Genomic DNA, 133337 nt, shown 5'->3' with positions numbered 1-133337 from the left:
CATTAAGCTTCACTTGATTTTTCCTATTTTAAACGGAATGTTTTATTTTGCAGTTTTAAAAGAGGAAAACACACAGTATGAACTTGTAATCTCACCTCGTCATTTCCTGGTTTGGGAAAGTGCAGCTATTTACTCTACAAGTACAATACAAAAGAGTCACGGCTCTGGCTGTGATCCTGTTTCTCTGTGTATCCCTTGTGTCTCCTTCCCCTTTGTTTGTGTGTGTGTGTGTGTGTGTGTGTGTGTCTGGAGGGCGTGGCTCCAATCAAACACCTGGTGACTACTCATACCTGCAACTCATCTTCCCATCTGCCTCAGGCCAAGACCCTGGTTTCACCTCGACTCATGGTCAGATTATTGAGTCTACTGAAGTGGTAGCTGTGATCGGCTGCTCTTAACATTTGTTAGAGTTTATTCCGAGTATTTTTTCCAGTGAGTCCTCACAGATCATCTCTCCTGTTGTCCAGATTTTCACCGGTGTCATCTCCTCCAGTCTGCTTCATCGTCAAACAACTCAACCAATTACCTGCCTGCCTACGTCTCCTCCACGCCGTCACTACCAGCCAGCCAGCCAGCCACCCACCTATACCAAGCCCTGCAATAAAACCTCAAACCCTTCAATTTCGCTGCCGTGTCTGCTTTTGGGTCTAAATACAAAACCATAACACAAGTTTACATTTACCGCCATACTTCAACAAAATTGCTGTGCCTTCACCGCAAAACTATAACTGCATGAAGCTCATAACACTTTGTATGTTCACTGTTTCACGTCATGAATTCTAAACGTATACTTTTGATAACTTTCAATTAAAGTCACAATATTCATTAACTAGCTGCTTATCAGCATGCAAACTAGTAGCACACTGGCTGCTTATTAGTCATAATTAAGTGCTTCTCATTACCTTATTCTACATGACCATAGTCTATAGCTTAAGGCCATTAACTAAGCGTTTACCCTCACTCCCGTCCGAATTACTGCTTATTACAGTAAGTTACTAAGTTGTTGTACATGAATTATAATCGGAATATTCTTTTGCTTACTTCTACCTTATGAAGACCATACCAAGCAAAGCAATCAAGAAGTGTTTCCAGTGATGAGCAGAGAAGTCTGCAGGCGGACTTGTTTGCACCTCGCAGCAGCACACTGATGGACATCATAATGAAGTGTACATCTGTCCAGTTTAAAAACAACATTTCTCTTCTTTGTGGAGGTTAATCAGTGGTGAGACTTGATCTCAGGCTGTGGCTCAGCTGGTAGAGTCTGTCATCTCTGAAATGGGAGGTCGGGGGTTCGATCCCTAGCTCCTGCAGCCCTCCTGTCCTCGGACAAGACACTAATAATCCAAAGTTTCTCCCGCTGCTTCGTCTGCGTAGAGATCATTTGTAGTTACTTCTGATGGTCACTTTACACAGCAGCCTCTGCCATCAGTGTTTGAATGGGAAGGTGTGACCAGCGGCGTAAAAGTGCTTTGATTAGACAGAAGACTAGAAAAGCTCTATACAAGCTCAAGATGATTGAATTAATTTAATAGGTCAGTATTTTATGAACACTCGGTTTCATAGCTGTTTCATTAATTGCTGAAGAAGACACAATTTTCTGAGGTGATTGGTCTAAACTGTACGCTTCAGAAAAATACAATTGTTTAAAAATACTGTGAAAAGCCAAACTCTGACTCGACCTTGATCAAATTAAATCAGGCTACGAGTTGTTGCGAAAAAGACAAATGAATTAATGTCTTGAAGGTAATGAAATGAAGGTGATCCCAAAGGGGCAGGTCATCTGTTGATGAAATCAAAACATGATGAAATACTATTTGATCTTCAAACTGGTGATAGATTTCATGAACATGGGGGGTGCTGTTCCTGTTTAAAGATCATGTTAAATGTAAATGAGGAAGTAAGCCCAATAAAACAGAAAATATAAAATATCTGTTTGTTATTCTTTTTTCTGCTGAGGACAGAAAACAACAATAATAGTTCAAGAATATATTTAAGTTGTTTTTTTTATCAAGGAGCGATCTATTTGTGTGTGAAAGTTTGATCCTTTCTGTATTGTTTATAAAGAAAGTAAACTTTAGAGGTGAGAGGAGACTGTAAAAACTCATGTGTACAAAATGGTCGTGTAACATTCTATGGTTGCCATGGTTCCCCTTAAAGTGCATCATTCATATCAGATCATCATTTCAACTCAAACAAACTCTCAGACAGCCACAGAAAGTTGTTCTCAAGTTGAAATCAGCGATTTCCTCTGAAAATCACGCTCAAACTGCAGATTTTTTCCACCCTAAGAAGGACCAAAGATTTTCTTAAACTGACACGAGCCAAACATCCAACTTGTGTCATGGAAAATGTAAGATTTTCACTTTTTGACTCTCTGCTGTTTACTGTAAAGTTTAAACTGTCTGAACTAGACTGCACCACATTTCTTTTCATCCATTTATTGAAATAGATTTAAAATAAATCTTTGAATACTTCAATAATATTTGAAATCTTTTCACATATTCAATAAATGGTTCATTAAAGAAAATAAAATCCCATCAGACACAGCCGATGAAATGTAGCCATGAATAAAATGTGTGTTATAGATATTTGTTACAGTTTATAATTCCCAAACAGATAAGTGTCATTAGATAAGTGTCAGAAATACTATTGAGTGGACATTTCACTTCATTAGTTTCTTCTGGGGGATTTACTGTTCAGAAATAAAATGATTATATAACAAACATCAGGTGAAAACAGGAGCTCAGTACTGACATGTTTCAGACTCATCAGTCTCACTCTCTGCAGACTCACTCGTCTTTACAGTTTTTTTCTCATTTTAAACTGTAATATAATTGTTTCATACATTGGAGGGTTTTAGTAATTATGGGACCGTCTGTTTGTGTGTGCAGATTATTTAAAAAAATCTTTGCTATGTTTATGGATCAATTTGTGTTCCATTGTAAAAGTACAAATATGTACAAAATGGCCGAAATACTCCCTGGTTGCTATGGTTACCCCCAAAGTACATCATTTATATCAGATCGTTTAAACAAACAAAAAACCTGAAAGAGTCACAAGAAGAATTTCACAAGTTTCACAGTAAAAAAAAAATTATAAATTAAATAATTAATTGAGTTAATTTTCATCCTGACAAGAACTAAAGACTCAGAGATTTAAGAGATCAACTTTACAAATGTTCATCATGAAAAATGTGAGATTTAATGTTTTAATGATCTGATCTGTTATGATGCAGACAGTCAAAACTTTACTGGATCATTTCTCTGTTCTGTTTACGAAATAAAATAAGTTAATTACAGTGATGCTATCTTTAAGACACAGGCCCTATTTTCAAATCATTATTTTATAAAAACAAAATATAAATTTGTGCTCTAAAACATTCTTCATGAAGAATTGAGAAAAAATTAAAAATACTGAATGATGTCCAACATCTGCAGCAGTTTGTTGTCGCTGTAAAGCACATTGTAACGGAGTTTAGAAAGTAGCTTTGTATAGAAAGAGTGATTATTCTGAATGATTTATTTTAACATTATGTGTTAGATGAGTTCAAAAAGTCTTGTATTAACATTTGTAGAACATTATTAATGTGACATCATGAAGTGTTGTTGTTGCACTGACTGTATTTCTGAAGTGTTGTTCTGTGTCTGTGTTGTTACAGCGTGTTGTGCCCGTTCACCTGAAGGACCATGACTACTGTAAGACAGTGAGAGTCTCATCACGCCTGGCCGAGAGAAAGCCTCGAGCTTTCACTCGATGTTCGTGCTGCAGGAACGACCTGGTAAGACATTTGATTTTCATGTTTTGAGAAAATAATTTCCAACTTTCTCAAGTGTTAAAGTCAACTACCAGAAAATTAAGAACATTTAAAATTGCTCAGTGATCTCCTGTTTAGCAGTATTGCATAAACGTGCTCAATATTGACATTTCAATGAGTGTTATCTTGTCTTTAAACTTGTCGACCAGTCTGAATATAAATCAGCATTTGATCAACTGCATCCCTAAAACAGGCCAATTCATATTTATCAAAATATGCAGAAATTAAGTCACCTGAACGTCTGACAGAAATCCTAACACTTAAATCTACCTGAAACCAAATAGTTTCTGCATGCAGTTTAAATTTCCTCCTGAGATTGTAAAAGTATGCCTCTGTGAACTCAACTGGAGCCTGACATGTTTTTGTTTGTTGGTGTTCTTTCAGGACTCAAACCACCACCACGCAGCTCCTGCTGCGGAACAGTCCAGGAAGAGGAAGCGGACCTCCGTGGCCCCTCCTTCCTCTTCTCCTGCTCCTCAGCACCCTGCCAACGATGCTGACTCTCCTGCTCTGGTCCTCAGGCCTCGGGCCACAATTCCAGCTGACCAGCTACCAACGGTCTCCTCTGTGCTCCCCGGTCCCCAGCCCTCCATCGCTCCTCTGCTCGAAGACGGCCCACCTATGATCCACCAGCTTTCAGTGCCACAGTACCAGTCGCTCTATCACTCTGTGGTAGACGACATGCTGCGGTACAAGAACGGCCGTCTTCGAGCTTACAGCAAAACTCTTGGACTTCTTATGAAGCAGAAGCTGTGGGAGCGACTGGATCGCCCGATGTTCACAGAAACTGTATACGAGACAGGACTCGTTCATGTGAACGTCTCATACGGGGTTGGAGTCAATCCTCCCCTGTATGATGTGGACGTATCTGGGGAACCGGAACCTGGAGCACCACTGAGAAAAAGAGTAAAGAACTGATACGATAGTCTTTACCTTAGTTGATCAGTTAGGATCTGTAAATATTAGAAATAATTTAGATTTAAGAATAGAATTTTAGATTTACTGGTAAGTACAAGTTTAGATTTAAATGTAATAGTTAGTTAGAACATGTTAGTGAAAGAACTCAAACGACACCAAGTGCCTGGATAAAAAACTTTTTGCAAACAACCTTAAGTACCTGAACCGTCCTCCACCTTCAGCCTCTTTAAAAGTCCTGCCTCAACCAGCCGTCTCAACATCGAACCTGCCTCCATCCTTAAAAAAACATCTGCGACCTCCAACATGTGCCAGCAGCTTTTACCATCAATATGCTGCAAAAGAAAAAGTATCTTTTGACCTCCAGCTCAAGCCTCTGAACCCGACCATCAGCCTCTGCCTCCACCTGCTCCAAATTCAAGACAAGAGCCTCAAGCTCTCAAGCCTCTGTCATCTACCTGCAGCTGCCTCCACTTGCAGTTTATGACTCCTGCCTCGACCAAAACAACCACCAGTCTAAACATTCAGACTGCCTCCATCCTAAAGAAGAACATCTGTAACCTCCAACATGTGCCAGCAGCTTTTACCACCAAGATGCTGCACATGGAAAGAACATCCTTCTACCTCAAACTTTAAAGCCTCTGTTGTCTGTTTCAGATGACAGCTGCCACCAAAGACTCAAACTGAAACACTGCCAAACACCAAAAGCCGGCACCTTCAACTGCAGCCTCTATGAGACATAACAGCACCCTGCCACTGTAAGACAGTGAGAGTCTCATCACGCCTGGCCGAGAGAAAGCCTCGAGCTTTCACTCGATGTTTGTGCTGCAGGAACGACCTGGTAAGACATTTGATTTTCATGTTTTGTGTGTGTTAAAGTCAACTACTAGATAATTATTAATGTTAAAAATTGCTCAGTGATCTCCTGTTCAGCAGTATTGCATAAACGTGCTCAATATTGACATTTCAATGAGTGTTATCTTGTCTTTAAACTTGTCGACTAGTCTGAATATAAATCAGCATTTGATCAACTGCATCCCTAAAACAGGCCAATTCATATTTATCAAAATATGCAGAAATTAAGTCACTTGAACGTCTGACAGAAATCCTAACACTTAAATCTACCTGAAACCAAATAGTTTCTGCATGCAGTTTAAATTTCCTCCTGAGATTGTAAAAGTATGCCTCAACTGGAACTCAACTGGAGCCTGACATGTTTTTGTTTGTTGGTGTTCTTTCAGGACTCAAACCACCACCACGCAGCTCCTGCTGCTGAACAGTCCAGGAAGAGGAAGCGGACCTCCGTGGCCCCTCCTTCCACTTCTCCTGCTCCTCAGCACCCTGCCAACGATGCTGACTCTCCTGCTCTGGTCCTCAGGCCCCGGGCCACAATTCCACCTGACCAGCTACCAACGGTCTCCTCTGTGCTCCCCGGTCCCCAGCCCTCCATCGCTCCTCTGCTCGAAGACGGCCCACCTATGATCCACCAGCTTTCAGTGCCACAGTACCAGTCGCTCTATCACTCTGTGGTAGACGACATGCTGTGGTGCAAGAACGGCTGTCTTCGACCTTACAGCAAAACTCTTGGACTTATGAAGCAGAAGCTGTGGGAGCGACTGGATCGCCCGATGTTCACAGAAACTGTATACGAGACAGGACTCGTTCATGTGAACATCTCATACGGGGTTGGAGTCAATCCTCCCCTGTATGATGTGGACGTATCTGGGGAACCGGAACCTGGAGCACCACTGAGAAAAAGAGTAAAGAACTGATACGATAGTCTTTACCTTAGTTGATCAGTTAGGATCTGTAAATATTAGAAATAATTTAGATTTAAGAATAGAATTTTAGATTTACTGGTAAGTACAAGTTTAGATTTAAATGTAGTAGTTAGTTAGAACATGTTAGTGAAAGAACTCAAACGACACCAAGTGCCTGGATAAAAACTTTTTGCAAACAACCTCAAGTACCTGAACCGTCCTCCACCTTCAGCCTCTTTAAAAGTCCTGCCTCAACCAGCCGTCTCAACATCGAACCTGCCTCCATCCTTAAAAAAACATCCGTGACCTCCAACATGTGCCAGCAGCTTTTACCATCAATATGCTGCAAAAGAAAAAGTATCTTTTGACCTCCAGCTCAAGCCTCTGAACCCGACCATCAGCCTCTGCCTCCACCTGCTCCAAATTCAAGACAAGAGCCTCAAGCTCTCAAGCCTCTGTCATCTACCTGCAGCTGCCTCCACTTGCAGTTTATGACTCCTGCCTCGACCAAAACAACCACCAGTCTAAACATTCAGACTGCCTCCATCCTAAAGAAGAACATCTGTAACCTCCAACATGTGCCAGCAGCTTTTACCACCAAGATGCTGCACATGGAAAGAACATCCTTCTACCTCAAACTTTAAAGCCTCTGTTGTCTGTTTCAGATGACAGCTGCCACCAAAGACTCAAACTGAAACACTGCCAAACACCAAAAGCCGGCACCTTCAACTGCAGCCTCTATGAGACATAACAGCACCCTGCCACTGTAAGACAGTGAGAGTCTCATCACGCCTGGCCGAGAGAAAGCCTCGAGCTTTCACTCGATGTTTGTGCTGCAGGAACGACCTGGTAAGACATTTGATTTTCATGTTTTGTGTGTGTTAAAGTCAACTACTAGATAATTATTAATGTTAAAAATTGCTCAGTGATCTCCTGTTCAGCAGTATTGCATAAACGTGCTCAATATTGACATTTCAATGAGTGTTATCTTGTCTTTAAACTTGTCGACTAGTCTGAATATAAATCAGCATTTGATCAACTGCATCCCTAAAACAGGCCAATTCATATTTATCAAAATATGCAGAAATTAAGTCACTTGAACGTCTGACAGAAATCCTAACACTTAAATCTACCTGAAACCAAATAGTTTCTGCATGCAGTTTAAATTTCCTCCTGAGATTGTAAAAGTATGCCTCAACTGGAACTCAACTGGAGCCTGACATGTTTTTGTTTGTTGGTGTTCTTTCAGGACTCAAACCACCACCACGCAGCTCCTGCTGCTGAACAGTCCAGGAAGAGGAAGCGGACCTCCGTGGCCCCTCCTTCCACTTCTCCTGCTCCTCAGCACCCTGCCAACGATGCTGACTCTCCTGCTCTGGTCCTCAGGCCCCGGGCCACAATTCCAGCTGACCAGCTACCAACGGTCTCCTCTGTGCTCCCCGGTCCCCAGCCCTCCATCGCTCCTCTGCTCGAAGACGGCCCACCTATGATCCACCAGCTTTCAGTGCCACAGTACCAGTCGCTCTATCACTCTGTGGTAGACGACATGCTGTGGTGCAAGAACGGCCGTCTTCGACCTTACAGCAAAACTCTTGGACTTATGAAGCAGAAGCTGTGGGAGCGACTGGATCGCCCGATGTTCACAGAAACTGTATACGAGACAGGACTCGTTCATGTGAACATCTCATACGGGGTTGGAGTCAATCCTCCCCTGTATGATGTGGACGTATCTGGGGAACCGGAACCTGGAGCACCACTGAGAAAAAGAGTAAAGAACTGATACGATAGTCTTTACCTTAGTTGATCAGTTAGGATCTGTAAATATTAGAAATAATTTAGATTTAAGAATAGAATTTTAGATTTACTGGTAAGTACAAGTTTAGATTTAAATGTAGTAGTTAGTTAGAACATGTTAGTGAAAGAACTCAAACGACACCAAGTGCCTGGATAAAAACTTTTTGCAAACAACCTCAAGTACCTGAACCGTCCTCCACCTTCAGCCTCTTTAAAAGTCCTGCCTCAACCAGCCGTCTCAACATCGAACCTGCCTCCATCCTTAAAAAAACATCCGTGACCTCCAACATGTGCCAGCAGCTTTTACCATCAATATGCTGCAAAAGAAAAAGTATCTTTTGACCTCCAGCTCAAGCCTCTGAACCCGACCATCAGCCTCTGCCTCCACCTGCTCCAAATTCAAGACAAGAGCCTCAAGCTCTCAAGCCTCTGTCATCTACCTGCAGCTGCCTCCACTTGCAGTTTATGACTCCTGCCTCGACCAAAACAACCACCAGTCTAAACATTCAGACTGCCTCCATCCTAAAGAAGAACATCTGTAACCTCCAACATATGCCAGCAGCTTTTACCACCAAGATGCTGCACATGGAAAGAACATCCTTCTACCTCAAACTTTAAAGCCTCTGTTGTCTGTTTTCAGATGACAGCTACTACGAAAGACTCAAACTGAAACACTGCCAAACACCAAAAGCCGGCACCTTCAACTGCAGCCTCTATGAGACATAACAGCACCCTGCCACTGTAAGACAGTGAGAGTCTCATCACGCCTGGCCGAGAGAAAGCCTCGAGCTTTCACTCGATGTTTGTGCTGCAGGAACGACCTGGTAAGACATTTGATTTTCATGTTTTGTGTGTGTTAAAGTCAACTACTAGATAATTATTAATGTTAAAAATTGCTCAGTGATCTCCTGTTCAGCAGTATTGCATAAACGTGCTCAATATTGACATTTCAATGAGTGTTATCTTGTCTTTAAACTTGTCGACTAGTCTGAATATAAATCAGCATTTGATCAACTGCATCCCTAAAACAGGCCAATTCATATTTATCAAAATATGCAGAAATTAAGTCACTTGAACGTCTGACAGAAATCCTAACACTTAAATCTACCTGAAACCAAATAGTTTCTGCATGCAGTTTAAATTTCCTCCTGAGATTGTAAAAGTATGCCTCTGTGAACTCAACTGGAGCCTGACATGTTTTTGTTTGTTGGTGTTCTTTCAGGACTCAAACCACCACCACGCAGCTCCTGCTGCTGAACCGTCCAGGAAGAGGAAGCGGACCTCCGTGGCCCCTCCTTCCACTTCTCCTGCTCCTCAGCACCCTGCCAACGATGCTGACTCTCCTGCTCTGGTCCTCAGGCCCCGGGCCACAATTCCACCTGACCAGCTACCAACGGTCTCCTCTGTGCTCCCCGGTCCCCAGCCCTCCATCGCTCCTCTGCTCGAAGACGGCCCACCTATGATCCACCAGCTTTCAGTGCCACAGTACCAGTCGCTCTATCACTCTGTGGTAGACGACATGCTGTGGTGCAAGAACGGCTGTCTTCGACCTTACAGCAAAACTCTTGGACTTATGAAGCAGAAGCTGTGGGAGCGACTGGATCGCCCGATGTTCACAGAAACTGTATACGAGACAGGACTCGTTCATGTGAACATCTCATACGGGGTTGGAGTCAATCCTCCCCTGTATGATGTGGACGTATCTGGGGAACCGGAACCTGGAGCACCACTGAGAAAAAGAGTAAAGAACTGATACGATAGTCTTTACCTTAGTTGATCAGTTAGGATCTGTAAATATTAGAAATAATTTAGATTTAAGAATAGAATTTTAGATTTACTGGTAAGTACAAGTTTAGATTTAAATGTAGTAGTTAGTTAGAACATGTTAGTGAAAGAACTCAAACGACACCAAGTGCCTGGATAAAAACTTTTTGCAAACAACCTCAAGTACCTGAACCGTCCTCCACCTTCAGCCTCTTTAAAAGTCCTGCCTCAACCAGCCGTCTCAACATCGAACCTGCCTCCATCCTTAAAAAAACATCCGTGACCTCCAACATGTGCCAGCAGCTTTTACCATCAATATGCTGCAAAAGAAAAAGTATCTTTTGACCTCCAGCTCAAGCCTCTGAACCCGACCATCAGCCTCTGCCTCCACCTGCTCCAAATTCAAGACAAGAGCCTCGAGCTCTCAAGCCTCTGTCATCTACCTGCAGCTGCCTCCACCTGCAGTTTATGACTCCTGCCTCGACCAAAACAACCACCAGTCTAAACATTCAGACTGCCTCCATCCTAAAGAAGAACACCTGTAACCTCCAACATGTGCCAGCAGCTTTTACCACCAAGATGCTGCACATGGAAAGAACATCCTTCTACCTCAAACTTTAAAGCCTCTGTTGTCTGTTTTCAGATGACAGCTACTACGAAAGACTCAAACTGAAACACTGCCAAACACCAAAAGCCGGCACCTTTAACTGCAGCCTCTACCAGACATGACAATCTGCTCTCTCCACCTGCAGCCTCTACCAGACGTAATAAGCTGCTTCCTCCACCAGCAGCCTCTACCAGACGTAACAAGCTGCTTTCTCCACCTGCAGCCTCTACCAGACGTAATAAGCTGCTTTCTCCACCTGCAGCCTCTACCAGACATAAGAAGCTGCCTCCTCCACCTGCAGCCTCTACCAGACATAAGAAGCTGCTTCCTCCACCTGCAGCCTCTACCAGACATAACAAGCTGCTTTCTCCACCTGCAGCCTCTACCAGATCTTACAAGCTACTTCCTCCACCTGCAGACTATACCAGACATAAAAAGCTGCTTCCTCCATCTGCAGCCTCTACCAGACATAACAAGCTGCTTTCTCCACCTGCAGCCTCTACCAGACATAACAAGCTGCTTTCTCCACCTGCAGCCTCTACCAGACATAACAAGTTGCATCCTCCACCTGCAGCCTCTACCAGACATAACAAGCTGCTCTCTCCACCTGCAGCCTCTACCAGACATAAGAAGCTCCGTCCTCCACCTGCAGCCTCTACCAGACATAAGAAGCTACTTCCTCCACTTGCAGCCTCTACCAGACATAACACACTGCATTCTCCACCTGCAGCCTCTACCAGACATAAGAAGCTGTTTACTCCACCTGCAGCCTCTACCAGACATAACACGCTGCTTTCTCCACATGCAGCCTTTACCAGACATAACAAGCTGCTTCCTCCACCTGCAGCCTCTACCAGACATAAGAAGCTGCTTCCACCACCTGCAGCCTCTACCAGACATAAGAAGCTGCTTCCTCCACTTGCAGCCTCTACCAGACATAACAAGCTGCTTCATCTAACTACAGCCTCTACCTGCAGCCTCTATCAGACATAACACACTGCATTTTCCACCTGCAGCCTCTACCAGACATAACACACTGCATTTTCCACCTACAGCCTCGACCAGACATAACAATCTGCTCTCTCCACCTGCAGCCTCTACCAGACATAACAAGCTGCTTCATCTAACTGCAGCCTCTACCTGCAGCCTCTACCAGACATATCAAGCTGCATTCTCCACCTGCAGCCTCTACCAGACATAACAGGCTGCTTTCTCCACATGCAGCCTTTACCAGACATAACAAGCTGCTTCCTCCACCTGCAGCCTCTACCAGACATAAGAAGCTGCTTCCACCACCTGCAGCCTCTACCAGACATAAGAAGCTGCTTCCTCCACTTGCAGCCTCTACCAGACATAACAAGCTGCTTCATCTAACTACAGCCTCTACCTGCAGCCTCTACCAGACATAACAATCTGCTCTCTCCACCTGCAGCCTCTACCAGACATAACACACTGCATTTTCCACCTACAGCCTCGACCAGACATAACAATCTGCTCTCTCCACCTGCAGCCTCTACCAGACATAACAAGCTGCTTCATCTAACTGCAGCCTCTACCTGCAGCCTCTACCAGACATATCAAGCTGCATTCTCCACCTGCAGCCTCTACCAGACATAACAGGCTGCTTCATCCACCTGCAGCCTCGACCAGACATAACAAACTGCTTTCTCCACCTGCAGCCTCTACCAGACATAACAAGCTGCTTCCTCCACCTGCAGCCTCTACCATACATAACAATCTGCTTTCTCCACTTGCAGCCTCTACCAGACATAACACGCTGCTTTCTCCACATGCAGCCTTTACCAGACATAACAAGCTGCTTCCTCCACTTGCAGCCTCTACCATACATAACAAGCTGCTTCATCTACCTGCAGCCTCTACCTGCAGCCTCTACCAGACATAACACGCTGCATTCTCAACCTGCAGCCTCTACCAGACGTAACAGGCTGCTTCATCCACCTGCAGCCTCTACCAGACATAAGAAGCTGTTTACTCCACCTGCAGCCTCTACCAGACATACGAAGCTGTTTACTCCACCTGCAGCCTCTACCAGACATAACAGTCTGCTCTCTCCACCTGCAGCCTCTACCAGACATAACAAGCTGCTTCCTCCACCTGCAGCCTCTACCAGACATAACAAGCTGCTTCCTCCACCTGCAGCCTCTACCAGACATAACAAGCTGCTTTCTCCACATGCAGCCTTTACCAGACATAAGAAGCTGCTTCCTCCACTTGCAGCCTCTACCAGACATAAGAAGCTGCTTCCTCCACTTGCAGCCTCTACCAGACATAACACACTGCATTCTCCACCTGCAGCCTCTACCAGACATAACAGGCTGCTTCATCCACCTGCAGCCTCGACCAGACATAACAAACTGCTTTCTCCACCTGCAGCCTCTACCAGACATAACAAGCTGCTTCCTCCACCTGCAGCCTCTACCATACATCACAATCTGCTTTCTCCACTTGCAGCCTCTATCAGACATAAGAAGCTGCTTCCTCCACTTGCAGCCTCTACCAGACATAAGAAGCTGCTTCCTCCACTTGCAGCCTCTACCAGACATAACACACTGCATTCTCCACCTGCAGCCTCTACCAGACATAACACGCTGCTTTCTCCACATGCAGCCTTTACCAGACATAACAAGCTGCTTCCTCCACTTGCAGCCTCTACCTGCAGCCTCTACCAGACATAACACGCTGCATTCTCAACCTGCAGCCTCTACCAGACGTAACAGGCTGCTTCATCCACCTGCAGCCTGTACCAGACATAAGAAGCTGTTTACTCCACCTGCAGCCTCTACCAGACATAACAATCTGCTCTCTCCACCTGCAGCCTCTACCAGACATAACAAGCTGCTTCCTCCACCTGCAGCCTCTACCATACATAACAAGCTGCTTCATCTACCTGCAGCCTCTACCTGCAGCCTCTACCAGACATAACACGCTGCATTCTCAACCTGCAGCCTCTACCAGACGTAACAGGCTGCTTCATCCACCTACAGCCTGTACCAGACATAAGAAGCTGTTTACTCCACCTGCAGCCTCTACCAGACATAAGAAGCTGTTTACTCCACCTGCAGCCTCTACCAGACATAACAATCTGCTCTCTCCACCTGCAGCCTCTACCAGACATAACAAGCTGCTTCCTCCACCTGCAGCCTCTACCAGACATATGAAGCTGCTTCCTCCACTTGCAGCCTCGACCAGACATAACAATCTGCTTTCTCCATCTGCAGCCTCTACCAGACATAACAAGCTGCTTCCTCCACCTGCAGCCTCTACCAGACATAACAAGCTGCTTCATCTACCTGCAGCCTCTACCAGACATAACACGCTGCTTTCTCCACATGCAGCCTTTACCAGACACAACAAGCTGCTTCCTCCACTTGCAGCCTCTACCAGACATAAGAAGCTGCTTCCTCCACCTGCAGCCTCTACCAGACATAACACGCTGCTTTCTCCACATGCAGCCTTTACCAGACATAACAAGCTGCTTCCTCCACTTGCAGCCTCTACCATACATAACAAGCTGCTACATCTACCTGCAGCCTCTACCTGCAGCCTCTACCAGACATAACAAGCTGCTTCCTCCACCTGTAGCCTCTACCAGACATAACAAGCTGCTTCATCTACCTGCAGCCTCTACCAGACATAACACGCTGCTTTCTCCACATGCAGCCTCTACCAGACATAACAATCTGCTTCATCTACCTGCAGCCTCTACCTGCAGCCTCTACCAGACATAACACGCTGCATTCTCAACCTGCAGCCTCTACCAGACGTAACAGGCTGCTTCATCCACCTGCAGCCTCTACCAGACATAACACGCTGCTTTCTCCACATGCAGCCTCTACCAGACATAACAAGCTGGTTCTCTACCTGCAGCCTCTACCAGACATAAGAAGCTGCTTCCCCCACCTGCAGCCTCTACCAGACATAACAATCTGCTTTCTCCACCTGCAGCCTCTACCAGACATACGAAGCTGTTTACTCCACCTGCAGCCTCTACCAGACATAACAATCTGCTTTCTCCACCTGCAGCCTCTACCAGACATAACAAGCTGCTTCCTCCACCTGCAGCCTCTACCAGACATAAGAAGCTGCTTCCTCCACTTGCAGCCTCTACCAGACATAACAGGCTGCTTCATCTAACTGCAGCCTCTACCTGCAGCCTCTACCAGATATAACAGGCTGCTTTATCCACCTGAAGCCTCGACCAGAAATAACAAGCTCCTTTCTCCACCTGCAGCCTCTACCAGACATAACAAGCTCCTTTCTCCACCTGCAGCCTCTACCAGACATAAGAAGCTGCTTCTTCCACTTGCAGCCTCTACCAGACATAAGAAGTTGCTTCATCTACCTGCAGCCTCTACCTGCAGCCTCTACCAGACATAAAAATCTGCTCTCTCCACCTGCAGCCTCTACCAGACATAACAAGCTGCTTTCTCCACCTGCAGTGTCTACCAGACATAAGAAGCTGTTTACTCCACCTGCAGCCTCTACCAGACATAACACGCTGCTTCCTCCACCTGCAGCCTCTACCAGACATACAAAGCTGTTTACTCCACCTGCAGCCTCTACCAGACATAACAATCTGCTTTCTCCACCTGCAGCCTCTACCAGACATAACAAGCTGCTTTCTCCACCTGCAGTGTCTACCAGACATAAGAAGCTGCCTCCTCCACCTGCAGCCTCTCATAGCAATGTGTGCTGATGCCTTCACCTTGCATCTCTGTAAAAAATCTTCAGCCACTGCCATCGACTGCAACCACCACTAGAAACTAGTTCCAGGTTGCACCAGCTAAATGTGAGTTCAAACGTAGTCTAGTTTGAACTTAAGTTTACGCTCTACTAACATTTTAAGTGTTGCACCAGCTGAGATAGTTACAATGAAGGCATAAGTGAAAACTTAAACATCACAGCTAGTTCCTAATTGATTCAAAGTCCGCCTTAAAATACTGTCATTGTGATGTATCAATATTTAAAGTGGATAAGCAGAGGGGTTTACTGTTAGCATCAGCAGTGTGTTTTTCTGTGAGCAACCAACACTTTGCAATGAATATTTATGCAACACTTTGTGGTGGATATTCAAATATGTAATCAACCTTACATAACAGCCAAAGAAAAAGGAGATTAATTCAATGTTTATATTGTATAGAAGCATTTTTCTTAAAATAGATACACTGTTGAAACATTTGGCTTTTTTTTTATACTCCCCAGATAGTTTAAATAATCTTTATAACTCTGACTGTATAAAACAAACTCTTACTTGTCTTCCACTCTCTCCCTGCCTCAGTGGCAGGTTTAGTTGTTTTTACCCTTTAATTATCAATATGTTAAGTCTGTAATGCGCCCTGTGATGAGTCTCGCAGTACATCAGAGCCTTTTCTATCACGAAATGAAACGCTTATGTTTTGTGACATCATTTTATTGAAACGTCAGGGTGCTGAATATGAATTTAATGATGGGCTATTAAGATGTATTTCTCTCTTTCGGGTCAATTGAGAGAGAGAGAGAGATGCTAAAGGAAAAAAAATGCTTACTGTGCATGCGGGCATTAAGTTGCTGTCACCACTGTTTCTGTTTTTTTTATAACGTTGCCCGTCATATGATTATTATGAAGACCATATTTATGTAGTAAAATTCCACAGATGACAGTGCTTCTTAAATGTATGGGGAAAGCGGGTAGCAACTTGTAAGTCAAACTTTTTTTTTATCAGAATCAACAACAGGAAAAAAGTAGATGGGTATAATGACGTGAATAGTCGGCTGTTTATGGAAAGCCTGCGTAATCCTGCTGTCATTTTCTATGTGCAAAGATGATTCCACCCGTCCAACAACAGAGTATTGTTAAATTACATGTCAGTGGAAGATTTCACCACTTGATGTCACTATTATTTTACACCAGCTGTAGATTAAGGTTTTAACTCTTATTTGAAATACAACGCTCTGCTGGTTAAGATGAACCTTATGTCTCTTATGTCTCTGTGGTGCAACCAAACAATGACACAACTTAAGGTAGGACCTAACTAGTTACAAGGGTGTGGTGTGGACTTACACTTAGCTTAGCACTTAGCTGGTGCAACAGGCCGCAGCAGCCTTACTTCCATCTGCTCAATATGAAAGGCAGCAGCCATCAATGCCTTTCACTCAAGTAAACTGCAGCCACCTCCAACTGCAGTTTTTGGCTAACAGCTGTAGCTCGAGCCTCCAACAGGAGCCTCTCCTAAAATTTCAGTCTTTACCTCCACTCTGGCAAAATGTGAGACAGCTGCCTTCGTTGCCCTCAACTCAAACCTGTTTGCAAACTGTAGCCACCTCAAACTGCAGTCTCCTGTGGTTAACAGCTATAGCCAGTGACCATCACCCGCAGCATCTCCTTCGACCAGCAGCCACTACTGTATCTCCAACTCAAGCCTCTGCCAGAAATCTACAGCAACCTCCACTTGCACTAGGCCGCTAAAAGCTGGAACCCATGCCTCGAAGTAGAATCTCTTCTCAAAATGCTGATATAGCTCCATCAGCACCCTCTGAGAATAACCATCAGCCTCAACCTCCACCTGAACAATATAAAGGACAGATGAAGCGATAACAGGAAACCTGAAAGCATCTGCCAAAAACCTGCAGACCCAGCCTTCCCCTGCAGGATATGAAACACAGCTACCTCAAATGCTTCTGGCTCAAGCCTCTGCCAGAAGACATCAGCTTCAACCTCCACCTGCAAGTTAAGAATGAATGCTGCCATCAATGCCCTCAACCCAAGCCTCTGCCAGCTCCCTGAAGCTCCCTGAAGTAAAACTGAAGTTTCTGAAAGCGACCTTCTTGGCTGCCACCAGTCATCGGCACCTCAGCTTGCAAGCCTGGCTAGAAGCTGCCGTCAATGAATCCAACTCAGACCACTGCCAAACACCAACAGCTGCTGCCCCTACACAAGCAATGCACAAGCAATGAGCGTCATTCACCAATATCTTGGTAAGATATGTCTTAATTTTTTTCTCAAAAAAGTTAGTACGCTTTTTTCTGTTATTGATCAGTTATATAAAACGATATGAGTAAGTGTGAAGTTTATACTCATAATTTAGCATTTTGCAGTTCAGATCAAACATAACATGATGCAACAAAAAAGCTGCTCATAATTAAATCATGTATTTCCACATTTTATTTAACCAAAATTTACAAAACAATATATTATTTTGCACTGACATATCAAATCCTTAAAAAATGACATATTTGGGTTTTAAAAACACATTTCTTCTTAAGAACAGGTGGTGGCCCGATGTGAGGTTCCAGCTCTGCAAGCTCAGCCAACAACCTTGAGCTGACGCCTCAACCTGCAGCCTTTGCAGGAAAAACAACCCTCCAACTCAATCCTCTCCCAGAAACCTACAGATGCCTCCACTTCCCTCACCATCACAATATGAAAGACAGCTGCAAAAAATGTGTCAATCTCCAACCTCTGCCAGAAACCTGCAGCAGCTTCTACCTGCAGACGGTGGCTGAAAGCAGCAGCATACCTTCACCTGACCTGCAACCGTGCATCTCAATCTTCAGCTTAAGATAAACAGTTGCAGCTTATGCCTCTAACTCCAACCTGTGACCATTCAGGAAACAATCACCACCCTCCACATGTGCAATATTAAAGCAAGTGACTTCCAGTTCCTCCAACCGAAGATTCTGCCAGCAACTTTGGATCTCCACCTCAAAATTTCAAACTGTCTCATTAAAAGGGACATTTTTTAATAATAAACAAAGACTATTGCACTCTTTCAACAAGACTGTGAACAGTTGTGTTTTTGGATGCTCTGTAAGATCTTTCCATAATTTGTTTAATGTAAAATATAAATATTATAATTCATGAAGTTATCATTATGACCTTTTTCAAACTTGTGTTTAGTGTTTATATAAACATGAAAATGGTAATAAAGGTAAAAGGTAAGAGACACAGTCTCCAGACTGAACATCATTTAGCTTGGGCAGCCTGAGGGGAACAACATAATGTATTCAAATGCTAGTAGATCAAAGAAAGGAAAACACTATCTTAACTTAACAAGTTGGTTAGCCTTACCACAGTTGTTACTTACTGTTTGTTGTTCAGTTAGGAGTTCAAACCCCCAAATAAATATCTTATTTTTACTGTTACAAAGTTAGGAAGCCATCAGCTACATAATCCATAGATATTAACATATAATATATATTTAAACTTACCTTACTTTGAGAAAGTGATCACAGCGAACACAAGCAAGCGAAGGTTCAAGACTCATTTTTTCAGGCAATTTTGTGTCAGCGATCTGCTCCTCTCCATCAGTCACCAAGCAGGGGAAGCAGTCACTCATCGTCTGAAGTCAACCATAACCTAGCAAGAGAATATCACATTTTCAGTTGATATGAAGCTTGCAGGTGCAGAAAGCAGGTAACTGACTCACACAGGCTTAAACACATCTACATCTCAGCCAGCACTCTCTTTAACTCAAGACTGAAAAGTCATGTACAGTAACTGAATTCATAACATAACTGTACATTAAATGTAAAACACAAACTTTACTTTACAACTTCACCACATTAAACAAAATATTTATTTGGCATTTACCTTGAAATAGTCTAAACCAAATTGCAAACAACACTAAAGAAACTTGTACAACATTTTTACCAAAGTCTGCCTAGCATGTCGCTAATTAACTTCACTCATGATTAGTATACAAGTAAACATTGATTTGGTTGTTAAACTTTACCCAGGTGAAAGCGAGAGATTATCATAAACACATAATCTTTTAAACATTTAATATTAAAATTAATGTCAGGAAAATTAATGCCAAGCTATTCAGGTGAGTCTGTTCCCGCCTCTCCTTCTGCTTCTTCTTCTTCGGAGGAGGACTTTTAAAGGCGGTTGGCATCCATCATGTTGCATTACCGCCTCCTGCTGGTTTCAAATATAACTACAAACTTGGAATAAAGAAAAGCAAAATTCCAGGTTATTTCGCAAAAGTACTTTTGTAAAAATAAAGAAGAAGAAAAGGTTTAAGTTCCGTTTTAGCTGTTTAGCAGGTGGGGCTCTAATTAATGATGCAGGAGGAAAGAAATGTTAGTAGCAGGTAATAAAAAACATTGCAGAAGGTGGTAAAAAAAAAATAGTAGCAGGTGATTTTTTTGTTGCAGCAGGTGAAATATAATTAGCAGCGAGTTAAATGTTTTTTATGTTTCATGAAATAATATTTATTTTTATTTTTGCATTTAATGAAATATTTTCACGTTTTGGGTTTTGTGAAATGTTTTTGGTGTCCAGTGAATTGATTTTCACAATCATGAAATATTTGTGCAGTTGTCCGCCTAGGGCGCCGCACCGTTTGAAGCATCACAGTAAAATAAGGCAAGTATCCTCAGCTTCATGAAGTTAAGGACACGTACTATAGTGTTCTGTAATGAAACGCATTGAGCCAGTAGAGGGAGCTAAAGCGCAACATTTCTTTCAAAAACCACATTAACAAAACCTCACTTGACTTTTCCTCTTACAAGCAATACTTTCACTGCACAAAACTCATAACACTTTATTCATTCACTCTTACACTTTACTTACATGAATTCTTAACATGTGCTTTTATATTTTACTGAAACAAATTAACAACATGGAGTTGACAATGCATGCATAGTTTTCCTGTGGCACTCTCCTCGCATGATGCTCAGAAAACTTGTGAACTTTTTAATGTGATAATTAAACTACATGGTGCAGAGAATACCAGAGAATACCTGTGAACCCCCCCCCCCCCCCCCCCCCCAAGAAGTTGCTGCTTGGAGTAGAATACTTTGTACAGCACTGTGGTATATGTGCGCAGGTGCAGGGCCGAATATAATGTCACATGACCTCTTGGAGAAGCTGAATGATGAAGAAAAAACCCTGTGGAGAAGATGTTCCCACTACCAGGAAGTCCTGCACCAAACTCTGTCCACCCCCCAACCCCAGGCTTCAGTGCAGCAGACCCCTCCCCATTCCTGAAAGTCAACAATAAACCACGTTTCCAGTAAGCCGGATACCTCCCCAAGTCCTGCTCATCCCCATGGAGACCACTACGAGACCCGGCAGGCCTGAGTCCTCTGGCCAATCCAGGCCACCCAAGAGAGAGAGAGAGCCTATATTTTACCCGATATGGATCAAAATGTACATCTCCATGAGACACAGTGCAAATGCTCCTCTCTGTTTCCTCTGTTTGACACAAAGAAAAGACTTGGCAGCCTCTCTGGTGCATGTTTGAGAGCAGAACCAGCACTCAAACAGAGAGTGGCCGTGGAGTACTATATCTTACACCCTCTTTTGTGGACCATGACGTCAGCATTCCCCTTGGAACGGCCTGAGTGACACACTAGCTTTGTTTTGGAGTCGCCACATCTCATTCACGGCCGCTTAACTCCTGAGTCTGAGGCTGCGATGTGGCCTTTCAGGATCCCTGATTTCTTAATCCCTTGGTTTATAAGGCACTGAATAAGCGGCTGTTTGTATGCTCAGTCCTGCGGGGCGGTGGGGTGCTTCTGCTTTATGGGAACCGTTGACTTGCAAAACACGCCCTGAGGATACAAGCAACTGATACACGGAGGGATGACTGCCAGCAAGGTCATGGAGCGAGGTCAGCCGTAATGCGCCCAGAGGCAAGATGGCCCCTAAAAGACAGCAAAGAGTTCAATTTTTGAATTAGACTGAACTCAACTTGTTTATTATATAACCCAGTAAACATTTGGCATCACCAAAACTATGTCTCAGCCCTGTTGCCTCAAAGCAAGAACCTCCTGAGTTAGATCCTGTGTCTTCCCCTTTATTGTGTTGGGTTCTTCTGGGTGTTTCAATTTCCCACGGCATCTTAAACATGCATGATTGGATCATTCTAATTATTTTTTTCCACCTAAAAAGGCCCACTAAATATCATCACCTATCATAACCTTTTAAATGCACAATCAGGAAACAGGACATACAGGAGAAGAGTCCCATACATTAAAATGACAGTTTGGGCAATTGGGATAACAACATTGTGAACAGATAATTAGTTTATTTAAATGATATGATGCCAGGATGATTTCAAGCAAGTTTAAGGTGTCCAATGACCTCAACACCATCATGGTGCTTTGAAAAAGGATATGCAATATTAACAAATAAGAAGGACACTGGATTAAAAGTGCAAGTCATCCATGCAGGCAGCGCTCCTTACCATTGATGTCTTAAACACGGTCGTATTTGTATCTCTGAATAATTCTTCCTCCACTGTCTCCAAAATAGTTCACCCTGGTGTGACACCCTCATATACTCTGACATCTAAGGGCCCTGCATTCTTTGTAAACACATCTCAAGCATTGGTGGAAAAGGCCAATCCATTAGCAAACAAAGCCACACTGCGAGCACAAACACCTGACATCCTCAACATTATCTGCCCTCTAATTCCTGCAGTCACTGCTTCGGCTTCACGCTCACTAATCTGTTAAGTCTGTTGTCATTTGTCCTCATCACAAAGGCCCACCCTCCTCTTCAGCACCCCTATTGCTCCTCTGGAGTAATCCATGTCTTCCACTTGTTTACTCCTCGACTAATAGGATAAGGAGCAATAAACAGTTAGCTGAGGCCAGACTGCTATAATTTTCTCTTCTTTAAGATTTGTCCTCAAGAAAAAACAATCCGGTCTGTTTTCAAAGATTAAAAAATGATTTAGTTCTGAAATATTTATTCTAATGGACAAGAGGCATTTCATGAGTGCTGATATGGAGTATCAAAGCACTGGGCCTTAGAAACTACATGTAACACTTTGCTTGAGGTGGTGGATTTCGGACCCTTTCCACTGTCCTGTCTCTACAATAAAGGCATAAAAACACCCCCTACAGCCACCTCCCAGAAAAAAAAGTGTCTGGTGTATAACGTGAGATCACACTCAAAGTCCAACAGTTGTACTGTATACAGTATTAGCACATGTGTGATTAATTGCGACAGAGTCCTGACTGTGTGACTTGACTCCCTCTCTTGGGATACTGCTTCTATGAAAAAGAGATTTCCCAAACCTCTGGATTAAGTTTGGAAACTTCACAGCACTTGAGAGGAAATCCCTAAATTAATTTGTTTCCCGTCATGAGTAATGTATAGCACTAACAGGTAGCTTCATTAACACCAGTTGAGTTTCCCACAGGATTGTAGCCCCTTACTAATTCAAGTTGAACTCTGAGGTACAACTGTACTTGAGTGTGACAAGAAGGAATAATTAAGACTAAAATGGAACCTGATTTATAAAGGGTTGGAGGGTCTAAACCGTTCGCAGCCCGTAAGGTCACAAGCTTGCACCTCCTCTGCCCCAAGAGCTACGTTGTTCTGGAAAACTCTGGCTCAACCTCCTTGGTGGGGAAGTTTATGAGAAGAAAAAGGGGAGGAGGCGATGCCTTCCCCGTTTTCCCCTTTCCCTTTCTTCACTCACACAACCCACCCCCTCCACCCCTGTGCTGCCCTGCGTCCCAGCAGCCTGTTTGCATTCCTCTCAGTTAATAAGTGTTTGTCTGATCCTTGGCAGGGGGTGTAAAGACCCCCTCCGACACAAACACAACGGCCCACCCCACCCCTGACTCACCCAGCTGTAAACATGACAGGAGTGACGCTGCGAGGAATAGACGAGTAGGGGGTTTGAGGTGTCATAAATTTCATAGACACACTGCTCGGCCATTAAGTTGAATTAATAAGCAGAGGGCTGTGACACATGTTGAGGGACACTACAGAATAAAAAAAAAAAAGAGGACACAAACACATTTAAAGTCTGTCTAAAGGAAATATTATCTGGGCATTATGGATAAATTACTATAATGTTTATGTCTGATGTTGTAAACCTTTCATGGATGTTGGAAGAAGAGATATTTGTTCAAACTGTCAGTTAGCTGCAGTTTCTTCTCCCTCCTGTGAAGTAAATCATTTGCAGACTAAACAGGTTATTAGATCACATATTAAACCTTAACAAAGAACTACAGCGTCGCTTTTCACAAGTCTTTTGGGAAGATAAGGTAATAGGGAATGGGCTGATGGTGTGCATAAATAGTTATGTTTTATTTTTTCCACATTTTTTTCATATCAAGCAGCAGTGTCTAGAATGAAGCCAATGAGGAAGTAAGTGTTGGTTCCTGACAACAAATCAAAACCCTGTTGACTGACTTTCAAAAATGCTTTGTTTGCATGCATATACAAAAAAAAATATTGGACTCTAAAAACACAGTGTTCATGATAACAGTAAAGGGTTGAATTTTGATACGTGTTTGAATTATATTTAGGGTAGAAGTAAAGTTTTATGGGCCTTGAGAAAGCAGTTTAGAAAATGCCATTGCCGTTTAATCAGGTCATACCTGTATGGAAGCTCTAGGTTTGTAAAACTCTGTACGCATTGTTTCTTCATGGTGCACATTGTTTGATATTGTGTACCTTGTAACCATGGAGGTTGGGAGGTTAGACATTTGCCATCAGGCCCTCCTGTGAGGAATCCTTAAAGTGTCATGTGATGAAGCATCACAGTTTACTTTTGTCTTCATGTAGGGTGTAAACACTGGTCTCACCATAGTACTGTAAATATTAATGGAGGAAGCCTGAGTGACGTCACCCTAGGTTACTGCACGATAACCATCGTTGGTTGTCTCCATGCTGGAAATGCTGTCTCACCCTAACTTTCAGTGAACTTAACGATAGTCTTTGGGCTGATGGGAGTTTTAAGCCTCTTGACAAACCATTGCACAGTGCCTGGCTGTCGGAAAAAGTCCCCCCCCCGCCCGCCCGCCCTGTATAATGTGTGCCGATCACGTGCTAATCAGACAAATTAAGATTTTTTGGATCCAAGCTGTAAACATGTTAATTTCTGCTGTGCTTCATTTTCCAACACCGCAGGTTGCCGCTCAGATCTTGAAGAATTAACAAGTCTATGGTGACCTCTGGGCACATGACATTAAGGTCTTCCAGCAATGAGTTCCTTTTTTTTTTTGTGCCTTTTCATTATTTCTGGACGGACTAGCAACTAAAAAAGCGAAAATTGAATTGTCGTTGAGAGACAAATCTCTTGCACTTCTTCTTCTGATAGATTGAATGGTTCAAATATTGCATTACAACCCATTGTGTTCCTCCTGTTTTGCTCTCTACACTGATTGTTTTCTTGCAATTTCTCGCTGAAACACTAATTTAAAATAGAACGAACACATCTCGTATCAAAATCAGGTCTTGCTTGGAAGAGAGATTAAAACTAGAGTAATGACTTGAACTCCACAAACACATCCTTACTCGGGTCTGGGGTGGATGATAACAACACGAGGTTATGTGAAATCACAAATCCACCAGCTGCCATTAAAAAGTCTCACTGCAACAGGCTGATAACAGAATGAGAAAGAGGGACATGTTTTAGAGCAGTGCCAGAAAAATCCTCACTGGGAGCTGTTTGAGAACCGTCCTGGAGGCGCTCTCCCTCTGTCCCATGTCCATTCTGATTACGGTCATTTTGTGGATGCATTAAACACAAACACAACGGAGAAGTGGCACCAGTGAATGGGGCGGCCTCAGACCCTAGGAGGGCTGCTGGGGGTAGAAATATCTGGCTATGTTGAGCAGCAAAGGGGGTCCCAGGCTCAGGCCAGGCTTGACCGTGTGTGTGCAGAGGAGGCCTTTGTCTATGTTGTCGCCACGGCAGCTCACCAAATGAGGGTAGAGTCTAAGATATGTAAAGCAGCACAATTTCAAAGCTTTTCCCTATGCTGTGGAACAAACAAAGAAATAAAGAAATCAAATTAAAGTTTGGAAAGGAGTGTGTAAAAAGCGCCATAAAGAAGGAAAGTATATCCTCTGTGGTAAATGCTTCTGCACCGAGCCAAGCCGTGTGTTGGAATCTGATGAGTGATGAGGAATGGAAAAACAAAAAAGCCATTAAAAAGACGGAGTGAGGTGGAGGGAGCCTACTATGCTCTTGTTTGCTTGCAGAGGTATTTTTATTTTCTCATTGATCTGATCCAAATCCTGCAGCCGGCCTGGTGAGTCTCCCGCCACGCATTGAGAGGCAGGTCTGGGCATGCCCGGCCAAGGTCAAACTGTGGCCGCCAAGAACGGCTCAGCCTGCCCCCAGCTGCCACGGTTCTGTTTATGTTTGTTTTTTTTCAGTCCTCTGCCTCCTCTGGGATCGCCTCAGCAGCTCGGACTCTCAGGAGACTTAAGCAGCACACGCAGGATGGATCAGGTGACTCTTTCTCCAACATAATGTGACCTAGCTGCTGCTGCTGCTGCATGCCTTCCCTGTCTCAGTATCACACTGTATAGGGTAACAGGGTATGGTATCAAAACAGACAGAGAATTAACAAAATGCTCTACAGACACCTTAAGTGACATTACATTTTATTGTAAAGTCAGATGTATGTGAAGGAAACAACGAACATAGCTGGTGTGAAACATCGTAGACAGGAGTGTAAGCTGAGAATATGTTTGGTAACTGACTCAAGTGTTTAGAGACCATTGTTCTACTGCAGTGACTCATTTACCTTAATGTTACCTGGACAGCACAACACTACAATTAAAGACAACAAAGACTGAAAAGATTTGACTTACTTGATATGTTCATACAGGTTCAACCTTACTTCTTGCAGACATTTATTAGGGGACAGGCAGCAAAAAAGTTTGGATGAAGTCTGAATTAAAAAATTTGATCTTTTGCATCCACACATGCAACCCACCCTGATAATTTCAGGATGTTTGTGCAGTCTTTAAAAGGTTGGCAGGAGAACAATCAGTCACCAGATTTGGCTGTTTGTGTTCATACATGCACCTGCCCGGACAAAATTAGAAACATTTTATAGGCCCAGTGCATGTGTGAAAGGGACTTGCAGTTACAAGTGTTTTTTCCTTGGTCTCCCAGTTTGCTGTGGAGGTTTTCCGGTAACTCCAGAATTGGCTTTGTCATGCTGCTCTTCTGATGCCTCATTCAGTCCCCCAAAACACCTACAAAAGAGCGTCTCCCGGCCCTGCGTAATGAATAAAGAGGCCCTCCCACTGTTTCCCTGGGTATTGTTTCCTTGTTGTAACAGAGAGTGTGTATTGCTCACTAAGCCTGTGATGGATGTCGGATTACCCCTCTGCCTGTGTCTTCCCCGACAAAGAAGGCTTCAGCCTGCACTGCAAAGCAGGACACACACACGCACACACAAACACACGCACACAAACACACACACATTGAGAAAGGCAAACACGCACACATACATGCACTCCCCAAACAAACTGAGGATCCTGCATACAATGATCTACAATTCTTTGTCCTGACCCTGACACCACAAACACATTGGCATCCATACGCCTCAGACAGAACACTCATGTTTGTTTATAATGGCGTAGGGTCCAGTTATTGCATTTTGAATAAGTTTTCATATCCTATGGATATTAAAATATACAAAGTATATCAAAGGGAATATTACAAGCACTTAAAATATTTTCCACAATAAGATAAATGCATTCAGAACTTTACTAAGGTGAAAGTATGTTTGCTATATTATATCAAACATGTATTTTTATTGCAGTAAACTCCTCTCCTTTATGTAGTTTGTTGATGTAGTAAAGGAGTAGAAAGAAGCATATAGAGAAATCAAGAAAATGACTGCAAGAAAACCAATGACTTAGTGTTGTTTTCTTCGTTAACGTATGTAATCCTGATAAACTTGTCTTTATAACTCCATACAAATACCTTACTGTAATTAAGTTACATTTAATCACTCAATATTTTTAAAAAGGTGACTTGTACAGAGACATGCAAATAACATCAGAGGTCATTTCAGAGCAGAGTTTAAGCAAACAAAGACAACCTGAAAGCTGGTCTGATGTGCCTCAAGGTGTTAGGTTTTTAATTGGCGGTTGGACATTTATAAAAGATGCATATTCACTTTTAAGGCAACACATACTTTGAGGCATAAGAAATCTGTAACTATCAGTCAAAGGTATTTTGTCAATTGAGATTTTGCTGATTTTCTCTGTTGTTTTGGCAATTAACAAGACCGGACAACAATCACCCACAACCTCCATATCCTTTGGAATGCCCCAAGGCTCTATACTCAGTCCCTACTTTTTTTTTTTTTTTTTTTACATGCTTTGTTTAAGGTCTTATTGTAATGACAATGCCTTTTTTCACTTTTTATTGGACATGTAATCTACCTAACAGAGAGCCTATCGTATGTTGTGAAGAAAGTATTGTTTGTACAAACTGCACTAAATTGCAAGTGCTTAGTAACTTTCCATCACTAAAGCCTAATAATCACAACAAAATTGCTACTCCCAGCAATATGTGATGATTTATTTTATAACGCTGCACTTTTGTTTATATGAGGTACTTGTGTGTTTTCTGAGAATTTTTAATAATTGAGCAGAAAAGGATCTTCCCCAGGCACTGGATAAAAGAGTTATATAGTGGAGCTGAGTGGAGAAGCAGAGACTGTGCAGTTTTTAAGCACAGAGTTAGTTTTTTATGACAGTAAGGAGTCAGCGGAGCCTCGCTTTAGTAAGGTAAGCTGAACTTTCACAAAACCATCCACTGTAATAAATCTGAGGCTCCATCAAGTCTTTCTGTCTGCTACACCATCCCATCCACTATCAGCCTCACAGCCTTGGTAAAACCAGTAACAAACCCTCACCCATTCCTTCCCCCTTCCTGCCCTACATGACAATGGTACCAGGAGTTACCCAGGAAACAGGCCTTTCATTAGCTGTGTGATAAAAAAGATGTATTCCTCGTCCCCTCTCTGTCCACTTTTTTCACATCTTTGTTGTTTCGTTGGAGCCTGTAGATAAGCTTCTGTTAGACTGAGAGAGTTGTACCAGCTCACTGTAGATCCCTCACCACCATCAGTGTTTCTCCTGACACGTTCTTCAGTTTAACACCTGTGCAGAATTGGGAAAACGGCAGAGACATTTCCTATCAGCAGTAGCTTCCTCAGACCTGATACTTTAACTACTTTTAGACCACCCAGAGCCTCTATCTTTAAAATATCTGTCTGAACTTAAACTCAGTATAGTGTTCTTGAACAGTATGGGGGGAGTTCAAGGTGGGGATGTAACAGTACATCAAGTACATCATAAACCAAGTCATGGTTTGGTACGTACCAAAGTTTTGGGTTAAGGGAAAAAGCAATATTAATTCCTGAATGCATAATTCTAAGTTTTTCTTCTTTATTTTGAGCCTACATTAAAAATGTATTAGCTGTGTTAATGTATTTGACCGTCTTTGCTTTCACATCCAGAGGCTTTTTAAAAATAGCAGGGGTAAGTTGTTGGACACCATATTTTTTTAGTTTGTTTTTTGCCTAGCTAATGTCTTGATACGGTCGAATATTTATTAGCATTTTCAATGTGTTTCAAATGACAAACCGACTGGGAACCTGAAATTCCACCACACAACTGCCCAGATGGATGAGAAGAAATGGAAGTTATTATAAAAAGTGGACATTTGAACATCTACAATTCTGACTGGGCACATGTACTAAACAACCAGAAATAAAATCTTGTACGACTGTTGTGTCAGTCTTCAGAAAGTCAGTGCATTATTATTTATTTCACCCAAAGAGTTTACGTTCCCTACCATCTATTCTATCTTAAGGTCGCTTTTGTGGCAGCAAATGTCAACCCACTGGTATACGTATCCTCCTTCAAATGTAATCACTAGTTGAAACCTGTGGCTGCATAGTCATCCTGGCCGCTTTGGGTGTTTGTGTTTAGCACTTTCAGTTTGCAGCGTTTCTGGGTTGGAACATGCACTGAGGGTTAGCGTTTCACCAGGAGGATCCTCTTACCTGCAGCCGTCAGCAGGGCCTGGGAATAATACCTGCATCAGGTTACCACAAGCCTCTCATCTAACCTGGCCTGCCACATATTGTTATGAGCCCTGCCATCCAGATGGAGAGCCAAGTCCAGCAGGTAATAGCTGTCCAGGGGGGCCTGTAGAGAGCTCATGCTAGGGGGAAGGGGAAACATAAGCTCCTCTTTCCAGGAAAAAAGCTCTCAGGCTGGGCATGAAGATGCAGGATCCTGCCCTTCCAACAGAGTGTTGGGTGTCCATTCTACAGTGGTGTACCATTACAGCCCTTCATTTTTCAGCCATCCTTACCTCACAAGTGACCACAGACAGACACGCCTGCTGACAGAAAGCCTGTCTATTCACGCACTGGGGGGGATGCAGGGTTCTTAAATTCTACGTATTTGCATTTGATTACTGCCGCTATTCATTTGACTCCCTGAACGCTAGCCACCAAGCTAATCTGCAACAGGGTCAGAGAGAGACAGTGTGGTCTGAAGCGGGGCAGAAAGGCGGTGATATATGGGGCCGTGGGACACTTGTCCCTGTTAGACCCCACACCAACCCAATGAAGTACTCCAGATCCAAACGCCATGGGGGAACAAGAGTCTGACTGAGCACAGACAAAGCCCTGAAAGAAAAACCCAGCCACCCCCTGCTACTATTACCCATCCACTGCATGATCACAGCAAGACACCCAAAAGAGATGAGCAGGAAAAGACCAGCGTAAATCTCATGTACAGGGACACTAAAGCGAAGGGGGGGGTTGAAGGAGAAAAGAGAAAACATGCCTGAAAAGCCTATAGCCATACCAGCAGCTCTGTTAGGTTGAAGTCAAAAGTGCTTTTAGCTGAATGCTAGGCGTGCTGTTTACCAGTACAATGCTTCCTTGATTTAACTGTTAGCATTCTAACATGTATTCATTAGACGCAAGTCAGCTGTATCATAATTCAAAGTGTTGCATTCAAATCATGAAAATACTTTGCATACTTTGCAAAATTTCTTTGCATTCCATCTAGTCATTTTTTAGATATATTTTAATTAAAAAAAATTCTAATCATCTGGGAACCATGAATTCCTGTACTGCATTATATTACAATCTTTCGACAAAATGTAAAATTACTAAAAATAAAGGCATTGCAGTGATGCTATGAGGAAGTCATAGGATCACCAAAGGAGTAAAATCTAAATCATCAGGGACCATGACCATCCCTCATACTGGTCCAAATATTTCACTCAAAAACCCAACCAGTCTCATGGTGACTCCAGAATCAAAGTCAGAGATCCCCAAAACCAATAGAAGTCATTCTCTGGTGGCCAAATTTCAAAGCCCATCCATCCATTCACCCATCCATCCACTGTCTATACCCCTTATTGGGAATGAGGTGGCGTACACCCTAGACAGGTCACCAGTCAATCACAGGGCTGACTTATTTATACAAAAAACCATTTACCCTGACACTCACACCTACAGGCAGTTTAGAGTCACCGATTAACCTAACAAGCATTTATTTGGACGGGTGGAGGAAGCCAGAGTACCCAGAGGGAACCCATGCATACACAGCTATAACATGAAAACTCCACACAGAAAGGCCCCTGCCTGGCCATTAAGTCGAACAGGGCTGTAAATAATTCATTAAGATGCAATCTTTTTTTTTCTTTTCTTTTCTTTATTTGACAAAGAAAATCGGAAGTAGAATAAAAACAGAAAAGTAAAGGAATCCATACAGGATACTTCTCTGGCTTTCCAGAAGCAATTATGAGGTAAAATGAAAACATGTTTGTTGTTTAAAAGTGTTATTTAATAGCCAAGAGCTAATACACAGTCATTTCAGGGTTTCTTTGTCTTGGAGTCCTTTGTCCTGAAATTGTGTGTTTACACCTCAATACACAACAGAGTGAAACTGTTCTCTTTAAAGTAAACTGGACTGACAGCCGTCTACAACTGAATGTATAAAACAAGTATCAGTGTACATTGATTGCACTGTCACACATTAGCTGTAGTATAGACTTAAGTGACTCATTTTCATATAGAGTGATTTGGTTTATCAAGTCAGCTTCCAACGAGACAATCCAAGCATCGCCACCAACAATTCTTAGAGCCAATAACATCTCCTTGCAAAAAGAATGCTAGACATTTCCATTAAATACACTGCCACCTTGTCATGTCCCAAAAGTTATGCTGGGCACGTTAAAGGTCAGGTATTCATTTACAATGAGCCATGGCCTTTTTCAACTGATCACTTTAATGTCATATTAGTTCCTCGTTGGAGAGTTTTGCCTTTAGCTGTTTCCTTTCCATTTTATTTTTAGCTCTCATGTGGGAGTTCTGAACCTAAACCATACTGCTGGATCAAAGAAGGTGGACACTAAGTACTTTAACAAGGATCATTTCAGTCCAGTATGGAATAAAAATGTTTCTGCTCTTTGAAAAAACTATAGGCTGCATAATCACAATTAATCTAGTTAAACTATTCCTTATTAATTTTGAAATATGCATACAGAGAAAATTAGTATCAAAAGCTCAAATGGAAGAAAACTGAACATAAAAAAAATCAGTAAATCACTTCTACACCAAACATCATTTGGCACATACATATTATTCATCATCTTAGTGCTGCTGTCACAATATATACAGTCAAATTTGATCAATTTTCAGCAAACAATCATATGTAAAACTAAATGCATCTCAGTTGATCACAGTCTTGTCCTTAATGCCACTTGGTTACTTATTCATTTATAATTTTATGTAAAAGTTAAGCCAACTGTAGTGTACACACATAACATGAACACATTTTTCATACTGTAAACAGAGACCATGATGTGCCATTCAGTTTGCATGTTCACACTAGCATTACAAACAGAGATTTTGCTCTTTTACCCTGATGTAACACATTGGGGTTTTCTGCATGTAGTTCAATTTGGTTGATTATAACGCACACATTTGCATCACTGACCTATTGCCAAAATGGACGAAGCGATTTTAGCATATCAGCTATGCCACCTTCTACTGTCAGAGTTTAAACTTCTCCACAACTGAGACATAGTTTACACACATTACATTATACCAATGCTTATTTAAAATGTCACTTTCTTTGATTTTCAGATCAGCATACGCTAACTGGCTTGCTAATTGTGGGTGCCTAATGTGGACTGGATACCAAAGAATATGATGTGCCCATTTAAATGAACATAGCATCCTGAATGGACAATGGGATTCATTTAGAGAAAGGCTGAGTAGAACTGCAGCACTGTATAGTTCCTTTAGTACTCCCATGTTGCTAGCTGCTAGTTCAAAAAAGGAATTTGTTCCTGTCTTCAGTCAAACTTAGTTGAATAAATTCATTTGCAGTCCGAACATATATCATCAGGGAAGAGCTACAACCCCAGTTCAGTGAAAAATTGAAGGATAGGAAGCTAATGTGACTAACTTGCGTTAGCATATCCTTGCTTGCTAGCATGATTGATCTCACATGGTACAGTAAGTCTCTATAACAGGCTCTATGTTCTAAAAAAATGTTTTTGTCACAAATAATTTCTGGTCCCCAATAACATATTCAACACATTATTGTTTTAAGTTTAGGGATGTGCTCTGCTGCTGTATGTTGTAGCATCTTTGTTTAGAAGGTGCTACCAATGTAAATCCTGCATGAATCAGCATAAAAATGTCACTTTTCAAACAATGTTAAGATTTTGCAAAGAACAATAAAAGTCGTTGAGATGAAAAAGGAGTCTGTTGTTCTCTCGTAGGGTAGCAAAGAGTTTTAGTAGTGAAAGAAGACCTTGAAAATAACAATTCCTCAAAGAAGGGTGTCAATCCGGGTGCTTGGGTCTCCACCAAGTGAGGCTCCTAGGTCAAACAGTTGATCCAGGTTGACAGTGGAGCTACAGAGGAAGTCATTGCGGCCTTGATCCTCCTCTTCTGGCCAGGGGCTCTCGAGGAACGCTGTGGCAAGGAAGGTCTCCTCATCAAGGTCTGACACGTCATTATTCCTTTGTGTCTCCACCAACACATGTATGTCCGATGTCCCTGCTGGAGCCTCAACTGGAGAGATGTGGGTTCCCCGAACTGTCAAGTCCTCCTCTTTCATGATGGGGCTCAGGGGTTCTCCGCCATCCAAACTGAGCTCACCACTAAGGGCTGAGTCCAAAAGGGCGTCCCAGTCGAAGTCTCCCTTCAGAGGTCCAATCTCTTTTGGTTCATCAGCGGTGAGCAGAGGTGAGCTGGATCGTCGAGGGGCTTTGGCACCATTTCTGGAACCCTGTGGCTGTTTCCTCTTGTGCCCACTTCTTCCCCTGACCACTGGCCAGGACCCTAGCATTGTCCCTTCAGCCAGATGAGGATCCCAGTTCTGGTCGGCACCAGTCGCCTCTTCAAATTCCCGGAGGAGCCTCTGGGAGTCTGGATTGATAGACAAGCTGTTCAGACCTTCTGTGGGGCTGCAGGGGCCTCTGTACTGGGGCTGAAGGGTAACCCTAAGCCTGTTCTGAAAGGCTGGGTTGATCTGGACTGGGGGCATTCGCCTCTTCTTGTAGGCACCGCTAAGGAGACGCTCAGCATACTGTGGGTCTATCTTCCAGAAACCACCTTTCCCTGGCTCGTCCTTCTGCCGCGGCACCTTGATGAAGCACTTGTTGAGTGACAGGTTGTGTCGGATGGAGTTCTGAAAAGCACAGTGCTGGACTTATTACAAAGTACATTTATACATAAAAGGAATTGGACTTGTTCCAAACAATAAATGCATAAAAACAGACTTAAGTTTGTAACAACCTTAAAGGAACTGGTTCTTTTTTTAGGAAATATGCCTTTAGCTTTCTTACGGGCAGTTAGGCAAGAACATTGATATTGTTATTAGTGCAAATATTGGAAACTGGAAAAATCAGCCAGCTTTTGCAATGTCCAAAGGTAACCAAATATTTTTACACTTGCTGCAAAGCTAGTTGGGGGATTATTTATGATATGTGGTCTTTAAAAGTAAACGTACTAAATTGCAGACAATAAAAATTGCATTTCCAAGTAAAACTCGGGAAGCTTATTCTGGCTGTAAATAAAGTTGTCCTTGCTTGTTGTGTTTTTGCTTGAGGGGTCTTTCCCATACTTCATTGAGTTAAAATAAGGTTCCCAAATAGTTTTAGTGACTTATTGATGCATAATGCTAAACAAGCTGGATCTACCTGACACAAAAAATGACACCATCTCGCCTGTCTCTGCCACACACTGTCATTTCTGGCTACATAAAAAACAATGGAGACTGACACAATGCATATCCCAAGGAGTTGTAGTACACAAGCAAATTAGAGAGGCCAGCTAGTTCCATTTCTAAAGACACAAATGGTCAATAAAATCTAGCTCAACAGGTATTTTTTGTCAAGGTCTTGTAATTTTATTTTCTCCAAATTGAATTTTTCCCAATCTAGCCGCAAAGATCTGCCTATTACTTTGATATATAGGTAAAGGGCAGGCCACTGCTCTTGGCAAAGAAATGGACCCTCCAAAACCATAAAATCACTTTACTTAAGCTATTTAGTGGATTAATCAGACAAAATATAAGATGTCAATCAGTGATCTTTGGAAGAAATGGAATTTAGCTTTTGTTACAGATGGATGGAGGCTAGCTGTTCCCCTGTGTCCTTTCTTTTTACTAAGTCATACTAACCAAATGTAAATTTGCCTTGCAGACAAAACACTGGCACTAAGTTCTCCAACTTCTGAACAAATAAACCAGATTTATTTTTGTTTCACCCCCTTCCAACTGAGTGTACATCAGTCTGTTTTGAGGGGGGAACAGATGAAGCACCATACATCACATTAATGCACTGTGTACCCTATAGCATTCATTCATTCAACCCCACCCTCACTGAAGTCCATATAGAGCGGTAACCCAATGACCTTTGTTAAATATTATCTGCCCCATGCACTGCCTTACAATAACAAAATGTCTGCACCAGACGCGGAAACACGGGAGTACAGCAACAGCTTTGTCAATCATTTATCTGGTGAAATTAAACTTTTCTTGAAAATTCCTGCCCTTCCGAGCGGGAATTTGTCACCCTTCCATCACTAGCTTTTGCTGAAGCAGAAAAACCAGTGAGGTATGTAGTCCAAGGAATGCCACAGAAAGGTCAATCTAAAGACTGATAACAACATATTTAAGAATAGTCATAAGCATTTTCACATTAAGCATTCATCTTGTAATTTTACATCTAATTTAATTGTATTTATTTTTGTTTCTATCAGTTTAGTTTTCTTATTCTTCACCCTGTTGCTTTCACTTTTACTTAAATGGCTTAAATGTGAATAAATTGGCTTTGGGTATGTGCTTCCTTTTTTTTTATTCCTCTTTATATGTCCAAATTCAGTTTCTTGGTCCTTTACAGATTTTGTTATTAGTGTTTCACTTACCCTCACAGTGCGTTTGCATGAACAAAAGATTAAAATTAGATTTATATTGTTTAATTATGTTTTCTATGAATGTTTTGTGCTATTCATGGTTGCCGGAGTTATTAATTACCCTCACAGCTAACTCAATAATCCTTCCTCAGAGTGTGGCAGCAAGCCCAGGACTCTCAGTGTGTTGGAGTTTTCTATTCTGTTTTTTTTTAAATGTTGCCCCCAGCTGTGATTTGACCCCAGTTCAGAAAGCAGGCCTGACAAAAAAAACTCATTTCCAAACAATGGGAAGTGTGTTGGAAACGAGCCATCAATGTGTACGAGTGTATTGTGTACATTGTTTGAGGTAATTTGTCTCCCTGTGTGTGTGTGTGTGTGTGTGTGTTTGTTTGTGTGTGTCTGTGTGTGTGTGTGTGTCTGTGTGTGTGGTCCTTTACCTGCCAGGTGGGATCAGCGTGCCGGTAGAAGCAGAAGTTGTCAGTGATCCATTTGTAGATACAGGACAAAGTGATCTTGCTCTTCTTGCTGGCCTGCATGGCCATGCAGATGAGCGTCGCGTAAGAGTACGGCGGCTTAATGTGCGCGTTGGTCTTGTAGTCCACCTCATCTGGACAGTGACCGTGTGCCACGATGCTGGGGAGAGCCTGCATCCGGCTGTAGGCTGCAGCTGTGGGCTTTCCCGGGGTCAGGGGCATGCCGATGGAGGCAGGGTCCCCGGCCAGAGGGGAGGCCGGTGCGTCGGAGCCCAGTGGATGATGGCCGAACAGGTGCGGCTGGTTGTGGGTCTGCTGCGGCGAGTTGGCACCGAGGATGGAGAACTCCTGGAGCCACTGCAGGCTGGTGAGGCTGTCGTCCAGGTTGACGGAGCTGCAGAAGCTACTGTTGCTGCTTGTGTTGTTGGCGCTGTCCCGCTCCTCAGCCTGGGCAGCTGCGGTCACAACCTCCTCCTCCAGCCCCACCGAGCCTTCAGGCCACGGGTCGGCACAGCTCAGAGACAGCATGGCTCTCACCAAAACCTCTCTCCTCTTTGTCAGCCAGCTCCTTCTTGTCCTTCTCCCGCTGCCACCACCTGACAGGAATGAAAATATAAACAGAGCATCAACAAAGTGCGAGACTGCAGGACAATGAGGGCCCTATTTGAAAACAGAGCCTCTGTGTGCGTAAAGATTCCCATTGAAATTCTGTGGTAAATTGTCACCTGGATTTGATGAGGCAATGTCGAAAGTAAGACTACACTACATTCCGAACATCTTCAACCCCAGCTTTTGATGAGTAGTAGGCTAACCCTTTCTCTCTGTCGTAGAACTTTCCCGAAACCCCCCCTCGCTGCGCACTTGACACTCAATTCTGAAAAGAGCGCACGGTTTTTTTTTTACTGGGCACCTGTAGGCTTTTAACTCTTTAAAATATATGAACCAGAAAAGAAAAGTTATAATAATAATAAAAAAAGAATCTGTCATATTTCGTTTTTATTGCTTTCACGTTGGCATATTTAAGACCATTCATGCGTAAAAATAGCTTCTGAGGCACCATGGGACATGATTCAATTTAACTAAGATCACCAAAGTGTGGCTCATTTTCCGTAAAAAAACAACAACTTTAATTTAAGCACAGTGCAATACACTGGTACTTATACATCATTAGTAAAACATTTGTTCGTTAAATGTTGAATAAACTTCAAAGAACTTCGCTGTTTTACTTCACACTAACGCATAAATTTAAGGCCTTCTGAAGCAGAGACTCCCAGGTGTAAAACATTCAGAGGATTAAAAAAATATATTCTAAGAGTAAAGTTGATAACATACCTTCAGTCTGTTGTAGTGTTGAGCAGAGAAATCCTTTAAATCCCAATCGAGCTGGACGTATTGACTGGTCAGCTTGAGTGCACCTGTGGTCAGCTTGTTGGTGAAGTAAAGAAGAAGAGAAATTCCTGTGGATTGAGTGTTTGGCGCTGTGCTCGGCGCTTCTTCTCCTCCTTGGAGGTCTTTAGAACTGGTGTCAGCGGGCTGCAGGATCCGTCGGGGAGGCAGTTTAATACCTGGTTGCAGGAGGTTTGTCCAGCAACCATAGAAACGGTAAACAGCTTCCCGCTCCTCCATTGGCCTCCTGGTTTCTATAGCGCTACATTTTTAATCACCCTCACGTCAACGGTGGCTGCTGCAGTATAGGTTCTCAATCTAAGGCCCGGGGACACATCAGGGGACCTCCGTGGCCTGTGGTTCAAATTAAAGACGTCTCAACATATTTCTATAAACTCTGGAAGTATGTGTAAGGACATGAGACATGGTGGTTGTGGTGTGTAACTTTTTCCTTTCACATTTGTTATAAGGATAGTTTTTCCTGAACAGTTTTTCTGTCTGTTTTTCGTTGTTTTATTTCTTCATCATTATGAATTATAACTTGATCTTTTTGTTGTGTATTTGCATCATGTTGTTTCCATCTTCAAGAATAATGTATTTTACTCTATTTGACCTCACAAGCACCCAAGGAAAAAGTCCTATAAACATATATATAACATATTGGTGCCATTTCAAATGGTGGAAAGTTAAAAAGTCAAATAGCCTACTACTAAGTTACAGTTTTGAGATTGGCCTATAACTATTTCCATCTTAAATTACTGTATTCTCCAGAGCCCCCAAAATCCCAAAAAGTAAAAAAAAACATCTATCTTAATCTGTGTGCACAAAATATCTTATTTTACTTTTTGGGACTTTTGGGGCTCCGTGTTATTCTTATAATCAACAAAGATGTTGTATTTTTTCCTGCACAGCAGTTATTTGAAAACTTTAGTTGCATGTCACATGCAATAATTTCTCTCATAAATACATGTTTCTTAAAAGTTTGATGAATTGCAAATTGTTTTGTTCAGTCTCACACTTAATAAACAGAGGCTAAACAGCTGTAACATTTATTTGTTGAATTTAGGCAAACAACACTCCATATCTGTTATCAAAAAGATATTCATAAATGGATAAATGTTACAATAATATTATAAAATCTTGATCTTTTAACATACGACTAAAACGGTCAACAAAAACAAACAAGTTTACTGATTTCAACAAAGGGTGAGTCATCAGACTGTAGGTTATAGTAATTGTCCCATGTTGTCTCATGGACAACAGGACAACTCCCTAAATGTGAAGCCAGAACATTTGGAGCTTCCATACCATAGACTACTAATCAGCTTTGCTATTCACAAAGAGAACTACGCAAGATCGGCAGATGACGACCATCATCAAATATGGACTCAAATAAGGAAATCCAGTTTTTCAGTCTCAAATTACTTATCAGAAAAATAAGCACTTGAACACAAAGTACTGTAATAATATAACTAATGATCACAGCAGAGTTTAGGTTTGGAAAATTTATGTGACGAGTATTTCAATTTTACACTTTGACCCATGTCCCATTCTGTTCTCATTGACCTATACTGCAGCCAGTCAGCAGGGGGAGCTCTTAAAAAACAAAAAAAAGCCTCATTCCACTGGAGAGCTTGTTCTGAACACTATTTATCCAGCCTATGTTCCATACTGACAGGCTGCAGTACATGTCAGAAGCTCCGTCCTCTCTGTTTTAACAGATGGGACATGTGTCAAAGGATAAAATCTAAACACTCTGCAAAAACATTTTTCTCTAACATGTTTTCTGTCTTCAGAAAAAAGTGCATTTTTTGCTAATTCGTGCTGCAGGTTTTACTTTTTATGAAAAGTTTAGTTATAATTTGTTATAAGATACTATAAAAAGAGGTAATGATTTACAGTTCTGTTTACAAAAGCAGCTCCTGCGGTGGCTTTATCGGCAAATGTAATGTGTGTTTTGGTTAGTGGAACACGCTGGACATCAGAAACTGTAGAAGGGACTACTGCACAAGTCTGGCTCTAGATGACATCACCAGGGTAATATGTGAACCCCAGTCACAAGGATATTTTGGCTTCACTTTGAAAAACAGAAGGACCTCTCTTTCAATTCCTAGCTAAATGTTTATAGATTAATTTCAGTAACTGTTTCAATGATCCAATATTTAGCAAAACACCAGGATTCAAAAATAAACTGAAAGATTTGTGTAGATTTGTGTCCTTGTTCCCTTTCCAATAATCTCCAAACAACCACCTCTGATTTATCTGGTGACACTTTGAAGGGAAAAAACCCAAGTTTCAAACAATTGACACAAGGTAGCTTCCTGTAAATGAAGTATTTCACACCAGAAGTAGAACACAGCAAAAACATCTCTGAAAATATGAAATTGGCAACAAACTGAAACACAGACCTAGTTTTAATATGTGTAGAAGTGTGTGTTTTTTTGTGTGTGCGTGTGTGTGGATGAGTGTTTATTTGACTGTAGGAATTTGATCATAAGACGGAGAGAAAGGGAAAGGCAACACGCATAAAGGTTCGGCCCCCTTGAGCGTTACATTAGTGCGGCTGAGTGGTTTCCTGAGGAAGCCTCACAAAGACAACTGTAAAGCAATAAAAAAGGCTTCCTCATGTCTGCAGTCCTGACGCCTCGTTAAAGTCAGACATGGAGTACAGTGTTCTGTAGATGACTGCTGCTCTTAATGGGACAAACACTCCACAGACTTTCTGCTACAGATTTTGGTGAGGTGTTTTATCCACTGAAGGTCAATACAGCTAGGGCAGTAACAATTATTTAATGAATATATCACTATTTCAAGCCACTTTTTAAAACGTGAATATTCCTGCCCTATGAGAGTATACTGAATATCTTTGGACAAAACAAGGTACTGGAGAACATCATGATGGGGGTTGGAAAACTCTGGATCATTTTATATAACGCATTCATGATCCTTGATGTTATATTTTAAACCACTATTTTCATGCACGTTGTCCTTTCCATTCTTTAAAATCTATCCAGTCTATTTCCATGTGAGTTCTAGGGTATAGTTCTTTATTTAAACTTCTTGAATGCTAGGTTCTACAAAAACGGTGATTTGAATTGTTTTTATTATTTCAATTCTGTAATTTTCAGATGAGGTCTTTGCATCCTAACATCAGAAATAGTGCTGATATCAAACACTGATTCGTCATGGAGGTTAAAATGAAACATATTGTACAATAGCTCGGTTATTTTGGCACGAAGCACTACATCTGTTGACTTTGATGTATTAAGACTACATAGGCAACTGTTCCTCGCCTGCTTGAATGAGTGAGCAGATTTCAAGGAAGTGGGGAAATGCAAACAAGCCTTGGACGCTTGACCTATCTTTATATAATTTCTGTTTTTTTGTGTTTGTTTTTGTCTTTCGTAGTTGTACTCCATCTGTCCATTATAGATTTGGCACTGTGGGGTTCATATTTTTCTGTTAATAAAGATGTTTTTAAAACAAGAAAAAACAGGATCAGGTCCTGGTCTTTATGTCACATCTGATATCCTTGTTGTATCAGCCATAGTAGCCTCTCATTGTTCAAACCCTGCAGGCTCAGCGCTCCAGACCGGAACAACTCCTTTATGCTCAAGTAAGCGTCTTCAGACTTCAGTCACAACCACCACCATCCTCCTCCACCCCCCTCCTTCTCTACTGGTCCTATCACAACGCCTTCTGCGATGGTCAAAGGTCACAACGGGAGTAGCCAACCATAGCAACCCCACAGATAGCCGAGTCGACTCGAGATTCACGGGAGGAAAAGAGGAAGAACTTGACAGACAGACAGACAGACAGACAGACGCTCTGTCATTATTTAAAACAAATAATCCTGCAGGCCTGGAGTACGGAAGCCCTAAGAGGACATGCAACCAGACATTTTATTTACTGTGTTTTCCTGTGATAAGGGTTGCAAAAGCCCAAAACAAACATTGAAAGCTTAACTTTCCTCATTAGAGTGGGCAGTGGCAGCAAAGGTCTATCATAGGGACCAATCTTTTTTGTTATATTTTCAAGATCTCCAGAAATCTATCCTGTCATCAAGAGAGAAGAAGCTTTGTTATCTCAAGACAATCACAAAAATTATTTGAGAGCTGAAATGAACTAGGATATACACATATAATGTGAAGTAAAGTTTCGTTATCTAGACATATCCTCCACAACAACAACAACAACAACAAAATAAAATACACCTACTCATAACATGAAGAAAATAACATTTATGGCTTAATGTCCGCTTTGGGCTTCCGTACTGGAGAAACATGCAGAAGCAAAACTTTCTGTTACCAGAGGTCCCTAAACTATATCACTGAAACCTTTATTTTTTTCATGGCCGGCCCTTCTTCATACCTCTGTTTATGGAGAGGATGTTTAATATGACTGTTGCTTTATCTCCTCCTGTCTGACACCCTGCACATCATTAAAGAATCCTCACACACCAGAATAATTGTCGACGTAAGAGGGAGGCGTTTAGGATTTCTGAATTTGTCACTGTAATCCTAAAGACAGTTCCGCTGTCATTGAGACTTAAAGTCTGAATGTTTATATTTCTTCCCCTTTGATAGGATTTCCCTGAGAGGTGGGGCTCTCAATCTTCTTGTGTTAAAGTAGTAACACCTGCTGTTGGCCAGATGGGGGCGCCAAATACCATTTAACATAAGGAACAGCTGAGGGAGTGGTGATCACAGTGATGGAGGATGTACTCATCATTCAGTAGAATATTCAAATCAACCCAGTAATTCCAATTACCTGTGAAATAAAATGATGAGAGACGCAAAGAAAGCACCTTTTTCCTATATGAATATGTTTATTGGTCTCTAAAAAAGAAATCTATAAACAAAGAATGACAAGAAAATAAAAGGAGATGATGGATACCTGGTTGTCAACAGTCAGATTAATGAGCGTCATAACAACCTCACATGGATGTTAGAACATCAGATTCAGTTCACCCCTCCTCCAGAGAGCTTTAGGAGAGAGTCATTGGTTAACCCTTTGTGTTTGCACCATATTAACAGTTATGCATAACAAATATCCTCCACAATGCTAAAACGTGTTTCATGTAAGATTTTGTGTCTGTACATCGTTTCTCTGCTGTCTTATAAATGTCTAAGGCACTTTCTAGAGAAACACTTTGTCACATATGTATTGAAATGAAAAGCTGCAGATACGTGGCACATATTTAACAAAACAGATCAAATCTTTTTTATTAACCGGACTGTATAACACATTCAACCGTACGACGTGGATCCCCTGATCTACTGCACTCAAACAAACTATATATATATATATATATAAAAAAAAAACAAGAACAATGACCCATCACTTCTCTTTAAATAATTTCACGCTTTTCAGTAGTGCGGGTACAATAGCCAGACGTAAATGACATGAAAGATATTTGGAGTTAAGCATAGCGTACATGGTACAAAAGGCGTAAATATTCTGAGTCTTATAAAAAACATCACTGATTGGGTCCTGCCTCAGACAGGTTTGTTTCATCACAGTCTATATCTGCAACACAACTTCCTTACATTTAGAAAAATCCAGGATGTTTAATGTTAATGTTAACATTTGTGTTGTTATATTAAAGCAGCCAGTGGAATAGAAAATGTAACAGTATTGTAGCGTAAGGTAACAATGCCCTACACCAAGATGCTGACATTGATTATTATTTGAAGCCTATGCAAGTATCCGGTCAGTTTTTTTCTGATGGTAGAATACAACAATACAATAAACAATAAACTGGATGTAGACGTATCCTATGGCTAAGATTGATCCATCTATAACTGTAAATATAAAAAAAAAAAAAAGCAGGTAAGAAGCGGTAGCTTGGAGAAATTGCATCGTATGACTTAAGGATGTATTTCCCTATAAACTCGATTTCCTCCAGCAGGGAGACTCCTCACTCCAGTTTCCCCCAGCCAACCACAAGGCCTTTGCATAGCTTATCTCCTGCATATGAGATGAACTTTATACATTTAGGCATGAACACTGCATGTGGAGAACATGGTAATGCCTTAAAAGCACCCGGATAGTTTCACTGAGAATAAAGTTATGTAAGAAGGTAGAGTATGTGTGACTTTGAATATCACACCGTATGTGTAAATGTAACCTGTAAAGATGTATAATCAAGTTTTAGGCAAAGAATCGGCACTGCAGTGAGGATGGAAGATGGAGGAGTATCAACTAAGTATGTTGCACTTCATTAAAGGACAGTAGAAAAATGATTCATGGGTAGTCAGGATGAGAGGGTTATACATTTTGCATCCCTGGTTCACATCTTGCACTGTTCATTATTGTCAGATTTATTTTTTAGATGATAGGAATAATAGCATATGATAAAAATGATCTAATTCACTAAATTGTAACAGTAGCCATTTTCCACTCATGTCACAGTCAGGATGGGAAGCTCAAAAGTGGCTATGACCACTGTACTGCAGCGTGCCAGTTTGTCACGCCTGTAGATGTGAGGTATAAAAAAATAATTTTCACAACTGATCTGCAACTGAAGGACAAAAACTAATGTTAATATTCAATAACTTATTAGCTAACGTTACATTAGCAAATAATTTACATATTTCTCGTTGTGTTGTTGCAACACAGATCAACCATATTTCCTAGCTAACAGTTAACAACCAATCTTCATTTGCATAGCGCCAATTCAAGTAGCAATTAGCAGCAAAGTAGCAGGTAAAAGACTTTACTCAATGTTATGTTTCAAACAGAGCAGTTTTCTCAGCTAGAAGGCCTACGTAGCTGAAAGCAAACATTAGCTGTTGTCCGACACAGCTAACACGTCGCGATTGTTATTCATTCAGCTAAGTCAGATTTCTCTTGAGATTTTCACCTTTTTAAATTTGCAAATTAATCTAAATATGTTAAACTGAAAACGTTTTTTCAAATACTCTCAATCGTTTAGGCTATACCTACAAAAACCTGGAACCTAGTAAGACATAGAGCAGGGTTTGAGCTTTGCCTTGAGCATTACATCAAAGGTATTTGTCGACAAGACATCATTAGTAATAAGACATGAAACCTATAAAGCTATGGAGTCAGTGTGTGGATTCTACGTTACTCAGCCTGTCTCTACCTGCCTGGATGCTAATGATAGCTAGCATCTGCCTTGGCAGCTGTAGGTGAACCTACATGCAGATTTATTTCTGCTCCACCTCTTCTGAAGCTGAGAATTAACATCTGTCCTCACTAAGTTGAGGCATCTGGCGCTTACAGTACTGAGCTGGGTTGAAAACTCTTTTCATGCGTCTCATGAACACAGCCTCTGCTGCAGATTTGTATCATGAACGCTCCACTATGGGTCTCATGTAGTCCTCAATAGTTATATTCTACTTTTGTGGAAGTGTTGTTGCAACTCGAGTGGAAAAAATGCTTTAAAATGATCAAAATGCCCCAAGTTTAAAACAAAAATAACATTATGTAACCTGGCGATGTTGAACTTTGTGAAGTTCAAAGCTACAATTTTTTTTCTCACAAAGTGAAATATATTATTCGATCCAACTGCGCGGTCAGAAATTTTCATACAGTCCCTAAAGAGACCTTTATTCTACTTTAATTATGTAAATAGCTATATTTTTAATATTAATGCTTCTTCCAAGGTGTGATAGCCAAACTCTTTCATCTTGTACAAGCCCTAGAAACATCAGCAGGATCACAATGTGCGTTCTCAGCTCATTGCGTTGACACTCAGGATGACACTGATGGACGCATTAAGAACATTAACAAGCTAATTACTATAATTATCTTCTTAGATTATTAGTCTGTAAACATTGTAGCTTTCATTTTCAGCATGAGAGGGGAAATTAGTTTTTCAGTATATGCTCCCGCATTCACACAGTATTATGTAGACAGTCTGGTTTTTCTTTTCTCATCATTTTAAAATATGTTTATTTTTTTATTATTATCTCAGAGGAAAGCTCACTCTTTAACTGGTAATGATTTTCACTAACTGTGGGATTACTGTAACAGTTCCGGTGCATTTATCTTGACTGGAAATTAACTTGTGTTTATTTGTGTTTAGTATGGGATGATAGCGCAAACGTTTGCACTTCCCTTATTCCTAACAGCATCAGCAACCAGCTGCAAAAAATAAAAGGCCACACATGGGAGCAGAGTACTTGACTTCTTCCAGCTCTCATTGATCGCATGCCGATCAATATGCTCCGCTGACTGACCCGGTGTGAAACCAATGCTCTCGACCAATCTTATAGGTGTTAAGCGCTGAAACGCACTTAAAGGTTTCATATGATTATATAATAAAAAGAAAAGCCTCTTCATCTCTAGTTCACACGCTGTTGCAGACGTAAAGCTTAACATTAAGGACACATTAGGTGCTGATGGCTTGTCAAACCAAGGGGGAGAGAGATAGAGAGAGAGAGAGAATACAATCTTAAGATGGCAAGAGGAGAGGGGATCATATGCACATATGCCCCTCCCCCTCGCTAAGTGCCGCAGAGATGCGAGGGAATGAATGTGTGTGTGTGTGTGTGTGTGAGGGCAAGTGAGGAACTGGCAGAGGAGGAGGGGGGATGGGGAAAAGAAAGTGTATATTTATGTGCGAGTGGAGGCAGTTGCTACAGTTTGATGATGAAGTAGGGTAAGAGAACAGACAGGGCAGGAAATGAAGTCCAGCTGATCAGGTTTCTCCCTGTTCATCCCCACTCTTGAGATGGAGGAAGTTTTCAGTCAGGGAAAGAAAAATATGGTGACTAAAATCTCCGACTAGAGCTGCTATTGTTTGATTTTTTTTTTTTTTTTTTTTACTTATATAAGCGATTCAAAGATTAAAGATTTTTCCACATCAAATCCCCAGAGGATTAATACCTCCTCAGTAGGACAGCTTCACTACAGCAGGCTGAGGGGGAGGTGATGCTGTACGAGCGGTTGCCCAGGAGGGAGATTGTCGGTCCTAGTGTAGTACAGTGGGACAAGGGGGGGGGGCGAGGCTACCTCAGGAGCCTCTCAGGACGGGAAAATATGCTTCTCTTCACGTGCGACATGCTTATGAGGTCAGACAGCAGAGTGCACAATGCACTCCTCAGCCACTGCACCGCACCGCCGTGTGCCAAAGCTCCTCATGCACAATCTCACACGTACACACACTTGAGTGCACACAAACATGCATAGAGATCCCTAGATCTTCAGCACAGACTCACACACACAGACTCACACACACACACACACACACACACACAGACCAGACAGACAGACACACAATCCCTCCCCATTTCTCTAAGCTGGTACCAGCCAGCGGCAAGGACAACCATCCATATTTTTGACCCTGAAGGAAAGACTGAGAGTGAGAAATAGCATAGAAATAGGACAAATTATTTCAGTAGAAAAATAGAGGAATTTCCAGACGCTGATTACATGTCTTTGGCACTTCTGAAAATACAGCATATTCACAGAAACTGACGCTGAGTATAAAAGGCCAAACTAGAAAGCTCTGCAGCCAGAAAAAAAGATTATGATAATCCAAGTTTATCCACATATGAGTCGTGCCAAGCCCGGGTGGATTTGCGCCTGAACAGGCCCATACTCCACCATCTCCCCGTCCACAGCGATCATGCCTTGTGGAGAGATAGGCTCCAGCCGCAGGGCCTTCACCCTCTCATACACCAGGTGGGGGCAGCCGCATGCCAAGTGGGCGCCCTTCTCCATGGCGAGGAAAAGACGCAGGAGGGCAGGACGGGAGATCCCCGCTGTCACATAGAACAGATGAATCACCCCGTCGTCGGCCATCGCACCAGGAGCTGTCCACAGGTCCTCAGCCAGGTGGGACTGGTAAATAGCCAGCACCAAGACAAAGTCCTCTTCCTTGACCACTGTCCAGCTCTCTGGGACCGGCTGGTCCAGGCCAGGAAGAAGAGAGTCCACAGGTTCCCTGGTCTTTCCATCAATCTGAGTCTCGGGTCTCTTTGTTGTGATAGCATTGTTGGAGGAGTTGGAGATGGTGTTATGGTTGGAATTTGTGCTAATGTGTTTATGAAGAGCGTTGTGGTTTGGTGAGGGGTTAGGGAAGAGTCGACAAGGAAGGGAGGTGCAGAGCAAAGGCTGCTGAGGAGTTGAGGAGGGAGGGTGGTTCACCTTGATGCTCCCTTTCGGAGGTTTTGGTGCCTCCTTAACAGGCAGATACGCTAATCTTCCCTGATAAGTTCTGAGGGAGGCCAGGCGCACCAGGGTGCCCATCAGGAAGCGGATCGCTCCCACGTGGCGGTACTTCTCACTCTCGATGTCGACATCGGCAACGAAGCCCCACGCCAGGGAGAGGAAGGAGAAGAGGCGCTGCCGAGAGGCCAAGTGGACCGACACCAGATCCATAGAGCCAACCAAACCTTTACACAGCATAAAACCACAGCTCAGGAGAAGCTCCTCATTCCACGCTGGAGGCGACCTGAAAGACGGTTACACACATCATAATGTTACAGGCAACTACATCATGAAACATCAAACAAAAACATCTATTTGAATATTTGTTAAGGAGATTTCAGAAAGTATGAATTATAGCTCAACATTATAAAACAATCGTCTAGTCTGTGATGCTTGATGCTCATGTCTTTGGCTTACATTCCCATAACTGATGCTCACATGATGAATGTACTGTTGACCTGATGATCCTTGTCAGTACCAGGTCATCAGCAGTCCAATAATAAACTTGTGATAATCTCATACTGTCACATTTCCATGCTGTGCAAAGTTGTTGTTGCCGGCTGTGAACGACCTTTCTCATGCAAAGTGATGGCACAAACAAAGTACATGCAGGTAAACAGATACTTATATAGACAGGTGTACACGAGTTGACGAGGATTATGATAATAGGATCATTATATGAAAGAAGTATTTCAGCCTTTTTCTTTCTCAGAGAAATGGATTCAATGATTGCTGCAGGGATGTGAAATAATTATAGGTATGATTAAAAATTCTTCCTAAATAAAAGACCTGTACTATTATGACTATTCTAGGCTGGAAAAGTTTTTTAAAAAGTGTTACGATGAATCTGGGAAAACAAGAACTGTGGCTGGAGGGAGAACTTGGATCAATACGTGCACATTTTAAATTCTGGCTTATCCTTTAAAAAAATGTGGGGAACTATTTTCAGTGTATTATTTTTTAATGAATGTCTCTGATGTTGTACCTTCAGCTTTCCAGCAGATGGAGATAACGCCTTGCCCATGAGCTTAGTCTGCTGGTTCTGCAGCTGCACTGTGGACTATAATCACTCATAATGTGCAAGTTTTCTAAACCCATTACATCACTCCTTTGAGAGTTATCAGGAAACCTGAAATGACCTCTGCTGCACAGCGGAGCATTTCCAGTCTGCTCCGCTGTCTCTGCTCTCTCCCGAGGACTGATGTGCCCAGTCAGCCTTTGCCATAATTACACACAGAGGAGATAAATCGTTCATTTTTAGGTACTTCTTTTCCCTTTCTTTGTACTGATGGTCCATGCATTTAAATGGCTCATTAATGGAGTGACTCACTGTGAATAGTGGTGGACAGAGGCTGCCAGGGCATTGCCTGAGCCACCTGGTAGAATCCCCAAAGGGGTCTGGATGGCCTCTTGCCAGTCCTCCCGCTCCATCAGACCATTTATCACCTGAATGAACAAGAACAAACACAAAAACGGAATCAGGCCATGGTCCTACAGAGAAACAGTGTGTGGCCTAGAGAAATAAAAGGGCCTTTTTGATATCTACAGTATCAGGTATGGTGTGCCAGTGAACATGAAACAACCCATGGCTACAGATTTCAAAAAATTCCTTGTCCCTGAGCAAATAAAAAAAAAAGATTCCAGTCAATGGCCTTATTCATATTTTTGAAATAGTGTTCATTATGAATTTAAAGAATAGAAAAGCAATGTATTTTTAGATCAGGAATAAGAACTAATGAGATTTAGGAGCTAGAATTACATGCAGGCACTGGGCTTTTTGTTATGCCTGCGTACAAATTAAATTTTTACAGGCCTATGCTGAAAAGTGATAAAAATAGAAACATGGGTAAGAGGGTTTACATCATTTTCATCAATGTTTGATTGGAAGATTTAAAATGATAATCTCACCAACAATTGAAATGACATAAGGCAAAATAAAAATACAATACTCCTCTACATTAGCTGTTTGTCTTTAATAACGTCATGTCATAGCCACATCAATTTTCCATGACACATTAAAATCTGATCACAGCAGAGAACACTGGAAAGATGTCTACTATGTTTCAGTGTTTTCCAGCAGAGAGCATCACAAACCAATGTCCCATACAAATATGTCAAAACTACTCGTCCTTTGTCGTATCTTATGGTTTGTTGTGTACATAATGTGTTTGAATTACCCAATGAATACTTTAAAATTCCCAGGAAAATTCCCTTTAATTTCTAAGACATTCCTAAAAGATTTGGGAAAATTCCTAAACATTTCCAAAAATCCATGAACTTTTCTGTGAAACTTCAATGAATGATATATTACAAGGGGCGTGGCCGGTGCCTTTGGAGCCTTCCAAGTGTCTGGCAAGTGTCCTGTCTGTTAATTGTACTTTAACACCGTTCAAGAAGTCTGTGCCTGAAATTTCGCTCGGTGAATTTCAATAACTATATGTTACACCTTGGTAGTTAATAAATCAGTTCCAGGTTATATTTACTAACTTAACATTTACAAACTCCTCACTCTTCTGCAGCTCAACTGTCTTCTGGTTCCAAAAAACACAAACACGGCAACAGCAAAATACTGAACTCAAAGTATCAGGGGTTCACAACTAAAGGATGAATTAATGTTGACTACATCCACTCCTTATTATAAGTCTCCTGTTATGATGCAGTCAGTGAAAAGCACATGCCCATCATCGTTTGAAATGTCTTTTTGCTCTGCTCTATATCTGTTTTTTATATTGGCATTTAAAAATAAACTTTATTCAAATGAATGTAAAAACTAAAACTAGTCCTTTATAGCCAATGTACCTCAAACAGCAGCCCGTCTCCAGACATGATAACCAGGGCGTCCCATTGCGACAGGTCTGCCTTCTTCACCACCTCCCGTGCATGGTTCTGGTGCTCTGATGGACAAGAACATATGAAAAAGAGATGAGACAAAAAATAACCTAAAAGAGCCGACACAGAAAATGAGTAACAAACTGGCAAAACAATGACAAAGGGCACGGACAGATTTGTCGTCAGCCTCTGGGATAGGATCAGAGGATTAGGGCAGAAAAGGGATTCACCCCCCCCACACACTCTTCCATTAGCATCCAGTGGCTACTCAACAGCTCCAGCGCAGCTTAGCCACCATGCAAACATCTGTGACTGACAAATATGTATATGCCTATGTGTGAGTGTGTGCATTCAGTGGGCGCATGTGAATGTTAAGCGTGTGCATGTTTGTGCTTGTTATTGGTTAATGCACTGGTGGAGGACTCATACATCATCGGCCTGTCTTTATTGGCAGCGTCCTTGAGTGGGTCCCTCCGCATGGGGTCTCTGTGGGCCAATACTGCAAGCATTAAAGTCCACAGTGCTGCCAGTCCAGACTCCCCTGTGTAGTGGTGTGTATTTGTTTGTGTGTAGAAGAGACAGCATTAGAGAGAGAGAGAGTGAGAGAGGAAGGCAGACGGTAAAGAAGTTATCGAGTATTCATGCACTGCCATCAAGGAGGAAATATTTCTCGCTTCAGCTCAAGTATCGATCGAGGATAGAATCTGAATAAAAAAAAAACTTCTCCCTCCCTTTCACTTTGCTCAACCTCTACCTGCTCCCCAACAACTTTCTCGTGTCTTTCCCCTCGCTCTCTCCCAGCGGTGCTCCCTGCGTTGTGCTGCTGTTTGTTTTTTTATTTTGTTTTTTTTGCTCGTGTGCTTGGGAGGCTTGAGGCGATGATGCAGCGCTGTGTTGACAGACAGAGGCAGAGTGGGGAGAGAAACGGCGCTGCACAGCTGACTCAGCACTCTTAACATGACGGGTTACTTGGCCTGATGCTTCACTTCCCTGCCACTACCCTATTCCATGGATCACTGCCAAACACAAATGCACACATCAGTCTAAAATCTGCAAATTGGCGAAGAGTCAAGTTTTTTTTATTTTTTTATTCACCAGTTGTCAATTTGTTGATTCTTCTTTGAACCGCACAGATTTTGTTCGGTAATTACGCTCTGTTAAGGCAGAAATCGAGTGCAGATTCTTCTTGTTTGACACTTTTCCTGCTCTTGCAATACACCACACTGCCTTCTCCCGAGGTTAACCAGGGTAAATATAAAGCTTGGTACACTGGATGCTTCATACAGTATGTAAAAGGTACACGCAGACACAAGGGGAGTATCGACTGGTGCTTGTCCTTCCTCAGGCAAAGGCCGTGTGTGTGTGATACATCATCAATGAGCTGTGTGCATGGGTAAATGAATTCTGCCAGTTTATCGCTCATTGTCCCGACAGTACCTGACGACTGAAGGCCCTCAGCGACCCATAGTCCCCACAATCTACTTTTCTGATGGCTTTCTCTTTGGCCGTGAGTCGTCAGTTATTCTCTGTCTTTTTTCATCCCCATCCAGCTGCTCACCCTCCTTTAAGCCCCAGGAACCTGCAAAAAAAAAAATCAAAGATCCTGCATGCACATATGCATTCTTCCTCACACAACCACTTAATCCCTTTCTTCTCCTCGTGTTTTTGCTGTCATTCTCCGGCTCTCACTTTGAGCTGTTGTTAAGATTCAGCTGATGCACTGCCGAGCTGGTGCCATGCAGAGAGAGACGGCTGATATGCTAATGCTACCTGTCGAATTGAACCTCCAGTCAGGGTTGAGACTGGGATGGATGGCAGGTGAGAGTTAAAGCGCAGAGGCAACGAGATGCACTATGCATGGTTCCTTTTCGCTGTTTCAAAGCAGCTCGTTAGCATTCAGAAGAAAGTCACTCGGGAGTTCAGAGCCTCTTATGACAACTGCCAGAACACAAAACTTTTTAAGGTCATAAAAAGGTCACCAGCAACTCACACAGAATGTTCAGTAGTTTCAGAGGCTGGCATTTAATCTGGATCAGCGAGTGCACTGGCCTGCATGCTAAACGTGTGGCCTGGGATGCATAATTACTACAGAGAAAATCAAAGTTGGATTTTAGTGGTAACGTGTATGTCGCCCATTTACACCTGGTAATAACATGACAATCCTGAGTGATTTGATCACAACTGGGCAGCCTTAAAGACAGGTGAGAATGCACATAGACTAGTACACACTCAAATCTGATCATTTCAGCCACATGTATAATATTTATAATTGAACACTTGTTTTTTTAGTCTTATTGACAAATGAAATACGAGATGATCCCATATTAGTTCATAAGCTTATAAGTTCATCTTGTATCTTATTATTCAATATGGGATGATCGTGTAGAGATGTAAAAAATCTATGAATTTTTTAAACCAAGATTCCAGCAAAGTGCTGCAAAAGCTACACTGTCACTCCACCTTTGTACTATTACATTGACCCACATAATAGTCTAACTTTAGTGTCCCCGTGTGATATTTTGCGAAGTGTATGTTTCACATATGCACACTTTTGGACACAGACACACATTGCACCTTTCCACCCTGCTGGCTTCCACTATTTAGCCTTTGATAGCCTCTGTCACCTACCTCCAATAGCGACCCGGCTCAGTGGCGAAATGACTTTGCGTCCACAATTTGGCCTTTGTGACATTTAAATTGACCGCAAGGCATTCCAGAGACGTAACAGTACCGGATTGAACAGCCAATGAAAAAGTAATTAATGTCTGGACCCAAGCAAAAGCAGTGAAGTTCAAACAATCACTTACAAACGACACAACTTCAGAGGAACCTTCTTTCTTAGGAACAGAGAGTTTTTCACACATCTGTCCTCTCTCTTGTACATATAAGCGCTCTGTCCCTCTCCCTCTCTCTCTCTCTTTGCGGTCTGCATCACAGTTTTTGTCGTAAATTTGATGATTTTCGCAGGCTAATGAATGTTTTTTAAAAATATAGTTGGTGGAAGTGAAATACGATCACACATAGTCACTAAAGAAGCACACATAAGGATGTCCATTCCTGATCAGATCACCCAGGAAGTGTTTTAATACCACGTTAAAGCACAGCGTGTGTTAGAGATAAAGTTTGCAGGATGGCTACCTGCTGGCATTGCTAATCCATATTGGTGTTGAAGGTTTAATCCCTTCAACCCTATTCAATGTACAGTAAGGGTGATCCAAAGAGGAATTCCAGGTAATCACATGAATGATAAAAGTGTGGATATGTTTACATACTACTGACCTGTCATGACAAGTGTGTAAGGAACGGAGGCCTCAGTGAGCATGCCCTGTACGTGGCCCGTGAAGAGCTGGAGAGCCTGTCCGCGACCACTGTGAGGGTTCACCAGGATCATAACTCTGCGGGGCCGGCATACCTCTGTGTACACCACACCTGAGATAAAGAGAGAGACAGGTGGATGTGAGGGAAGGTGAGGACAGGGATGAAGCAGGAGGACCAGATGAGGTCTTCTTATGCATGAACAAATATTTCAAAGAATGTATAAGGACAGGCTCATCCCTCGGGGGGGGGGGGGAAGAGCATGAAACAGTGAAGACATAGACTGTGACAGCAATGGGATAGACGCTGCTTAATGTTAATGTGACGTGTTGCTTTCTTCTTAGAAGGAGGGCTTACATGCTCCTTAGTCAGGATCACACCGATTATTTATAGAAATTCTATGAAATTGCATTAATCCCCAAGAGGAAATCCTCCTCTTACTTATATGGCCAAAAGGAAGACAGAGAAATGGAAAGAGTACCATTCATTTCCAGGGGTTGGGAGCCATTCAGATATTTCAAAAGGGTACTTTACGAAGATGAAATAGATCTTAGGTGATCTGTGCATCTGTTAAGGGAGTAGGTTGACATTTTGGGGATATATTTTTTTGAATATGTTGATATAGAAAGCAGCTGGTTAGCTTAGCACAAAGCCTGGAAACAGAAACAGCATGGTTCTGTCCAAAGGTAACAAAATCCAATTCTCAAACCTTCTTAAACTGACTCATGAGCATTCAAGTTCAATTAATCCCGTTGGTTTAATCCAGGAACAGCTGCCCAGTTAAAGTTGAGACTCCATGATGTCGGCCTGAGAAGTGGAAATGGTTGAGCGCTAACATTTGTGGTTGTCTAATTGTAGCTAACATGATATCAAAATATTTTAGCTCCCTATGTTTATTACACTTTCTAACAGGAACGCAACAGACCATCGTTACGACAGCATTTGAGCTTCCCACATGGCGTCGGAGGAGAACGGCTGGATTCATGTAATTCTGGATGCCACAACAAGGTTTTTAAGTATTTCACGTGAATAGGAGCTGAAGAGAAGTTTCCTACAGAGGAGGATTTTCAGCAGATGTTCTTGACCTTTAAAGCAGACGCAGACTCACCAGAGACCCCATCAGAGGAATCAGAAAGGTGCTGACTTATGCTATCAGGGTTAGAAAGCTACCAGAAGCATAAAGAGTTCTCTATTTCTCGTTAGTTTGGAGTCTCAATTCCCAGCACTGTGACGTGTGATGCATCACTCTTGTTACTGCCAACCTCTTGCCTCATTTGGCCTGTGATGACAGGACACCACGCAGGCATGAGAACATCTCAGAGAAAGAGGTGCGAAGCCATCCGGAAGGAGTGAGGTGAGTGTGAAAACAGACAGGCACATGACAAACTCTGCCTCCATTCACCCGCACAGAGGTCTCCATTGTTTTTATTTGTATCAGAGCACAACCTGGAGTCCAGACACAAAAGCTTCTCTCTACACTTCCAGAATATAGTGGAAACCAGCTTTCCACGGTGAAAAGAATACCATTCATTAACAAACAGACATCCTTGAAAAGGGCAACGTTTACATTTTAAATCTACCTTTAGTAGCCTGCATCACTCCAGGATTTTCTTTTTTCAGAGATTAAGAATAATAATTGATACTGAAGTGAAGAGAAATCAACCTTCAGTGTAATTTTGATTCTACAGCTTTAAATCCATGCTGCTTTACTGTGTTGGACTGGCGACTAGTCCAGGGCGTACCCCGTCTCTCGCCCAACGACAGCTGGAACTGGCTTTTTCTTTTTCCTCAATCCACTGCGCCCCATTCTCCTGAGCTGTGTGTGCGAACATATCAATGCTGTGTGTGTGTCTGTGTGTGTGTGACAGGCAGACAGATACAGAATATGTGTGTGTGTGTGTGTGTGTGTGTGTGTGTGTGTGTGTGTGTGTGTGTGTGTGTGTGTGTGTGTGTGTGTGTGTGACAGGCAGATACAGAATATGTGTGTGTGTGTGTGTGTGTGTGTGTGTGACAGGCAGACAGATACAGAATATGTGTGTGTGTGTGTGTGTGTGTGTGTGTGTGTGTGACAGGCAGACAGATACAGAATATGTGTGTGTGTGTGTGTGTGTGTTTGTGTGTGTGTGTGTGTGACAGGCAGACAGATACAGAATATGTGTGTGTGTGACAGGCAGACAGATACAGAATATGTGTGTGTGTGTGTGTGTGTGTGTGTGTGTGTGTGTGTGTGTGTGTGTGTGTGTGTGTGTGTGACAGGCAGACAGATACAGAATATGTGTGTGTGTGTGTGTGTGTGTGTGTGTGTGTGTGTGTGTGTATGTGTGTGTGTGTGTGTCTGTGTGTGTGTGACAGGCAGACAGATACAGAATATGTGTGTGTGTGTGTGTGTGTGTGTGACAGGCAGACAGATACAGAATGTGTGTGTGTGTGTGTGTGTGTGTGTGTGTGTGTGTGTGCATCTGGGTGTGAGATCCATCTGTGATGTGAATTCAGATAACTGTAAGCAGATCCTGCCTGTCACACCGTTGAGCTCACTTCTTACTGCAGTGTGTGTATGTAGACACTCTTTGACACACACAGGCGACAGGAGGGAGGCTGGATATGACAATGTGTCAGTGCTGCTAAAAAGCACTAATTCGACATAAGAGGTACAATCGTCTTGTACCACAAGTGCATCACTACTGACTGTTTAAATATATAACAATGCGATGTACCTCCAGTGTCTCAACAGGGGGGTCAGGTTGAGAGGAAAAATGGAAGTTCAACAATGATTCAACATGGGTTGTTTGACACCTCTCTCACTTCTGTCAGTGAGTGCTGTGAGTGAAGAAAAAAACAGGTAATAAACAGGCATGATGTTAGCAGCAGCTCAGCTTGCAGCCCCTTGGACTTGTTTTGTCTGCTGAAGCTTCAGAGAAACGCTGAAAATGCCTCAAAAGGCTCGTTTCTATAGGCTTGTATTTCTTTCTCCACCCACCAGTTAGATAAGAAAGAGCCTTTCGGGTTGAGAGTCAAAATGTATTTTAGAGCTTCAACAAAGCCAAGGTGCTTTTTGGAATACTAGCTACTGTCTAAGTCCTCAGGAAGGACAAAAGATGGGGAACTCTTTACCTTAAAACCAACAGAGTAACTACAAACAAGATGTTACCTGTGGCAGCCATCTAGTGAATTTTATTCAAGACCTGATAAGTAAAGATAATTATATACTTCAGCTGGCGTGATCTGCATTACCTGTTCCCATGTTTTTGGCAGTTCAGCCTTTTTCAATTAAGCATTCTTCATCAAATTTCTAGGCTGTCCCTAAAATCAGGAATGAGTGGTGGAGTTTTTGCTTTTAAATCCATGCAACTTGTATTTGGATGTATTCACAGTATGAACAAATGAGCGGGGAAATACATACTGGCAAGCAGAAAAGAGGATGAAGCAGCTTCATTACGTCCACGAAGGTTTGCACATGCAGGTCACAGCATTTAAATGTCATCACCCCTGCCCACTCGCTCATGTCCAATTGTCTTGAATATTTCATGCAGGAAATGTTACTAGAGGACTGGTAGAAAAAAAATCTGGTTGAAGTCGAGGCGAACAACTGGTCCATTGGGCCATTTGCCTTCACACAAGCAGCTCACCCTGAACATTTTAGGAAATCTTCAGTAGATTTGTGCATGTGTGAAAACAACAAACGGGAAGCATTTAGGATTTTACTCGTATCCGTATACCCACTGTGAACACATGAATTAACAGGCATGGACGCTGTGTACAGGTCACTGACTTTTCTGTCCGCCAAAAAAACTCTTAGAGCATCAAAGCAAATTTCACAAAAAGCTGTCTTCTCCAGACTCCAGTAAATAAGAGAATAAGATGTTAAAAGTGTAAATAAAGTTCCTAGGTTTAGTTTTTTTCAAATCTTCCCATCTGGGAACTAGTACGGAAGCTCTCTGGTGCCAGAAAGTGTTGAAATTTTTAAATTTGTCGTGTCTGCAGAAAAGCTGCATTCCAAAGTTCAGAGTGGAGATTGTTTCTGAAGAGGAGGAAAAGGAGGCAAAGAAAAAAAGAAAAAAAGAAAAAAATCACTACTGTTGCATCGCCAGAGAGGAGGAGATGGCTGTTGACAGGCCATCACAGGCTGGTGTCACAGAGCAGTAGACAAAGACTCCTCAGGGACCAGGACGCTGGTCGGGCTGAAAGGTCGTCTGGTGACTCATTGTAGCTCTCCCACACTAAGGAAGCGAACAGAAAGCCCTGGGGAGGAGAGATCACACACTGACAGACACAAACCTGACCCTGCACAGACCGCAGCATTTTCCCATCTCTACCCACGAAACCATGCCACCCCGGTGCATCCAGTGGCACACAGTCGCTGCGAGCATTCAGATCACACCTGCACGGGATCGCGTGCAGGGATTTTTCAAAATTTAAGGGTGAACTTAGTCACATTCAAACAATAACTTGGTCAAATCAAAACAACCTAACCATCCTAAACACCTCCAGAAACCCACTTAATTTTTTTTTAGAAAAGTTATCACACATTCTTTGTAGGAATCAGCTCAAGTTTTGTCTTTTTTTTTCTAATTTCTTTCTTTATTTAACTATGAAATTCACATCATTATAAATAAGAATGAAATATTAGACAGAGCTATCCTCGCTCTACTCATTCTTTTTTTTTACCCTATTATAACGCCCCAATATTATTAATTCAATAAAATCCTGTCATGCTTCATTATCGTATTTTTATTTTCTCTGTGACATTTGCACACTCACAAGCTAACACTCGATCACACACTCACACACACCAACACATGCACCTTAATCTACTCGAGAAGCAGTGTTTGTTAGTGTTCGGTTTTCAGTGGTTTTTTTCTTTGTTTTTGGTTTTACTTTAAGTTCTTCTTCTTCGTATTATTATTAATTAAGATTTGATGTTGTTGGGTATTATTATCTTATTCTAGTCATATTTCCCAATTCTATGTATGGTATGGTATTGTTCTAAATCAGTCAGAGGATTTTTGTACTATTTTTATTTGTTGTTTCCTGTTTTCTCCTTGTAAAATATCCTCACAATGCTTCCTTTGTTTTGTGATCATAAAGAATTAAAAAGGATTTAAACAGCCATTAGCCACAGTTGATTGATATTTAATTTGTTATGATTCATTGATTGACGTGACCGTAATCTTCAATTTAACCCCGCCCCCCATATTCAGATTTAAAACAAAACAAAAAAAAAGTCAAATTCATCGGTCGATATGTGTTGAAGGATACAACCAGTAGCAGAGCGGGCAGCCACTGGTAGAAAAAAGTCAGAGTGAGTAACCATCATCTCACTCCTCTGCATGCAATCATTTTGTGGGTCTAAGCAGAATCTAGCAGACCATTAGCGTGTGCACGACTGTATCATAGTGTATGCACTTCATTATTAACGGCTCATTCATTCCAATGAAACCTGCTGTGGAAATAAAAACCCTAGATAGACTTCAACACCCCAACTTGAATTACAGTAATTTACCTCTTTGTAAACTCAGCAGATTTGCAGATACAGTGCGTTGCAGTGATATAGCACTTTGACAAAAATACCAGTCTTCCAATGCAATTGCACTTTTAATCCAACCTCTCCATCTGCAATGCCAGATGAGATGCCATGCAATTAACTTTGGGGGTAAATACTCTATAAGGGATTAGCGACTCATGCTGACTTTCAAACACCCTCTATGAAGCGGCAATTCAGTTTGCATCTATTACCACAACATTACTCATTTAAATCCCATAATATATTCTGTTAAATACTGTATTATTGGCTGGCCTGGATGTGGAATGCTAAAACGAGCTTATAAATTAATGAAATGATCACATCATGGCTGAGACGCTGTGTTCAAAAGGAGTGTGGAGGCTAAAAAAAAAAGAAATCTGTTGGATGGCTAGCTAGTTCATTAGCATGTATAATCTGAAAACCTCCCAAGCTGGAGCTCTTTGATGACTCCAGGAAGAGGACAGTGATGTGTGTGTGTGTGTGTGTGTGTGTGGAGAGAGGGGGGGGTTAGCTCTCAGGTTACCATCTGCCAGGCCTGAAACCCAAACTCCTGCTGAGTCTATGGATGTTCTTCATCCCACAGAAACCTCTCCTCTTTCTGTATTCACCTCTTGTTTGCAGCGTTCACCCTCACGCTGCAAATGAGAAGACAACCTCGTTTCTTAGCGTGCTATGCTAACACGCACCTTCATCTTTAACAACCAACATTCCAAATTAATCACTGTCAAGTCGAATACCCGTTTCCCTCCTCTCAGACCTGCTCTTCTGGTTGCCCAGGAGTGCATGCATGCCTGCTTTATCTTATACATGTTGAGTAATTCTACATGAAGGAATGGGATTTTTTTTGTCGTTCAGGAATCATAAACAGTATCGACAGTAAACCTCCAATAAAGCCCAAGTTGCAGTATTAGTTTTCTCTGAATATGCCAGTCCATGCACCAATCAAATAACATAACAAGACCCACGCAAAATGATCATGTCATCATAATAAACAAAAACAGTGCAGTGATAGCGTGAAGTAATGCACTAATTCCAAAAGTAAACGTTCCTGGGGAGGCGGGGCTAAGGCAAACAAAAAATAAAACAGCTTTTTTTTTTTTTTTAGCATTTCTTGTGTCGATCACTCAAATGCAGTTATCATACACTTGTGTAAAAGACATTATGAAGAAAACATGGTCACTCAACAGGAGAGTAAGTGCGCATGTACGCTTCATTCTGCAGAGTGATAATGCTTGTTGTAATCTCTATAGACCACTCTGCATGCGACGGTCAGAAAAGAAAAAAAATGTTAGTGTTATACAATGATACTCACATGAAATGCTATTCGACTGATGAATAAATAATAATATCCGCACATATCAGAGATAGAATTAGCCGATACTGAAAGTCACGTGATATGCTCATATCGGGCGATATTATCAGTTGAGGGATTAATCGGTCGAGCACTAATGAGGCCATAACAAATACCAATCGTGCAGTGCTTGCATAGAGTGTAATGTTACAGTACAAGCCAACAACATGAAGACAATCAGAGTCTTTGCTCAAATATTCAATCACAGTAGTATTGGAGGGGTACTGGGTATTGGACATTTCACAAATCTCGGTACCCGGATCTCTGTTGGGGCAGGAAATTTGTATTATAAAATCTCTCCCCAACTTGACATAGCTGAACACAAATTCTCATGTTGAGACCAAAAAAAAAAAAAAAAAACAGCCTTGTCTCATTATCACCACTTCCTCCCAAATGACTGACAGAGGAGTAATCAGCTGCATAAACACTCCTCATATTGTATTCATGTTAATGACTCTCTGGTTGTGTACCAGGGTGCAGCACAGAGAGGCTAATGAGACTTGAAAACAAAGGAACCTGAGGACAGTCTACTTTTTCAACAGAGCGAGACCTAATTAGGTAAAGCGGCTGGATGAAAAAACTCCTTGTTTTGGTGTGATCCCCCCCCCCCCCATACTCATAAACAATAACATTCTCAAAGGGAATTTAAGCGAGCAGGAATAATGAAGCCTGAGCAGCATGCTGCACACTCTGCGCTGACAGAGGATCAGTAGAAAATCGAATTGCTTAAGTGATCAGTTTGGTGAGTTTGTGTGTGTGTGTGTGTGTGTGTGTGTGTGTGTGTTAGGATCCAAGATCCAGAATCATCCCTCTCATGTGGGCTGTTGAATGAATAAGGAGGCTGTAATTACTGCTGGCAGGTGGATTACCTTGCAGTGCAGGTAGAGCAGGTTAGAGATAGCAGGAGGAATGCGTACACCCTCTCTGTAAAACCTGTTTTTTTGCTTATTGGATGTGTCGTTACGTTGGTGAGGTCAGAGTATACATACCTAAGTTATTATACTTCCAATGTTCTCACTTTTACAATACTTTTGTCATTCAGTGAAATCAGCTGTTTTGACAACCAGAATACACAGTGACTTAGATAGATAGATAGATAGATAGATAGATACTATATTGATCCCGAGGGAAATTCAAAGCATCCAGTAGCAGGTTACAAAGATGTACGTGACATGAAACATTTGTTACAAGTTAAACCACAAAACCGACGCCCCCCCCCTCTCCCCCTCCCATACATATATATTAACCCGAAAACAGATTTAAAGAATACCCCCTAGATGAATCAAACTTAAACTGTGCAATTAAAAATAGACTTATACAAGAAATGTACATACAAATATATGTGCAATTTAAAACAAGAACCTATAAACAGTTGAGGAAAAAATCTTTAATTAGACCTGAATATAAAGAATAATAAAAAAAAAGTGTTGACCTTCTGAAGTTGTGTTGTTTATGTATGTACAGCAATGTTTAAAAAGCAGATAGTGCAAAATTATAAAAAAAACAAACAAAAAAAAAACAGACATTAAATAACAGACAGTGCAAACATTAAATGAAAGGTGCTATTTAAGTAATTGAGGTGATCATAATAAGTGGTACATGATGCTCACCTTCTCTCCGCGGCGCCTGCAGCACGGAGGCGTCTCTGATAGCACGCGCCCACCTCTCAGCCTCCTGGAGGTTCGCGAGCGGGTCCTGGACCAGCGCCACCCGAAAGCCCTGCTCCACCCTCTGCCGGGCCACTCCGGCGCTCATCCAGCGTCTCTTGAACGGGTAGAAACACGCCGTGAAGTAGGCGCCGACGTCCGCGCCGTCCGGCCCTCTGTACGCCCGGCAGCCGACACAGTCCGTCAAGTTAAAAACCACCTTAGTCCGGCCGGGGGACGAGGTGACCCTCTGGACCGTCAAGGCGCTCTCCGTCAAGCTCACCGAGTACCGGACCCGGTCGTTGAGCGTGTCTGTGAACTCTCCGTACAACACGCCCACGACCCCGTTCCGCTGGCGGGACGGGTCCGGTTCAGAGGCGTCTTTCTCCATCACGGACGGAGAATGCGACGCGTCCCCGCAGGCCGGTGTGCGGATGGCGGAGCGGTGCAGACTCTCTGGTCCTCACTGCCTGTCTGGTCTGCTTCTCTGTGGGACCCTTTGAGTGGGATGGCAGCAGCTTTTTTTTCTTTTTTTTTTTTTTTTCTAGTTCAGAGACTCTCCCTAGTGACTGAAAAGAGGAATGGCAGCGAGGAGCAGGAGGAGAGAAGCTGGCTGTCCTGGCAAGACACTGTGCTCTTCATTGTAACAGGCTGTGTCATGTCTGCGGGGAGAAGGATTTCCTCCGGGCAGTAGACCAGTTGGGCGACATGTTTGTGTTTCTTTTGTCCAGTAGTCTGGCATATTCAGGGCATGTCAGGCTATATTTGTTCGAGATATATCCTAATTGTAAGAGCTGCTTTTACAGTTCTGCACCCACATGCTGTCGCCAAATATTCTAATTCTTACTTTAATTATTTTTTAATTACTTGGCCCATTAACTTTAAATCTGCAGCCTATCAAATGTAGACTATATGTGCTGTTATCTACTGCTAAGTAAGGCCATGCAAGCAATATGAAGGGTTGCCTCTTCACCCATTGGTAACATCTGCTGCGTCTGTCATTTTCATTTCTTAAACCATGTGTTTCTAAAAAGTTGAGACATGTTTTTACATTTTAATATTCTACACGGTGTTGTTCATATTAAATTGGACTGGAATGTTTTTACTGTTAAATAATTCTAATGTGAAATATCTCTGACGATTCACTGACAGTAAAAACCCTCTTGATGTCCCCCAGAAGACATCTAGTGAACACATTTAGAGGCTTGTTAACTTTGCTCATCCTTCCAGCAAAAGTAGATTTGACTGGAATTCAAATCTTTTTTTTTTTTTAGAAACATCTGACACCTCATGGCATTGGATTTTATGGAGAAGCATAGAAATAGCCTACAGGCTATTTGATGATATATTTGATATTCTGCCATTTCAATCGTTTTCTAACAACACTGACCTCAATGCCATCTGAAAGATTAATGATTAAGGCATATTTGTGAACCACATTTTACTGTAACTTAAATTTCTTTCCACATAATCAGTTAAATTGAATTTATTTTCGTTTAAATGTGGCATAAATAACGTGTATTTATGGCAATTTTACTTTAAGATTTTTTTTTATTTGTAATTCATTTTCATTATAGCTCAAAAAATTAAGGAGGGCATTGATAGAACAGGAAAACAAGTCGAAGTTTTACCTGATGCATTATTTGAGTTGAGTTCAGTATAGTGTCGCGAGATTTTGAGGCTTGCATTAGATTTATTCATACAAGTCTTAATTTAGAAAACTATGGAAGCCCATTTCCGCCAGTAAAAAAAATAAAAATGAAAATAATAAAGTCATATTAATGAGATAAGTCAAAATAATGAGAAATTATGAGACTTTATTATTTTCATTTTTATTTTTTTTACTGGCGGAAATTGGCTTCCATAGAAAACATTAATTACATAGTGTGAGATTTTTTTTTTTTTTAAAGGAAAAATGTTTGAATTTTAATTTATTTTCCCGTCTCCTCCACTTTTCTCCACTCCAGTCCAGCTGGTGGCAGTAATGCACCGCCATGCTTGTTTTCTAACCAGCAACACATAAAACAAGAAGAACAAACAGCGCTCAGTCTCTTTCAGCTCTGGCAGCATCGTGGACGGTCACCAGCTGCGAGGCCTCAACTCTTAACATGCTGTTTTCAAACGTCGTGATATATTTCTGTCTGAATATGAACCTTTCTACATTGGAGCCGCCGTGAAGAGGTAATTATTTATTATTATTATTATGCATAGTTAAGGATAATAACGTGTGTGGAAGTGTTTGCCGTCGAGTTAGCAACCCTGAATTTTGACTAACACGTGTTGGCCGAGGATGTAGGGGAAAAAAAGTTGCACATCCTGTTTTAAAGAAGTTGATTTAGAGCAACCTGATAATAGTATTTTAAGCACATTGCCGTATACGACCACATGCATGCAATTTTTGTTTCATATTCAAAGAGAAACACGTGGTCTCCCCTTACTAATTTATTCATGGTATCATTGGATTAATCTCTAAGATGTGGTTTCTCATTGTTTCTTTTTTATTTACTTGACAGGCAGCTGTTGGTGAAGGTGAAATGAGGTTCTTCTCTTCTCCAAAATGTCTGGAATTTAACTCCAATGAAAGGTAAGTGACTGTAAATGAGTTGTATTACTGTAAGATGCAGCATACATGATGATCTTGTTATCCCTGTCTGAATAAATCAGTGTGGAAATCAATGGTATCTGACTTCCTGCAGACTCCTTTGTGTTGTCAATTGCTGTTCTGAGAATTACCATTAATGAATCGTGTTCTTACAGGGCCGTGGTTCTTCAGTCCCACTTAAAGTGAACTGCTAAACGGTGGATGGGATTACAGTGGAAACAGGTGTGTGTGTGTGTGCTGCTCTGCTGCATGTTAAGATTTCAACTGAATCAGTGATGAAAACTGCTGCATAGGAAGTGCCGTCTGATGCGATAACTGACGATGGAAATAGCTGTTCTGAGAAATGTTTCAAACGTTTTCATTTTTACCTTGCGGAGATTGAATATGTGATAATTCTGATGTAAATTTCTCTACGCAGGTCTGACTGTCTGTGGACGACTGAGGCGGAAGATGTTGGTTCTGAAGGTTGGAAAGGTAAATGATTTTGAGACTCGCTCATGTTAAGCCGATGATGAAACAAGTTATCCCTGTCTGAAACTTGGTGTTGAGTCAATGGTAACCTGAGGCTTGACGTGACAGAAGAGAGCAGTAAATCTTGACTGAAATAAAGTGTTAAATTAAAAATCTTAATATCATTATTTTTGTTGTTGTTGCAGATGAAACCAAAGCTGTGGATTGAAGCAGAGGTCCAACTTTGAAAAATGATATAAGATGAATTTGTAGGAAAACATGTTTAATATTAAGGGATACTTATTGAAACATGAATCTGTATTGACATCAGCTCATATTTGTAGTAATGTGAAAAACATTTTGAAGGTGGTGTCTTCTTGACAGAAAGGAGGCAGTAAGTGTCTTGTTGGCTCATGTGGATGACAGATGATGAAACAATACAAAGCTTAATGCTAATGAGTTTATCGTTTTTAAAGGAGTTAAGTTCCCCCTCAGGAATTAATACTGTTAGGATTTAAAAAAAAAAAGTCAATCTGTGTTAAAGTGACCTGTTAGACTTCTTTTTCAAATTGTCCAAGAAGATCTGCTCTTCAGCCAGGAATTCCCGGTCCTGTGTTCAGGAAACAAAAGTTCAAAATAGAAGCTATTATTGTAGCAACTGTTGTCAAATGTGTGCAAGTTGTTGTGATTAAAAGCCTAAAGTCAAAATTAAATGTGTCTGAATAATTTTTGGGTTTGATGAAAATCTTCCCTTGCTGATGTTTGTATACATGAAGGAAGTTTGAAAAAGATCTTTACAGAAGTTAATTAGACCTACTGTTCTACAGTGGATTGTTAATCATCCCGCCAAGATGCCCTGATATGACGGCACCTGAAACTAAGATTAAATGTACTTTTAATTTGGATAATTTACCAGAGGTGAATGTAGTACACCTAACAACTTGACTAGAAATTAGAAGATCAGATGGGGAAAAACAGACCAGTGCTTGTAATGACATCAGAGACATGAGCACTTAATAGTTCCCTAGTAACAACGTAAGGAAAATTTGTAAGTGATCATTGGCTTTTGTTCTAATGTCTAATGCACAAAAACATGCTGTATCCATTATATGCCACACCCCTTTTGTACTTTTCTTTTTTGCAGTGTTGCATTGTGTAAATACATTCTCTCTTTATTTAAACGGCAAAGTGTTTTTTTACCTTTTCTGCGCTGTACCTCCATAGAGCCAGACTAGCCTGAAGAGCTGAGGCCTGAGAGTCGGCCAACGAAGTCGGAGGGGGAATATTCACCGTTGATGTCAGCTCAGGGTTTGGCATGAATGAACCTGCATCTGCAATAAAGAATAAAACCCCTTTTTTTTATCCGGAATATTTCATGGGTTTGTGACTTCATGTTTTCAAAAAGCAGCGTTAAACTCACCTGGTAAAATTGTTTGAATCATTTGTGGTAAGTGGTTTACGGAATTCTCGGAATCCTTCTGCAGATGACTTAACCTCATTCGCTCCTGCATGCATAGTGTTTGGATGAGGCCACACATAACCCTTCATGTGTTGGTTACATTTTTTTAAGAGATGTGTTGTGGTGACAAACCTGAAGCATTCGTTGCTCTTGCTGCCTCAGCCGCTCTGTCTGCGCGTGGAGATTTCTCAGCCTTGCCCCGTGCTCAGCCTCGATACGCTTTGCCTCCTGCAGCGCTCGTTCTCCCTTCTCCTGCTTGTCTGCTGCAAGCTAAATAGAAAGATGAAGTTTGGTGATAAGAAAAGTATAACAAGTTAAATATTCACTACATAAGGAGGGGGGGGGGGGGGGTCTGTGTTGTGTGAATTTACCTTGCTAAAGGCCTCCACCTCTTGGGCTCGTGTCTTGAGTCTCAATGCAGTGCTGCTAATTCTCTCTTTCTCCATGTCGATCTCTTCTCTCAGTTTCTCCAGAGTCTCTTTCTCTTGTGCCAAAGCCATCTGTTTATGTTTCAGCTCTGCCGTATGAAGCTTTAGGTCAGCTTGTTCCTGCAACAGAAAGAGAGTGAGATTACTGTGTCACACAGAGCAGGGACCCGATATCTCTTTCACTTTGGAAATAATATTTTTTAAAAGTCTTGGTAAACATAAACGTAGCCCTTCCAGAGGGGCGTGGGCGAACACAGCTCACCTGCATTTAAAGCTACAGACACAGAAAGAGCCTGTTCTGAGCAGGGCTGGAATAAAGGGGTTTATAGGCATGATCAAATATGGAATGAGAGTGGATTTTAAGAAAAAAACTTCAGACATGTTTGGGGAGTTCTGAGACTTATTTATACTTGTTGAAAAGAATAATAATATATGACATTTAAAGTATTGAAAAAAAAAAGGGATGCTCTTCTTTCCTCCACTCTGGCTCACCTGTGCCAGACCGATGATGGAGTCCTCTCTCTTCTCCAGGAGGCTGCTGACCTCCCGTTCGGCCCTCTCGTGTCTCTGCTTCTCCAGTGTGTGGAAATGAGCCCACTCAGCCGCCAGCTTCCTCCTCTCCTCTGCACAGTGCTGCATCACTGACTTCTGCTCCTCCAGTAGGGCGCTCTGACGCACACAGAGACAGGCAAGCGAGGGGTAAAACAAACCGGTGCACCAGATAGCCTAGCGATTATGTTACGCCACATGTACAAAGGCAATAGTCCTCAAAGTGGGCGGCCCAGGTTCAACTCCGAGCCGTCCAACACTATTTCCCTCGTCATTCCCCATTCTCTCCTGGTTTCCTTCAATGTCCACTGTCCTCCATTACGATAAAGGTGACCCATAGTCGCTGTATAAGGTTTATTAGAGCCCAACCGATATTATCGGCTGGCCGATTAATCGTTCTAATGAAAACCTCTGGTGTGCATGTTAATGAGCCTCACCTTAGCTCTTTCCAGCTCCTCTCTCTCCATGTTGATCTGCATGCTGACGGAACGCCGCTCGTCCTCCAGGCCTCTCTGGGTAGACTCTGCTTTGGCCTGCTCTGCTGTCAGTTTCCAGCGCTCCTGAGGCAGACAAAAAAAGGGGAAAAATATCAGTTTTGATTTCTTAGACTGTATATTAGAAATGAAGGCAGCACTGCGACGTCGTCCAGTGGTTTTAAAGCCTTTGGTTTTTAGTTTTTTCAGTTGCGATCTCGATTTTGGAACCAGATGTGACAACATTTAGGTTACAAGATGGATATGAAGTGTTGCTTTTGGACCCTGGTGGGCAGGGCATGGTGGTAGCAACTCTCCTATCATGTATCCCTGTCCTAAAGTCAAGCCTGCTTGTTTCTGGGGTTTTCTCTACATTGACCCATAATTAATAAAATAATCATCAAGCTGATTTCAAGAAGAAAACCCTTTACCCTGAACCCTTTATGAAAAAAGTAAACAGGGTTGTTGTGGTGTTTTCTCATCTGGTTTCATACAATGGCCATATCAAACAAAGCAAGATCTGCATTGGCTGTGCTTTTGAAACCAACAGGCTGAGTCCACTTATATAAACACTTTGGTATGTACTTGTTTTGGAATTCAGTTATCCTCAAAAAAAAGTGTGTTTTTTTTCTTTGACTGCTTTCACTTGACCTTCTCCAGCTGTCTCTGCTGCTCATTGATCTGCGTGTCCATCCTGGAAATGATTTCTTTGAGGTACGCTCTCTCCTCCTCCATAGCTTTCTGCTTCTGAGTCAGACGGTCCTGCATCGCTGAAATGCACATTCAGAGAATGACCTTAACCTTCTTCTTCACAAATTGTGTGTGTGTGTGTGTGTGTGTGTGTGTGTGTGTGTGTGTGTGTGTGTGTGTGTCTGAGGTACTTCGAAACTGCTCGTCTCTGTGCCGCACCCCCTGCTCCAGGCACTGAGCCGTGTGTTCATGAGTGCTCTCCACTCGAGAAGAAAGATCTCCGAGCCGAGAGGAGAACTGCTCCATCTGCTCGATCACCCCCATGAGAGACCTGGAAGAAAGACACAGACACAGTGATGGATTTGACAAAAATGTCTGAAGTCCTGGCCTCCACGGCTCGTGTGGCAATCTTATTGACAAAAAGGGTATTACTTAGAAAGATGTTTTAAGGGGGGGAGGGAAAGTCACTTTTATATACCTTTAATCATTTTCAATTTAACAGCATTATTTCAAATTCCCTTGTTGAACTTTTTTTTTAAGTTGACAGGCTGCAGACTGTTATGAAAGCTCTGATTTGAAATGTCACATATTATGCAAAACACACTTTACCATGTGTTTCTAACACTAATCTGTGTCCCTAGTCTGTCTACAAACCCCTTAAATATGACTAATTAAGATGTTCCCTTCATGACATCACAAGGGGCAGTAACCCCTCCCCCAGGTGGCTGACACTCACACAGCTAGGTGTTTGTTCTGCCTTGCAATCCTCTTCCGGAGAGGGGCGTGGTCAGACACAGCTCATAGTTAGGACTGATGTGGTTTAAACAACATGGTACCTGGTCTGAGAAGTTGCACTCGTCACTGCATCAACCTCCTCGTCCTTTAGTTTCTTCAGCCTCCGGACCTGGTCCTCGTGGTCTTTCTTCATCTCTAAGATAGACTTCCTTGACGACAAAGCAGGACAGAAGTGGGGTTAACTTTCAGTCATCCATTATAAAATATGATAAACGTTACTGAAGGCCTGCTCAGTTTTTATACAGAGTTATCCTACACATGCAAACAAGACCATAAGGAGGAAGATTGATTGATTCTAGATTGTTTTTATTTTAACAGCTAAAACTAGAGTTGGGGGTCAAATAAAGTGATTATCAGCATGCTGAAGAAACATCCCTTAAAATACAAACATTTTCCAATGTAATGATAGGGAGTGATACATTTGACTGTTAAAAGAAAGCAGGGAGAGATCTCCTTAGTTGCAGTTTCTCATGGGATATTTAAAGGCCTTGTTTACCTCTGGAGGTCTCTGAGTCTCTCCACCTCTCGGTCTCTCTCTTGCAGGGCCTGGGTCAGTTTGCGCTGGTACTGAGCCTGCAGCTCCGAGTGCTCCTGCTCTCCTGACCGCGTAACAGCGGCCAGGCGCTCCATCATGTCGTCGCACTCCTGTCGCGCTTGCGATTCCCTCTGGGCTGCCATTTCTTCAAGCCGCTTCACATGAGCCCTGGGCCAGGCACAGGAAATAAAAGTCACATTCTGTCGTCAGCATACAGGCACATGGAAGCTGTGACGAGGACAGGGAAATATGCATGACATATCTGGATGAGGGAAATTAACTACTTGTGTGCAGTGTCCATGAGCTCCAGCAACGATTTGCTCTGGTCACACTCCAACTTCAGTTTCTTAACCTGGATGACAAAACAAACAAGTTTCAAGCTGTGCTAGTAATGAAGGGTAGACTATTTCCACAGTTCATGTGTTTCTCCCTGATCGCTACAACAGATTCAACACACCTGTCCCTCCAGCTGGATGATGCGAGCCTGTAAAGCTTGATATTCAACAGGTTGCTTCTCTTTCTCGAGACCTCTCTGCGGAGACGCTGCCTCCACAAATCCTCCCAGACTGAGCAACTGCAGAAGAGGAGTACGCACACCGAGATCAAACCAGGTCACCAATACTTTTCTTGCATTTTGAAGTTATCTGTGAGTAGAAGTAGGCATTGAGTTTTCCATACATGTGATTGTAGAAGCAGCTGCTGCAGGCTGTCTGTCAGTACAGGGGACATGTGTGGGAGCACTGGAGGCTGTTGAGGGGCTTCATTCAGAGCCTGACCGGGCACCCGAGGCACAGCAGATCCTTCATCAGACGGTATTAAGTGGTGGGGGTGGGACTGAGGCTGTGGTTCAGTGTGGCTAACGCTGCTAGCAGCCTGAGGAGGAGAATCTGAGGGATGAGAGGAACTAAGAGTTTGTACATGGTGGAGAGGAGATGAAGAGGAAGGTGGTAGGGTGCAGGGCAGGTTAGGCTGGATGGCGGGTGCATACTCTGTAACTATAGAGGGGGGTGGTGGTGTAGGAGGAATGCTATCTGTGCAAAAGGAAGATTAGAATGCAAGTTGGTTATTCCCTAAGATTATGATTTTGTAGTAATACAAGGATGTGCACTTTGTAAATTAGGCTTTAGAAGGGAGCCTGACAGATACATGGGTAAGACGATATTATTGGACCGGTATATAGGTTGGCCGATATTAGCCAACAGGTACTGGCCTTTTACAGACAGTGTTGGGTTATGTTATGGTGCTCTCTCTGCCATCTTACTTGCTGAATGAGCTAGCTACGCATGCATCGCCGACTTTCTGCTCATGCGGCTACCTGCACAGTGGAAGAGAAACAGAAACTGCAGAAGCTTCTTGTTGGATTTCTTTTCTTATGAGGCGACAAAAGTAAGAGGGAAATGCAGCATTTTCAGTAACGGACGATTTGTATGAAAAAGTTTTACAGACTGCTATTATACTTAATCTGCCCACAGGGTTTTTGGTACAGTAAAAAACATACTCAGGGTGCTTTAGAAATGGATTCAATATTTTGTTCGTCCAGCAGGGTGCACTTTTAATCAATGCATTACAATACTCTTTTTACTGCCTGCAGCACATGGAGCAGATTATCACAGCTGGGCAGACAGAGTCCACACTAAAATAGGTTAGAATGTATAATAATTATGTTTTTTTAGGAATAAAGCAGCTAGTTCTCAGTAATATCACAGAGCCATAGTGGTGCTAAGTGACCCTCATTTCTACTTAAATATATTCACTTCATCAGACATCATTCATCTTTACAAATGGTAATAGTGTTGGAATCGATATTGTATCCCTCTCTTATTGAAGAGGTGTTGAATGGTGGGTCACTGTGCAACAGAGGAAAATACCTTGTTTGGTCCTCTTCTCTTCAACAGGAGCGACATTAGCAGAAGGGCTGGACTGTGTAAGGAAAGTATTTCTGCACAAAAGAAAAGGAAATATATCAAAAAAAACTGCAAAGTAGCAAAACACTGCCACTTCCATACATGAGTTAGAATGATTCAAAAAGCACATGTGTTACCTTGGTTCTTTGACGGATGGAAGAGTGTCCTCTTTGCCTGCAGGAGCTTGTGTAGTGGGTTGTTGGCTGAAAACAAAAGCAGTTCATCATTCAGTACATACAAACAAGCTTCTAGCAGCTTTTTTTTCGAGTTAGCTTACACAGTACCTTAAATCTGACTCCTGATCCACTACTTCTTCTGGGCTTGGAGAGTCTTCCTGCTTGGCTGCTTTTGCATCAGAGTTAAACCCTGACCGAGCCTTCCTCCTGCTCAGCGCTCCGGCTAGCCAGTCATCCTCCTCCTCCTCCTCTTCTCCCCTCTTCTCGCTTTTAGAGGCGTCCAGCTTGGTTTGTTTGGGGACACCATCGGCTAGGATCGGGGAGGCTGCAGCCAATCTAGCAGCAGATGGGACAGGACTACTACTCACTGAGGATCTTCTCTCTGTTACAGGAGATGAAGGGGCCTTTGTAGTCGTGGTGGTCTCTTTGGCATCGCCCTTTAGAAACGATTGGTCGACGTCTGTCTTGAGGCCTAGCCAGTCGGCTGAGTTGCGATGTCTAGAGGAGGTGGTCGTTTGTTTCGGTTTCTTCTCCGAGGTAGACATGCTCACATCCTCAGTGGAAAATCTGATGACGAGGAAAAACTAATGTTCAGATAATCACGGCAGGTTAAAAAGAAAAACCTACAAAAGACCTACAGTGTCCTTCACACAAACCTGACAGACTGTCTGCGGGAGTGGCGTCCTTCAGGTGTGGACACCATAGTGGGCTGATAGGAGCCGAATGTGAGGTCATCTTCTAAAAGTGGCTCTGAGAAATGGGAACACATTCAGCCTTTAATATTTGTTATTGATTTTACACAATTACCTGCACACACTTGTGCTAACCATTATGCTATTACCTTTCCCACCAGAGGTCTTCTCCTGCTGTTGCTCCTCTTGAGACGGTGCCTGGTCCCTCATCTCACCGGTTGGAGGTCGTTCGAGGAGACGAGGTGAAGTCAAACTCTGCAGAATCTCGTCAAGTCTCGTACGAGCTCTTGGAGACGGCTCAGTCCTTAGACAGTTAAGACATGTTTTAAAAATACGGGGAATACAAAGTAGAAGTGCCAGACAGAGAAAGATGCACCCGTACGCACTTAGGCAGTAATTATTTATCATTGAGCGCTATAAATAAGGACAACAAAAAAGTGAGACAGAGGGAGAGAAAACCGAGCTGTTACCTTTCCTTGTTGGGCCAAAGAACGCTCTCTTTTTTCTTAGGATTGTTTTCATCGCTGTCAAGTCCGAGTGCATCCAACAGGTCGTCCTTATCATCATCAAATGTAAGATCTGCAGGTTTCTTTGCTGCCTTAGCTGAGAAACAAAGCATACACAATTATATTTAGGGCTTAAGGAGGATTTGAAGTTGAAGTACAAACTACCGCAGGTCATTAAAGGCTCACGTGTTTCAGGCTCCAGGACGGGGGATGCTGAAGGAGAGGCCGCAGACTTTTCAGGTTTGGACCTTTGAATGTTGGATTTATATTTGGGCTTGGTATCATCTGGAAGCAGGTCATCAAGTAGATCAGCCAGGGGGTCATCTTCATCTGTAGGGGAAAGTTCCATTCTTAACTCTTGGGCATTTTTGAGACATCACAAACAATGGAGACACACATGTTCAAATGATCATTCATTTAGAGCTGAAGCAGGACACCAACATATCCCTATTACAGGATAGGATAGGATAGTACTTTATTGATCCCCAGAGGGGAAATTTGGGTGTGGCAGCAGCACAGACAAGTAAGGTCATTATGAGAGGGGTACTGCAGTGATTCCTGTAGTGTGTCCTGCAGCCCCCTGGTGGGCATATACCTTCATTTTGAGTTGTCTGAACAAGACGTTTATCATCACCTCCAGTGTCTAAACAATTGCCGTAAAAAAAATAAGAAACAAAACCTATCAGTAATAAACTTTCTGCTCAGCTTCAGAAGTGAATGTGAGAGGGAGGCACACTCACCAGAGAAGGTGAACTTCTTGTAGTTTTGTGTGGTGGTCAAAGCAGGAGTAGAGTTTGGATTCTTTGCCCTTGTGGGATCACCTGAGCGGATCAAAAGAATGAGAAACAGCTCTCTTCGGTTGTTGCTCTTGCGTTAGTGCCGGCAAAAATGCAAAGCTAATAATGTGTTGTTTTTTGTAAATACCTGATTCCTCTGGTTTAAGGTTAGTTTCTGACGTAGCAGAGTCTTTCTTTGTCCCTTTGTTATCAGACGACATCGCTGGAGCAGGAGCTGAACTCTGGTTTTTCTTTGATCCAAAAAGCTCAGCATCCATATCATCCATGTCCTGTTCCAAGGAAACCAGACAAAAAACAATACAGAGAAATGTGAATGGACCTCAGATCATTCACAGACGACTAAAGGCTACACATAGTCTCCACATTTCCACAGTTATTAATGTCTTACCTTCATATTCTTCAGTATGTCATTTGGATCTGCTGCGGAGACATCAGAATCCTTTGATAGAGAACAGACAATGAACAGAAATATAAGTATATAACTGTGAAGGTGTGTATGTGTGCAACACATATATATATAATATATAGTAAGTATATAACTGTGAAGGTGTGTATATGTGCAACACATTTTGCATTTCATCCTCGTACCTCAGACCCCCCGCCATCCCTCTTCGCCTCCTCTGTGAGCATACTGAAGATGTTGTCAGTAGCAGAAGAGCTGGAGGGGGAGAAAAAAAAAAATGTAACTCACAAACAGCACAAGTTCAAATTTTAGGAATCTAACAGTTAAATTCCTCAAACTAACCGAACCAGCGGTCCACTGCGAGGTGCTCTCCCCCTGACTTGATGTTCTAGAAGGATCAGCCATGAGACATAATATGATTATACATGAAACTTTCACAGTGATGATGAGAAAACAATTAGACTCAAACGAATGCATCACTTACTTGTGTCATCAAATAAGCTGTCGAGCAAATCATCATCTCCAAACGAACCTTGGGAATACGTGAGGACGAGACAGCTTGTTTCAATTCATCTGGTTCTATTGCTACCAACTCTGAGACGTGACTGCTTATGCTTTTCAGTTGACAATGCTGCACACATTGTGACACGATTAAGTAAATATGAAGACATTATACATTCAAAATAACACATGAGCAACTTACTTTTGGATGGTTTGCTCCTTGGCTTTGTTGCCTGTGAAAAACATTTTATTACAGTTAGCTATTTGTTTTGCAGAAATAGCCACATTTCCATCAAACGTCCCGTCACTGGGGTCTTTTGGGGGTACTCACAGAGCTTACACCCCCCTCCCCATAGGATTCCTGCTCTGAGCGTACTGATCTGAAAGTGCAGAATCTTTGGGGCTGAATATTTCTGATAAGTCAAGTATATACAGCTTTCAGAAGATGACAGAGCAGTAGTGTGACTGTCTCCATGTGTTTCCATACTTTGCTGAAATATAACAAACGAGGAACACTGGCTCAGTGTCGCCATTCACCAATACGCCCAGTAATTCAAACTGGGAACAGTGCTTGGGAAAGAAAAAAATAAGGCATTCAGGCTGGAAATACAACACTGAATAAAGGGACATTTGGGCTTAAAGTCCTTGCTACTGGGAGAAAGAAAGGCAGCTTATGGGTGTAACTACTTTGGTGGAGAAGAAAAGTGACATAAGTAGATGTGAAAATATACATTTAACTCTTTCTAAAAACCTTGAACAAACACAATTCATTATGAACATTTGATACCAGTGCCAAGTGTTTCCTCACCATGTTGAATATGCCTTGTAGCGTTCAGGACTGAGAGTAGATAGCGTCTCCTGTCTCCATTGGTAACCACTCTCCTGTGAGCATGTCCATGTCATAAACACAACAAACTATAGTGTTGTGTTTGACGGCTTGGTGTTTTATTGACTGTGCTTTGATACCGTCGTCTTTAGCTGCTTCCTTCACCATTAAAGTGACTGGTTTCTTGATAACTGAAACGAATCACGTCGCCGCTCAACACATCAAATACACTGAGCGTCATAAACACCGCTCATAAAAGAGTTATTTTAACACACACGTAAGACTAAAAAAAATAAAAAATAAAAAGTAAATAATGAATTCTCAGCTTTAGGTCCACTTAAATCAAAGCGCAAACCCCAAACGTCAATTAAAAATAAAATAAAAGATTTAGCTGCAACTGCAACAGCACAAACCTACTAGCACCGGCGCGAGACAGATATTTCCTGTTTACAATCCGCAGTGAATTGTGGGTAATGTAGTTTTCACGTGTCCTAATCGGGAAAACGATTTGCTTTTGTAAAAATTGACTTTTAGGGCAGCCCAAGTCGAAAAAGCAACACCTGGGCAAGTCGTAGAAATTTTTTTGTTAACGACACAAAACATGGCGGACTCATGGAGTGTAAACTGAGAGGACTACGGTAAGTTTGCTACATTTAATAAAAACTTTTTTTTAGTGAATCACGTCTTGCAAATTTATTCTTAAATAATTTTTATACAGTATGAAATAATTGCTGTCAAAACTGAGCTATATTTGAGTAATTATCAGTTCTTTATAATAAAATAAATATCCCATTACGTCTATGCTTTTCCACTTTTAGACCTGACATTGGAAAAACAACTTTCCATCTTGGTAACTCCGGGCATAAAGTAGGCTATTTGAAGGCATCAATTTGTCTTGTCGTTTACAAACTGAAACTGCTATTTTTGAACTTCCTTTGGCACCTGTCTGCTTAGGCTTCTTGAGAAATCTGCCAAACGGTTTTACCACCAGGTGGCGTCAGAGCTTAGAAAGTTATCAAATCAGAACCGAACTGAATAGCTAAATAATTGATCTTCTCAACCCATATGTTTAATTCAGTGAGGTCTTGGCCAGATGATGCACTTTCAATCAGCACAATGATCATTTCAGTAAGCACATGGCTTAAAATAAGATTTATAACACTTCCTCTGCACCCCCTCCAACCCGAGACAAATTCCAAAAGCACATGATTTGTTCTTATTTGCTGTGTATGGGCAGAGGTATGTTCCATGTGAGCACAAACAACTCTGGTGTAGTGCTGTTTAAAGAAAGGAGGTCTGTATGCATATTGTACATAGTTGGATGAAAAATCTGTGCATGTTGTTTGACTTAAGGAGAAGCCTAGAAAAGCCTTGCGTACATTTATTTTTTAAGATACTATCAAGAAAAACAGCATGATTATCTGTAATAATCAATCCATTATCACAAACATGGAGGTTGATTCCTCATGTAATATTTATTGGAGATCAGGTTTGTCACGTTAGAATAAATAGCTTGTGTTTCAACAACCATGGCAATTAATTTAAGGGTTAAAAATTAAGGGATTTCAAAAATGACTCTCAGGGAGGAAAGCACTTGCAGGTGAGCCTCCTTGTGAGATTGTTAAACGACTTTATTTCCTCAGAGAAATCCACCCTTTGTTTTCCCCAGGTAACAAGATAAGTTAACCACTGTATCACGAGAAAATAAGCTTTGTTGACCTCAAGTAAATTAAACGATTAACTTGCGATCCTGAGGTGACTGTATTAAGGAACGCTAGCAGGCATGGCCGTCCTCAGCATCCCTCTGCAGTGTCAACCTTTCACCTGTGATTCTTATGCATGCTACTATTAAACACATTTTAAATCATTTAGTGATGCATAGCATAAGAGTGACCCTTTTCTGGAACTCTTTGGATTCCAGGATGGAAATATTAGGTCAAGCTTTTTTTTTTTTTTTTTAAATTAAGTTGGATCTTTTTTTCGCTTAAAGACCTAAATGCAAGAAGTTGATCATAAATGATGGTGAAGCTAAAGCACAAATACAATGGATGTGTTATTTGATTGAAGGCCATATTATACATTTTTCACATTAAAAACATCAATTTATTTGACTTGTAACTGTATTTAATGATAATGATAATGTGAATTGTTAAGAAACCAATCAAAACATTTCATACACTCTTTAATGAAGAAGAAACTGCATTGAATATGCACCCTCTTAATAGTAAGCAAATCAGACTTAAGTCTAAGCTCATATCAGAAATGCTCTTTGTTGGCATCCAGTTCTTCATTTGATCCCGTGAGAAAACATAAACCTTTAGGGAGTGTCGTAGCGTGACTCTACCTGTACAATACATTACTTAAGCCTCTAATTCAATAGTAATGATGAGGCCACTCGAGTTAAATCCAGCCAAAGCTTAGACTGTCCTCATACACACATGTAACACCATCCATTACATTTTATGTAATACAAAACAAAACAAAGTCAAAGAAATAGAGGCACAAGTTGTATCTCCTTCACTTCGAACTCAGAGCATGATTCTGAAACAGAAAACATTACAGTGCATTCTGTTTTTTTTTTTTTTTTTTTTTTTTTTTTTTTACGAGGGTGCAGAATTTGTCTATCTTTATTTCCCAGGCTTGGACTCACTCAGCTGCTGTTTCCTGGTTTCCTGTGTTTAAGTAAGAAGAGTGTCTGCAGGACAGAAAGATGAAGCCTTGATCAAAACAGGCTTCATTGTTTTCTAGCCCTTTGGAAAAATAAAATCCTGGTGGGAGTCTTGGCATGAGCTGTCAAGTGCAGATGAATCAGAATCTGGTCAGTGACAGATAAGAACAGAGAGATAACAGGAAAGCTCTCCGTAGTAACCGAGGGAAGGAAGTCTTGATCGCAGAGGCCACTGCAAAAAAAAAACAAAAAAAACAAAACAGAGAGAATAAATCAGAGTGTAAAAAATATTCAAGTTTAAACTTTCTTTTCTTTCAGAGAGTCACTAAGAAGCTAATGGAATGTTTACCAGATGTGTGCTGATAGTCAAATCTGGTCTGAGTTGTACTCGGGTCAAAAGAGAACAAGTAATGGCCAATATAAAAAATCATGCATGAACCCTCATCTGTTCTTGCTCTGATCTAATGTCAGTTTTCATTTTGCCCCCTCTTCTGATTTTTTCTTTCGTTTTGCTCTATCTTCTGTTCTTATTTGCTTCATTTTTTGTGTGTGTTCCCTCTCGTGTTTTATTTGCCCCTTTTTCTGTTTTTTCCCCCTTATTGCATTTCCTCGTCTTTAGTCTTTTGTTTTGCTCCCTCATCTGTTTTTATTTGCCTCTTTGCCTGTTTTTACCCCCTGGCTCCCTCATCTGTTTTTATTTGCCCCTTTGCCTGTTTTTACCCCCTGGCTCCCTCATCTGTTTTTATTTGCCCCTTTGCCTGTTTTTACCCCCTGGCTCCCTTTATGTTGCACCCTTGTCTTTTTTTTTTGTTTTGCTCCCTCATGATTTTTCTGCATAATATTTCAGTACGAGCTGCAGAATTACCTTATACTAGATAATTATATAAGTATGGACCATTATGGAAAAATTATCAAGGATGATTCTAGACCTTACTGCTGAATGCTTGTCTTTTTTTTGTGTGGCTGTTCTTCAATGTCAAACTTTTTCATCATGTCGATGATGTATCCCAATGAGAATACTCCCAGTACTTCAAATGTACTGTTATACCAGAAAAAACAGTTTGCCTATATATGGAACATCAATGCTGCATTTTGGAACAATGGTATGTTACTGTATTGGTTGAAGAGAGGTAATGTAGTCATATTAACCCCTCCAAAGAGATGATGGATTGTTGTCCTATCCTTTAAATCATTTAGTATTAGCAGGGTCGTAGAGAATACTCCAAGCTCAATGTGGGGCAGGAATCTTTATGCATTTGTGCCTCAGCAACATGCTCCACTGCTCCACTTTCTCCCCCTGATTGAAGCCCCATCTCCACACACACACACACACACACACACACACACACACACACACACACACACACACACACACACACACACACACACACACACACACACACACACACACACACCGACTCCAAACCCACACACACGCGCGCACACACTCTAACAAAACATTCCATGTTTCTTTGTCGAACTGGATGTTTCCTTCTTCCACTGGGATTTTTCTGTTTTTTAATTTTCAATGCATTATTTTCTTTCGCACGACACTCATTACTACATTTATATACAATACTACATTTATACCGTACTACTTTGCGAAACAGAATTAAAAAAACACGTGTTAAATGTAAAGGGTGGACAGTTGTAGTGTGTCATATATCACATAATGTAATCTCTTCTGTGGAGAGAGAAGTGTGCAAATTACCCTGATGATGTCATCAGCTTTGTCACACCATACCTTTGGTTGGACCTTTGTGCACGTCTAGATTTACATCCAATAATTATGTACCAGTGCTAAGTGGCGTGTCCTTTTGACCTCACAGAGATTATCCTTGAATGAAGACTGAGGTTTTGCAGGATCATAGCTATAACATGTCGGGGCTAAAACAAATTATGTCGAAATGTCCTTAAAACTTTCAACCTCATGTCACACATTTATATTCTTCTTCTGTGCAGCTTTGCACTGACTAAACAGAAAAACTAAGACACACTGTCTTGTAAGTAGAAATATGAATGAGAATATAATATTGTATAACATATTTAAAGGAAAGTATGGGGCATGAAATGAACTGTTAGCCACAATGCATGCTGGTAAACTGCTGGTATATGGAGTTTTAGATATGGCATAAAAGCATACAATTCTGGTTCTTACAGACATATTAGAAATATTCCTCTAGTCTAGCATATTTCATGTCAAACAACAGATTGGTAACTGCTAAGGGTACCATTACACAAAAGCTAACAGTAACATCACTATAGCTGACACCCCCCTTTAAAAGTTAGAAAATATTATAGGCAAGACTAAGATTTAGCTAATGTTTACGTCCGTTAGCTTACAGCAGTAGGTTTCGTAATAAGCCAGGAATTGGTTCAATGCTAAAGTTATATAACATGCCCATTAGCAAGAGATTTAGGCCTTTGGTCTATTGTTAACCTATGCCATAACCCTGCAGTAGTGAATGGTGATATGTCAGCAAAGAATGTATTCCGTTGGTTATGTATCATAATCACCATCAGATTGTAACGTTAGCTCGGAAAATGCTGACTGCTTGCATTAGCTTCTATCTCACAGTAGCTAATAGGCTCATACATACTGAATGTTGAGCTTGAAATGTGTCATGATGATCCTCCAAAGGTAGTCTACACTGACCTTTGCTGACTATGAAGCAATAAAATGTAGTTGTAGTGATTTGTCCGATTTAGGAAAAACAATTTTCATATCTAGAACACACAGTTGTGCAAGTTTTGTAAAGCATTTTCAGTATCCAACCCTGAATGTATGTAATGTCAGAGTAAAATGAGTGAATAGGCATGTACCAGGTTCAGGGAACTTCAATGAAACACGCAATTTTGGTTTCAAAGTGTAGCATCAGAGAGGCACTAAATCTCAGTTTACCTTTACTTCTGCATAGAAGAGTCACCAGGGGTGGGCCTTTACCCCCTTGTACCCATCGGTTACATCTTCTACATCTATATTCATTGACTTGAATGACTGTGTTTTCTTACTCTGTGATGCTCAATGCTGTCATTTTTAGTTGTTTGCCGCTCCATTGCTCCTCATGTATGGCGCTTCTTTCTCGACAGCCTGTTTCTGCCTGTAAACGGTTGATACAAAACATTATTCTCTTATTCATTGAATGTACATTTTGGAGATAAAAAAAAAAAAAAAAAAAAAATGAAAACAGTTCGGAAGAGAAGGTGAACTCATTACAGTAAGTAAGGTTTAGCAGTGTATTAGCTGGTGATTGTGTAAGCTAGCTGTTGCCATGCTGTTCAAGGTATTGTTCGTAATAGCCATGTGAGTATAGCTTAGCAGGGCTGGTGGGGAGGGGTGGGGGGGATTCTGAGAAGGTTGCACTTTGCGTCAATTAGCAGCCATGAGCTGAAGAGTTCCAGTTCTTTCCCTTCAATTCATCTCTCCATTAAAAAAAAGCTGGAATACACGGTTGTTATGTATGGAGCCACTTAATCGACACACTGCTGCCTGAGGCGAACCCTTAAATAATCACAAGAGTGATTTCAAATCAAAGGCGCAGATAAGGCTCACACTACCTCTCTCACTCTCCCACACATGGAAAACAGACATGCACTTGTTTGTATGTGTTGTTATTTGTAGACTGGCTGGAAACATTTTTATGTTTATTTAAGTCTTTTCTCACAAGCCTCAAGCGGTAGAATTGCCTTTTTTTTGAAGAAAAAAAACAAACTCTAAATCCAAATGTTTTCACTGATGAAAAGCAAGCTCTCATTTCTGTTCCACAGTTGAAACCCAGACAGATTGAACTCTTTAAAAAACGTTCTTTATCAGTACTCACGGCTTGATTTTGTTGGAGAATCTCTGGCGCAGGATAAGTGCGATGGTGGTGAGGACCACCATTGTTGTGCACATGGTCCTCAGTACCGACCCAAGGATCTTCGTCCTTGGGACTGATGAGATTTCAGAGCATGGAGCCTTCTCCTCCCATTGAAAGGCTTGAATGGTAAAAAGGCAGAGTATATGTGTGGTGTGACAATCTGACTATTCCTGTATTTCGTCCTGGCTGTCACTCATGATTGGGGAGATTAACTGAGAGGATTAGCTTGGATCAAGGAGCGGGTTGGATCTGGTGGGGCAGGACTAGGAGGTAAACAGAGCATGCTGTGTGTTTCTGTCCTGAAAACAACCCAACCAGCAACATGACGTCAACACAGCAAGCAAATAACCTTCATATGGTCTTTTATTGCGAAAAAATAAATCATCACTTTGTTAAAAAGGAATTACCATTGAATTGCAAATGATTACCTGAAGAGTTACAATAAAATATGAAAAGTGAGAGCTTGGTGGAACAGATGGGGCCGTAAATAGATATAGTATCTGAGCCACTTATACTTAGCACTGCTGACTCAAGCAGACATGGGAGCAGTAGGCCAAGAACCAGATTAGACCAGATGTATGTTTAAAATGATTAGGCATTGCAACAGTAACTTTCTCTTTATTTTTTATTCAAAAATAGTTAAACACAGATACAAAGGTGAGTCATGATGAGAAACATGTAAAATCATCTGGATTAAATACTGTCAAAAATCTGAAAAAGTCTCATGGACGGGTCACACCAGGACTGATAAATGGAAACGTTAGAAGACATCAAATGATGTTTAGAAAGTATGGTGTCCACATGGCAGTTTTTAGCTATACACATTCAGTAGAAGGCACATCCAAGTCAAATGTGACCCCTTGTACTCTGCTATAGGTTTATGATTGTGTTTTTGTCCTCTTTGCTCTAGCCTTTAAATGGTTCCTTTACAAGAGTATAAAAAACAAGGAGAGCTCTACATCTATTTACATAATAAGCCTTTTATAAGGCATAATATCTGTTCTTATTTGTGTTCCACAGCCCGTGATTACTTAGATTAAAAATGTATTCCCAATCTTTTTACATAACCTCTGTAGAGACACATTGCTCCCTTAAAAAACCAGTACAGTTAGTTCATCCTTTACACGGCTCTGAAAAAAAAAGAAGAAAATTAGAAGTCTCTGGGTGTTTATGGTCCAAGACCTAAAGCTTCACCCAGTTGAGGTTGGGTGCTTGGTCCAGCCCACTTCCTCGTAGACAGCTGTGATGTTGCAGTAGACTGTAGCCAAGAGTTTGGTCCATGCTGCGGCCACCTCTGGGGTCACAACCTCTGAAAACTCTTCACCCAGGACTTCTAGTATCACACCGCTGAGGATCTGGGCAAGGCACAACAATAATACTTCAGACACTTAAAGAAAATGTTTGACATTTGGAATTATGCATCTATTTGTTCTTTTAATGCAAGCTTGACTATTGAATTAAGTTAAGAAAAAAAGTTAAGACTATCAAATCGCACTATTTATGATCAATAAATGTACCGTAAGTTACATTGCATAAGTGATATTACACACATTACTTTAAAGAAGTCAACAGTTGCTTTCACTTTTGTTTTCACATGATCAATCCCGTGTATTCAGGTTGAAAGTGATGTTTTGTTTTGGAGCTGAACGATAGCTACTTTTGTTATTTGCCATTGAAGGCTGCAGCTGGCGGGCAGTTGCTAACTAGCAGGAGTAAATCTACTTCACAGTACAGTTTTCAAGTGGTGGAGTCATTTTTTGTCACAGCTTTAGTGACCTTAAGTTTTCAGTTTAGTATTTTATAAACCTATAGATTATTTTTGTGGTGACTGTAATTAGTGTTCTAATTGAGGAATGAGCTTTGTTTGTTCTGTAAAGTCAAAGATATTTATGCAGCTTTTATTTTTTTGATATATTACATAGAAAAATTAAGTTAAATAAAAAAAAAAAAAAACGTGAATAAATTAGTTTAACCACTTTTTACTCTTTCCCCACACACTTCACCTTGAAGTACACAGGCTCCACCTTGTGTCGAAGCGCATGGGCCTTTCCCACCAGCTTCAGCACTGAAGCCACCTTGTCTGAGTTATCCAGACTCTCCACGAGAGTATTGATGGCATTCATGACTCTGTGGGCGTGCTTCCTGAGCTGGCCGCTGCGCTCCAGCTCCTCTGGCTCCTCGATGTGCTTGAACTGGCTGAAGTACTGCTTGGACGAGGGAAAGTTCACAAACAGCCTAAGAGGGAGGAGGAAGAAGAATCAGAGATATGAGTATGAGCAGCTGCTATAAAGCTCCACTAATCTCACCGCCCTTAAGCCTGCAGTAGCTTGATCCTGCAAAAACCCACATTCATTTTTTTTTTTTGCAGGCAAGATACCGTGTGTAAATATCAGCAGTGACAAGAGATTGCTGCATATTTTCCCTTTAAATGTTTGCTTTGAACTTTTTCTTGGTATAACCTTGCATGTTGAATATATATTTATCTGAAAATCGGTGAGAGGGCAACATAGCTACAGAGAAATTGAGTGACAAAATGGCTATCTATTAACCATAATACCTGTTAAATTGTTTCATATTTGTTGTGATGACAGTGAGGAACGATTCTAAGGATTCAACATCTGCACACTTTTGAAATCAAACCTGCTAAGCACCCTGCTACAACAGTGCAAAAAAGTTTTTTCCCCTTTAACTCACGCCTGCGATGTGCAATAGCACTTTTCTATATAGTGCTTCTGAAATGCACAACTGAACCAACATAGGCGTACACTTTTTACTACTTAACTACGGTATCAGCTGTTTTTCTGCAGTCCTGCATATTTGATCTTTCTTATGTTTACAACCTGTCATCTCTCCTTCAAAGGAAGAATAGAGCTAGCTGCTATGATTGAGTTCGGCTGCTATGATTGAGTTCGACTACATGCTTGTACATACAATAGTCTCTCAGATTTAATGCAATTCCGACTGCCTTGCACAATCCTGTCCTGAGGGTTGATTTAGCCCTGATCATGACTGGGAGGGAAAACAGTTTATGCTTTGGCTTTGAGAATGAATGTAATGGTTTACTCTATCTCAGTGTTTAGATGGTTGCAGAAAGAATGTTTTCAGAAGAAATTGTTTGTAAATAAGTACATGATTTATGTTATTCCTTATAAACGTAATGTGAGTCTGTTGATTAAATTAGACATTTGAAGAAGAGTTTATTGTTGATTGGCCGCAGTTATCAAGTTATCTACTCTGTAATACTTCTTATCTTATCACATCTGACCAATTCATTTATCAAACAATATCTTTTCTAAACGGATCCAGACAAGTCATTTATACAGTACGTGATGTCTCTGTATGTGGCCCTTGTGAACCTTTTGGTGAGTATGTCTTTGTGGTTCTGCTCTGTGGATCCTTTCATGCCTCAAAAAAAAAAAAAAAAAATGAAAAGAAAGAAGTGAAGGATCATGCACGACTTACGAAAATGTCTCACAAAAGGTGAAATTACAGAGGGCAACGTGAAGAAAAGAGGAATGTCACTGCCTACTCGTGCTACACCTGATGACTTTTTATTATTTTATGCTTTCAACTGCAGTTATAGTCCCTGCAAAGATTGAATACTTTTTATGTTTCATTTATCATGAAATATATGTCTGCACATTTGTGTTCACGTTCGGATATGTCCTTCTGTCACACATTGTGCAAGTAATAGTCTGATGAAAGACTCTTTCTTTCTTTGTTTTTTTTGTTTTTGTAATGGCCCTGTTTGACCCCCAGAGGTGTCATAGAGAATTAGCAAAGAGGAACCTAAAAACTCCCCCCTTCCCTAAGTCTGGGAAAGGAGCCAATGCATCTGGTTGCTGCCTATCTAATCCTGATGTCTCCTCTCCTGCTGTCTCTGCAACAGCTAACACCAAAAGGAAGCAAATATTTCCCTGTTAGCTCTCAAACATACGGTTGGATTTCGGAGGTTTCACTTACGAGTTTTTAAACATTTTGAAAGGGACGATGATGGATGTTGAGGAGGTTGTCTTAATCCCTCCGCTCGGGGTGGAGCAAAGTATGAAGAGTTTTCGCTGCAAACTAATGAGGAGCTGCAGCGTTTAATCTCTCTGTCGTGTAATTGCATGACCTGTGGTTGCATATAAATAGCCTCATTAGTATTTGATATGGTCATTGGACTCTTAATCCTTTCTTATCTATTCTACGGGACTAATTGAAGAGCAGAATCCACAGAAAGTTTCTCATTTCGGGGCTATTTTGGATCGTATCTGTTACCATAAAGACAGATCTGATTGGCCAAAAGGAGAGTTTACCATGGTTGTCTTATCGATCCATCCCCATTCCTCAAATTCCTCAAGGTTACGGGGTCTTTGTGCAGGAATGTGAGGGAAAGAAAAATGAGGCCGTGTTTATAATAGACAGAAGAGGAGTAAAATCCAAAAAAATCGTTTGCAGCAAATTCCTGAAAATCAGACATGTGTGGGGATATACATTATCCTGCTGAGGTTCACTGTGCAAGTTTATCACACTCTGCATTTTCTCTGCTACCCTCCCTCTCAACTTTCACCTCCTGCAATCATGAAGGATTATAAAGGCATGCAGTGTCATGCTGTGAATCCCATCACCTGGGAAAGTTGATACAAGGCTTCACAGAAACATCTTCCCATCCGCTGAGGTTTGCTGTTTTGACAGCAGTTTCTTTTTTTGGTTGGAGGGGGGGGGGGGGGGGAGAGAGAGAGAGAGAGAGAGAACCCTACTACAAATGCGAAAACAATCCTCAGTTGTAGACATCCCGGTACAACTTTCTCATTTCTGATTTCAGTGAGAAGAAGTGATGGACACATGCTGCTGTATAGATAACCTGCCATTCAAGCACGACTTCATCCAGGGGAGGGAGCCCTTTGAGTGCCAAAGACGTTAGGCTGATGGAATATAATGTTTATCATCCCCCTCTGCTACTTGACAAATTACACTAAGGCAAAGGGGAGAGGTGTGGACATCACATTAGATTACATCTAAAAATTGAAAATCAGACATGTGTGGCAATATACATTATCCTGCATGACTTCAGACAACCTAAAAACTTGTTAAGTAAATGTTAGGTGGGGGTTGTTTCTGCTGTATAAATCCAATGAAGAAGTCGTGAAACAGACTGTAATTTATAACACCATTTAATCGGCCGAGGTCAGACAACTTTACCAAACACGCATGCTTACAAATCGCTGACCAAGTAACAGTGTTCACAGTGCTGCTTATATTCTGTTAAAAGGTGCAACCCACAAATTCCTTTCTATTTGGGTTCATCACCATAAAACAATAAAGATGACATGACACTGATTTGTATACGTAACAGATGTAGACTCTTTGTCTAGCAAACAGTTGTTGACAACATATGGTTGGCTCTTACACAATTAAAGATCTGCTACAATTTAGGTGTTTCACCCATATAAGGTTACAGCTTCAGACACCCAAAAGTAGGTAACAGGTGGCTAACAGACTTAAAAAGTACATTTCACAAAGTTACCAAGGTGAATGAATTTCATGAAAATTCGTACAAACAGTGAATGAGATGATTTAAATATCACTTCCAGTGCGTTCTGAAGGAGGATAGCTCAAAAGTCGGGACTTTAAATGTGTTTAAAGCTACGGTGGAGAGTTTTTAGACGGTTATGAAACAGACTGAGAATAATACTGATGCGTCTTTATGGCCTACAGAAACAAACCAACCCATCAGGGAAAAGATTGATTGTTTCTGAAAAGTTTTTTAATGCCTGAAACCGCTGCCTGAAACCGCTGCCAAGGTTGTTTTTTACACTTTCCACTGTCATGGTTCACAGTTACTAATACGTTAAAGTGATTCTTTTTTTGTCACATGTACAAGGCATCAACAAAAGAGCCCCAAAATCGACGCAAATGTAAAGTTCCTAACAGTAGCTTTAAATAGATTTATTGCACGTTTTATTCTTAATGGATCCACTAGGTGCAGTTCCATTATTAAGGACAAAAGCAACAAACTGCTAATTTTACTTTATTAGGAGTGAAATTATTACATGGCAAGAGATGAGGGGAATACAAACGAAAATTCTTTTAATGAAATCAAGATTTAATGCATACAGTTTTGTCATTTGCAGCTTCTTTTCCAAGTGAGAAAAAGCTGTGTTTAAAGCTTCAGTAAACAGCCGTACTGTTCTTCTATTATCCAGATTCTATCAATATCTTCAGAGTAGGCCTGCATCTGACTCGGTGCCCCATTGCATTTGAATCATAAACAGGTGAGTGAAACTAAGAAAGAAAAAGAAATACCTGACTAGTATGGCCACCCCAGCATCATCACAGTTCTGGTAGACTTTGGCCCAGGAGTCCTGGATCATCACCCTCTCCTTGTCCGTAAGTGGGCTTGGTTGCTCCAGGTGATCCACCTCTCCTTGCATCCTCTCCATCATGGAAATACAGCTTTGCCTTACTGAGCACGTGCAGAAGGCAAGGTTGATAAAAGTAACCCCCCTCTGCTCTGCCTTAAAAATAGCACTTTATTTTTCTACCCCTTTTTTTTCCTTGTTTATCCCTCTTTCTTGATAGTAGACGAAGCAAATCTGCTTCCCTTCCCCCCGTTTCCCAGTGAGAATATTTGCTCTCCACCTCTGAATCTCTGCTGAGCGAGAGTGTGTGTGAAGAACAGGCGGAAAAAAAAAAAACACACACACAAGAAAACACACGCAGCGAATGAGGAGGAGCTTCTGTACTCTCTCTTTTACACTCTCTCCTCTCCCCCTCTTCTCTCTCCTTCTTCCCACCTCACCTTTGTAGGTGGTGTTTGATGAAAAGCGAATGGAGACAAATCCTTATGAAGTAAAAGAGTCAGATATGTAATACATTCAGTGGGTAAAAGGTAAGATTATGACGTTAAAGTAAGATAAAGACACCCATCGCTCTGACCTCTTCTCCCTCTATTGTCACCATCCCAGGCTATCAAGGAGATTAACCTGAGTAATGATATTGAATTTCTCACAAAGCCTTGCAGATGTAAATGCAAAAACACGTTGCAGACTGCAAATTAAACAGCATGACGTCTATCGAAAATAGGGCAGGCGTCATTTGCTTTTGATTCGTGCGTCTAACAAGATAAAGGTCATATCAGAGAGTTTTAAGTCCATTTAGCTTTACTTTACCTGTTTTATAACATGCACAAATCCCAAGAGACGGCCACACAGCACTTTGTCAAAAGCCTGTAGTATTAGTGGACATTTATTTAACTTTAGGCAAGTCAAACGCCAATAATTAGCCATGGACCTTGGCGGAAAACTGTCTGATGTGAGCAAACATGGGAGCAGCCTTCAAAATGTTCTAAAAGCTATGATTGCGGTGAATTTATTACCTTTGCACGAAGTTGCAGTGTACAGTATAGCTGCCAACAACTGCAGGCCCATGTTAAACATTGACAGAGTCCTTGTAATCAAGACGGTAAAAAAAATGTTGCCTGGGTTGACACTTGTCATATATTCAGGACTGCTGTGTCTGAAAGCTATTTCTTGCACCTGCCGATCAACATTCGACAGAGGATTAAAGGTGAAACTATTCAACTTATACAATTCAGGCACTCCCAATTCACATGGCAAAGTCACAAGTTGAGTTTTAAGGTTCTCACGCACCTTGAAATGTATGTAACTAACTGTTTCTGTGAAGGGTGTCGTGCACCAGACCATCTATGAGATTCAGTCAATGATTAAACATCAGCCAGCTCTGCTCCTATATTGACTGAAGTCGTAATGATTTATGATTGTTTCTTCTGTCCGCACCCTAAGAAGCAAGTCCAGACTCGAGTTCATATGAAATAATGACAAACTTTTAACATATTCCCCTCAGGGGATCAGAGATCTTATGGTCTTAGTTTGTTTCATCCAGACACATTCATCTCTACTTTAGATGAAGGCCTAATGAGTAATGACATCTAGTGGATGCCTGGAGTAATCATGCTTTGAAGTGCACAATGCAATTGTTTGAAATCCAAGAAATGTGGAGAAAGAAGTCAATTATTAGCCCCCTCTGTCATGAACTAAATGCAAAAACAAGATTTTTAGAAATATTGACTAATATGTTTATGAGCAAGATTATCTGCTTGAGTTAACCTCTTTGCGTTTACCTTCACAACTATCTACATCCTTGATTCTATGATAAATCGTTACTATTGTAATATCATTATTGGTATAACATTAACCTTATTCCGTGGCGACTATTTTATCCTTTGATGTCATGCTCAAGGCGAGAAGCTAAAATGCTATAGGCAACTGCTGTGTGTTCAAGGTTGTAATTTGCATGATGTAGAGAATATGACAAAATATAAGTTTACCATATTTCTATTGATCAGAAAATGTGAAGACAAGGGACTGTCAAAATCTAAAAATAATTAATCAAACACAAGAGAAGACAAGCATTCGGCTGGCTTACATGACCTCCAGCTTAAAAAAAAAGGCTAAAAGCTAATGCTGTGCTTTGTTACTGTTAAAATAGAAAAGTTGTACATTTATAAGATTATGTGAGCTAGGATTTTAAGTCAATTGTAGCCTTATGGTGGACAGTTTGGGATTAGATTTTATTTTTCCTTTATTCATTTTTCATTCTTCTAAGTTGTTATTACAGTTAGCCCATTGTTCTTAATTCTCATTCTTAGTCATTATCATCAACCTGCCAGTCTGTGTTTGCTTTACTGTTCGTTTTTATGCATCTTTGTTGCTGCTTGATCATGTTTGCTGCACTCGTCAGTTTTCATGTCTTCTTTACATTTTTGTGTCCTGTGTGTTATTTCCTATATATTAAATCGAACCCGGGACAAGGACAGCAAATTAGCCATGGCTAGAAGTCCATCAGTTGCACTTTGATTAAATGTAACAATGCCTACATGTATTGTTCTTGCTTAATGAAACACTTAACTTAGCTGTTGTGTTATATAGCCAAGTTATTATGAAATATGTTGTTTTAGCTTGAAATATGACTGAATGCCCCTCCTAATTTAAACAAGCATTGTATTTGGCAGGTGCACATTATTTGGGAAGCAGTGAAATGAGAACAATGGCCAGATTCCCTAAATGACTCATAACCTAAAACACAGCAGTTGGCTATCACAGTATGTGAGTTTTCCATTTTGGCCAGATGTCGGAGGAAAATACTGTATTTACATGCAAACATTAAAATATCATTAATCATTATGTACCACAGAGCTAATTGCAATATTATTGGCCATGCAGGAGATAGAAAAGAACAAAAACTACAAAGTTAGCTAGTCCAAATTAGAAGGTTGGCACTGTAGACAAACTGTAGCAAACATTTATTTGTGTATAAAATGGGGGAAACTGGAATACTACCCCTTTCATGTGTTGACCGTCCCACCCTCACCACACATACTGTGCAATACTTATTTTATATTTCTGCAATATTTTGTATTTCATACTGTGCAATACTTATTTTATATTTCTGCAATATTTTATATTTCATACTGTGCAATATTTATTTTATTTTATATTTCTGCAATATTTTATATTTCATACTGTGCAATATTTATTTTATTTTATATTTCTGCAATATTTTACATTTCATACTGCGCAATATTTATTTTATATTTCTGCAATATTTTACATTTCATACTGTGCAATATTAATTTTATTTTATATTTCTGCAATATTTTACATTTCATACTGTGCAATACTTATTTTATATTTCTGCAATATTTTACATTTCATACTGTGCAATATTTATTTTATATTTCTGCAATATTTTACATTTCATACTGTGCAATATTTATTTTATTTTATATTTCTGCAATATTTTACATTTCATACTGTGCAAAATTTATTTTATATTTCTGCAATATCTATTTATATTCTGTTATGCTACTACCTGTAAATAACTCCTACCATACATTGCCCATCTTACCTGAATGAGATCCTTTTTTATTTTAGTTCTTCTTTTGTTGTTTTTAGCTGTGGATGCTTGTATGTGTGTGCACTTTAAGGTGAAGCCAAATAATTTCGCTGTACAATTGTATAATAACAATAAAGAGATTCTATTCTATTCTATTCCCGTCCAGCTGATGGCGGTAATGAGCCTCTAAGCTGGTGTGACGACCGTCAATAAACACAAACGAAGAAGAAAGGAATCCTGAGTTAACAGTTGTGCGGCTGCAGTGCTACTTAACGGACAGGTGTTTGCTTCTTAACCTGAAAATAAGACGCGCAATATATCCTGTTATTGATCTTTGTTTTGCAGCCAAGCTTTAGCTAAGTTCATACAGGGTATGTACGATATAGCTGTGTGACTAGCTGACCTAGCGGACTAGTTAGCGGGGGGGATATTGCTAGCTAACAACGTCATCGGCATCAAAAGCTGCATTGAGCTGACAAAGGTGTGCAACTGTTCCCGTGTCGCAGGTAAAACCAGCGGCAGTGCTAAGGATGAACATCGCCAAAAGTGGTTACCGCGTGTTTTCCGCAAACTCCTCCGCAGCATGCACAGAATTGGCCAAGAAGATCACAGAGTAAGCACAATGTTTTGTTTTGTTTTGTTTGATATATCACGACTGACTGAGAGATAGTGAGCGAGTTGATGTGGAGAAGTGATAGAGAAGCGTTATTGACAAACATGCGTCAAACATATGGGACTTTTTAGTGTAACACAAAACCGTGTGTTGTTTTCTCTGTCATCACATGTTTAAAGTTAGTTTTCAGTGACTGAATATGATTAAATGGATGGTGACATTCCTGATTTAAGTATTCATCCAGTTCTGGTTACTTTATTCCTGATGTTTCTTATCCATCGGTCACTTTGTTTATCTCATTTTCACTAGTTAGTAGTTATATTGTTTATATTAGTTCTGTTGTTCCATTATTCACCATGCACCTTATTAACTTATCATTTAGTATTTTCTTACATCTTTTTAAATCTTTGGTCCTCTTGGTCTCAGCTCGTGTTGTTGGGTTCTTGTGTTTCCTGGGTTCTTATGATGGTTCTTATGATGGTTCTTGTGATGGTCGGGTTATGTATGTCTGGTTGGGTATCGTGCACTTTGGGTTCTTTTCTGTTGAATTGTTTTTAATTATTTTTGGTATTTTGCATCTGTCATATTCTTACTGTTGTTAATGTTTTTCTGTGTTTGGTTTAGTTTGCTTTGTTTTTGCTGTTTGTCAAAGCACTTTGTAAACCTGTGTTTTTAAAAGGTGCTATATAAATAAAGTTATTATTATATATATATTTATTTCTCGTTTACTGCACATAGTTCTGTTTACATCTGTGAGTCCGATCACTGTCCACTCATGGTAAATGGACTTTATAGTTTGTATAGTCTTCCGACTACTCAAAGCGCTTTTACACCGCCTGTCACACATTCACACCCTTTCACACACTGATGATAGTGATCATCAGAAGTAACTAATCCCATTCATACACCACCACCACCACCACAGTGGGGTTAAGTGTCTTGCCCAAGGACACATCGGACATGTTGCTCAGCTGGGGATCGAACCCTCGACCTTCCGGTTGAGAGGCGACGACTCTACCAACTGTCATATCTACTCTTTGTATTTTTTATATTTTGTATTTTTAAGTTAAGTTTAAGCTTTAAGTTGTATTTAAATTGACACTTTCTATTTAGGTTCAAATGTTTCGTCTACTTGCACTGTTGTTAATTTACTGCTCTGTGTGTGCCTTTGAATTGCCCCCCTGGGGACGAATAAAGTTTTTTTTTTTAATTTGAATTTGATGTTATTTTGTTCTCCTGTTTCTCAGGCGGCTGGGAGTTGAACTGGGGAAGTCTGTGGTCTTTCAGGAATCAAACCGAGGTAAGGAGAATGTCATCATGGCTTTGAATGTCAAAGTATGTTGTAACCAGCAAAGGCAGCTGGTAGATATTTGTTTGGTGTTTGTGGATTGTGAGTTTAACTATAACACTATCGATAAGGCAAAAACACATCGTAATAAACTGCCTGATTTGTATCAAATGGAAAAAACTGGAATGGACTTTTAGTTTAAATAGTTTTGTTGCGGAATAAAAGACGAGAGAGGAACTAAATTAGATGAAGTAGACACTTTTGTGATTCTCACTCCATCAATGATTGTGTTAAAAACTTGTACGTATTACCAAACGCACGTCAAAAACTGAACAGTGATCCAGCCGCTGGTTGGCGGGCTGACATGGGTAGAAAAGAGCCGAAAAAAATGAGGGGAAAACTATAAAACAGGTCCACGCGATGTATAAAAAAAAAAGCCTGAAGCTAGGCCGGCTCCTGGCCTGTTAAATATGAATTCATTTAAACACGTTATTCCAGCATCACTACATGACACACTAAACATTGCTCATGGGAAGTTTCCTTCAGACCCTGCAGGGCAAGTCTAAATAAACATGTCAGACAGTTTTCTTGTACCTCTGGAAAAACACAACATTTGACTGTATGTCTTGTATCTTTATTAGAACGAGCAGAGTCATCTTTTTTTAATTTTTTTGAGAGTCTGTAGAGTTTTTAATTCTGGTATGGAAATGTTTTGCTATTTTGGAGGTGACTAATCCATCAGGAATATTTCACGTGTGTAAAAAAAAAGACTGAGCCATATCGTTTAGATGTTTAGTTTACATTGTATCATGATACACTGAAGGAAAGGGTGGCTATATCACTTTAAATCTTGTGTCAGCTCAGCTCTCTATGATTTAATGATCCTCCTCCTATAATGTCAAGCTTCTATTGAGGAAGTTGAACTAAAAACATTCTTCATATTGATAATCAGTTGCTGCATTTAAAGGAAGAATGTGAAACATTTTACACATAAATACAGCAGAAATCAAGTATCCGTATATCTGTGAATGTCTCTTTGAGTTGTGACTGTCTACAATGATTGAGAAGTGTGAGTCCTGCCAGCTGTACTGCTGTCTGAGCTGTGTTTACATCATGTTTACATCACGTTTACATCACGTTTACTTCATGTTTACTTCATGTTTACATGGACCGGACGGCCTTATGTATAAATCTGTTTCAGTCAAAGACTAGAGAAAGAAGAATAACAATCTACTCACTGCTGATTTAGATGTCACTTAGGTGTCAGTCATTCCGTGTCAATTTATGTTGAAGCTATGATTAGCTAACACAACAAAGCAGGCCACAGGCAATTGCAGCTTGATCAAAGGACAATTTTGTCCGCCACTTGCGCTTAATAATGCTTAATAATGCTTAATAATGCTTAATAATGCTTAATTATGGTGCGTACTATTTCATAACTCCTTTGTGTGAACGTGATTGGAGAGGGATTTGAGGTGTGACGCTGGAGGAGAGCCAAGGCGTTGCCAAACAGCAGTTTGTTTTGGTTTAAAGCTGGTGCTCAGTGGCGACATCTACTGGATCAAAAAGTCACACATTCTTCCTTTTAAAAAGCTCACATTCTGCCCTTTTTAGGGTTCGTATATTTAATCTATGTTCCTACTTTTGTACGTTCACAATAGCTAAAGTTCTAAAAAAAAAGTGTCTGTTTTCATGTACTGCTCCTCCTTGCTCCCTCTACGCTCTGAGTCCGTCAGCTGCACTCTGTTGAGTCTGCTCTGATTGGTCTGCCGATCTGCTCTGTCGTTATTGGTCAGTTGCTCAGCACGCGTCTCGGAAATTTCAACATGAGCTGCAGGGCTTGCCACAAAGAGCCAATGGGCTTAGATCAGTGATCTCACACCGACAATGATGTCGCACTGACGCATTTTTATCGAGGTGGGCTAGAACCGAGCGTTACATGCGGCTAACGCTACAGCTAACAGGAGGACTTTGAATTTTTGCAAATAGATGTGCCTAAACATGCACAGGACACTTGGAAAACACACTAAAGGGCATCTAAAACCAGAAAAAGCATAATATGGGACCTTTTAAATGTGATTGATATGTGCATTGACGATATAGTCAACTTATTTATTTAAAACACATTAATCAATACATGTTTATGTTTGTAAATATGCAGTAATAAGCACAGAAGCAAAACTTCATCTTTGGTTGCATGGCAGGTGCTTACAAAAAAACAAAACATAAAATTAATTTCACAATTACAAGACACCTCAAAGGACAGTCCACAAGATAGCACACATGCAAGTTCACAAACACTTTTACATACAAAATAGACACATTTGTGACATTATAGTTAACAGTCCCACGTTGTCCCAGGTCATCAGAACAAATACAGAAATAAGATGCAGCCTTGCTGAATCAATCAATGACCTACTTGTTCTTTCAAAACAGAAACCAGAGTGGATGTGAAAGAATCAGTTCGTGGACAGACTATCTTCATCATCCAGACCATACCACGGTGAGTACAGACAGTTGTTGTGTTAAATGCTACAGGAATCGTAGAACATGTGTACTTACATTGTATGTGTCCTCTTTGATCCTTTTGTTACACAACCAGAGATGTCAACACAGCCATCATGGAGCTGCTGGTGATGGCCTACGCCCTCAAGACGTCTTGTGCAAAGAACATCATCGGCGTCATTCCCTACTTTCCCTATAGCAAACAGTGCAAGATGAGGAAGCGGGGCTCAATTGTTAGCAAGTTGTTAGCTTCGATGCTCGCTAAAGCAGGTACGGAAAAACAAAGCAGTGTTAACCTCTCACCACAGTGGCGCTGTTTGCTTGTATTTAATTCCACTCATCTGTCTTTTACCCCCCCCCCAAAGGAATAACACACATCATCACCATGGACTTGCATCAGAAGGAGATCCAGGGCTTCTTCAGCTTTCCTGTGGACAACTTGCGTGCCTCTCCTTTTTTGATTCAGTACATCCAAGAAGAGGTGATAGTAACGTTCAAACGTCTCCCAAGTATAGCTGTAGTAGAGTTGTTCTGATACTGCCTCTGATGTAGTGTGGTCTAGGGCAGGGCTTCCAAAACCTTTACAGCTAGAAACACCCTAAATATGCGGTGCCAGTTAATTATCACACCGTCAGCATATACGGCAGAAGCACTGAAAGTGGACAAAAAAAATAGCCTCAGACACCTCACACCCACGACACAACTAATACAGCCACTTACTGTCAGGGACACATATACAGGTCTGTGTGTCATGTCTAGCTTTGTGCCCACTTCCATTTTATTCCTAAGGTTTAACTTGTTCTTCTTACTGTTGATATTTTAAAGCTGCGTTTGTACATTTTTCTACTTTTTGGTTTTTAGTCTGCAGGGCAAACAAAAAACAAAAAAACAACTATTCCCATCAAGCAAACGGATGGAAACTTTATAACATCTGTTTGCGTCTTCCTTTCAGATTCCTGATTACAGAAACGCCATCATTGTGGCAAAGTCGCCATCAGCAGCTAAGAGGTAAATGCATCAGGCGCTGCTTTGTGCCCACCACTGTCAGACTGAAGAACAGCAGTGGGACCTACAGTTTGTCTTCAACATGAACACATTCCCCACAGCGGCTGTCACACTGCCATACCCAGGACTCACTTTCACCCGTCATTGAACATTAAAAACTGTTATTCATTAATCGTTATCTTTGTCATTATTATGATGTAATTACATGTTAATGCAGTCCTAAAAAAAACCATTCAATTTGGTAAAAACTGTCAATTAAACAGCTTTTTTTTTTTTTTTTCCCCCTCATCACCTTCCTAGGGCTCAGTCGTATGCAGAGCGCCTTCGTTTGGGTCTGGCTGTGATTCACGGCGAGGCTCAGTGTTCAGAGTCAGACATGGCCGACGGGCGACACTCTCCACCGTGTGTACGCAACACCACAGGACACACGGGCCTGGAGCTGCCTCGTAAGAAACAACACACATCTTTAACGAGCTGTTACTGCTTTCCACATTTCCTTTGCAGATTTGTCGGTCCATATTTAACCTCCTCTGCAAACATGTCTCTGTTGCTTTCTTTTTCTTTTTTTTTTACCATGGTCAAGAAAAGCAAGAAAGTCCTTACTATTATTATTATTATTATTATTATAATTTCTGCTAGCTTAACTACTTCACTGCATTCACGATATAAACCCCGCCCACAGCCTAACACAGCTCTTCTTTGTGCTAACTTGTAGCTGTTTCTCGCTCATGCTATCAAGCATCCTCCATCCTCGGAGAAGCAGATTTTTGTGTCACGTGCATGTTTTAACCTTCACAGAAACGTCTACACTCGCTGCATCATCCACCAGCTGCAAACCCCTCACTGACAAAGAGTGGGGCGCTTCTGTACCACATCATTGATTCTTCATTTTCTTTATTTGCTGATATATTCTAACGTGACTCTGGCATCTCGTTTTTTTAACATACTTCTTAGAAGTACTTCCTGGTAAGGCCAGTTTAATGAGAAAGTATCAAAGAAGTGTGTCATTGGCAAATGACTCCAAAAGTATTTATGTCCAGTATGCACTTCATTATTTGGTAAATTAATCTCTATTCTTTCTTGTGTTTCTATTCTCACCCTTGACTTAAAAAATCCTCCTTTTAAAGTAACTCACAAATAGCTTCAACACTCAGAAGACTGTCAGCTTTTATGTCATCGCTCTGATGTTTTTTGATGGAATGTGTTTCTAACCAAGCGAGAGGATTTTCCAAGTCTTGGCATCATGTGTTTGTCATGTCAAATATTTGTGCATTTGTGTTAACGTGGTGTTTATTTGTTGGTAATAGCAGGCAAACAACAAGCTCCGTTCCCTGGCATAGAGCTCCCAAGTACGACCGTAAACTTAACTCACATCTGACTTATCAAATGATTCCTCTTCTTATCAAATGGCTCCTCGATTTCGTGCATGCCAAGAAAAAAAAACAACGGGTTTGCGCCGCATCTTGTGAAAAAAAATTCAGTCTGGATTCAGGAGAGGAAGCTGGTGACAAAATCCACACAAACGGCACTGTTGGTTTCCAGACTTGTTCAGGACAATTGGCTGAAAAGTTGTTTTCCCCAAGTATCAAACGCCGTAATTTGCACGTCATGTTTGACTCTAAATGACCAGCTCTTTTTAATTTTTTAAATTTTTTAAATGCACCTTTCTAAGATTCCAGACCGGTAGTTTTACAAGATGTCCAAACCGCTCTTTGTTTTGTTGTGTTCTGATTTTTTATTTTAATCCATGAATCAAAAACCAGAACCATGCCAAACATGTTTTATTTTTTCAGTTCAGTGTCTGGACTCATCTTGCCAATCAACACATGGTGCACCCATCTAAAACCCGCTCTGAAAAAAAAAACCCTGATTAACATTTGGTCATAACTGCATGTGATGAGAATAATAATAATAAAAAAAAAAAAGGCATGCTTGTGAATCTAACATGCAATGACAGAAGAAACATTACGAATGGCAGTACTCAATCAAAGTTGCTACTCGAGACATCATGCTAATATTTACCGTAGCATTAAGCCTTCTGCAAACCTTTAGTTAAAGTTTGCTGATGAAATCTTTGAAATCTACCCTGAGGATTATGTTGATTAGTTCAGTTTAAATGAACTTCATGATATCTGACCAAACATTTCTCAGGTAGCTAGTTGCAGTTTCCTCACAAGTTGTAAACAACGTGTTTTTGGATCGGAATGTTACTGCTTACAACATGGCTTTTTGCTGTCTTTTAGTTTCACCGAGTGATAACAGTCTGAATGTGATTCTCCCAGGTGTTCTGATGCCGTGCGACTCGCGGCATTCAGCAAAGTGCTCTGCAAGGCATGCTCCTCCTCTTCTCTGCTTCTTTCTACTGTTTTCCTTCACAATCAGTGGCTTTACTGGCTGATTGTTTTTGTCAGTTGATTGTTTCCTTATTCCCCCCCCCCCCTTTTGAACGACTACATTTAAATGCACGACGATACTGAAAATGCAGCTGTGTTTTTATTTTGTTTGAGCCGGTTATGTGTAGAGAATGCATTTTAAAGCCGCTCCAACTGAACCTAATCCATTCTAATATAGTTAGTTTATTATATACACTTTATTTCACAAAGTGGTGCTCTGGGTAAAAAAGATTTTAAAGCATAAAATCATGACTTTTATTAATGTAGAGTCCTGTAAATGTTTTTCTTTTCCACGTGTATTTAAAGATCCTGTTTAGCTGGTTATGAAACTAACTGAAATCTACGTTGAAAGCTCTTATGAGCCACGATAAACAAGACCGTAAACGGCATTATTGATTTTTTCTGTTGTCTTTTTGATGTCTGTAAACATCGCCACAGGGTAGGTGTCAGACGAGGCGATTTACACTTGGCTACAGAAACTGTAGCATTTGTTAGCATATTCTAAAGCACATTTTCAGAGTGAAACACACGGCAGAAAGAAAGCAGAATGAAATTTTTTGGCACTTTCCGCATGTGCAAGACAAGATCAGCAAAGTGATGGAAGGTACCGCTTTGCTCCAAAGGGGGCGCCAAAATCGTCACAAACTGAAATTTCCCCACAGGAGCTTCAAGTTTCAGTGAAACATTTCATACTCCTGAATGGAGTAAAAAGTGACTATTTTAGCACCCATCATTCCATAAAACCGCTCAAAATTGTCATAGCTAAGAAATTAGTGCGGTTTAATTTCACAGAGATGAAAACAAAAACCAGGCATAGAAGAGTTTAAGTTTAAACTGTCCAGATTTGAGTAAATACTCGTTTCTTGTCTTTTTTGATTCTGGTCGGTAGAAATGCAGCTGTTGTAAATCAGATTATTGCGTGCATGTAAACGTAGTGCTCGGCAGCGGTGATGTTCGACTTGACGACCGACCCCAGAATTTGGCAAGTGTGTATGAAGAAATCCTCATCAGTGCTTGTCGGGCCACTGTCGTCCCGTGTGAAATCAAATCTGATCCTTCTGGTGCATAACGGAACATATGCAGACTGCTGCCATGTTGCCTGAGGGCTTGAAGGTCGTGTGTGTCCACTGTCCAGGCAGTTGTTTTACTTCTGATTGGGTATCCTGGGCAGAAAAACCCTGTGCTTTGATTTTGCATGGCATGTGCTCTCTACAAAGTTTGGCATTTGAGTTTAATCTCCTGTCAGGGGTAGGTGGGGTACAATGGGGGGAAGTTTTACAACCGTTGATTGCATTTTCAACTAATAACTGCATAGTTTCACACCAAGAGAATTCCTAAAAATAATTTAGACCATCTGATAACACCCATTTAATTTGGTTTGCAGATTTGCCTTAATCGCAGAACATTTTCTCAACCCATTTTACCCAATCTACTGCTTTTAATTAGGTGAAATGAAGTGAACACAACCTCGTTAGAGTGCTCCCACAGGTAATCAGTTCTGCTGTCTTTGCAGTGATGATGGCCAAGGAGAAACCGCCCATCACTGTTGTCGGAGATGTGGGAGGGAGAATTGCCATCATCGTGGTAAGATGAGCTGTTTTTGACATTTCTGTTCAATTGGGTTTTCCTTGAGTAACTCCATTCTATTGTGAGAGCAGCCAACTGAACACACACATTAAGTCAGAAAAAAATGGCCCAAAGACAAAGAGAGGTGTAATTGTTAAAGGTTACATATTATTTTCCTTTCCATTATGTTTAAATAAGCCCCGGAGCCCCCCAAAACATGTCTGTTAAGTTTCTTGCGAATAATAAACTCTGATTCTGTATTTTAGCATGCCAAAAAAGCCCTTTATTTCAGCCCTGCTCAGAACAGGCTGTTTCTGTGTCTGTAGCTTTAAATGTAAATGAGCTGTGTCTGACCACGCCCCTCTCCGGAAGGGTTTGGGTGGCTTGGGCTATCTTGCACCATGCCCGATTGTTTACAGTAAGAAGGCAGACAGAGGACAGAACCAGCACCTAGCTGTGGGAGTGTCACCCACATAGGGGAGGGGTTGCTGCCCTTTGTGATGTCAGAAAGGGAAAATCAACAAACGTCCTGTTTTTTAGCACACATTTTCTGAAAAGTGAAGAAGGCAAAAGGATGGACTTTTCTTTGTAGACAGACTTGGGACAATATCAGTGTTCGAAAACATGGTGAAGTGTATTTAACATATGTGACCTTTTAAGTGTTGCAGTGTGCAGATACTATAATTTATCCCCCCCCCCCTCTCAGGATGACATAATCGATGATGTCGGAGACTTTGTTGCGGCCGCGGAGATCCTGAAAGAGAGAGGAGCTTATAAAATTTATATCATGGCCACACACGGCTTACTGTCTGCTGACGCTCCACGTCTCATAGAGGAATCTGCCATTGATGAGGTGAGCAGCTCTGAACGTGTTGTTTTTCGATACCGTGCGTCTTTCTCACATCTCAAATAAATCTGTTGAAGTCGCTGTTGGCAGTTGAATTAAAATCTTCTGTGTCTTCAAACTCGAGAAATATCAAAACAGAAGCTACAGAAAAAGTCAAAGGTGATTTAAAAAAAAAAAGACATAAATGAAGAACTTATTTGAAACAATACTTCATCTTAGTGGAAGATTTTTAAAACTGGCTTCTTTAGGGAAGGAAATAAGCTGTTATTAGACTTTTGTTGCATTTCCTCCTCCTGCAAACCTCAAGTTTAAACTTTCAGTTTCCTCTAACTATCTAGGGTTCACAAAAAAATGTTTTGATTTTGGATTTACCGGTATGGGGCGCCTGTGGCCTTGTGGTTAGTGCAATCACCCCATGTACGGAGGCTGTAGTCCTCCAAGCGGGCAGCCCAGGTTCAAATCCTACCTGTGGCTCCTTTTCTGCAGGAGCCACAAGGTAGGACGCTCTCTGTCCCTGGTTTCAAGACAACTTAAAAAAATAGGATTTAATCAAATGTGTTGATATGATCTATATGTTTTATTAAAGACAGATTCCTTGCTGTCCCAGTTAGTCACTAGGCCATGTCAGATCTAAAGGCTTGTATTTAAAACATGTTTGCATTTTCCTTGGATGCAAAGTGTAAACATTCTGAAATCTATTAGCAGCTTTAGAACATGTTATTTATGTCACAGGTGCACGAGGAAGAAATTGCCTTTTTAATCGAAACACATCCTAAGCCCCCTCTTTGCACCCTCAGGTGGTGGTGACGAACACAGTCCCCCATGAAGTCCAGAAGCTCCAGTGTCCCAAAATCAAGACGGTGGACGTCAGCATGATTTTGGCCGAAGCCATCCGCCGCATCCACAACGGAGAATCCATGGCCTACTTGTTCCGCAACATCACCACAGATGACTAGAGAGAGAGAGAGAGGGAGAGAGAGAGAGAGTGAGGGCTGAGGTGGGTTCAGGAGAGCAGGTGCACTTTCTCCGAGTGCTGTTAAAAACATGCTAACATCATGTTCCACGTTACGTTATGTGTATGAGGGTTACATGTGTCCTCATTCATTGAAAGAAACTCAGAATGATCCAAAGTTATTTAAAATACCAATTCTCCAACTTTAACATCAGATGAAACATTGCTTTGTATACCACTCTGGTACCTCATACCTATGTAGTGAACCTCAGCTGCAAAGTAGAAAAAAAGAGTCTCTAGAAACACGACTGTTTGCTTTACCAAACATATTCCAGACACTCAACTGGCCCTCTTAATCCCCGTTGTGCAGCACTCCTCTGATTTCTTTGCATTTTACTGGATGTGTCGGTATAAACCGCATTAACAATGACTGGAAGAAAATCTCATCAGTGCCCAAACTATTTTTCTTTTGCAGCTTTTTTTTGCACCAATTCTGGGAATGTTTGGTGTGACTTAAGACGTTTTACCATCTGCAGAAATGTATGGATTATTATTGTTTACTGTCGTTTAACTTGATTAAAGCATGTATATCTCATCCTCAGTAGTACCTAGCTAAAATGAAAGCTTAGTTTAACTCCTGCTGTTTAAAAAAAAATCGGCTTCTGAGATTCCCGCCGCAACTCGAGAACAATAGGGCTTAATGTAATGAAACGTTCAGCTCAAAGCATCCGTTTCCTTCAAAGAAGCATATAAAATGAAAAGAGTATGTTTGAAAAGCTCGGCAGGTTTCACTGTGAGACCCACGAAAAATCAAGAGACACTAAGTGTGATGGGGTATGAGCTCATAATTAGGCTTTTATTTTGATGAGGTCACACTTTAGTACACTCTCTTGGTGAAGGCATTTGGACTGAAGCCCACATGAACTCATGGAAGAGACTGCTTTAAATGCACTGTCTGCGGGAAGTCTCCGTCATACCAGCAGTAGATCGAGCGTAACCACTTCACTTTACAGCTGTGTCAGAAACTGTATACTTACCTTTCTGTATACTTTCATACTATTTATTTATACTAAGTATGAAGTCATTTTGATTATGTCGTGCATTCTGGATTCAGAGTATGCAAACGTGTGAATGTGAGAAACTCCTGGATGTGTGCAAGATTATTCATGTTTCTTTTAGTATGATGATACTGGAGCTCACTCACTTGTCTTGACCCAACTATCCCACAATGCTTTGCAGCTTTTCAGACTATCCAATAGCAAAACTAACCTCAGGGTTAGCATGCTGTTTGAGTATGTAGCAGGCAGTATGTTAGCATGTGGTTTCAGACACAGCGTGTACCAACAAGCTGATGGTTTCTATGACAATGCAATACATATAAATTACATTAAAAACTAAGGAGCCTGCTATTTAAAAAAAAACAACTGACAACAATGTGTGAAAAATCCTTCTGATCTGCTACTTGAACCCCCGTGTTGGGAAATAAATACACTTTCAAATGCATTAAGGAGACAAGTTCTCTTTCTGCTTTCTAAGTTGTGGCTCCTCTTCATGAGGATTTCTTATTGTGCTTTACAAAGAATCCTGAGTAGTATACCAGCACCTGAATGCACCATGTGAGTGGACTTTGATTAAACTTGTGGTTGCCTTGAAGAAAGATGAGACGTTTGCTGAAATAGCGCAGCAGTCCTTAAAAATATGTGCTTTTTTTTTTGTTGAGCAAATTGGCAATAAAAGAGTCGTGTCAGAACTTCAGACTGGTCTTAACTGAGCCTATTTGAACATTTGCGCCTTGTTCTGCTCGCTATGTGAATGTTAAAGTGTTGCTTGGGGAGGAGGGGGGGGTGCTGATCGAGCCTTTTGCTCAGGGATATGTACTCACTGAATAAGCCAATGCACAATTATTTGTTTTTGATGTTTTTGCTCCTGTTTGACGTGTTGAAATTCTCGTCTTCCATACATCAGCAGTCCTTTGTTGTTATTTTGTCTTGTTTTAAATATCCGATTGCTCCTGTTGTGTTGGCACACGGTTAGAGGTCGTTTGTAGCGATGCAGTCGACATGCTGGCTCAAATTGTAAACCCCCTCCCCCTCTTCCTCCCTCCCTCCCCTACCCCACCCCAGTAAGTGTACTTCCTGATGTCGTCTCTGCTCCCCTGCCTGGTGTCTTTGTTGACGATGTACAGTTCAGAGACTTGCACCCTTCTGTCTCGCTCCATACGTCGTCAATGTGTATGAAAATAAAACAGTTGCCTCATTCTGTTTCTATCAGACAAGGAAACCTATTACTGAGTCTTAGTGAATTAATTTCTTATCCACAGTGAATGCACTGGTATGTCAAAATGTGTCTGTGTTTAGTTTTAAGTAGAAATTCTTTTACCTCTAATCTTATTCTAACATCTCTCTGTAAAGCCTTTAAAGAACTGTAGATATTCTGTATTATACAGAAGAAGACAATACATTTAAAATCTTAGATTGGTATGTCTGGTATTATAAAATAAAATATTCATGTGCAGTATCCTGACACTTGAAAACATAAAAAAAACTGGAGGACAAAATCAATCTTTTACAGCAATGTATGTTGAAGAGTTATCATTTTTCCAATCTTGATGTAGACTCCTGCCATGCCAAATTAAAAAAATATGAAAATAGTAAACCTTTTAAGTCTGTAGTGACTGTCAGAGATCCTATCCTTGTTCAAAACTTCTCAGGTCTCCAGACAACTCTGAGGAGCTTCGACCAAGTCGAGGAGCAGAGACGAACGAGACACATCTGTCGTGGTGGTCGAAATTTCAGCTGTCAAAATGACGCGGTAATCTTAAAGCAAGGATTTTAAATTCTGAAAAGCCGTCCTTCAACCAGAGTGATACGTTTAGTCCACACCTGAGCATTAGAAACCATTGTAGTCCTCTTCTCTGTGTCTGTTTCTGTGCGGAAAAGACAAGTGTGGAAACGTTTGTGGGTTTTAACAGGGTACAAAGAGGAACCAGAGATCCGATAATCAAAGGTCACTTCCTCGTCATATTCTGGGGAAAACAATGCACCTTGTCTCTGAGCTTTTCTGGAAAGAGGAAGCATACTTTTTTTCCCCTCCCTCTTTGGGCCGGAGTGGCCCGACGAGATTTGATTTACAGCACTTATGTAGACTCAAAGAGAACGTAGAAATGTCAGGCACAGAATCACCAAATAACCAGCCAACATGTTTCATTTTGTGTTGACCCAAAGGCGGGGGCGCTGTGTGTCAACAGGCAAGGCAGGCAACTACTTTTAGGGCCCCCAGACAAGTAGGGGGGGGGGGGGCTCCAGGTCTGACACTCTTTTAAACCACAGCAGAGGCTCAAAAATATGAAAAGTTTGAAATGACCACCAGGGGGTGGTACAGCACAACTTAGACAACAAAGACACCCAGCCACTTATTGAAGTCTATACCGATCTTTATTTCATAATGATAATCCAACCAATACCAACACCGCTTTTCACTGAGTTCATAATAACAACATTACAATCAACACAAGTCACTTAAAAAAGAGACAAGTTGTTAAAGAAGGGCTTCAAATGTTGCTTTTTCAGCCTTCTTTTTCTTTAAAACTCTCAAGAAAGGAAGTTGACTACAAGAAGTTGGAGTTGAATTACTGCCATTATAAGAGTTGAGACCTTATTGTTTACGGTCTACGGTTGAAACAGAGTGATGGAATTACAACAACTTCAAAAGTATCAAACACTGGAATCCTTTTAATTTTACATTCAGATGAAGTGAGGTCTGTTCTTTTTTTTTTAAGATTTATTTTTGGGAATTTAATGACTTTATTGTAGAGATAGGACAGTGGATAGAGTCAGAATGAGAGAGAGAGAGAGGGGGGGGGGGGTGGCATTCGGGCCTGGAGCCACAGGTCGGATTCAAACCCAGTCCGCCCACTTGGATAACCACAGCCTCCGTTCATGCGGCACCTGCAATAACGACCAAGCTACAGCGCCCCTACGTTGTGATTTCTATTTTAAGATTTCTAGAATTTGATCATTTATAGTGAAAGTAACAGAATGTAGGAGAAAGGCTACACACACTGCTGTCAGATCAGTAAGTTATAATCTGCAGGAAAGCTGAATGTGTTTAATGAGACGAATGCTAAGAAGACTGAATGTAAGTATGAAAAAAAAACAACTGGTTTATTTCTCTTAAAATCAGCAGAGAATAATATCATACAATATAATACGTAACAATTGAATGGCAAAAATGAAAAAAATAGATGACATTTTTATCTACATATTTGAAATGGACAAACAAAACAGCAATCAAATGAAGCACTCTCCCATTGAAAAAGAAATAGATTTATTAGTTGAACAATGAGAGAAAGAAACTCAAAAAGATTTGCATCACAATGTGGAACAGAGTAACGGCACAGGCTGAATTCTCAACATCGATGGGTTGATTTTTAAAATATTTACAGTTAAAGTTAAGCAGACCACCTGTTGTTCACTTCAACACTTGCGCATGTAAACTTTGCATTAATACCCATCACTTCACAATTGTTGCACAAACATAAAAAAAATAATTAAAAAAACATGTAAAAAGTCACTTATACACAAATGGAAAGTGTTTTTGTACATAAAGCTGTCAGGTTATATCGTGGTATCTTTTGTTAACATTCTCAATAACCAGTCTCTACTTCAACTGTTGTTTAAACACATTCTTTCTCGCTATCAACCTTTTTCTATAATTCTGTCCGTCGCTGTAACATCCCTGTGTCTCTAATGATTTCAAGCCTGATGAGGAATTTACAGTTCAAACCATTCAACACTGTCTCTTGGTTTGTTTCTCCGCACCGACAAACCTTCTTCTGTCTGTTTTTTGGCAGCCTTCTTCCTCTCTTTGAGTCTTTTTTGGTGTCCGTGCCATTACGAGACGAGGCAGCTGTTGGTCTTGTTCACGATCGGTCTTTTGTTGGTCACCTTGGGGACAGTTTCCCGTCGCCGACACAGCGCCGGACTCAACCAACTGGGCAGGTTGGCCTGTTGCAGGAGCTCCTTGAACGCCTCCAGCACGTTCACGTTGTCTTTGGCCGACGACTCCAGGAAGCTGTTGTTCCAGTCGAGCTCCACCTGGGTCAGCACGTCCTTGCTGGACACCTGACGCTCGTTGTGGCGGTCGATCTTGTTGCCTATCACTACAATAGGCGTGAACTTGTCCTCTTTGACCTCCAGGATCTCGTCTCGGAGACTCTTCACCGCCTCCAGTGACTCGGGGTCGTCCACGGCGTAGACCAGTGCGAAGGCATCGCTGTTCTGGATGGAGAGTCTCCGCATGGCGGGAAAGGAGTAGCTGCCACTCGTGTCCATGATGTTGATGGTGACTTTGACACCTCCAACCTCGAACTCCTTCCTGTGGAGCTCCTCCACCGTGCGCCGATGCTTGGGCTCAAAAGTGTCTTTGAGGAAGCGCTGGATGATGGCTGTCTTCCCCACTCCAGCTGCTCCCAGAAACACCAGACGCACCTCCGTCTTTTCCTTCACTTTAATAGACATGCTGCTGTTGCTCTTCTATTTCTGTTTTTTTTTTAAACAAAATTTCTTCTGTTCTTCTCTCTTTATCGGTATTTTCTCCTCTGAACTGTTCTGATAAAAGTATGGAGCTGACTGAAGAAGAGTGTGAGTATGCCCGTCAGGCTGAGCAATGTCTTTATGTACAAACACAGCTTCTGCCCCCTTTTGTACCCGGCCAATCAGGAGAGGGTAGTCCCTCTCTCTCGCTCCCTCTCTCTCTCTGAACCTGCAGCAGCCAATCACAGATACTCAAGCATATCAAGTACAAGAAGAGAGAGAGAGAGAGAGGTGACCGAGGTTGCATTTTTTGTGCCCTGCTGAAAACATTTCTACACAGGGCTGACACTCATGAGTAGTTCATTATTTATATATATATATATGTATGTATGCTATAAAAAAGCAGTGTGGTCTAAGCCATAAAGAAGATTACTCTCTTTTTACTTTACTCTCTATTTCTCTTTCATTTGTACACTTATAAGCATTTGTATAAAATATATATTTTTTTTTTTTCAGTTATTTTCATCCTATCTCTGTGACAACAGTTTTATCTTAGATCGTTTATTTCCCGATGAGACACGGAGCAAAGAGAATGTGAGTACAAGATGCGATACGTAGTTGGCAAAAATACAGGGAATATCATACATTTGGTAAAGTCAACTCAACAGCGCCTTTCTGAAAAGTTGAAAGATTCTGAACTTGAGCGCTCGGAGCAGTGAGTGTTATTCTTTTCTCTTGTCCTTGACTAAAACAGCGTTATACGTAAGGCCGTCCTGTCCATGTAAACACGATGTAAACACAGCTCAGACAACAGTACAGCTGGCGGGTCTCGTGCTTCTCACTCATTGTAAAGAGTCATGACTAAGAGAGACATTTACAGAGGATGTTCTGGATTTCTGCTGTATTTATGTATACAATTTTGCATGTTCTGCCTTTAAAACTCAAATAGTAACAGACTGGGCGACCTCTTTGTCGTTGTGTGAAACTCTGCTCACGTGTCGGAGTCTGACTTCATTGTGGCTTCACATTACACGTGACACACTGCCTTGATCTATGTAAATGTTAACTTTGATAGAGGCTTCATTGTCTCCATTCATCCAATGCAAACACTAAAAAAAAAAAGAACTCAATATTTCGCTCATCATTATCAGATCTCTCACATGCTCGGCGTGTGCAGACTTGTTGCTAGGACACCACTGCATCAATTACCTGAGCTGAAAGGGATTCATGAGCCGAAATGTGCAACTTATTAGGGCCGTCACTTGTCGTCCAGCTGCTCACGCTGAAGAATGATAATGGGTTGTAGTGGGGCACGCAGGCTAATTAGGCTAATTGAATACACGTTTAATGTCAGCATATTTCGCTCACCTAGGGATTTACAGTAATGGCCACGTTTTTATTCAGGTGTATTTAATGTGATAATTCAAGTGCAGAACATTTTTCTACACATGGTTTCTCTTGGCTTGACCAGTTTACATCGAACCAAGTCTCCACCAGTATTTTATACATAAATCAATTACATTCCCCGGGATACTGTGCCTGTGTTTGTTATTCAATCATAGATGTGTGTAAATCAGATTTTCCGCTGAGAAAGCCGACCTTTTCTTTTTGTAATTCAACAAGTACAATTTTCGAAAGTAAAGGTCTGCTTGTATTACAGCTAAAAGAACATCACTAGATGCTGCTGCAATGCGCTGTGTGTCTGTCAGAGGGAGAATATCAACTCAGGACTTTCTGACCTCTGGCTCCCCCTTCCTTCTCTGGAGACCCCCCGAGCAATTCAGCTCCATCTCTCAGATTCTTCACATCATTAAACCTCAGGTGAAAGACAGTGGTATCAGATGGTGTAGCTTCTTTACAGGTCAGGATGCTCCTCAGGAGGAACAAGAAAAAGGGGGAAAATAATTTGATGTCAGGGAAAAACTAGAAGGGTTTCATTTAAAAATAATTTTGTAGAGTGTTTATTGATTTGTTTTGGTCTCTAGCGGTTAGCAGAACAATCTCTAAACTCTGTCTGCCAACTGGTGCTGCCTGCTGTTAGTAAGAACAGTGTTGCTGAGAGCTTTGACGCCCAACAGAACATCTAGTTGTGGTGTGTCCAAAAAGAATGCACCGTACTTTAATGGATAAAGCTTTTTTCCAAGATCTGATTTGACGCATTCATTTTCTTAAAGGTTCAATATGTAAGAAATCTACTGAATTAAATCAGAAATCTTACTTTATGATCAGACAGTGTTTCCCCTAGGTTTACAGCATGGGATGGCCGACACAAACACTTGAAGGAATCTTGGTGTTCATGCGTTACTTTTAATTAGTTTAGTTTATTAGTTTAGTTTATTTGTTTATTGTTTCTTGGACAGTCCCCTTTAATTTACTGTACAGTAAAAGAAGCAGCTTTAGCCTTTACGGCTAATTTCCAGCTGTAGTCCCCGGGCAGTTGCCAGTAGGCAACCTAATGACAGCTGTCCTTTTCTATCGGAAAGGTATCCTTAAATGACTTCTTTCCCTGATTTCCGACTCTATCCACTATCATATCTCTACAATAAAGGCACAAAAAGCCCAAAAATAAATCTTAAAAAAAAAACATTAATTGTTTTGAATTTGGACTGAAGTACCCATTTTAATCGCTAGGTGTCAGAGTTACATATTGCTCCTTTAAAGTTTTTTTTGACCAAGATATTACAGACCCGACCCAGTATATGTCCAATAAGATGTCCAAAATGATTGAACAGTTTGTTGTGGCCCCATCAAGCCACATATTCTTATTGTGAAAAGAAGCCACAGGCCGTTCTCAAAAACCCGGAGCACCTGCTCGGTGGACTAGCCTCCAAACATGGGGCACGACCTAAACGCTAGGCCACAGAGTATCTTTGTGCTCACACTGTACATGTTAAATCAGACACACACTCAGCATCACCAACAGACTCAAACTAACTAGTATGCCAAACATAAATTGGGTCAAAGCAGGAAAATAAAAGATCCAATGTCAGGAGATGCTTCTTGGATATATTTACTCAAGTTACACAAGTTTAACACAAGAATGATTGGTGTTTATTTAGCAGGGTGTGTGTGCATGTAGCTAGCGACGGCGCCTTATCATTAAAAGTGTGACCGGGCTAAATGTTGTCCTTGTCACCCTTAATAGCACATGGCATGACTGTTTGACGAGCTGTCAAAGATCATGAGTCTAGTTTAAGATTGCACTTCCAGCACAGACTTCAGAAACTGTTATTATTGGCGCGGTAGATATGAAGGAGAACTTCTTGCCTGGTTTAAATGCACACAGATGCACCACAGGCTGTTATAGAGGCTGACCCAGAAACATGGCACCATGCTGTAAAGTCATTTGATCTTTACAGCTGAGCTAAGTGGGCAATTTAAGGACGACACACTCCAGTGGAGGGTATGATGAAGACTGAACAGACACAGGATCTGCACACTTTGTTTGCCCATGGTGTGAAGGCGGGGTGCCGCTGTAGGCTTTTAATCCTATTCAATTGTTTTGTTTAGAGAGAACAGCTTGTTCCCATCAAACTGCACATGAAGAAATCAGCAGATTTGTACATGAGATGTCTTCATCTTAGAATCCGAAGCAGCTTCTACAATGAGCTATAACCCTAACCCATTCACTTGACTTTGATGGATGGTCTAATCATTTCAAATAGGATGAACAGTAACAGTAACATTACCTTGTCATAGATGTTACACCATGGTCTGATATGATTGCGGTTGCAGACCACTCCATCATTGCACTAGAGGCAGTGTGACGGAACACAATTATTTGGATGAATGCTACTTGACAGCGATCGATTTCTCCCAAGAGAGATTGTAGCATTGGCTATCATTGAAAAATAAAGACAAGAACTTTCATAGCCACCATTTCACCAGTGATCTAGTTTAGCAGGTTTTAACCGAGCATGTATAGAAACCAGGTTTTTTCTTCATGTAGCATTTACAGTATGTGAGTAGGTATACAGGCTGTGATAAAAAATAGAACTGGTCTGTTTATTATGGGAATAACAAAACAATACTTGATATTATGTTTTGTGATACAGGTTCTCAAAAACACAATCAATTTAAAGTTCACATATTATGCAAAATGCTCTTTACCGTGGTTTTCTAACACTGATGTGTACATATTTTCTTAAGTAAGACACTTTGCAAAAAAGAGCAGATAAAAGACTATATTATAACATATTACTGTATCAGGCCTAATGGGGATTTACTCGCCTTTGGAGTCAGCCTCAAGTGGTAACTCAAGGAACTGCAGTTTGTTTTTAACACTTTGCCAGTTTTCCTAACCTATGATTTTAAAAAGTCAATTTATTGTCTTTCTTACAGTGAACCTCTTTGTTTTAATAAAGTTAGTAAAATCGTTGCCATTCCATAACCTCACTGTTTGTCTCAACTTTTCTCTTACATTTCTTTATCATTTCTACACACACCATAAAATGTGTATTTCAGCAAAAAAAGCACAGAGCTGCCCACTCGTTCCTTGCCCTTGCTCTTAATCCATCCTTTTCATTTAGTGGCTTTGTGACTTTGGAACGTACATGCAGATCGTTCTCTCCAGTGTGAATTCAGACATCCTCTTTCCTAATTTTTGCAGTTACAGGACCTCTGACTTTGTCCTTTGGATCTGGAACATCATGTCCTGGATATTGAGAGGTGTGTTGGTGTTGGTGATGGGGAGGGCAGGAACAGCCGCCAGGGTGGCGACCTGTATCATAACACCTTGTTGTTGTAAAGGCTGTATTCTCTGTATGAGGAAACATTAGTTATGATAACGTTAAATACGTTCATTTTCTCTACATTGCTGCTTTATTTATGTGCCTGAATTATATTTTATTACTAAGTGTCAGGCATTTTATTTTTGACCCATATATTTCTTGTTTTACTCAGAAGTGGATCAGCAGCGTTCAGTTGTGCCTTTCTTTCATCTTTCTTTTCTGGGTCAGCATCGTTGTGACAAGAAAGACTCTTATGTCCAAGTGCAGTCTCGACACCTTGGATCTAAGGTCCTCACAGGGGTTTTTCATTAGAAAATCCCAGCAGCCCACAATGAAGCGTAAAACATGTAGGAGTGGGTGAGTGTTATGTTGTGCAACATGTTGTTTGGAGGGGAGACAGGCGGATAACAGGCTTTGTAAAGGGAAAGATATTTGTTTTGGGTTTGAGTGAAATGTTCTAAGTAGTATATATGCATTATGCTTTTTCATATATTCAGCCAATTTACACAGAAATCCAAGGCAATGTCTGCCAATTTCCCCTCTAGCCAAAAGGTACATGCTATGTGTTTGATTACCCAGCTCGTATTATTCTCTTATGTCAAAAATCTCCTGCTCTCTTTTAACTGTAACCTAATACTCACTGTGAAAGTTGAAAACAAAGGCTATTTTGGGACGAGCAGGAAATCACTTTGTGGAACACCAATGAAAAGAAAGGTTAAAAAAAAAAAAAAAAAAAAAAAATGTGTGGAAATAGTCGATCTTCTATTTGACAAGTCAAGACAGCAGAGAATCTTTGTTTTTGTACTTTGTTTATTCAAACAACGTCTCAGTTGATATAGTTTGAGATATCCACGGCTGCTCATCTTGTATTAATTTGAACTATTGTCTCTTCATTCATAAGAATCCTTCCATATACAAGTTGACCCTCTGATATCTGAAGAAGAGCAGCAGAGGATAAAATCTTCATATATTGTAGTCCATGCTGTTCATTCAGTGAGTGATTTTTGCTAAGCTGAGAAGGATTTACACCAGCAAAATGAACTTTCATTCTTTTTGAACAAAAGTCCCTCTTTCAACCGCCATGCACACGTCTGAACGCAGACATTTTAAAAAAAGGCTAGAGGGGAAAAAAAATGACTCAGTTTTCAGAGGATCCTTCTGCTGTAAACGTGGCCTCATTTTGACAAACCCAGAGCATGCAGAGAAAACTGAGTCCTAAGAGAGTCTTACAGGCATTGCAGACATTGTATTCTCTGTTGTGCTCATTACTGCAAGGTTAAGTATTTCCAAGCATCCTTTTCATATTGTCAGAGGCATCAGGGTGCAGCAAGCCTCTTTTCACTCTGGTGTCTTTGCCAGTACAGTGGCTGCCTTCAATGTACTTGATGAAAACTGTGATGTAACGATGAGTTTCTTTTCTTTATATTAACCTCATAAAAAAAAAAAAGAGCAGGGACGCTTCTCTGCACCTCACTGACACCTCCACTTTTAGAATCTTTCAAAATAAATACTATTGTTTTGCAGCCTTGCTCTGTTTCTCCACAGTGATGCAACATTATCATGCTATTATTGAGTTTTTGAGATAGGGAACCCAGAGGGCAGCAAATGTAACTTGTTTTCTCAAAATTATAGATTCATTCTGAGAATATCAACCCGACTCCGAGGCAAAACTGTGAAATTATATTAATGTACCACATAGATTATTTTCTGTTGGAACATGCCTTGGAGCTTAAAGTAGGAGTTTTTGCAATTCCTTTGTATTTGACCCAGTTTTATATTTCCAACTGTGGTTCTTATTAGCCTAGAATGTTAATGGATCATCTTACTTTGGAGCAGATGAATACACAAAATAATCTTTAACATTTACTCCACCTGTTGCTCATTGGTTATGGAAAGGTTGTCTCAGAATATCCCACAACCAAACCCATTCATATAGCATCAAACAAAGCGTCTGAGCATTGATCCCTGCACACCTTTCTAGCATCAAGAAGAAACCCAACACTTGCTGTGCCTTATTACTATTGCTTAGTTTTGATTGGATGATCATTGTAGATGTTCAGTGTTAAGCAATTTGACCTTTGAGAAAATCATGGCGAGCTGACGACTGAATTAATTTGAATGTATTCTGAAGCATAATCATGTGATAAGGAAATACTTACATGCATTGCATACTAACTAGCCTGTATCGTCTTCCTCTGCCACTTGATAACCATCAAAAGTCATTTCCAATTTAAAGCACAATTGATTTTTTTCTTGAATTCACATCAGACTGAATTCTCAAGCAGACTGTGTTAGCTTAAAAGCTATTTTATATTTTACTGTATTTTATATATTGTTTCATGTCTGCTGATGTACACTTATCTTTCGAAACAGCTTGAACAGTGCCTCCTGTTCAAATCTGCATAAATTAGCATGAAGGCATGTAGATGACCTTAGCTTGACTTTGTGTTGAGAGCTTATCAGTGATTCTCTGAAGTCTCACAGCCACTGGGATGAAATCAGAAAGAGAGGAGAAAGAGTGTGTGCATTAGTGATGCACAGACCTTTAATGTTACGGTGTGCTCTCTTACCCATTTGAGTATTTGGCCCTTCTTCTTTCTTTGCTTTATGAACTGAACTGTTGTGTTACATTTTCTGTTGCTGCTCTGTTGACGGCTGTAGAGTGATTGATGGCTTGTTGCCCCTACTTGTTTGGGTTGCTATGTGTGGTCGGGCGTGGACTGACTCTACCTGTAACTGCTTCGTTATGTCAGCCTGCTTTGTTTGTCTAAACTCATTGTACCGACGCCCCTTGAAACATAAGGTATTATAGCAGATATTACCAGTAGGGTTAGGTGACTTTTACTTGAAGTAACTTTGAAGTAAGTTTTTACTTTACTCTCGAGTATGGTTTTCAAGTACTTATTAATCCAACACTGGTTGTTAACTAACTCCATGTTATATTTGATTATCGTAGCAAAATGCACGGGCTTCACGTTGGCAGGCAGCTGTTAGCTAGCATGATTGAGCAAGCTCATTGTCACAAGTCCTTGGCTCGGCTCCTTTGTTAAGGTAGTAATGCTGACAAACTGAGTGTGAGTGAAAAGAGATGGTTGACAATATAAAGACTTTTGGAGAATGAAACAATGGAGGCCATCCCTATCAATTAACATCGCACTGCAGGATCTCCACATAAACACACACAGTCAGATATGCACACACACACACACACACACACACAGCGCTGTGCTCCCCCGCTGGCTCCACTGATACCACCTCTCACAGAGGGGGGGAATAACTTCGACCCCCCCCCCCCCGAATTACACCTCTTCGAAAGTCAGATTGAAGGTGAAACATCGCTGGGGTGTTAACGTTGCAGCAGTCTGCATAGGGGTAGAATGATGCTTTTACAACTTACGCAACATAACACTTCAGGCAAGGTTGACTAACAATTTCAATGAGGTTCTGAAGATATTTACGTCAGAGATGTCTGCTTGGTTTGCATATTCAAGCACATTCTGTCCCCCAAGAAAAGAAACAGCAAACAAATGATCTCATTTGTTCTTTCAGGCTCGGTCTCCATTGTGCCTCTCAAGGCCTCCTTCAATGTTAAGACATTATTCAGGCAAATGAGATAACTTCAGGCGTTTAACAACCTTGAGGAAGGAAAAACAAATGCAAACATTGCTTCTGGTTTGATACCACATGTTTATCTTTCATAATTTCTTTGGAAAACAAAGCTTGTTGCTTGCTCAAAGGCACCTCAGCAGTGCTCAGGAAATGAACTGGCACCTCTCAAGCTACCAATTTCCAGACTTTGTCCGCACCGGGACTTCAACCACTATCTATACTGCTTATTCCATTCAGGGTTATGGGGGGGGGGCTTGATCCCATCACTCAATGAGCGAGAGGCAGGGTTCACCCACTGTAGTCTCCAATCATACCAATAAAAATTGATTTTTTATAATGGAATATATAAAATTTGTTTTTTTCTGACTAGTTTCCCAAATGTTTGTTATATTCATATCTTTAATCTAGTCAATAATACTTTCAGTCAGAAAGTCCAATTTTAAATACAGAACACATTTGGCTTCCTCACAATGACTCTTCTGAAGCCCTATAATCAAGCCCCATTGACGTCCCCGTTGTATTATTAGCGAGATAATGGAGAGTAATGTGGCCAGCCATGTCTCCCAATTGGACAACAGCACCCTCGGTTTTTATGTAATGTATTTGATTGTAAACCATTGCTTTTTCCCAGATCTACCAAAGCTATGTTTACACACTATTTCACTTTTACTGGCTATCATACTTATATACTTATATATGAATAAACTCTGAATTTCCTTGTTGTCAGGCCGTGTTTACATCATGTTTACATGGACGGGACATCACAATGTAGGACACAGGCAATTGCAGCTCGAGTAAAGGACAATGCTTAATTATGGTGAGTTCTAATTGATAACTAATTTGTGCTAACGCGAGTGGAGAGAGGTTGGAGGTGTGACCCCGCAGGACAGCGGAGGCCTCAGAATAGCGGAGATGTCGCCAAACAGCAGTTTGTTTTGGTTCAATGCTGGTACAAGACATCAACGTCCTACTGCAAAGAACATTAGGGAGTACATATTTGTATCATGTCAAGCAATGGTATTAATAGAAATGAAATATATTTAAACAAGGTGATGATATATAGACACCCATGCAAATCTAAATGTTCATCTTGAGCAGAATCAATCTTCCTTTGGCTCAAACAAACATTGACATCATTTCTTGTATTATTCCTTTGCTACATGATTTATAAACCTTAAAATAAAAAGGGTTCTTATGTTGTTTGATACAGCTGTTTTATGGAGACGGCCCTCTTGTAGTATCTTTGCCTATATTTACTTTATTGAATGTTATACGTGTTGTACATTGAGAGCACAGTACTGAAGACAAATTCCTTGTGTGTTTAAGCATACATGGCCAATAAAGCCGATTCTGATTAAGTCGCATCTTTCACATTGCTGCCAACTTTGTGGGTGTGTATACAGTGAGGTTGTGGATGTATGTACTTTAGGAGGTGACCGTGCTCACACTGAAGAAACAGGAACCTGAACATCCACAGTTACATAAAATAATTGGAAGGTTATATAACTGTTCAGTATTTGATGTTTTAATGGTGCTCCAGTGGCAGAGCTCCACTTTTTTCGCTGTCAGTTTAAAACATTTACTGATAACTACATTTCCTGTTCCCGCTCACAGCGGTTCACTCACTGTGAATCATTAAATAGTGACCATTACTGAAAAAACAAATGTTACAGCTAGCAGCTGAAGTGGAATAATCAATGTTTTTTTTTTTTTTTTTAATTGAATGGGTTAGACTTCAAGTTTAGTCATGTCAAACATTTTCATTACTCAAAAAACAACAACAATTTCACTCCAGATTTTAAATCAAGACCACCGATGATAGGCTTCTTTCTGAAGTCATTACTGTTGGAGATTAGAAGGAAAAAAAGGCCTCTTTCTAAAACACAGATAAACTTCAATTCATTTGTAGTTTGATTTGCCGGTGTTACGGGCTAAATGAGTGACACGCCCCCCAAACACAAGATGATGAATTTTCATTGATTGAGGACTGAGGAACAGCTTCATCCCCCCCGAACTGTAGCCTCCATCACCCCCTCCCCAAACATACTCACACACATACAGACCTTCAAAGAGCTGCTAAAGACTTAACCATTATTCATTTATCTTTTGTAGATATTGTGTGTTAATGCTCCTGTCTTTAATCTGCTGTTTGTACTTAATAATTCAAGTACAATAATAATATAACAACACCCTGCTATACAAGAATAACAGACTGTTGCTATGCGTATTTGGCCAATCAGAATCAAGTATTCAACACAGCCAGACAGTAATACATTTTTCTTACAGTCTTGGTTAAGGACCAATGAGGATTCACTGGGAAATTATGAAGAGAACTGTCCAGCCTTGAATGGTCGTTGTATCCCTCAAGCGCTAGTTTACTTCTTCTTTTTTTTTTTACAAGCTGTTCCATTTGCAAATAATCAAAAAGTGTCCCATGGCTAAATAAGCGTTGTCTTCTTTACATGGTGCAAAACTTTCAACTTTTCCATCGTACCCTTTAGCATTTTGCCAGAAGGGCCATACATGGAGTTCTTTAGCTAATAAAGAAAACTTATGAAGTTGTTTGTATTCATTTTTCAGCACCATTTTCATCGTCGTGGCAACACTATACTTAAAATAACTTTTCATTCTTGAAATATATGATCACATGTCTCTCTCATGTAACTGTACAAGCACACACTGTCTGTACCTCATGGAGGAAAGCTTAATCAGTCAGTCAAAGATAAGTGTTTGAATGATGGAGGAAAAAAAAAACCAGAGGGATGTTTGTTCGGTCATGAAGGTGTCACTCAAAGAGAAGATTCATTATAAGCCGTATGTGCAAAGGATCAACAGGAGGGACTGGTAGCAGCTCCACTTAAAGGTGTCAATATGTTTTTTATTCTTAGAATGTATTATCCACTCACGTGAGAATCATGTAGGAAGTGTTATGACCTCAGGTCTGTGAGAATGCGTTCATGTGACCACTGTCACTTCATCATGTTCTGGTACTTTAGCAGCTAAAGGGCACGTGAGCAGAATTTATGGTCCATTTTTATTTAATGAGAATCTTGCTAAAACACATTTAACTTGATTCCGACGAAGCAGCGGGAGTAACCTGGGGTTAGTGTGTGTCTTGCCCAAGGACACAAAGGACATGTGACTGCAGGAGCTGGGGATCAAACCCCTGACCTTCCAGTCGGACGACCGACTCGTCCAATTGAGCCACAGCTGCCCTGTTCGTTATTAGAAACAGATAAATATACAAAATGTAGTGTCTGAGGAACCGATTTGGTTTGTGGTCACAGGCCGTCCAACCTGTTGTACTTTGAATCTTTTTGTAACCTACATGATCTGTTCCGTCTGAGAGGGATTGAAAAGTAAGCAGGATATGTGTGTCACGGTCAGCAAGCTCTGCATGAGATGATGAGATGAGATGAGATTCAACTTTATTGTCATTACACATATACAAGTATAGAGTAACGAAATGAGGTTTGGCATCTCACCAGAAGTGCAAATAAGCAGAAAGTGCAATAGTCTGTGCTATGTACAGTAATTGAGTGCAAGAGTCTGTGCTATGTACAGTAATTCTGTGCTATGTACAGTAATCGCAAAATTTACAGATGTAGCCAAAAAAAGTGAATTATGAGGTATATCTGGATGGCTGGATTAATGGGATGCAATAAATATAAATAAATGCTATAAATAAGTAATGCTACAAAATAAGTGTGTTTTTAGGATTATAATATACAGATTAAGATGCAGTGAGCATCTATACTAATAATATACAGATTAAGATGCAGTGAGCATGCTATACTAACATGTGAGCTTATCAAAACAGAAGGTGTGCACACAGACGATATAACAGGTGCATATATGCTCTTATAATCAAGTGTAATTAACTAAGAATCAACACATTGATTGCCAAATTCTGATTTGAAATAATCAGTTGACCCAGTTGTTTGTGTACTCAAGACTTTTCCAGATCCATGCCACCATCCCTTAAATGTTTATTTTGCCGTTTTTTCATAAAACTGTTGTGCACAAGACAACAAATAAAAGCAAATGCAAACCCTCCTCAGATATGTTGGCGTCTGAATGTACTGTATATGAAGTTGACATCTGCTTGATGAGGAAACTCCCCCTCCTCCAATCAGAGCTCCTTTTAAAGCCAAGCAAACAGCATGTAATTGTTTTTTGTGTCAAAGGGACCAATTCAATTTTCTGCTTCAAAAGAGAAAGAAAAGAATTAGAGAAAAGCAATATATCCTTTTTACAAGAGATTTAAGCACCTTCAAATCACCACGGTAACAGTGTCATACCTACTGGAGATTGGATTCAACACAATTTTTTTTGCTCCAGACGAAACAACCCGGAAAATGGAAAAATCTAAATGGGAAAAAAGAGCATGCAAAAAAAAAACAAAGCTTAAAAAATCAGCCTGAAATCAAAATCATCCTGTCATCTAACTCTAAGTAAAAAATAAAATCGGTATCATTTGTGTTGTAACTTATCTGTAGTTTGTATCTGAACTGTCTCTCCTGCTGCTGTAGTCTACCATCTTAAAGGTCTTTTTTTCTTTCTTACTCTAGAGCAGCAGAAAGCTAAATGCATTTTTCTTATTCTCAAACAGACACATAATGTGATTCAAGAAAAAACTTTTTTTGCACTGAAGTATTGACCTTCCCCAATTTCTCTTCCTGGTTCTGTCTCATCTCTGCTGCCGACATGTGAGAACATCATTGTATAACACCAACCTGCACATGTCCTTGCTTGCTTACTGGTTTGGCTCACAGTGTTTATATTAAAAGCACTGTCTTCAATCTTCATTGCTCATTTATTACTGCAGGGACTTGTTTCTTTTATCCAGCTCAACGTAAACAAGCCGCTGACTGGAGGGGTACAGAACTGAAGCTGTGTTGTGTCTTATGCAACAGTTAAGTTTTTCTGAATCTGGATGGCAATGTCACTTTAAAGGTAGAGTCAGTAGCTCTAGCAAGTGAATGCTTAAAATCAGTTTTTTGGCATTACAACAAACACCAATACTACCAGTACACCTTTAAAAAATAAAAATAATTTTGTGACTGAAAAGTAGTTGATATTTAAATGTATTTGTAAGGAGAGCTGAACAGTATCTATGCAGGCAAAGTGTTCTCTCCACACAAAATGAACAGTCATGTTGAGAACATTAACAGACGTGTGTATGATACTGCAAATGCAATGCTGCCATCAAGTGGAAGTGGAAGCCAAAGCATGCTCTCAAAAAATATTTAGGGGGCTTTGAAGGACAAAAATGAACAGACTTTTGACTCTGCAGAGAAAACAAGCTGCGACTAGGCTTCAAATACACGACAAGTAACAAGGCATGTTAAAAAGAAAGCTTACCCACATGATGGCAGCTTTACAGCCCAAGTTCAGCCTGTGTTTTGATTAAGTATTAAAAGTACAATATGTAGAATGTTATTAGAATTTCACTCTAAAATATCTAAATTAATTAAAAAAAAAGCTGAAACCTTTTGTTATATATATATACTGTAAATACACCAGATATAAGGAGGCAGGAACTACTACTGAAAGCTGCCATGCTGTTTCTGTAAGTGCTGCTGTGAAACATTTTGCTCATCGGTAAATATATTCTCTTCCTCGGGTCTCTCCTGCCCATTCATCTTGACTACGGTCAATGCAGAGTTCGTTTTCATCGGGCGTTGGGTTGGAGTAGCAGAGAAAATCACTCGCATGATTCCCTGCCAGCCTGGATGTAATCTTCTGTTATCATTTTGATAGAGAGCCCCCTGATGGTAGAATTTCCATACTGTGCATTTAAGTGCTTTATTTGACTACTTTTCCATATAAAAAAACAACAACCAATGAAAGCACGTATTCTAGCTGTACATTGGTTTCTAAGTTAGAAATGTCAACAGAAGGATCTCCACCATTGCACAGATCCACTGCAGTGTGAACATGTGTCCTGTTGAAGTCAGCGTCAGTGTTTGAAAGGAGAGACGGTTGATGTCAGAAGGTGGCCACAGACGGCATTGATAAGACTGAGTGAGATGTTTTGGCTCCAAATCGATTGTGCTCACGACAAATTGCCTTTCATACTGGTCCATCTGGATCTCTGTTCTGGCAGAGTCTGTTAAGTTTAAGTCTCCTTGGGACCAGTGGACGTTGCAGAGGGGGAAATGGCAACTGAACCAACACGTAGCCTGAGTACTATTGATGGAGTAGTTTCGACTTGCGGTGCATTCTGTAAAAAAAAAAAAAAAAATGGAGAAAGATACCAAAAGACAGTGACAAAATGATCATCAAACATGAATAAATAATCATGCAAGGACAAAACTGGAATGACTATAAGGAATCTAGACAGATTGGCAAATTTTATGAAAAGACACTGTTGACAAGACTGGACCAGGGAATGCTGCTAGTGCAGCTGTTTGCTTCACATTAAAACAAAAAAAGGAAGTCTTTAGCATGCATCATTCCAAATACATTAAATATACCCTCTTATGTCTTATATGACATCCTGGACCAAGATAGTTTATAGTCTAAGAGCTAGGGAGAGTAAGACAAAAGCCTGGGAAAGAAAATGCTTGAACAAATTTGCAGACAAGTTAAATGACTGAACAAAATTGCAAGGATGTGTAGAGTATACACAGGAATGGCTCAATTTGGGTTAGCTATGGCGATTGAACCATCGTGACTTCCTTGAGTGGACTCACCTTGTACTATCACATGTGTAGGGGAACTCTTTCCTCCAACAGTGGAGCGTATCTTGCAGAGGTACTTTCCCATGTCGACTGGCATCACGTTGGTGAGAGTCAGCTTGAGTGTGTTTTGGGGACTGTTTTCACACTGACCCTTATGTTGAGGAAGACCATTTTCATATTCACACATTATCCTGTTTTTAAACACCCATGAAAATACTTTAATGTCCATGGGTCTTGATTGTCTTGCCTCACAGGTCAGTGTCACGTTTTCTCCACATTGTGCTATCACCTGGGGAACAGTGTGCAGCTCCATTGCCCGACTGACTGAATGATCAGAGAGAGAGATCAGTTAGTCAAAACGAGAACACAGCTTGATGATTTACTCTCAAAAATTAACTTCATTCATTTATCTTCGTTAACAAAACTTCATTCAGTATAGCTTTTATTATTATTATTCCATGTTATGCTTAGGAAGCAGGGGCTTGTCCAAGGGGTGGCACAGGCCTAGTGTGGAATTTGATTGGCCACCCCAATATGTGCCACCAAAGAAATCCTCAGCCATCATTGGCAATCTACCCGGTCAGAGGAGTTACTTAAGTTCAAACTGACAAATTACCATCCTCTTTCAGTGATTTTCAGTTTCAGTCTTAAAGTATAGAGCACAGGAAATGTGTACGCTTCAACCACTCTTGTGTATTTAATTTCACACAAAAGAAATCACCGATGGCTGGAGAGTATACTGTAAGATGCCCGGATGTAATTCATTAAAATAGTTATGGCTGGTCCAAACAGAAACAAACCTATGGTAGTTGTACATATCTGTGAGCGCAAACAAAGTTATGCCATGCCACCCTTACAAAGGTCAGGGCCACCAAAGTAAAAAACAAAAAAGAAATCTCTGGTCTTTTTATGTACTCTATAGATAATCAGTCAGGTAACAGTTATTTTTTAGAGTTGGGCCTTTAAAGGGGTCATATTATGCTTTTTCTGGTTTTATATGCTCTTTAGTGTGTTTTCCAAGTGTCCTGTGCATGTTTAGGCACATCTGTGTGCAAAAATTCAAAGTCTGCGGAAACGCAGCTTCCCCTATTTCCTCCTGTTAGCTGCAGCATTAGCTGCATATAACGCTCGGTTCTAGCGCCCCTCAAAAACATTTTTTTCCCGTGTGACATCTAAGTCCATTGGCTCGTTGTGGCAAGCCCAGTAGCTCATGTTGCACGCCCATTAAATTCTGTAGCACAGCCACGATATGCCGTAGCCTGCGGTAGCACAGTAGTGCTAAGGTGCTAATGTTTATGCCCCCTTGGAGCCAAAGTGGCTGCATTCCCAATATGGTAAAAGGGGCGTGACATTTCCGAGAACCGTGCTGAGCGACTGACCAATTACAGCAGAGCCGACAGGCCGACCAATCAGATCAGACTTGGCATACGTGGGGACTCTGAACGTGGGCACTTCAGAGCCTTAGAGAGAGTCAGAAGCGAGCCGGTGCGTGGAGGCGTGCATGAAAACAGACACTTTTTTTGAACTGTAGCTATTGTGAACATACTTTAGTAGGTACATAGATTAAATATATGAACCCCAAAAAGGGCATAATATGACCTCTTTAAAACGCTCTGTTGGGGAAAAAGAATGGATTATGTCACAGGTATTAAAGGACATTTTTGGAAAATTATTTTATTAATTTAATTTTCATATTTTTTTGCTGAAAATTGGAATTGAAATATAGATGTTAGTACTGAAAAAGCTTCAGCTAGTTAGTTTAAACATGAAACCAAAACTAAAGAAAAGGACCAAAAGCTCAATTACCTCCATTCATAAATAAATCAATAAAGCATCAGTCAGCACTTCTAAACGTATAACTTTACGCAGGATGTCTTTTCCCCCTTGTAAATTTGTGCTCTGGTACTTCCTTGGATTGTGTCCGTGTGAATGAGTCCTTTTTTTTAACGTCTTAGGTCCTTCTCTGAGAGCACCGACCTTCTTCTAGGGAGGGGCCAAAGCGCAAGAGTTTCCTTCTACTTTACACGATGTTTTATCTTTGATTGACATGAAAACCCCAAAGGGTTGAAATGGAAACAAAAGTATTTTTGGACCATTATTGGGTAGAACTATGCTAGCTGTAAGCGATGTGAAGTTAAGTTAAAGTTTTGAACTTGTTGCTACAAGAGACGAGCGAGCTCTATCAAGCATTTATTTGACTTGTTTTCAGCCATTTTGGGAATAAGAGTTTCAAACAATGTCAGAGTCATAAAACAGTGGTATATATGATGAGATATTTACCAGTAACACAAGAGACAGTGGTAAACAACATTCAAGACCGTTCCAAGGAAGTTTTAGTTTAAACATTTTCTCTCAAAGATCTACATCTTGTAATTTTCCTTTATTGAATGTAAAGGTGTACAACATATGTTACATATCTTTGATGATAGAACACAAAACAAAGGGTTAGGGCTCACCAGATATGAAGACTGCTGAAACTATCCAGGTGATAGAAACCCATGGGGAAACATGCTCAGTGAATCCCATCACTTGGATCTGTTTAAACCAATAGAACTCTGTCAGAGAAAAAGATAATACCTTATCCTAAAGAGCTAAACATGAGGAGTAACGAGGGTGTCTGTACTCACCACGGTGATCTCCTGATCATAATTAGGAAACGTCTGCCAAAGTTAATATCTGCTTCATGTGTTGGAGCTTAAAAGAAACACTGCCAGGAAGAGAGTCAACTGAGTCCTAAACCTCAGATCATGTGGTGTCTGGTTTTTCACTGTAGCGTGAGGCAACATGCCCCGGACTGGGGGACTCCGCAGAAACGTGACAAACAGCAACAAGTTTCATTTCCTACCTTCTTCATTATAGCTCTATTGCAAAACTATGACACATCCAAATTAGTTTCAGTTATTCGATGTGCTGTTTTTATTAGCCCTTCATGGTCATACAACATTAAGGCCATACATATATATCCAACATTTACCACATTCATAAAAAAAGATTTTGTTGTAAACTTGGATTAAACCAGTGTCAGTCACCAATAAGTATCTATAGCAATCTTTTTATACTTTTTTGACCATGTAAACAATTCCATTTAAAACCAAAAGGCCACTGAGCATTTGATGTCTCATTCTTTTGCAGTTCAACAAAAATGAGTGCTGACATTTCTGATTCTGACATTTTGTCATAAGTTTAATTTTTCTCTCATGCACAATGTAAGCAGCATGTTGTACACTAGTTTATCTGTTCAGTATTTTTGTTGTTTCATCAATCTGTGGATCTAAATGCCGAAGAGAGAGGTGATCTTATGTCAGGGTAGTGCCAGGAAAACATGTTCAGACTGACATTGTTAACATTGGTTATGAACCAACATGGAATTGGAGTTGAGTTTGAAACCATAGTTTCAACAAAGTTTCATTGTGTTTTTTTTAATGCAATGACAATGACGTGTCTTATCTATAAATCTTCATTATCCAGCACAATGCTTTGTACATTTCCAAGAACAAGCTTTCTTAATTTTTGTCTGGAATGTGGCCGTAATGCCAAAACAAGTAAGTGCGTGTCATGAGTTCAGGAGAAAAAGAACTGGGATCAAGGAACGACTTGGAATGAGCAACCCCCCCCCCCCCCCCCCCCGTTCTAGTATCACTCTTGTGCATCATTTTAGTCTAGCTGCAGTTCTTTGAGCATCCACAAAGAGGCATTGTTGCTCTGTGTATAGATACAGATGCAGCATTAGGATTGGGGCGGTTAATCCTGGGACTTACTAAGGAAGATTCAACCCATTTTTTTGACGAGTATATTCCAAAATTGCATCAAGCCTGTTTGCTTAGCACCACTGTATCCTCTATGGGTAAAGTATGAAAGATGAAGGAAATGCACTCCACTTATATTGGATCGTAACATTTGAATGTCGTTTTAATATTGATTGAAAAACACCTAATTGAAGTGAGGAAGAAAATAAACTATCCATCCATCCATCTTCTGTTTTCGCAAGGTCAGGTCCCAGTGGCAGCAAGCGCATTAAGTCAACCCAGACTCCCTTCTCCCCAGCAACGTTTCCTCTGTGTCTACCCCCGGGGTCTCCTCCCGGTTGGGAGTGCCCAGAAGTCCAGGAGGCATCCTTCATAAAGTCATTACCCCCCCCCCCCCCCAAACAGTTGTTTTCTTTATATACTGCACTATCATCTTGTCAACTGAAGGTATAACTTTTACAGATGGCAGATATCGCAGAGTGCACAGAAACTGTAGAGCAGACAGATGTGAAGCTGACTCGGTCCCTGGCCTTCAGATCGGCCCCCCTCCTATGAGAGAGCTCATAATAAATGTGGACAGACCTAGCCTGTCCTCGCTCCCTGCGGCTGAGTCGCTGAATCAGCTCGGTTAGTAGCACAATTATGAGTTTCCATGTGACATTTGACAAACGTTAACCTTCTCTCCAACTACAAGGGTACTGTCAGGCTGGCCAAAGTTGTTAGCACGGCAGTACCTCTGTGACAAAAACCCAGTGAGTCACAGTGCCCCCCCCTCTGTACTGACGAATCCTTCCATGACACATAGGGGTGACTCGGCTTCTTCTCCTATAGGCTCTGCTTTATCTCCAAAAGAGTCCATCTTAGTAATGGCTACAGAGTTTGAAAACAAGAAGCCTCATACCTTGAGTTCAGCTTACTTGATCTGTTAAGTCCATAATGCTGCCACAGAAACCTAATTTACACCTCGACAACAGTTAGCTTCAAACAAGTAATCGGATTGGACAAGCAGCATTCCATGAGAGTACAACAGCAATGAGTTGTCAATTAAAATTACAGCAGACAGTCTTTGTCTGGATTGATCAAACTGTCACCTTGAGCAAGTGTCATCACGCTCTTTGCTTCTGGTTGCACTATAAAAGGGCAGCAGTGGCTCAGTAGTATAGCAGGTTGTCTCTAAACCAGAGGTTTGATGGTTTGATCCCCAGCTTATTTTGCCGCCCGCTCCTGCAGGCACATGCTGAGGTGTCCTTGGGCAAGACACTAAATCCCAACATCACTCCCGCTGCTACACTTTGCACAAAAGCCTCTGCCATCTTTGTGAATGGGTGAATGTGCCGTGCGGTGGAAAAGTGCTTTGAGTAGTCTAGAATAGTAGGGGTTGGGACCCCCTGGGGGGCCGTGAGACACTGAGAGGGGGGGTCACAAGATGCCTTCCAAAAACAAATAACAATTGTAAATGATTTAAAATGGCATTTTTTTTTACCCCAAAAAGATAAATAAATAAGCAGCCAATGTGCTACGATCAAGCATTCTAAGCAACTAGTTAATGGTGAATCTTGTGACCTTAATTTGAAATGTTAGCCAACATTTCTGTATATATGCCCACCAGTTTTTTCAACCTGAAATGTCTGCTTGTGTGTGTTGATAATTTAAAAGGGGTGAGGCTTTTAACAGTTGAGTGTTAAAAAGCTGCCAGAACTTAATCCCTTCTGCTTAATGTTTCATTTAGCCCTGATATGCATAATTAACGGATACACGCACCATTTTTCGAAGGTTACCCTGGCCACTTTTTAAAATGGGAACAACTAATGTGTGCACTGCAACTGTGGCAAAAGTCGAGGTTGTCACATGCTTTCAGCATCTGGTGCCTCCCTGGAAGACAGACCCTTAATCTCATTTACAAATGTACACGCTTGAGAAACACTTTGCGCCTCATAGACTCCTAAATGACACAGTCTTGATTCTTAAATCTGTTTTGACACTCAGTCAAACAAACTTAAGCAACAACTGGTCACACTATCTCAAGCAGCTTAATCCAGAATGGATATCAAATTGAGCACTTTTTTTTCTCCACTGGTACTTATCTGGTGCTTCAATCACCTGTTTAAATATATATTTCTCACAATCACAACTTTCTTGGGCAGACATGACAGTTGTCTCCACATATAATTAAGTTACAGCTCACAGGAGTCTGGCTAAATGTTGGAAGCCACATCAGTAAGTGTGATGATTATTCTTGTCCAGTCATGCTTGCTCAGACATGGTCTCATCTCTGCTGTAGGTGTCAGTTTGAATCACTGTCAGTCCGCCGCAGCAGCCTCTTTAAGCGTGGATGAAAAAGAGGATATCCTCCTTTGCACCCTCCAACTCTGTCTTCTCTCATTCGCCTTCCCTCTCTCCATCCTCCTCCATCTTCTCCTCCTCAGCTCATCCATCATTTGTTCATTCTTGGAGTCCTTGTCCTCGTCCCACCTCTCCTGCAGTCTACTCAACATGCCCAGCCTCTCTTTATGTCCATCGATTCATTTCTCACCTGTTTCACCCCTATTTCCTCCCATTTCTTCTCTCCTTCCTGATTTGTTCTTTCTCAAATCTTTAATTACCTAGGGAGTTTTTTGTTGTTGTTGTTGTTCTTGTTGCTTGGCTGCACCTCCTCCGCTTTATAAGCCTCCTCTGATTTCTCTCTCCGTCTCCTCCTTCTACTTTCGTGACCTTTTTCCTTAACCTCTATCATTTTCCATCATCCATTTTGCTTTCTAGTGGTAATGGGCTAAGACTCTGCGGCTATTACGGAGTCCTTCAGTGAGCCCCTTGAAAGAGATCTTTAAAAAAGCGCACTCATGCAAAGTAGAAGCTTTTAAGCGACCAATGCTTGTGCACTACAATGGGTGCTCGCCTGCGACAGTCGTTGTTTTGTTGCATTGTCAAATACACATAATCAACGTCTGAGCTACACATAAGAGCTCCCACTCTTTTTTATTTCATTCAATCTTTCCTGCATTGATACATCATTTCTTTATTTTGGACCATCTTTTTTAATCCTCTCTTTTTGTCCGCCCTCTTACTTGTCAGCCCTGTCCACGGGCTCCCTGCTGGGGATTGGGTCCAACCAGCTGGCTGGGTCACTGTTTGGGAATAACGGGGGTCAACAGCTGCTGTGTGCTTCATGTCGTTGTCAAGCCAGGTCCAGGACAACTGCCATGCCCTTGCATAAATACATAGATGCATAAATACATAGAGAGACATGTGACCTGTCCTCGAGACCTTCTGCCACATCAGTCACCATTTACAGACGTTCCCTGGAACGCCCTTGGGCTGTCCCATCTGGCTTACGTGTGTGTGTGTGTGTGTGTGTGTGTGTGTGTGTGTGTGTGTGTGTGTGTGTGTGTGTGTGTGTGTGTGTGTGTGTGTGTGTGTGTGTGTGTGTGTGTGTGTGTGTGTGTGTGTGTGTGTGTGTGTGTGTGTGTGTGTGTGTGTGTGTGTGTAATTGATAAGTTTTCTGTGCCTGTAAATCAGTTCTTTCGTCGACCTTAACGGGCCTGAAATGGTGATTAAAGTGAGATCCTTTCAAATCACAGGAAGCTAGTGCTGCAGGATACTGGAAGAAACTGGCATAGACCTTTCTTTTCTTAGAATGATATTTAGCACGATATGAAACGGATGAGTTATAAAAAATATTCATCCCCTGTACTGTGTGTGTGTGTGTGTGTGTGTGTGCAGATGAAGACATGAGCTATTCAGACCAGTTTCTTTAACTTGGCTATAAACGTGATTATTTGTGCTGTAAAAATGGGCATTTGGGGCGGCTGTGGCTCAGCGGTAGATATCTCTCAACGATCCCCAGATCCTGCACTCACATGTCAAAGGGACATTGGACACTTAACCCCAAATTGCTCTCACTGCTGTGTCAGCGGCGTGTGATGGTGTATGAATGGAATTCGTTAATAATGATGGACACTTCACACAGCAGACTCTGCCATCAGTGTGTGGATGTGATGTGAATGGGTACGTGTGACCTGCGGTGTAAAAAGCACTGTAAAATGGTTGGACTCTTGAACTGATGATTTTTTTTTTTTTTATATTTTTGAAGGACTCAAAGACTAAACCATCCATACCACTGTAAAAGCATTAAACCTTCACTTTTTATTATTCCTTTCAGCTGTTTACCTTTTCTCAATAACTGTATCACGTTCGTTTCCCGTAGTAAGGTTCCTTCAAAAATAAAAGCATGTCTTCATCATAGTGGAAGCAAAGTAACCTTAGCTTGGCACTGTCTAAAATACAAAATAAAAGCATGACAAATAACATTTTCTTGAGAACGTCTCATAGATTTTTGTCCAACCTCAACTGGGTTACTTACAAGAACTTTGAGTAGTCAGAAGACTAGAAAGTGCTATCGCTCAAGTCCATTTGACTATTTACCATTTAGATATGTGTGTGTGTGGTTCTTCCAGGGCTTTTGCAGCCAGCCTTAAGTGGACACTAGAGGAACTCCAGTTTCTTACACTTCATTGGCTATAATTTCAAGCACCTGATATTGCTGCTTGCTTTTACTCCATTTATTTCAGCCCTCTGACAGCAGCTCTGACACATGCATGAAATCCAGAGTGGAGAGAGAAGATGTGTTATTTATGTCACCGAGCTTTTCTAATGATGATTGAATGTGTATAAATTAGCATGTCTGGCTCTGTGACAGCAACTGTTCGAGACAAACAGGCAGTCCTGTGCTGCCTGTGACTCACAGAGTAGCCACTTCAAGTAAACATTGGCTGCACATTGGCTTCGTCAAACGGTGCACACGTGTGGTCACAGCTTTAACCGGCACAGGGACAAAGTGCCACTGATAATGGGACTACACTGTCTGAAAAGCTGAACATCTTCATCATCGACCATACAGCCAACATAATGTGTATAGGCAGCAGCATCCTGTGCTTGTTTATAGTCATCAGGGGCGGATCTAGAAGGGTGGCACTGGGTGGCAGATGCTTGTGGGGCTGTGTTTTGTTCTGTGCATGTGTAACAAGTGTTTTGTTACACAAAAAACATCCCCTCTCCTGCTCTCTTTAACAGTCAAATGTATCACTAATCCCGAATCTTTGCCATG

The 133337-nt window shown here is 41.1% G+C and overlaps 6 protein-coding genes, 2 long non-coding RNA genes and 2 other non-coding genes across 12 annotated transcripts; 4 read left to right on the top strand and 6 right to left on the bottom strand.

Moving 5' to 3' along the window:
* Nucleotides 1-31120: 31120 nt before the first annotated feature.
* foxj1a (forkhead box J1a) lies at nt 31121-37936 on the bottom strand. Its single transcript, XM_029280551.2, has 3 exons — nt 37648-37936; nt 36280-36911; nt 31121-34115 (listed from the first exon to the last, which is right to left on the bottom strand). The coding sequence occupies exons 2-3, from the start codon at nt 36841-36843 to the stop codon at nt 33252-33254; spliced, it is 1428 nt and encodes a 475-aa protein (XP_029136384.1). The 5' UTR covers nt 36844-36911; nt 37648-37936; the 3' UTR covers nt 31121-33251.
* Nucleotides 37937-43453: 5517 nt separating this feature from the next.
* LOC109996519 (sphingosine kinase 1-like) lies at nt 43454-64424 on the bottom strand. The gene is made up of 5 exons (XM_020650679.2): nt 62510-64424; nt 53992-54141; nt 50683-50777; nt 49214-49329; nt 43454-48127 (listed from the first exon to the last, which is right to left on the bottom strand). The coding sequence occupies exons 1-5, from the start codon at nt 62934-62936 to the stop codon at nt 47215-47217; spliced, it is 1701 nt and encodes a 566-aa protein (XP_020506335.1). The 5' UTR covers nt 62937-64424; the 3' UTR covers nt 43454-47214.
* A 153-nt stretch (nt 64425-64577) lies between these two features.
* LOC109996497 (uncharacterized) lies at nt 64578-66310 on the top strand. Its single transcript, XR_002278506.3, has 5 exons — nt 64578-64726; nt 65059-65129; nt 65303-65369; nt 65566-65621; nt 65804-66310. It is a non-coding gene; the product is annotated as an uncharacterized lncRNA (long non-coding RNA).
* On the top strand, nt 65416-65489 carry LOC114921128 (small nucleolar RNA SNORD49). Its single transcript, XR_003809425.1, has one exon. It is a non-coding gene; the product is annotated as a small nucleolar RNA SNORD49 (small nucleolar RNA).
* Nucleotides 65648-65718, top strand: LOC114921127 (small nucleolar RNA R38). Its single transcript, XR_003809424.2, has one exon. It is a non-coding gene; the product is annotated as a small nucleolar RNA R38 (small nucleolar RNA).
* On the bottom strand, nt 66065-76768 carry LOC109996505 (fas-binding factor 1 homolog). The gene is made up of 30 exons (XM_029280550.2): nt 76314-76768; nt 75708-75738; nt 75489-75536; nt 75347-75392; nt 75190-75259; nt 74990-75040; nt 74729-74870; nt 74545-74625; nt 74400-74447; nt 73991-74134; nt 73769-73901; nt 73448-73602; nt 73263-73356; nt 72715-73173; nt 72568-72633; nt 72395-72465; nt 71205-71413; nt 70984-71100; nt 70811-70878; nt 70488-70694; nt 70033-70140; nt 69388-69527; nt 69158-69276; nt 68471-68593; nt 67977-68153; nt 67428-67604; nt 67189-67326; nt 67018-67102; nt 66798-66928; nt 66065-66207 (listed from the first exon to the last, which is right to left on the bottom strand). The coding sequence occupies exons 1-30, from the start codon at nt 76314-76316 to the stop codon at nt 66136-66138; spliced, it is 3513 nt and encodes a 1170-aa protein (XP_029136383.2). The 5' UTR covers nt 76317-76768; the 3' UTR covers nt 66065-66135.
* A 6693-nt stretch (nt 76769-83461) lies between these two features.
* LOC109996499 (cytoglobin-1) lies at nt 83462-90156 on the bottom strand. The gene is made up of 3 exons (XM_020650656.3): nt 89148-90156; nt 84863-85094; nt 83462-84214 (listed from the first exon to the last, which is right to left on the bottom strand). The coding sequence occupies exons 1-3, from the start codon at nt 89285-89287 to the stop codon at nt 84050-84052; spliced, it is 537 nt and encodes a 178-aa protein (XP_020506312.1). The 5' UTR covers nt 89288-90156; the 3' UTR covers nt 83462-84049.
* A 2807-nt stretch (nt 90157-92963) lies between these two features.
* prpsap2 (phosphoribosyl pyrophosphate synthetase-associated protein 2) lies at nt 92964-106212 on the top strand. Of its 3 annotated transcripts, none has more exons than XM_020650669.3 (12): nt 92964-93039; nt 93266-93372; nt 94620-94672; nt 97097-97163; nt 97263-97435; nt 97531-97646; nt 98118-98173; nt 98471-98616; nt 99478-99519; nt 102077-102147; nt 102836-102982; nt 103774-106212. In XM_020650669.3, exons 2-12 carry the CDS (start codon nt 93290-93292, stop codon nt 103930-103932), a joined length of 1113 nt encoding a protein of 370 aa, XP_020506325.1. In that variant the 5' UTR covers nt 92964-93039; nt 93266-93289; the 3' UTR covers nt 103933-106212. The 3 variants fall into 3 exon arrangements, with proteins under 3 accessions (XP_020506325.1, XP_020506326.1, XP_020506324.1); XM_020650668.3 differs by having other exon boundaries at nt 92977-93130; XM_020650670.3 differs by lacking the exon at nt 99478-99519 and having other exon boundaries at nt 92975-93372.
* A 2025-nt stretch (nt 106213-108237) lies between these two features.
* On the bottom strand, nt 108238-109691 carry LOC109996515 (rasd family member 4). Its single transcript, XM_020650675.3, has one exon. The coding sequence runs from the start codon at nt 109445-109447 to the stop codon at nt 108821-108823; it is 627 nt and encodes a 208-aa protein (XP_020506331.1). The 5' UTR covers nt 109448-109691; the 3' UTR covers nt 108238-108820.
* A 13904-nt stretch (nt 109692-123595) lies between these two features.
* Nucleotides 123596-127226, bottom strand: LOC109996496 (uncharacterized). The gene is made up of 4 exons (XR_010668933.1): nt 127115-127226; nt 126944-127022; nt 124500-124811; nt 123596-124027 (listed from the first exon to the last, which is right to left on the bottom strand). It is a non-coding gene; the product is annotated as an uncharacterized lncRNA (long non-coding RNA).
* Nucleotides 127227-133337: the final 6111 nt, after the last annotated feature.

The sequence above is a fragment of the Labrus bergylta genome, chromosome 16, assembly GCF_963930695.1.
Source record: "Labrus bergylta chromosome 16, fLabBer1.1, whole genome shotgun sequence".
Taxonomy (NCBI): Eukaryota; Metazoa; Chordata; class Actinopteri; order Labriformes; family Labridae; genus Labrus; species Labrus bergylta.
The sequence above is the reverse complement of the archived record's forward strand: the minus strand, read 5'-3'. Positions and strand labels throughout refer to the sequence as shown.

Excerpts from the sequence above, each read along its gene's own strand:
- foxj1a (XM_029280551.2), bottom strand. The coding sequence starts at position 36,843 with ATGCTGTCTCTGAGCTGTGCCGACCCGTGGCCTGAAGGCTCGGTGGGG. Across the intron at positions 34,116-36,279 it reads ACGCTGATCCCACCTGGCAG|AACTCCATCCGACACAACCT; the intron begins GTAAAGGACCAC and ends TGTGCTTTTCAG.
- LOC109996515 (XM_020650675.3), bottom strand. The coding sequence starts at position 109,447 with ATGTCTATTAAAGTGAAGGAAAAGACGGAGGTGCGTCTGGTGTTTCTG.
- LOC109996499 (XM_020650656.3), bottom strand. The coding sequence starts at position 89,287 with ATGATGGAGAGGATGCAAGGAGAGGTGGATCACCTGGAGCAACCAAGC. Across the intron at positions 85,095-89,147 it reads GGGGTGGCCATACTAGTCAG|GCTGTTTGTGAACTTTCCCT; the intron begins GTATTTCTTTTT and ends CCTCCCTCTTAG. Across the intron at positions 84,215-84,862 it reads TGGAGCCTGTGTACTTCAAG|ATCCTCAGCGGTGTGATACT; the intron begins GTGAAGTGTGTG and ends TGCCTTGCCCAG.
- LOC109996519 (XM_020650679.2), bottom strand. The coding sequence starts at position 62,936 with ATGGAGAAAGACGCCTCTGAACCGGACCCGTCCCGCCAGCGGAACGGG. Across the intron at positions 54,142-62,509 it reads GCAGGCGCCGCGGAGAGAAG|GTGTGGTGTACACAGAGGTA; the intron begins GTGAGCATCATG and ends TCTTTATCTCAG. Across the intron at positions 48,128-49,213 it reads TCTGTCCACCACTATTCACA|GTCGCCTCCAGCGTGGAATG; the intron begins GTGAGTCACTCC and ends ACCGTCTTTCAG.
- LOC109996505 (XM_029280550.2), bottom strand. Across the intron at positions 75,537-75,707 it reads AAGGAGCAAACCATCCAAAA|GTTCGTTTGGAGATGATGAT; the intron begins GTAAGTTGCTCA and ends CGTATTCCCAAG. Across the intron at positions 74,135-74,399 it reads TCAGACAACTCAAAATGAAG|ATGAAGATGACCCCCTGGCT; the intron begins GTATATGCCCAC and ends TTTCCCCTACAG.
- prpsap2 (XM_020650669.3), top strand. The coding sequence starts at position 93,290 with ATGAACATCGCCAAAAGTGGTTACCGCGTGTTTTCCGCAAACTCCTCC. Across the intron at positions 97,164-97,262 it reads ATCATCCAGACCATACCACG|AGATGTCAACACAGCCATCA; the intron begins GTGAGTACAGAC and ends TTACACAACCAG. Across the intron at positions 97,436-97,530 it reads TTCGATGCTCGCTAAAGCAG|GAATAACACACATCATCACC; the intron begins GTACGGAAAAAC and ends CCCCCCCCAAAG.